Source organism: Chiroxiphia lanceolata, chromosome 3 (assembly GCF_009829145.1).
Source record: "Chiroxiphia lanceolata isolate bChiLan1 chromosome 3, bChiLan1.pri, whole genome shotgun sequence".
Taxonomy (NCBI): Eukaryota; Metazoa; Chordata; class Aves; order Passeriformes; family Pipridae; genus Chiroxiphia; species Chiroxiphia lanceolata.
In genome coordinates this window covers 101087330-101222460 of record NC_045639.1, presented here as the reverse complement: position 1 = coordinate 101222460, position 135131 = coordinate 101087330, and the positions used below count along the sequence as shown (strand labels likewise).

Sequence of the window (135131 nt, the reverse complement as noted above, 5' to 3'; positions counted from 1 at the left end):
TTTGGTAGCAAGAGGGGCTTTGGGGTCAAAAAGAAAATATTCAGCTTTTGAGTGGACTTTACATACATTTAGGATCCTTATTAAAGTTAAGACAAATAACAGTCTGTGTAGGTAGCCATTATCATTAATAAATCAGCTCTAACTAGTTTGCTGACATACAACGTTTCAGACAGCTTTTTGTGCTCTTCTTGTTTTACCACAAACTTCTTGTGCTTGGTATAAGGATTTTCACTGCTACAATGTTTAGTTGATGTCAATTAGAATCTCTTTGAATTAAGAGGGTGTGCATACCAAGCATAACAAAATATTTCCTGAATGGTCTCTGAAAGCGTAAAACAGATCTACAGCTATCCATATTGTGCAATAAGCTGCTGCTTTGGTCTCCGTGCTGGTCTATATTCTCCTTTTCTTGCTTCAGTTCATCAGTATAATTATTCAAAGAAAAAAATGAAGTTGTTGGAAATGACAAGTCCATGTATTTTTTTCAAGCATGAAGTCAGTGGCCTTGTTCTATGGTGCAACCCCTTCCGAGTCAACAGCTGTCCGCTCTTGTGAAACGCTATAGAGGAAAAGAGGCTATGTAGTTGGGAATAAGTCTTTTTTAAAAAATTGAAGAAAAAATAAATTGTGACCATATTTTGGTCACAACCCCCTGCAGCGCTACAGGCTGGGGACAGAGTGGCTGGAGAGCAGCCAGGCAGAAAGGGACCTGGGATTTGGATTGACAGGAAGCTGAACATGAGCCAGCAGTGTGCCCAGGTGGCCAAGAAGGCCAATGGCATCCTGGCCTGGATCAGGAACAGTGTGGCCAACAGGACCAGGGAAATGATTCTTTGCCTGTATTCAGTGCTGGTGAGGTCACACCTGGAGTATTGTGTCCAGTTCTGGGCCCCTCAGTTCAGGAAGGATATTGAGGTGCTGGAGCAGGTCCAGAGAAAAGCAACAAGGCTGGTGAGGGGACTTGAAAACAAGTCCTGTGAGGAGAGGCTGAGGGAGCTGGGTTAATTTAGTTTGGAGAAGAGGAGGCTCAGGGGGAGACCTCATTGCTCTCTACAACTCCCTGAAAGGAGGTTGTAGCCAGGTGAAGGTTGGTCTCTTCTCCCAGGCAGCTATCAGTAAGACAAGAGGGCATGGTGTTAAGCTCTACCAGGGGAGGTTTAGGTTGGATATTAGGAAGAAATTCTTACAGAGAGGGTAATCAGGCATTGGAATGGGCTGCCCAGGGAAGTGGTGGATTCTCCATCCCTGGAGGTTTTTCAGATGAGATTGGATGTGGCACTCAGTGCCATGGTCTAGTTACCATGGTGGTAGTGGATTAAGGGTTGGACTTGATGATCTCAGAGGTCCTTTCCAACCTGGTTGATTCTATGACTATGATTCTATGATAGAAGAAGTATTTTAAAGGCTAGATTACATTTAGCAGAATCTCTGAGGCAAACTTCATCTGTTTCAGTGAAGCTGCACAAGGGATGACTGTGACTGGTAGCTTCTAGGCAGGACTAGGTTTGCCTTAATAAACGTCCAGGAGAAATACCCCTCTGCATTACGTGTAATCACAGTGGTGCTAGATATATTCTCACTATAAACAAGAAACAGTTTTAACACTGAGAACATTTAAAGATTCCAGTTCCTTGTTCATTTCTGTCAATTTTAACATAAAGACAGGATATTTGTGCTCTAGTTTGGACAACAGTTAGTGTAGTGCTGGGCAACCCTGTCAGACTTTATGCAGGAGGTGATACTGCAATGACAACATGACTCTCTCCAGCCTTCTTGGGAACAAAGAATATATACCTCTATAAATGACAGATACTGGATGTGAATAGGAACAACAAAGCCTGATATCCCTACACATCCAGACCTGAGGGAGATGGTTTTTTGTCTTGTCCCTGCAAAACAGAAGCCCAGTCTGAAGGATCTTCAAGTTCAATGCATTATATATCAGGCACTGCCAAGCCCTGACTTTATCACTCAATCAATACTCACTTAAGTGAGGTTTAGGCTGGATATTAGCAAAAGATTCTTCATCCTTTTGGGATGAGGGTGGTTGAGCACTGGAACAGGCTCCCCAGGGAAGTGGTCACAGTACTTCAGAGCCTGATAGAGTTCAAGGAAAGTTTGGACAATGCTCTCAGGCACATGATGTGACTCTTGGTCTTGTCCTGTGCAGGGCCAGGAGTTGGATTCATGATCCTGGTGAGCTCCTTCCAACTCTGCATATTCTAATGATTCTGTGAATACATTTTTTAACAAGGGACATACATTTATCATTTCTCTCCAAATTTCAGTGTAAAGCTTTTACAGGCATAAAATACTGAGTTGGCTGAATTTGAATAGAAGTAGGGTAGAGAATATACCCATCCCTATTACTTGGTTTGATGATTTTATACCATTTCAGAATTTAAATTATTTAAGCAGCTATACATTAATTTTTTAGTCATTCACCCTGAAGACTGCATAAAATAGCTGCTCATAGGCTTTAGAGGGAGGAGAAAGATTTTGCCCACATACTGCAATGAAGTTTTGTAAGAATCTGCCCAGCCTCTCTCTGACTAACCCAGAGAGCAGCATTAACATGTCACTTCTGGGTTATGACTAGCAAATTGCACACAAATTCCACACCTCTATCCAGATCTACTTCTCACTAATCATTGAACTGGCTGAGAAATGGTTTGCACTTCGGAGCTGGTACCTGATTGAAGAGAACTAGTGAAGCCTGGAGATAGCCCGGAGCATGGGTTTGTTCAGCAACATGAAGCTCTTCCTGAGCTGGCTTTAATATCCCTGTGCAGCACAAAGGCTGATGCAATGGAAATAAAGAATGCAAACCTAACTTCTATAGCAAAATATCTGCATCATTTACTGGACAGAGTGCTAAGAAATATCCTGCATTTTAATATTAACAAATAATGTAAGAGAATGAAAGGTCATATTTGTACAGAAGGGAACAGCAGCCTTGAAAACACTAACCTTGAAAGTACCTGCAAAGCAGCAGTTAGAATGGATAACAATGATAGTGAACAACATCCTCTTCTGTAGAAATGCTGTGACTCAAAGTGTTCACATACCAAATATATCAATGATGCATGAGCTGGCATAACGATTGCCAGGCCATGACTGGAATAATGGGATAAATACTTCGTCTCATCACACTCCAAGTATCTCACATTATGTGTCTAAGAAACAAAAAGCTCAGATCAGTTGCACTGCTTGCAAATATTTGCCTGAACTATCCATGTACCTCAGGTTCTCTATCAGTTAAAGACTGATAAACCAGATGTCTACATCAAGAATTGCTTTCTTTATGTGCTGAACATGAAAGAAATGTGGAAATACAAATGCTGACTATTCAGTTTAATAAGGTGCATTATATTTCCCCCTTCAAATACACAGTAGGTTTCCCCTCTATTCATTATATTTTTATTTTTTTCATTGAGCTCATGTTCATTTTTATAAGAATGCTTTGTTCTTCAAGTATATTATCCATGGATGATCTGCAGATTCCATCCTCAACCAAGCAAGCTAGTATCTGAAACAATAGCTACATAGCCATGTTAATCATTTACATGCCATTGTTTTTATTAAGAATAACCAAACTGATTAATCTTTGCAGCACACGACAACAAAGTGCTTACAATACACAAAAGGAACTACAATAAAATATTAATTTTAGGCTCTCAGGAACAAAAATGCACAAACAATGCTGATGAAGAATTGCAGTGGTGTGATACAAAAGGGGAATTTTACACCACATTGGAAAACCTATCAAAAGACTTGATGCCGGATTTTATCTTGTAGATCGAATTTTTAGGAAAAAAAAGTCAGTGGTACATGGAACATAACTAAATCAATCAGTTAATGCATATTATAGTTCTCATAATGGATGATAACTCTGCTCATACAACATAAAGCCTATGTCATGTGTGTGAGTTGTCTACACAAGACAGGGATTTGTGCTTGTTGTTGCCTTCCTGCCATTGGATTTCACTGTCAAGCCCATTGTCATTACTGCTGCAAGGAGCCATGACTCATACGAAATCCCTCTCCTTCTACCAGCTCCCTGCCTTTGATCCTTCTCAGGTGAACATATCACATCCACCTTTTGCTGTCAGCACTAGTTGTCATTATGTATCACACTGTCTTGCCGAGCGTCTAACATCTTTTTCAAATTTCTGGCTGTAGTGGCCTCAAGATGACAGTCAAGTAATACTACCCAAAGTTGACTTGATTCCAGTATGAAATCACTAAGGAAATGCCCACAGAACTTGAAACATTGATGTGAATTCTATAAAATTATAAAGAACTTCTTTCTCATGGAATGTGCAAGGAAAAAACTATATCAAAATACTAATATAACCTATATAACTCATCAGTGTTAGTGGACTTCTCTGTATCACTGGAAGCTAAATTTTGACAATTAACTGGGAAAATCTAACGTGAACGGTTGAATGGTCAGTATTAAATAGCATTTACCTTCTGTATCTATTATTATATTGCTATCCCCTGGGCATCTGTGAGGATTCAAGTATATGACACCTAAACAAGCAGCCACATTTTATAAGTGTACCAGAAATAAGAGTTTGTGTTAATATATACTTCTAAAAGAGTTTTCACACGAACAGAGATTTTCTTATTTAGGCAAAGGGAGAAGCTCTACTTATGTAGATAAGTCTTAGCATAGATTTTGGGAAGATTATTTATCTGCATTTAACTCACCCCTAATCCTGCAGCCACAGGGTGCTGCAGCAGCCACATCTGCTGACCAAGATGCAGCAGAGCACTGCAGTATTGATAGCAAAGGTACAATATTAATCGTGTTTATGTAACATCTCTTGTCTAAGTACCTCCAAGCACTTTCCGAATGTTAACTAACGAGAAGCCTGCCCATGCTCTTTTTGAAGTCAATGGCAGCTTTCCAGTTGTCCTCAAAGGGAGCAGGCACAGGCTCCAAGCCTCATAATAATGTAAAAGTAGGTTAAGGATCTCTGTGTTCACTGGAGAAGGGAGGGATAGCGGAGCTGAGGAACAGAACCCAAAGGGCTTTTCTCTAACTGTAGAGCTGCCTTTCTCTGGAAGAAACTGTAATATAATTTATTGATTAGACCACAAAATGAACCATAAAGAAGGAGCTGCTCACAAAGGCTTAAACTATTATTGCCTCAGAATGTGACCTTTTTCTTATTCCAGTAACAACCAGAGACAAAGCTGGGCTTCCTGGGATATCCCTCTCCAATGACTGCAATGACCCTACAAAAAGCTGCTCCTTGGAAAGGCATTTTTCTTTCTCTCTGAGATGTTCTCTATTGAGGTATATGGCATTTTTAAAAGTCTACATTTTCTGTGCCCACAACTGACGTGTTTGTACATCCATGCTCTTGATTTCTTGAGCCACGGTAAGTAATCTTACAAGGAGTGGAGTCAGTAAGTATTTGCACTTGCACTCTTAAGCACTTTCCTGGTAGCTGTCCTCAGCACCAATTCCCATTTCAGCCAAGAGCTCTGGCATCTTTCTTCATTCAAATTCTCTCAGGCAGCCAGTGGTGCCTCTTTTGTATCATGTGCAGAGGTCCCCATGGAGGTACGAGGGTCATGACTCTGCCAGAAGCTGCAGGCTTAACCATCCCTTTCGCAAAGATAAACAGCATTTAGTGAAATGGCACCAGTTCAACAGTAACTGGAACACAGTCATACAGAGGATATTATCAGAGACAATAAATGAAAGGGGGGGATTTCACAGACTAATTTAATGTTGTTTCAAAAAAAAAAAAAGCCCCAACAATGTATCCAGAGAGAAGGAACCAGAAAATAGCCTGTAGTAATTTTCCTCTAGTCTACCTATATTTTAGAAGATTGAATTAATTTTTTGTGAATGACACTGCCAGGGAGCCTACAGCCTATTTCCAGGCAGCTATCCATCAAACACCCATTTAACATGGAAAATGCAATATGAAGGCACTGGAAGCCCCTGTGATGCCATGGGTGTTATGTTGTCCATGTGGCTCAGTGGGGACAGCTGCTGTAACGAGTACCACCAATACAGATCAGATTATCTGGACCTTACAGAAGACATCTTCATAGAAACTTGTACCTGCTTAGAGTGTGCAGAGGAAAGCAAGGCTCATAACTATAAAGTATCATGTTATGATTCATCCACACAAGGGGATTTAAATGGGCCTTTTTTGTGCGTACAGACAGAATCATCTTCCTGCCGTACCAGTCACATAATTCTTTTTCTTTTAGTATATTCTAAATGGCATCAGCTTTAGAGATGTAAAAGTTACTTATCTCTGCAACACGACCCCCTCACGCCCAGTTTCTGGCCACATTTACTGCCTGCCTCCCAGTTTGCAGTCTGCTCACCGTCCATCTTCATTGACTTTTCCCCCACACCACTACGAGATTAGAACACCATGGGAAATTAAACACAGTGCATATAAATCATGTTTATTGTTGCCTCAGACACAGAAAGATAAGAAGAATCAATAAAATAGGAATGATGACTCACAGTTTTATTAGTATACTCAGCTTTTTGTGAGCTGAGTCTTCATAAAGAAAATGGTTTAATTGGGCCACTGAGATCTTGATGAATTCATATATTCCTGGCTATTTATCTTCTGAAACCTCAGTTTTTGCTTTTCCATAGCACTTAAAATCATAAGAGAAAGAACTTTACTACTCTCAGAGAACCTGACAAATTTCTGAAGTCTAGAGAGGTTTGTGAAGGCAGAATTCATTTTAACCACAGCACCTGAAGCAGAGAAGTGGTGCTCAGGTCTCTGAGCAGCCTTAGCTGGGGAGGAAGTGAACTGCCAAAACAACAAACGGAACTGGTGGTTCAGATGACTGAACTGTTGTCCTTCTGTCTTCTATCCTCACAAATCATAAAAAACTCCATGGTTAATGGAACTACAATTTCTCTTTGTCTAATTATAGCATTGATGGATCAGGAGAAATTTATTTTGATTGTTCCTCATGACTATTGGTCTTTTATCACAATCTTTGATAACTTTATTTCTATGAAAGATTCATTATCATATTTAAACTTGTTGATACTATTTTTCTGGAAAATGTTATGCAAATACAGTTTAATCTATGCATATCTGAATATGGACTCCATACAATCTTCCCTAACAAAACCAGATGCAAATGTGCTTCCTTGCTTACAGCATAGTCCTTAACCATGCTTTTCTTTTGGCAGCAAATGGGAGGATTTGTTTCCTTGAGTACTTCATACACTTCACCTTTGAGTTGTTCAGGCTGTATCTAGCTTTTATTCCCCTCCCAGAAGTAATCCTTTGCTCTCTCCAGTGTTGTACAATAGCAGGTGTTTCTCTCTGGAGTACCTAATGACCAAAGGCAAAGGCCAATCTCTAGCCTCGCCCTAAGAGACATAATTTCTTTAAACTTTTTAGAAGAACATCCCACAGATATTCAGTAGCCTCCTAGGTTATGGCTAAACTCTTTTCTCATGAGCTAACAACTCTCATGAACTGTGGAAGCAAAATCTCCCAAAATAAGAGAATATTCCACTTGCATACCCAATAGCCTAAGAAGCTCATGTAGACTCCCTTGCTCATGTAGACAAATGGGCCCATGTTTCCATATAACTTGTTACTGGGATCTTTATATACCATTCCCACCTGAGTATTGGATCCGTCTTCCAACACTGCCGATCATGAGCTTGCTGCCCTGGATTTCCCAGTTCAGTGAGAGGCAAACTGTGCAGCAAACCTCTACTGTACCACCCTGGCAGTTGATTTACCATGACCAAACTGAAGCGCTAACAGAAGCAGTCAACAGTGATGGATGTGAGCACTTGGGTCATGCTATCAGTGTGCCTTTCCTTGGGGCTGGTCTGTCACTGCATTTCTCTAATAATTTCTGGGGAAATGGCTTTTATCACCCCAAATTTCTGGCTGTCTCTTTACTGCGTCATTCATTGCCTTTGCCCACTGATCACTGCAGGCTGGCTAGCATCAAGGATGAATAATCAACAAGATAAAGATGCTCTATGTGTACTCTTTCCAGAAGTGACTTCTTCGTGATCTTCTCTTTCTTGTAGAACCTGCCAGGGCAAATATGTTCGCATCAGGGGGACAAAACAAAGGCCCTTCTTCCATAACCAATCATGTTAACAAAGACTAATTACTTTAAAAACTAGTAAGTCAAACAAGTTTAAAAAAGAATAGGTACTTTTCTGCTCATGAAAATGATAGTGATTGCCTAGCACCTGTGTGCCATACTAGGACTTGAAGTTATACAACTGCTATTTTTCACTGAAATTTGTTAGTTTCTGAATGTAGAAAACAGACGTTTTGAAATCATAATGGAGATTCACACTAGTTCTGCTGAAGAATCTAACCGAGCTCAAAAGCAATACAAAGTTACATTCAAACATAGGACAACTCAGTAGCCATAGTTTTAACTTGCAGCTGAAGGCTTCCTTGTTCAGTCCATGGTTTATCTGTCTGACACCAGGAGGAACTTGTTACACTGATCAAGAAAAACTCCTGCTAGATGCCCTTGGGTATTTTATTAAGGTAAGAAAAAACAGTGTAGCGCTAATTTACCTGCATGAAGAGCTCAGCTTTCTGGGTCAAACATCAGCACAACTGTTCATGTCAGAGCATTTCCAGTAAACAATGGAATGGTGGTAAAACTGGCCAAAAAGACATGTTCCTTCAGAAAGTCAGAATTCCTTCAGAATCTCAAAATGAATCTTCAGAGCTTCAGTGGTCCAGATGCTGCAAGGCTCTACTAGCCATGGGAGAAAACATTGCCAATATGAGGTTTTGCAGCTGAGGCTTTCTCCTGTTTTGTGGTGCTCCCCAAACTGGAGTTCAGCTTTTCCGGCAGAAGGTGACAAGACAGCTGACACATCGTGGCCCAAGGCAGCACTGAAAACAAGGATGAGCAATGTTTTGTAAGACACTGAATGGACATTGGAAGTGGGAAAGCTCACAGTACTTTGGGAACACAGAAGGCCCCAAACCAGACATGAAATGAGCACACTGGCAGCTCAGGAAAGCTTGATGTCTGTACTTAAACTGGTCCGAACTATCAGTGAACATTTGTCAACTAAAGTTGCAACAACATCATTCGATGTCTATCTCAATAGGGCTTCTCAGTAGACATATGATCAGGAAAGACAATGATATCCCAGCAGTATGTAAGAACAAAATAAATTTATCTACAGAACCACTTTTGACTTAATATGAATGCTACAAGCCAACAACTTTATATACTCATTAAAGCCATTTTGTTGGACCTACTCCACAAACATAACCAAAAAAAAAGTTTTACATCTTCATCCTCCATATGTTCAAAGATGAGATTCAGCAGCTGGTCAGGGAAAGAATACAAACAGAGGGACATGATGGTGTGAATTTTTATTCTATAGAAAAGAGCTTTAGAGATTTTGGCCAATATATCACACAGAAGATTATTAACCTGTCCTGCAGTGGTGGGCTGAAAATAAAGTGGCCAAACTGGTGGCTAGTGTCTTGCCATTATGGGGAGAAATGTGCCCAAGACAGACTGTTTTCCGCTGCTAAAACAAATCTATAAACCAAATATATTATTTGATATAACAAAATTCTTTTGCTTGATATGGTTTGTCTTTAATTGCATTCATGAAGAAAATTTTGATAAAAGCCCAATTGACTCACAATTCTTTATTTTCAGTGTTTTCCAAGTAAAAATTCTTTAATATTTTTGCCAATTCTTTCTTTCAGTTTTTCTTATTTTTCCACCACAAAGTTTAGGGACTACATCTAAAAAGCAATTTGTTGCTAGATTAATTACTAACTTGTGGTGCATTTTGTTCAGAACAATTTGCCACAACTATATCAACAGACTAAGAAGGGGTCACCCTTCTTAGATGCATTGCAGGTGCGTGGCAACAACTACCTACAACACAACGTACACTGTTGTTTAATACTAGAATAAAAGCAAGCATTGTAGTTATATTGGAAGATGTTAATGGTGAAAGATGTTAAAAACCACCTGAATTGTGGGAAGCAGGCACTTGGAGTCTGGTACAATTAGGACTTACCCGCCTCATGGGATGGAGTCAGTCACTGGCTGGTGAGAGATTGTGAGTTATGTCAGGTAGTACTAAAAACTCATGGCTTGTTTTTCAATCACATTTTATATCGGATTTTTAGGTGGACTTAGAAAGCAAAATTAATCAGCTATACTAACGCAAAAGCCATTTTTTTTTTTAACAGTAGGAGAGATCAGTAGATTCCCCTGGCTGTCTGACAGTGGTTTGAAAATGACTTAAAGTGTATTGAAGGGCTGAAATTACTCCACATGCACAGCATTTATTTGATGCCAGCAAAGGAAGTGTACAGCTTTGTTAACTTGATCTCCATTCTTTCTGCTAAGAATCCATGAATGTTGCCAGTGGAAAAGAAAAAAAAATCCTGTAATGCCAGGCAGGACAAGTGAATACTGAATTCTGGGCTGTCAATCCAATCCAGCATACTGAGTGGTCATTCAAAATAATGCAGAAATGTATGAATGGAGTAATTAAAGACAACATCTAAAACACACATAGAAAAGTGATAGAAAATGCAGTTCACTGTAGTCAAATTGCTGCACTTAGAGAAGTGACTTGTACTGATTACTTTAGGGCACTGGCAACAAGTGAAAAAAACAACATACAGATGACTTAAAATACTGGAAACAGCAACAATACCAGGTGCCCTGTAAGGGCCAGCAGTGGGAACTGGACTTTAAAGTAAATTTTGTGTTAAAGAAGCAGAGGAAAGGAAGTGTGCTTTTCAAATTAAAGCACAGAGTAGGTATCAAGGTACTCCAGCTGATTTTTACTGACACTAGAACAAACTAGTGAGTCTCAAAAAAAACTTTCTGATGGGAGTTACAACGTCAAACAATGTAACAGAGCTTTTAAATTGATTTGATTCATTTATAAAAGGAAATATGTGAGGTGGTTGTCAAATCAAGCCAGAGACTGGCTTAGCAGAGGTGATACTTGCTGCTCCAGCATTCCTCTTATACTCTCTTCTTCAAATTTCCCATCTCAAAGCAGATGCAGCTCTAATACGAAGAGATGTCAAGCCCAGACTTCTCAATGACCCAGTCAGTGTAACTTGTCCCTTTCTGGAATTTAACAACCATAAATAAAGAAATAAAATGAGGAAATAAAAAGCTTTGTGCCTTGTGTTTACAGTGTCCTATCCTAGTAAACCTTTCCAGACTGTACAGTCCTTGCCCCTCATCCTACACAGCCACTCCCTAGTTCCTTGAACTGGGTTTTGGTTACATAGTGAGTCAACAGGCTTAGTAAATCAGCGTAAACCATTACACACTTTCATTACATACATGCGTTATCAGATTGGTTTCATGCTGAGTACCAAAATTCATGCTGACTTACATTTTCTTTGATTATCAGACTAATCCTATCAATATTTGTAAAGTGTTATGCACTTGCTGTATAAGAAGAACCGTGCACATGTAATTAGTAGTAGTTACTATTGTTTATCTGTAAACAAAAATTAGCATTTAATTCTGAATTCCTGAGTAATCTTGTGTTCAATCTAGAGGTTTTTCAGAACACTGAAAAGAAGAGAAAAAAAAGTAATACTAAGGACAATGGTTTTATGGTAGTGTCAAAAGTACATCATTAGACCATATGTTAAATCAAGAAATCTCAAGTTTATAACTGCTGAGAAACAAGGATGTAGTCCCATAGTGAAAATATGTGCTGGATGAATGCAGATGATTATGTACTTGGTTCCCCTCTGCCATGCATTTGCTAGTTGCTCCCTCAGCCATATCTTGGGAAGGACTGGGTTGCTCCACAAAGAGCCCACTCAGGACAGTGCCTCCCTTCCTGGGACTTGGCAATAGCTATACAAATAAAGAAAATGTGTGTTCAATTTTGTTGTGTTTAAAATCTTGCTTACAGGCAAAAAAGAAATGTTCCTTGTAAGTAAAGGTAAGGATTTATTAGTAGTATAATCCAAATCTTCACAACTTAATTCAGGAACCTACATTAGTCTAGATCTAATTATTACAGAAAAACTAAGAATAAGATGTGGGTAGGACATTTATATATGGAAAAAGTTACAGTAATAGCATAATAATCTTATAGTTAGAGTCTAACTGCACACATTTACATATTTGTTGGTCTGTAGGTCCAGATAACATCCAGACTTAATATATATGGTCCTACGTATGTGTATTACATACTATTCCTTTGCTTTCTCTGTCACTCCTAAACCCAGCTTTGCCCAGCTCCAGGTCTGCAGGGTCTTTTAGCTGACCATTATGGAGCTGGTTTATGGCTGTGGGGTCTCTGGTGCCAGGTCGTGCCCCACATCTTAACACCACCCCACCTGCACACCTCTACGCTGCATTCCGTGTCTCCACTGCTCTTTGCCTCCACCACCATATCAGCCCTGTATTGCTCTACAGGACATCATGGTGTCAGGATTGTAAACATCTCTTTCTACCCAGAACAACTGCTTGTTACTGCTCTCTCTACAAAACTATTTGTCTACCACAGAAGTGAAACACATCGGATACAGATACCTGGACAGTGACAGAAATTGCTGCCACAGCTAATCCAAGTGGCAGGTCAAGAAAAGCTCAGGCAGAGCCTGAGGCCCTGCAGACTCAGGACAAAGCTGGTGACCTGCTACTGGCCATGGCAGTGCTGTGTTGCAGGGCTGCACAGTCGCAAATCTGCCTGACAGTGCTCCAGCAGCTCCGCAAGCGCTGCCATGGCGAGGCCTCTTCAAGCACATGCCAGTAACAGATGCCCAGCTGGGCTGGGGTGTGAGCTTCTGCTCACTCCTCTGTCCAGACGTCCTGGGAAGCACAGACCTCTGTGCTCCTATATTTGCTCTGTGGCGTAAGGGCAGCCTGGCTTGGGGTGCTCAGATATCACTCCTACACCTGCTTCAGCTGCTGTTCCTACTTCATCCTGCTCATTTGCACTGTGGTTGCAGCAGAACCACAGGCTGCTGGGATTTAAGCCAGTACATCCTTCATTCACCATCCCCAAATCTCCTGCTCTTTTGTCTTTTGGACAAACTTTCCCACTACGCTGCTTCACTGAGGCAGTGTTGCAAAACTCCGTGTTTGTCCTACAGCCTCTCATCACCATGGGCTGCCCCAGGCTGCCAGCCCAAGTCATACACGTTCCTGAAATACAGTCGATCAGTAGGAAAAGTGCAGTCAAATCCTGGTCAGATCCCAGCAGGAACACAATGGCCCTGATGACTTCAGCTGATATATTAAGCACATTGCAGCAATGCCATTTTGAGGAAGGGTGCACATAGCAATTCGATGGGAGCATCAGGCACATGATACTAATTTCCTGAAAGGCAGTGGGTCTGAACCATGCCTGGACATGCCCTGACTTTCAGTCTTTGCTAAATAGAGCCCAGTAACATGCTTATACTGCCTTCAGTGTAGAACTTTCTGCAGTGCTCTTTGTTTTCACAAGTCACTTTTTCAAAGGAGAAAAAAATTGGAGGAGAGTAGAAAGGCATGCCATGGAATGTTACTACAATACGAATGTGGCCAGTTGTCCTAACACAGAGTCTGAAGCAACTTCCTTAACAAACACTTCCCCCAGATACTAAAAGAATTACTGGGAGACCAGGTGCACTGGGAGAAATCCTTCCATACTCTGAATGAGACCCTCGAAACATCAAGCACTGACATTGTTACTGTTTTAGGAATGTTTCTGTACAACAGGGAGAAGACTTCTCAGTAGATGGTTACAGTCTACAGTTAGAAATGGAAGAAACCAAGTAAGAGGCTTAGGGCTTCTGATTGCATGGATGACTGCCAACAGAAGGGCTTTTTATATACATAAATGGAACAATTGTATCGCTTTGAATTCCAATAGGGTTGGGTTTTTAAAATGATGTAATAAAACATGTCCCAGCAATTGCCACAAAAGGTTAAAATATTTTAAAATATGCAATTATGTGAATAAAAATTCAAATAAAGGCTGGCTTTGTCATGGTTGCAGCACATGCAGACAAGTATGGCCAACTCATATGGGAAATAACTTCCAGAAGCAGCTGACAGCTTGTGCTTCATTACTTGGTTTGAATGCTGCCCCCAGTCAGGTGTGGAATAGTGGTTTACAAAGGAAACAATCTCATCCAGTATTTTTCCCCTAAAAGAAACTGCCTTGGATACTTGTTGACCAACTTCACAGTGAGACATCATTGATGGATCTGCTGTTTCAGAACCACAACAATGGCACAGCAGCTTCTCCAACACTGTCTCAGTGACTGCTGCAGAACTGTTAAGTCAACCATCTCCTTAAATCTCTTTCTCCAATATGATAATATCTGTTTTCATAGAGATTTGTCTCCTATGATAGTTTGTGATGTGTGGTAAATGCTGCAACCTATACTTCAGTAATAACAGTCATCGTCATCAGCATCTGCATAAGGATAATGTTTGTGAACTAGTCTAAGGAGAAGTTTTAGCACAGTTAAATTGTGATTTAGCTTTTCAGTTGTGAGGCTGCTTTAGTGGGTGACATTTGTAAACATTAAAAGTCACCAGAGGTCTGCACTACTAGTGTGTTTTAGGTGGAAGTTGTCCCAGGCAGTGCAGCAGTCAATATTTTTGGCAAGGTCCCTTGGAGCATTAACAGTTGTAGAACTGTATCATGGGATATCCTGGTAATAAACTGCATACCACTCACTTCTGCCCCCTCTGCTGTGTCAGATAAGCTGTCCTTGAGGGAATGCTGGTTTGCAGGTATAATTCAAAAAGTAGTTACTTCAGATTAGCACTCTTCCAAATCCATATATAAAGTGATAATTGACAATATTTAAGGGAGAAAGCACTTTAGGCAATGGATATGGTCAATTAATAGTGCAATTTGTGTTTGACCTTCTGTAGTTCAAAAAATTCCTCATTATACTTACATATAATGTGTTCATAAGGCTATTTTAAATTTTTGCTCAGCCTGAAGAAAATGTTCAGGCCATGCTGGCCTTGGAGATTCCCTCTCTTCTCCATTCAGGGATCTCTAAGATATTCATACCAGTGAGTTGCCCAGGCTCTAAAATAGTCAAACAGGCTCAAGGCTAAGGTGTCAATTACTTGTTCATTCACACTAATGCCAAGAGGCAAATCACTTCCCTCAGAAGTCAGTAAGCTCCTAAAGGTGATTTAAACAAAGTAACAAATAACAAAACCCACTTTCTCCCAATATGATCTGTTGTCACCTTGATACATTTTACCAGAAGCCTCTGAGGTCTGCTGAGCTCAAAGGGGAAATGATACAAAATAAAATTAAATCTGCAAACTGAGATCCTGTAATGTATAAGTAATTAATTCTCACATTGAAAATCCAGATCTTGCTATCTGAAAAGCAATACTGAAGGGACTGTCCCATTGCAAACACTGTAAAAACAGAGGAGCATGAGTACATGGTCACCACAGTGTAAGGCCAGGAGAAAATGTACCTCTATACCCACATTAAGAGGCAAAAAAGCATAAAAATTATTGCAGGTATGTGGGAATTACAAACCCTGACGAGGTTCTTGAAAGAGAAATCCTTTGGTGGACAGAGACCAGAAACACTTCGAGCATTGGCTCAGTGCTGATGATCCTTAAACACTCACGCAGAAACAACAATGTGTACAAACCCCAACACTGACACATTTTCCTACAAACACAAGGACACATGATCCTCATCTAGCAAGTTTCCCTCCAGGTTCAGAGGCAGGCATCACAAACTCCTCTGAATCTTTGGTCTGTTGCTTCTCAGAGGACAAAGAAACCAAAGATAAGCATTTTATGAGATGTTTGTGTGAGCTTACAAAGTGGCCTCATTAGTCCATTCCAAATGAAGAGGAGATCTATAGGAAAAGAAAACCCTCAAATGAAGAAGAAATTTACAACTCATGCTCCAGTCCTAACATTTCAGAAGTTGAATTTTGGCTTGTTTTCATACATGACCAGTTTTAAAGTACATTTACTTTTTCTTAGCAATCTGATGGGGGTCCTTAAACATTTCCTTGTACATTTTGTGAATTTCACATGGTTCTTTGTTTAAATATGTCATACTTTTCCCCACAATAATTAAATGTTTGCCTAAAGAAATCAAAAAATTAATCTGTGACAAATTACCCCGGGCAGAAGAACAGCCACAGACACTAGAAGCTTAAGCAAACATAGACCACACAGCCTGCAAGAAATGAGGACAATATATTGCAAGGTATTTTGCAACTTAACTACTGCCTGTAGTTGCAGGCAACTACTTATTACGGTATCCATAAACAACAGGGAATTAAATAGATTCAACATTAATTTCGCTAGTACTCTTGGCTTAGGTCAACATTGCTTGGGTGACTGCTTTATGACTGTGGAACTCTGTTACCTTTGAACAACTAAGAACAAAGTGTTCTGCACATCCCATATTGTGTCAGTTTGCCATGTCAGATGACACACTCAGTTCCCTCTAAACCGTGACAGAGAACTGTATGTGTGGCAGTAGGTTTTGGCTGTGCAAGGAGATGAGCACTTGTTTCAGAATATGTTGAAGCAGAGCCTTCATCCAAATGGGTGCTTGTGCATGTACCCCAAGTGTCCTACTCCTGCAGGACAAGGCAATACTACTGTTTGAGGCTAACTTGGTTCTTTCAAGCAGCACAATCAAGAGGATGTTTGTATCCTATAACTAGAACATTCTAAAAACTAGGTAATATTTCAGATATGTTCATGATGACATGATTTAGCTATTGAGTCTAACAGTTGACTTTGAAACACCAGTCCAGGGTAGCCAATCTCTACCATTTCTTGACTGAGAGACTACAGATTTGAGGCAGGTTAGGCTGCTCTGAAAAGCCCACAAGGTGTCGATCTTCGATATCTGCACTGCTTTCTTCCTTACTGCTTTATGTCCTCCTTGGTGCTGTAATGCCTATGTGCAATAAGTCTGCGCATTGTTCTCCAAAAAGAAAACACAACTTGCAGACATAAAGAAGATCCATGTTTTTGTTGCTGCTTTGTTTTTGTTGTTTTATTTTGTTGGGTTTTCTTTGTTTGTTGTTGTTTTTTTGATTTTTTTTTTTTTTTAAATTTACAGCAGTAAGCAGGAAAGTCAGAGTCTAACTCAGTAAAGTGCAGAGTTTGGAGGATTAAAACAGCCTCTAGCTTCAGGCTAATAAAAAGCACAGATCACTTTCCCAAAGGGAAAAAGTTGTTTTATTAGGTCCTGTAGGAAACCAGGAATGCTCCTCCCAGGAAAATACAGCCAAAAGTTCCAAGCAGCACAGTATGCACATGGCTATTATGACCTCACATAAGTTTCAAAAAGTAGAGTGGGATTAAAAAAAAAAAAAAAAAAGGTTTGCACTTTCCAGTTTGAAGAACAATCCCAAGTATCTACATGAGCAAGGGAGAGAATGATGCAATTAAGCAGCATAGACTTTTCAGTGCCTTCAACACAAGCACATCTGTCAATAGGCTTTTTTGTGTTAGGAATAAACCACACCACATTCATATTCTTCTATAGTGCTGCAAAATTTTATACATGAAATTTTGCCCTTTTTTTTAGGCTCTATGGGTGGAATTGTATACATGAGATATATATTACAAAGATTGAATTAATTAATATTTTCTATGTTATGCAATGCAGCTTTATCCCTGTTCAGCATACATACCTCTGTGAAGCCTGAATTGTTTAACTGATTTTCATGGCATTTCTTTTTTTACTGTAAAATTTTTGAGCAGGAATCATGCCTTTTTATTTATTTACGTAGAAACATCATGCTGGAGACCCTGCTACTCCTCTTCCATAACACAGTTTTAAGAAAGAGATCGTCAAGGAAGCAGATGGCTGAGAAATGTATGTCCAGTCTTTCTCTTCTTTGCCAAACATGCATCCATCTGTTACTGAAAAGAAGAGGAAAAGCCTTTGCAGTTGTTCTGGACAGAACTAATTTCATATTGGCCAAAACCAGACTATTGGAGCCTATCATGAAAGAAAAGAAAGTTGTTGAATCTTTGCTAAGGCCTAAACAGCTAACAATGCAGATTCAAGAGAAATGTCTGAATGGTTGAAGAATGACTGTAAAATCTCTCACCGAAGAGAGAGCCTGAACCTGCATCTCCAGGTATGTGACATGCCATCAAGGAGATGGGAGAGGAAATAAAGGACACCTAGAAAAAAAAAAAAAAAAGGAAAAAAGGGAAGAGAGCTTAATCCAGAGTAGATATAACCACAGCTAAGAATAAACTGCTGGAAAAGGAGTGGTTTACTTGAGCACCATGCCTAGCACTGTCCAAAACATACCATCAGCCAAGACAATTCCAAAATCCAGAAACTACATGTGGGTTACTAAAAAAAGATTCAGTAAAATGGCGGAGAGAAGTATCTTTATGCTATTTCCCTTTTACTTAGTGACATTGTTGCACATATACATAAAAGCCACAATTTGCAATTTCTTGGATTTGGCAGCTGAACAGAGTTCTTCAAACACACATTAAAAATAGAAGTCTGACCATGGTGGATAATAGGGTTTCCCAGCAGGCTCCTTGAATTAACAGATTTCAACAGAAATTGAGAAGGATTTTAAATTACTTTTCCATTCAAAGGTCTCTCCACAACTGGAAATCCCAATCTGGAGGAAGTCTGTCAGCAAATTAGTGTAGAGTATAGAGTGCCAAAAGGAACTGTCTAAGTCTGTTCTACAAGCATTTGTTGGTTTATATGTATTGCACTCCTGATATGTACAAATCCTGTATTCTTGAATAGAAACTCCCAGGCAACAATGTATCTTGAGGTTTTACTTGGCTCCTTATGCTCTTATGTTCCATTTGTAGATGATGGAATTTATCTCAAACTTTTCTCACTACTCTAATTTGATAGAGTCACAGAAGAGTAATAGTTGAATCATGAAGGGATCTTATCAGAATGTCTAGATCAGGCCCTACCCTGCTCAAAAATCAGTCAACTACAGCAGGTTGTGCAGGACCTTATCCAGTTGGATTTCAAGGGTCTCCAAGGCTGAAGACTCCACAACCCTTCTGGGACACCTGTTTCAGTGTCTGACCAATGTCACTGTAAAGAAATTATTTCTTATATTTAAGTGAAATTTCTTGTCTTTCGGTTTGTGCCCATTGCCACTTGATTTTCCTGGGCAGCACTGAAAAGATGCTGTTTCCATGGTCTTTTACTACCTTAATTGCTTCTGGTATTTACACACATTGATAAGATCTACCGAGTCTTCTTTCCTCCAGATTAAACAAGTCCAGCTCTCTCAGTCTCTCCTTGTATGACACATCCTCCATTCTCTTAATTATCTTTGTGACCCTTCACTGAACTTTCTCCACTGTATGTTGTGCTGGAGGGCTCAGAACAGGTCTAAAGGTGTGGTCTCATCTCTCACTAGAGAGGAAGAATCCCTTCTCTTGACCTACTGACAACGCCTGGATGTTGTTGGCTGCCTTTTCTGCAATTGCACATTGCTGGTTCATGGTCAACATTTTGTCCACCAAAAGCCCTGGGTCCTTTTCTGCAAAGCTGCTTCCCAGGCTTCAATGTGTACTAGTGCATGGGGTTAATCCTCATGTGTTGCAGGACTTGGCATTTCCCTTTGTTAAATTTTATGAGGTTCATGAACAAGAGTCAACCCATTTCTTCAGCCTGTCAGTGTCTCTCTGAACGTCAACACATCCATCTGATCTCAGCCACTCCTCTCAACCTTGGATTGTCTGGAAACTTGCTGTGAGTACACTCTATCCTCATCATCGAGGTCCTTAATGAGGAGAATAAACAGTACGCCCATGGTACTGCATGAGTGACCGGCCTCCAGCAGCACTTTGTGCCCAGCCCAGCCCTTTGAGCCCAGACATTCATTCAGTTTTCAATCCACCTGACTGTTCATTTATCTAGTCTGCACTTCATTAGTTTCCCCGTGTGGATGTTACAGGACACAACATTGAAAGCCTTGGTAAAGCCAAAACAAACAACGTGCCCCACTCTCCTCCCATCTGCAACGCCAGTTGTTTCATCGCAGAAGGACGTCACATCGGCCAGGTGAGGTGTCCTCCATTTATATACGTGTTGACTCCTATTCATCCGATCCATGATAGATTTGAAAATAATTTCCATGAGGATTCTCCTTCTTGCCTTTCTGGAATACAGGTGGGATATTTGCTTTCTTACAGTCCCCAGGAACCTCCTCTGATTTTCACAACCTTACAGATACAATTGAGAGCAGCACTGCATACATGGTTGAATCCCACCAAATCCTACAGACTTGTGTATGCTCTATTTGTTTAAATGTTTCCTAACTCAATCCTCCTCCACTGAGGTTGACTACAGAGCTCCAGACTTTTCCACTGATCTCCATGGCCTAGGATCCCTGAAAGCAAATCTTACCAGTAAAAACCGAGGCAAATTATTTAGTTTTGCAGTATAAATAATTCAGTTTAATTTAGTTGTAATATTTCTTGTATCTGAATTAGAAGTAGCAAATCAATGCAGGCAAATGACTGAGCGATGCCTCTTGAGCAACCTGCACTCATACAATATCTGTCTAAAACTACTGTTCTTAGTGGTGAACCATACATGGACATTAAAAGATGAAAAACTGTTAGAAGTAGCTGAGGACATTTCCCTGCAGAATCATATTAGGATATTTGCAACATAAATCTAGACTAGGGAAAGAAATAAGAATGATAAATCTCTCACAAAACTGGAACAATATTTTAACAATCATAAAAAAGTCATATTCCTCTTTGTGAAAAGAATAAGGGGAAAGCATTTTTTTTTCCAAATAAAATCCATAACTTTTATACCTAAATACTGCAGATAATGCAAGAATGAAAGCAATCATTTTCATGCCTTCGAGAACTGAATTTTGAAGTTTCTGATCAAATTCCTGTTATTGTACTGTTAAGGAAGTGGCCTTGTTCGCTGAGCTAAAGTAACTCTGGAAGAGCTTCCTGTTTAAAACAGCAGGGAGTGCAGTCCTAAGAACATCAATCACATGGCTCATGGTATTAACTTGACTGGAGCATTGCAGGAACAGGGCTCCAGTCAGCTTCAAGTGTCCCCTGCAGGGTTATAAATGGCAAGATCCCGAAGTTAGTATTTCTTCACTGTGACACAATAACTCTCTAGTAGAAACGAGTACAGTTAGGAAGAGATGGAACAACTTTACAGCACTAGGGAATCGGATCAGTGGTTTAGCATTCTCTGTCTCCTTAACATCTTTCAGAAAAGTGCAAAACTTTGAGAGGTCAATTATATAATAATCTACACGTAAATTTCTTCCATAGAACAGATAATGATTGCTTAGCTTAACTAAAAGTGTGAGGCTTAAAGATTTATATCCTTTGCAATTTTAAAGTACTGTTGCTGGTATTTTTAAAATGCCTTTAAGAAGGCTTTTATTTTCTGGTAGTGATTTCCACAGAATAGCTATGTACTTTTAAATTTGTTGTCTGTTCTACATTCTTTCACAAAATGTCTAGACAAGGAGACATAGCTGTCCTATGAAATCTTTATTACTCAATTCTTTATTAAAAGTAAATGTGATCATAATTTGTCAATAAAAATGTCAAAACCAGGAGCAGGATGATCAAAACAAGTGGTTATGCCAGATAGATTTCCACTCTACAACAGGGATCTGTGGACGAAACATCATGAAATGGACTATTCTGACTTCCATAACAGTTGATGTTATGAACAGATTTTGTTATATGGAGACATATATCCTAATCTTAATAGAAATGATGAAGGTGCTACTGACTCGAAGCAAGAGAAGGAATACTGACTTTTCATTCAATCTTTCATTACCCTAAATATCCACCCCCACAATTACAGTACAGTTTAGAAACACTACATTTACTATCATTAAAAATATCAATTTCAAAAATCATGGAGAGGATACTAGCCAAATCCTGCTCTTACACATAGAATAGAGGGTCAAAAGAATGAAGCACAGCAGGAATAAATGTATCTAATGTGATAATGATTTATCTGAACCGTTGAGGAAAAAAAAGAACTTATATATATGTCAATTTATATATATCAGTTGTATATTCAATTTACTAAAATGCTTCTTCAGTTTCCCAGATAGGTTTTCTGAAAGATAAATTTATATCCTAAAGTGTTTCAGGTTCACATAGTGCAATTTTAGAGGCAGTACTGATTGACTGAATGGTTGAACTTTATGCAAATGGCTTCACTTATGCAAGTAACACCACTTACATAAATGGGGCACATATCTGAGCTTGCATATGACTTAAAGTAACTCTCAGAAACCTGAACGCTAGTAAGTAACTTTGACTACCGTTCTCAGAACATTATTTATTAAAGTTTAGGGCATGTTATTAGGAGGACTACATTATTATGACTATTTGCATTTGGAGAACACTCACATGCTTGCAGATGGACACTTAGTGGACAGAACATCAAGCTAAGATACAATGAACAAAATTAAACCTCAATGAAGTATTTTTATGCTCAGTGTCTGATGGTGTGAGGCTCTTGGTCCATTTCCTCTCGGGTCTCTATCTCCGAGCTGAGCAGCCTGTCCTGCTGCTCTGAACAGTGAAGTCTCACCCATGACAGCAACAGCTTCTTGCTTGTCGCACAAAGCAAGAGAAAGGCGTTGATGATACAGGAGAGTCCTAAAACAATTGCAGAAACATTCAGGCTCTGATCAAATGACAAGTTCAATTGCACTGGGATGTTCCTGGATGCAGCTGACAGGTTGAACATCCCAAGTACCTACTTTCTGTTCACACTCAACCCGGTTCTGCCACACACCACCAGTTCTGGCCACTAAACAGTCCATCATGACCTACTGGCTGACAAAGAGGAGCTCCTTTAAGCTGTGCTGACTGATACTCTTGGAGTCAAAAGTAGCAAGGGAGGAATTTTAAGAGCAGTAGTCCCAAGAGTATGTAGAGAAAATAATAGGAACGATGAGAGAGGCGGGAATGAAGTGTTGCATGTCCAACCCCATCCTTTCTAGTGCTGTTATGTGCAATTTTTATAAAGAATTTTAAATGAATAGCAGACAATAAAACTAATAAAATGTATGAACACTGAAGACGTCTTATGACAGAAACTTAAATAATGTTCCAAAAATAGGATAATTTAAACTCAAATGAACACACTAGACTAACACCAGAACCTCTCAGGGAAAATTTCCTACTTCTTACCGAACAGAAATACTATCAGGATTGAACATGATAATGCATAAGAACAGGGAGAACTATCCCAAACTAAGTAGCAACAACCATATGGACTGAGAAAGCTATTTAGACTGAGCCAGTCCAGAGGGACAGAAAAAGAAAATTCCATAGTTCATCCTTTCTCTCCTTTAAATTAACTGTGAACTTGAAGCAACTGAAAGGAAAACTTACTTGGTAAGCTTAAATTGCAATTTTGTTGTTTTGTTAATTTGCATCCCCTCCTACATTTCAACCCTTGCTCTTAGAATAAACTCATTTTACTCTGGAAACTTATCTTGGCATTAAAAGCAACACTAAAGCAACTCTGGGATGAATAAGGCATATTATTATTTTAAAAACAATTAATCCAAATAAAGAAGAGTCCTAGTCCTATCTTGTTGCACTCACCTAGGGTGCATAGAAACTGAACTCTCTAAGTGGCAAGGATCAGTTTGAGAACCTGTTATATCTGATATCAAGGAAAGTCAGGTCTCCCCTTTCAGCCAAGGAGACATGATACAAAGACAGCCCAGAAACCTGAGAAACTTTTAAAAGTTGTTATTTCTAACCCCTGTTGTTACCATATGACAGAAAATAAAACTAAATTATATATTCACTGTACCTTTATTCATATATATTTAATCTGAGTATGATTGGGTTTTTTATAGTTAAATCAATAAAAACGTAGAGTTCTCAGTTCTTTACTACTGTTTCATAGTAGTAGGTTCCTTGCAAGGGTATCACCAGCCTCTCCCATCCACTGCCACTCCCACAGTCTATAATCAGTGTCTAATTAAACTCAAAATGACTGTTCTTAAGCTCATAACTTAGCTTTGAAGTTCATTGCTTTTATTTCAGCTCTGAAGAAAGAGCTTCTGTTCTCTAAACTTTTCAATCATCAGAGTGACAACAATACTCCAACTGCATGTGGCATTACTTATTACACTTTGAAACGCTGTACACTGTCAGTTTGTACTGTTTCTCCATAAAGAATTTTTTAGTAGAATTTGCTTTGAAAAGGCAACTCACTCATTTATCAGAGTAACTTCTTGTTGAAGTCAGTTGGTTTGTCCTTGTCATGAAAGGAGGAAGTTCCTTTAGCAAGAAAATTACAATTTCTCAGATCTGCACCTGAGAGTTGATATTTACAGCTGAACAGTAAGCTTTAGTCAGCTTTCACTCAACTTTCTTTAGAAGCTCTGCCTGATTTTGTTAACAGACTTTGTGTTATAATTAAAAACCTATACGGTCTCATCTGAATGTGACTCTATGTTTTTGAGACACATGGATGCATGTTCCCATAAGAGAATTTCCAAGTAAACACTTAGAGGAAAGTTGATTCAAATCAGTTTTATGATAGAAACTGATTGCTACCTTAAAACCAGCATCTGTAAGACCAAAACAAGTAAAAAATCTGAAGCCAAAGTGTTCTGCTAAAAGACCCAAAGGGAGATTTTGTGTATCTTGTATCTAAACTGTAGAAAGGTATTTATATTTTTCCTAATAAGTAGAGAGACAAACAAATGTTACTTGAACTGGCAAGCAACAGTATCATTCTACTTATATTAAAAGGAATCACACTGAGCACAAAATTATCAAAATAGCAGAAATGGTTAATTAAAGATTATATTAGTTCAGAAAACAGCTGATGCATGCGAAGTTTACTGTGCTGTAAATAATATTTGAAGAGATGGCAAAAGACTGCTTTGGAGGAAGGGTGAGGCAAAAATATTCAAAAAATTTCAACAGTAGATTTTTAAATGAAAAGTATTTACACTAGATTGGCATCAGATTTTGCAGAAATATTCTTCTCTTTGGAATGAAGTCTCAGATATTTCAGGGTAAACAAAGCCAATAAGACTTTACTGTGGAAAAGTGGTTGACTCTCTATAGCTAACACTGAAACCCATCTTCCTTTTCATTTATTTTGCTAAAAGAAGTTTTAATAATCATTCTTATTTTCTGACTGTGAATGTGTTCCCAGAATGGCCCTATCAAAAAAACAGAGGAAAAAGAATTGTACACAATGGTGCATCTAGTAACTTTATCCCTTCCTGTCTTCTGCTACAGTGCTCCTCTTTTTGTTATTTTATTGTAAAATGTTATATGGGAAGACTGGTATTGTAAGCACCTGAGTATTTTAAATTGTCATTCAAATAAACAAAATTTACAGGAAGCCTCTAGTGTTTGTTACACCATTCTGTCAGATTAAGGAATGTGAGGTAGGTCTGAGAGATGTCTTTGAGATTATTTTTGTACCCAAGAATATAAGCATGTACGGGATCATAAGAACTTAATTGTAGAACATCAAAAGTTTTTCATGGTGTGCCAAGCCACTCTCCAGGGATTACATGCTCTCCAGCATTTTAACTGACAGCTTTTGGTGGAAAAAACTTCCTTGTGGAAGAACCATTTCTTTTTCACTTACATGAAAAACAGGAGGAAAGTAAGTAACGTTTATTGAAAACTACCTGATTCATGTGAAATTTTATAGGCTCACTACTCTTGGTACATCAGCTTCTGTGTATCACTCACCAGCCTTCTTTTTTCACAGCATCATTTAACTTTCAGGACTAACTACACTGTTACTGTGCCAATGTGATGCAGAGCAGTGCCTGTTGTCAGACAATGCTTCACCTTCCCACACTCAACACAATATTCTCACACAGGCAGGAAGTTCTCTGAAAGCATCTGTAATAAAATCTTCTTTCAAATTAAAAAAAAAAAAAAAAAGGAAAAGCAGAAGACCTAGTTTTACTGCAGTGCCCAGGACAGCCCTTACCATACATTATACAGCAGACATCAAAGACAAGCTTGTTTTCTCTGGCAGAAATTGCTCATTTTCCTGTTACTTTCTTCTTGACCAACATTTGTACTCTTCACTTTTAATTGCAAACACAGATTTTCAGCTCTCTGGGGCAGGACCCCTTTTGTTCTTCCATGTAACCAATCTCCCCCGTCATTACAAAGGGACTATTATTTTGTGACTGTTTTCAAGATATATTTCTGTGGTGTCGTCTTCCCCAACACACACCTTCCTAAATAAGAGCACAGGTAAATCTTCTCAAAACACGGCATTTCTCCGGTGGAAACTTGTGAAAGACATAATTATGTAACTTAATGCCACAGTTGCAAACTATTTATATGGATACTGTGATATACAGTACAGATGTATCTTTCATATATAAACCCCTAAGATTCTAGGAGTCATGCAAGGAAGTACATTTTTGTTATTTTCTGAGCATTGCAAGAACACATACACTGACAAAAGAATAGAAATTACCAGAAAAATAAAGGGCTGTGTTTTAAACCCAACTGACATTTATGCTGTGATATCGTGAGCTTGTTCTCAGGCATTTTGTTAATCAAAAGTAAGGAGTTCATTCAGTGGGTCAATTATTTGGTGCAAGTACTTCATCAAAGTGTCAGTAATGGCACCTCCATGGATTTATACAGATGCACCAAACTAATTTCTTGTGACTAGACTGATTCAGAATTAGCTATCAGCCTTTCCTAAAGCAGGTTTTTTGTGGTTTCACTCAAGAATGTTTAGGTTAAGATTCCTAAAGATTTCTTTGTGAAGGTATGTGTCTCCTTAATAAAAGAAAATTAGATAAAAACAGCTTAATGTTCATACACTTATATACATATGTATAGTGTAATGAAGACTGTACTGAGCCTAAGGCACTGCATTCCTATGAAGTTATTCACATGTATATATAATTTTCAGGTTTTTATATGATTTTACATATTTTTTTCCAATTCAGAATTAATTGGGAAAAGTTTGGGGTTTTTTCTCCTTTCTGAAAGCAGCTCTCATTGCTTTATTACAAGAACATTATGCTACTGCTTCTGAAGCTGCATATGCTACCACAGTTGTAATTGCCTGTCATGCAGTGAAGAAATCTAATTAAAACCACTTATTTGCACCTATTAACCAGTCTCTTTAAATGCAGACAAAAGACCTTACCACAAGCTAAAACATAAGTACAGAGTGAGGTCTGCAATTCAGAAAGAGAAACAATGTGTGTTTTCAGATAATTACACTTACCTCCACTTTTCTGCTACTACCAATTAGCATTAAACATGAACTTACAAGGTTATGTAAAACACTACACCTAGCCACTACTTGAGACACATTTAGATTGTTAACATGATGTTGGTCAAGGCATTTCATCTTTCACACACTTTCAAGTCTGTCATGCTTTTTGTGTTGAGGGAAAATTGCTGATTGCAGTGTGGTTTAGAGGTGTAACACACAATAATTATAAAAAACGTTTGATAAAGTGCATGGAATAACTGCAGTTTTATCTCAAGAGACACAGGGTTCTTGAGCAGTTTTATGGATAAGAGCAGAATATTCCTTCAGAACCTCCTTCACCACATCTTTTAGAACAACTAATATTTCAATTCTTTCATATGAAAGAAAAAGTCTAGAGAAAGCTCTAATCTAAAAGAGGCAGGCAGGGCACTAAACCAGAATGATTTAAGAAGTAGCCTACTGCACCAGCTCATCTGACAGAGTTCGCTGCACTTCCCTAACATGGTGCCTTCACTCAAGACCTCACTGTTTCACATTGTGTAGTGTTGACTGGATAGGTGGAAGAGTTGTCCTGTGTACCAATTCAGTACTTTTGGCAATACTGCGTCACTTCTTGCTTTTTTTAAGGAAACGGCACTGCTAGACTGAATCCACAGAAAAAGTACTCATGCTTATGTTATGTCAGGTTTCTGTACTTAAGAAACAGGCCACTAATAAACTAAAAACTGTGGCTTACAGCCATAGGCAGAATTCCTTAACTCAATGGGTGGTTGAAGGAACAGGGATATTTTTACCCTTTTTTTTTGCAACTACTTCAGGGTTCCAGGCCACCCTCGTGTCCTGTGTGTATCCACCACTCACCCACCTCTGTGTCATGTGTCATGTCATGGCTGGGCTTTGCGAACGAAGATTTGGGAAGGCTCTATCCACATTTGTTACAGGCACGCTGGTGGCTTATGAGGCCAATACGTGACAGACATATCCGATTGCACACCTCTGTGTACGCAGCTGCTGAGTGCCCGTGTGCTCGTCCTAGCGAAGTGGCCATGTTTCGGAGCTGGATGAGCGGCTGGGCTCTTTGTTATCTCAACATTTATCTGCATCCACACGGTTTTGTGTTACCTTCTGTGACAGACGCATCCACAGCTGCCACCTGTACTGCTGGGCACTGACCGCGCCGGCACCGCACTCCCTGTCCCGCTGTCTCTGTCCGGCTGTCCCTGCCTCCTCACCCCGCTCAGGAAGGTGCCGCTTCCCATTAGGTCCTGCATCCATCACCACCCACGCCCTCAGCGCTCGTCCTGCACACCTGGGCACAGATCAGAATCACAGAATCAACTAGGTTGGAAAAGACCCCTGAGATCATCAAGTCCAACCTATGACCGAACACCACCACGTCAGCTAAACCATGGCACCGAGTGCCTCATCCAGTCTTTTCTTAAACACCTCCAGGGGTGGTGACTCCACCACCCCCTGTGCAGCCCCTTCGAACGTGTAATCCCTCTTTCTGTGTAGAAATTCCTCCTAATGTCCAAGCTAACACCCCTCAGGTGCAGTTTCGGGCCGGGCGCGGCCGCCGAGAGCCCTGCGCGGTACCTGCGCGGTGCGCGCAGCCCCGCCCGCCCTCAGCGCAGAGCGGCCGCCGGGCGGGTCCGCCTGGTCCCGCCCATCCCGGCGGGGGGCGGGGATTGGGCGAGCCCGCCTGTCAGTCGGCGACGGGTTCGCGCGCGGGTTGGCCGGCGGCGCTGTCAGTCAGCGGCGGGGCCGCGCCCGCCCCTTGTTGTCACGGCGCCGTGCGGGGCTGGGGCCGCTCGCGCCGCCGTTGTTGCCGCCGCCACCGCCGCGGGAGCCCGCGCGGGGAGCGGCTGCCCGGCCTCGCCATGGCCACCAGCACCACGGGCTCCACGCTGCTGCAGCCCCTCAGCAACGCCGTGCGTCTGCCCGTCGACCAGGTGAGGATGGGGAGGCGCCCGCCCCGCCGCCGCCGCTCCCGGGGGCTCGCCGGGGAGGGACCGCACCGCGCCCCCGCTCCGCGCCGTCCCCCCGCGGCCCCTCCATCCGTCCATCTGTCCGTCCGACCGTGGGGTCGGGGCAGGGCGGGCAGCGCCCGCAGCGGGAGGCGGCCGCGGTTCCCCTCCGCGGGCGGGGGGCGCCGGGGCGCGGCCGCTCTCCGCAGGCAGGTGCGCCCGCCCCGCCCGGTCCAGCATCCCACCGCATCCCACCCGCGTCCCGCCCGGCCCTGCCGCGCCCCAACTTGTTGGCATCGCGCGTCGGCCAGATGTGCCTCCGCAGCTGGGAGCGGGGCCGGTATCGGCTCCAGCGATGCGAAGGTTGGGTAATAATTGCCAATGCAAAGCAGCGCGCTGCGCCTGGATGCGCCTGCCAGGGGGTTTTACACGCGGCGTTAAAAATGTGCGCCGCACACAATGCTACTGGGCGTCCGTATGTACTTTGGAGGCAGAGCATTTCTGTGGTATCTATTGTCCCAGTGATATAAAAATTCCTGAAGGCTGTTATTCCTGTTGTCTTCACAAAGCATCAGAAGATCACAAGATAAGATTGGGAAACTGAGGTTTGCAGAGTTTAATCACTGAAGTTGGACCAGAATTTTTGCTTATGGGGGAAGTGGTCTAGACCTCCTAAATCTACACAATATTTATGTGTTTAGGAATACATAAGAAAAGTAACCTGAAGTAACTTCTCCTATAAATTTTGCAGCACCAAGAAATTCCATGTTAGGAATTTCATTTTTTTTTTTTTTTTTAAAGCCCCCATTAATGTATGTGTGAGTGAAACACATCAAGGAAAACGGTCTGTGCTTCTGTAGAGAGAGACTTTGATGGTTTGGTTTTATGAAATATACCTAATAAGTGAGAAAAGTAACTGGAAATAAAATACAAAAGAAGGAGCATGTCTAGTGAAAGCATTTAGGAAGTGACTGAGCTACACACTTATTCTTTTTTTTCTTTTTCCTGCCCTACTCCCCTAGCTGTTTATTTGAATGGAGCCCTAGTTAAGGATGCACATGAAAAAGTACCTTCTAGAAAACTGATGAAAGCGGGCAAGTTGAAATTGAGCTTGCAGTGATGGAACGGATACTGTGCACCCCTGGCAACGATACCTGTGGCTGGGATCGATGGCACCACGTGGCTGGGTGCCTCATACCTGCAAGCTGTAATCTGCTCTTGCCAGGTGCCATGTGTTTATTTCCATAAAGTATGCAGCTTCTACAGGGTGCTGCAAGCTAAATAAGAGTTGACTATCTTTTTATGGCATGATGCTGGTGGTGTATAATTATCTACTCGTAATAGCAGTCATAAATTTAATTGTTTTATGACATAGTGTGGCTTCTACCAAAATTGTTTTAAATATTGTGGATATGGCATTTTGATGACAATGAAGTTACTTTTTATCAAAGCCTGGAAAACTTCCCTGTATTGAATGTTTCTCAACAGATGCTCCTGTAAAGCCAAGGTTTTATGAAGTACGCTTTGAGCTCTGTTGAAGCTTTTGGGAGTAATCACAATGGAGGATGACTAAAGGTGTAGTTTAGAAGACAGTTATAAGCAGTTAGAAGTCAGACATAGATTGTTTTTGGACATCAGTGGACTATACATAATACAGGTCCAGTTGCATATGAAGAGCACTGATTGTGACTGGAGTGTGAATTGAAGAGTTATAAAGTTATGCTGCACTGAGGAGAATACATCTATAATGGATAAAAAAAAGAAAAGTTAGACTCTTGAGCTGAGGTTACAATAAACTATCTTGATAGTAAGTTTGTAATACAGAAAGAATGTGAAATGTGTTCAGTGTAATCAAATCAAAGATAGTGAAGGAGAGAATGAGGGCAGAGAAGAAAGTGCTGATACTCTTTAGTGTGTTTGCCTGAAGATTGTGCGTGACATTTGGTGATACTATGCACGTAGTCAGTATGAAAATGTAGCAATGCTTTGAAAAAATAACAGAAGAATAAAAGTTTTCTGGTTAGTAGGTTATTTCTACCATTGATCCAAATCTGTACTATGACTACAGTCATACCAATACAGCAGCTGCTTGAAAGGGGCACTCCAGTATAGTACCAGCTCTTGGAACTGCTGGAAATGAATGGGTTTTGTTTCTCCACTTCTGTATTTCAGTTTAGACCACAAGCAGATACTAATCTTTGTATCAAAAATGTTACTTAAATTGTGATTTAAGTCATTGCTATCTAATTATCCTGCTAAGGCATGTAACTCCTGGAAGACAAATCCAGGTAGCATGTGTCGACAGTATTCCATTCTCTGGATGTTCAAACCAATGAAGAGAAGAACCTTGCCTATTTGGCAGTGAATGGAAGGAGAAATGTAAGTTAAAGGTGAAGCTGCTGTCTCTAAGATTGATCAATCAGATCCACATCTCTATGTGGATCAAGTGTGAGAAATCGGTTACTTTTTGACTTAGTGCTTGGCAGAACTAGAGGTAGAGATCTGTTTGAGAATGGTGTTGGTTATGTGCACGTTGGAGATCAGTGCAAAAGATGAAAGATGAGCTCCACTAGAGCTATTTGACACAGCAGTCTCCTCTATGTGCTCATCTGTGTTGCAAAAGAGAAGCTTTGTTGCTTTAAGAGTTTGCTGTTGCTAGACCTTTCTTTTTGGTATTGGAGTACTAGGTAGCTAAGGGAATGGAAAGCTTGTTTTCCCCTTGTGTGTATCCCCCAACAAGGCATTATGCAGTAATTTGTTGCTATATTAACCCTTCCATTGGCTCTTGTTTTGTCTTGCACCAAGTTAACTGAAATGGCTATCTGGAAAAGCTAATGTGTTTTTTTATAGTCCTTTTGTGCCAATTCTTCTGTTATTTTTAGTCATTTGATGCAAGGGAAGATGCTTGGTGTGAGCAAGAACCTACAGCAACCTTACATACCTTTTATTTTGCAGTAGGAAAAAAAAATCACTGCTTGGGAGTGAAAAGCATCATAAAAACTGTATCTTCATGTCTTGGAGAACCTAAGTTGCCTGCTCAGCAAAGAAAGCATTCTGTCGACAACTATCACCTTGAGTCCTTAAAGTTAATGAATGAGTGAATAAATATTAATGTACAGCAATATTCCTTCTGTCTTCTTAGGGGAGAGAGAGGGAATAAAAGTAGTTAGGTCCTTTCCACCCCTGACAGCTTCCCAAGAAGTATTGGAAGGTTCATTGTAAAAACTTGGCTGGTAGAATATCACATGTTGTGTAATAGATCAAGGTTGCAACTTAAATTATTTCACTGTGGTTATGTCTCTCACCTAGCCTTATGTTTTTCCTATCTGTTCTCATGTCATATCTGTGTTTCTCCTGCTTTTTTCTTTCTCTAAGGTGAAGCTTGACAAATAAGGTGTTGGACCTTGGTCCATTTCTAATTCTGTCACTATCTTGCTGAATTTCTGTTGCCAAATTACTTTTCCTGATAACTTGTCAGCTTACTTGTCATTAAATTGGAAAGATTTAAATTTACTGTGTGATATGGTTTGAAGCTGGCTCCCTGCCAAGTCTCCAAACCTTACCACCAGAAGCCCCCCCCCCCCCCCCCAAACCTCAGGGAGAAGAGGGAGGAAAAAAAAAAACCAACCAACTAAGAAAACCCGAAACAAGAGAGACAGCTAAAGTGATATATATAAATATATTTACACTTATGTTACAATTGAAATATATATACAATTTAAAAAAAAATATATAGAATTTCACAAGGGAAGGGGAAGGGGGAAGGGAAAGGGAACAAAACCAAAATAATATATATATATATATATATATATATATATATATATCCCAATCAGTAGCCCGAGATCTAGTAACTAAGAGTTAGCAAAGAAAATATATCCCACCACTCTCCTTGGGACAACTGAGAGTCGCTCCGGGATGATCGCCGGCAACCTCCGCCTCCCAAGGTCGACAAGGCCCTACCAGGCCTCGCTCCCCAACCCGGCAGACTCAACAGCAGGGAACCTGCACCTCCAAGCCACCGGAAGGAAAAAGAGAGAGCGAAGGCCTCTCCTCCTTTCTTCTTATAGCCTGGCTTACGTAAAAATCGTAGGGAATACTGGGTAAATCTGGACCCTTCCTTGGTTACAAACTGGTCACCAAAGAAGGCCTAGCCCAAACCACCACACTGTGACAATGATTTTAGGAGAGAGAAGCTTTCATCTTGGCTTTCAGGTCTCTGTAGGGTAAGGTGAATTCAGAGAATAATCTTTGCTTTCACTGCTTCCACCAGAGGGAGCAAAATTTTTTACCGAAAATGGGCAGAAATTGCAGATGTTATTACTGCCCTTCATTTGCTGTAGAAACAGATAAGTTGTAGTAGAGGAATAGCTGAGCAGGGGAGATATGAGACTGACTATGACAATATGTAAGCATCAACTTTTTACATGGGTTGTCTAAGAGATTGAACTTGAGATCCTGAAATGTGGTCTGAACTAAGATAATTTCAGTGCTTCTCTTCTAGATAAGAAAAGAAAGAATGTGGCTCCAACTGCTAACAGTATAGCTGTGTGAAGATATGTGGACCTAATAAAATGTCATGCTTATGATTATGCACTTCACTTAAAATCCAGCATGTAAAGACAAGCAGTGTTTTTTCAATAAAACTGAAAGAAAAAAAAATTGTTAGTTCCACATTTGTCTTTTTTTTTTCCCCAGTCTAATTTTAGCTCTTATTTGGTTAAATTTGCTCATTTGTGTAGAATAAATACGATTTTCTACGTGAGTGCCATCAATCTTCAAAGAATCTAAACTGACCTTTTTTTAATAAGAATAGGCATAAAAATCCAGGTCCTCCTAAATGTGAACTGTATAAATCACATGAACTTCCTTAGTGATCTCAGGCCATTTTGCTACACCTTTGCATAATTTTCTGCATATGCTTCCTTGTGCAGAGGGTTACCCAAGTTGCTTTCAACATGCCCTTAGCACACTCTGCTCCGCATAATAGCACTGACTTATGTTGAGCCCTCGTGTTTCACCTTGATGCCCTCAAGGAGAGTGGGCAGGAATTTTTTTCCCTGTATATATCTATGAAATATGTATATCTTACATGCATATAATAGGCAAGATGTATCTGCAGTTTTTTTCTCCTTTATTTTGATGCTTTGGAGGTGAGCACAGCTGTAGTTTGGGGATAAGGCCAGGTTTGGAGCTGGTTTAGGGAATCGTTGCTGAGAAGCAGTATGTGCCTGATTTGCCTGCAGGGCACATCTAGATATGTCTCCTAATTAGATCTGTTACTTCACAAAATTTTGGGCATTAGTGATGCCTTAGCTTGTTTTCTGCCAAGGCAACATAATGTAGCCTCCTCAGGGCTGAAATGTTTTAGCCTGATAAAAACCTTTTTGTCTAAACATGGAGTGGATATCAAAATGTTTGTCCTATATAGCTGTCTAGAATTTAGATGGCCTAACATTTATCTGAAGCAATATCAAATTACAAAAAAAGAGTGAAGTGTCCCAAGTTTTATTTTCTTCCATCATTGATTCTTAGACCCTTGTGTGCAGTTGTGGAATACAGAGCAGCTTGTTACTGATTATTTTTTTTTTGGATGTGACCCAGGAAACTTGAAATAATAGATGTGAGTAAAAGTAGCATTCATGGGTGTGTAAAATCCAAACATTGAAGGCAAGGGAGTGGTAGGGTAAGCGAGTTGTACCCCTACTTTATGCCGTACTTTCCTTATCTGCTCCTAGGAGCAGTCAGGAGAACAACGGGTGGATAGCAAAGGGTGGATAGCAAGGCATGATCTCCCATGAGGGTAGACTGTAGTGGGTGAAAAGAAGCTGGAAATAAAGTCCTGTTCTTCATTCTGTAAGTACTGTTCTCAGTGACTGGATGTTTTGAATTGTTTGGATTTGCTAGCCAAGTTTTTACTGGTTTCTTAAGTTCCCTTTGAACTATTGGAAGGGAGAGAATATGTCATCAGAAGGGTTGTAGTCTCCCTGCAGTGATGCCTTTCCCAGGTCTCAGTATTAGTGTTTAGGTATTGACTTAACTCTCTACCTATTATCAAGTTATCGAGATAACTCTGCAATGAAAAATTGTAGAGAAGGAGGAAATTGTTGGGATAAGAGGAAAAATTGGCAAGATAAAGTGACCATGTTGAAGGAAGAAGTAGAAGCTGTAATGAATAGTGTTGGAAAGAAAACAGGCACTGGTTATAGTGTTAGAAAAGATGAGCTATTTATTAAGTGATAGAAAGATTAAGTGCAAGAAAGAATTGTTTCTATTTAATTCAGGCTCATGAATATAGTTGTGAGGATGTAAACTAAAGAGCTACTTTGATTTTTTTTTTTTTTTTTTAAGGGAGGCAGCAGTGAATTTTCATTCTGATGTACTGTCATGTTTCCATACCAGATGTGTTTTCTCCAGGTTTTTGCAAAGCAGCAGAAAACCTCCCATGTAATTACAGCCTAAAGTTTCTACAGTAAACATCTAAACTAAACATTCTTTACCTGAACAACTTTTAATGACCTGCCTTTTTTTTTTTTCTGTCAAATTGTTTTTCCCATCCTTAGGCAATTCACTGAGGTGGTATAAGTATGAATATTTACTCAGGTGTGATCATGACAGTACAAACCATTTCTGAATTCAAAACAGAGTTCAGAAGTTGCTGTGAAAATACTGCAGTTCTGGGATGTTGAAAAGAAATACTGAAAAGCTCAAAGAAAAGGCTAATAAAGAAAAAACAATAAGGCATAAAGGAAGATGACGAGTAACTTACTGAATACATGGTTACCACTGTGTTGCTTTCTGTTTCTTCTGAAGGGTTACTGCTGTAAATCTGTTGTACCACAGCTATGTAGATCTTTTCTCACTGTGGCCTTTTTCTTGGGTACTGTGCTGGCTTAAAGCAAGAGTTGGAAACTGATAAAGCTGAAAAAGATGAGTCATCTTTATCACTTAGTAGCCCTGACATTTGTTGACTTTTAACTCCTGTTTACCTGTTCCTGTGTTAACCTAATGAGACACTGTGATACATCCTTTGCAGCCTTGATTACAGCATATTTTCTTCACATTTATTATTTTGACTAACATGCACTTTTCCTGAGTAACAGTTGCCCAGGTTGGGTGGGGTTTTTTTGTTTTGTTTTGTTTTTGTTTTCCAAGCTTTTGAACAATGGAGACTAGACTGTAGAGTTTTATTTTTCTCCTGAAAGGTGAGGGAAACTACATGTATCTGGATGAAAATCTGTTTGCTTGATGCATGTATCTTTACAGTATTTAATTTACAAAGAATATTGATATAACTCTTCCATGTGGGTATTTAATTTTCCTTCTTTCCTTTGGGAAGTACTTGAAATTCAACATTAGTTGAATCAACATTACTAGCCTCTTAGCACTCATTCAAGTGAGCAGATCTGTTTGAGAATTTCAATATGTCTGCAAACTTAGATAAATGCTAGTTATGCTTGCTTGTTTTAAGTGATGTTTTTGGCAGCTAAGTCATCTTTTGCAAAGGAAAACTTCCACAGCTCTGCTTTTTATTCTAGAATAATATATCAATAATATATCCAAAGGTGAAGAAGCTATTTTGGTTTGGCTGTAATGGTGCGATTCCCTGTAGTTGGGATTTTGGTGTTTCCTTTTATTTCCAGTTAAAGTGACCTAAGCTGAAGAAGGTGGTGCTCTTATTCTGAAACATGGTTTGTGAGCACACTGGCTGTATAACTACAGTGGTATTTTCTACACTGTAATGCCACCTGTATAGATCATTCTTAATCTTTCTGACCTACCTTTTGGCTGAGTAGTGCTCTCGATTCTACTGCTTCTTGTAAATCTTACACACATAGACATATATAAACCCAATAATTTGGTAGACTAAGCATGTCATTGAAAAAGTGGGCTGAAGGTTCAAACTATAATGAATGGTGTTTTATTCTTCATGATGGAAAGGCCAGAAAGAATTTGATGTCACCATGAATCTGCAGGAATTTTAGAAGCCCAGTGACGGCTAGAAGATTTGTAGATGATCTAGCCTTAGAATATGTTGACAAATGATTATCTGTAATGGAATTGAATGTAAGAATTATGCTTCTATATAAAAATGTTTTATCTAAATGTTACTAAAATTTTATTAAAATTGAATTAATTTGAAAAGTTCTAACAGCTCAAAGTAGTGCTCGTTACTTGTATGGATTGCTGAATACTGCAAATGTTTACAGGGCTGCTGTTGTGGTGCTTGGAGATGCTTGGCTGATTTCATGCAGATGATTCCTGAACTGGGAAGAGCTGGAGGATAATAGACATGGAGGAGAAGAGTCTGAGTTGAACAGTAGTGCATTCAAGTGAGAGCATAGTGGAGCCCTCTTCTTCCCCCCACAACCTGCCACTGGGAGAGCACTGAGAAGATGACCATTTTAAAGATGGGGAATATTTGTTTTACTTGCTAATTAAAAGGACTACTGCCATTACTGGATTTCTGCAGGCTATAGGGACAAGGGAGTGTTACTTTCCATGTCTGTTGCTTGTTTTCAGATGGATTTCAGTTTCTCACCTGAATATAATATATAATTGTACTGAATATACAGTGGAATATAACTGTACTGAGGTAGTTCTTAATGGAGAAAGTGTCAGTTTCTGATTGCATTCAGTAAAGGTACCTCCATAGATGTTATTTTGCTTTATTTTAAAATGGCTGGGAAAGTGAGTAGCTTGTAAAGTTTTTACAAAATTTCAGATATTGTAGTGGCTCTCTGAGCATTAAAATAAGAATATCATTTGAATATCCTGTATACTGCTGATATAAGTGACAGAGTAGAGACTTTGATTTCATCTCACTATGTGCATGTGCACCATGAGTATGTGATTAAAAAGCCCTGGTTGTAATAGCACAGTAGCTGAGTTGGTCTTTGGAACTGTGTTTTGCCAACATAATGCCAGGCTTGGTGTCTTGAGGTTGTAAACCCTTTTTCCCTGGTAGTCTGAGTTCTGCAGTCCTTAACTGGCCAAACCAGTTCTTGTTTAAGAGAAGCAAGTGTTTTGAAGAGAGAAGAAAACAAAACACACAAGCAAAACACCCCAAGCATTCTTAGTTCAATTTCACAAATTCACAAACGTGCTTCCTAGATTTTAGCTATTCCTGTGAATAAATAGCTTTTATGTGTGACAACTCAGTAATGCCAAAACCATAAGAGCCTGTCAGAGGGAACACCCTTCAGCTGACATCTTCCTATCCTTAATGAATTAGTTTTGGTTGTTTTCACTATAAAATGTGTACATTGATGTTTCATTTTACATCTCTGGTCATACCGTTTTTCCTAGAGTAATTCTGAGTAATGATTTAGTAAGCCCTCTTTGAAAAAGCTTATTGGATTTGATGCTCATTTATTGCACAAACCAGATTACTATTGCCAACATCACGTTCTTCATGGTGTGCTTCACTCTCTGCAGCATACTTAAGAATTCCAAACTAGAAATTGGGAGTTACTACTGAAAGTAGAAATCCTATTATTAACCTGTATCAAGACTGCATTTGATGTTTTGGACTGAAACCAGCCTGTAAAGAAAACATTTAGAATCTGATGAGTAAGTCCTTTCCACTGCCAATAAATTAATGTGAAGATGAAGTATATTTATACAATATTAAAAAGCATTTACCAGTGATGTTAATGTTGACTAACACAAATGTTAAAGTATGCACTTCAAGGAAGTGGCTGCTATTGGAAGGCTGTGCTTGGAAGTTTAATCTGAAAAACAGTGTCCCTTTGCTGGATACTGTATAAACACTTAGTAATACTGTCTTTGCTACAAAGAATATACAGCCTTAACACAAATGTCTCCCATCCTGATACAACTCCAAAGTAACCACTGCTGCTTATCCTCCATTTCTTCATGTTTCACCCATGAAGTAAAGTTGAGACTTCAGGGCAGGAGTGTTAATTAGTTACATTTTCATCATGTAAGACACTCACTATTAATTGAAACGTTCTATGAATTACTCTTAAGTACCCATGCCAGTGTCTCTAAACTCCTGTTCCTGACATTTCTGCCCTGAAGAAAATTAGCAAACAGTTCGATTTTTATCCTTGCCATGGAATTGCTTTTTTCAGCTTTACTGTGGAAAATGCTATCTTTCTTCCCCCCCTCCTCCTCCCCCCTTTAATATCAGTGCAGCAATTTATGGGAAGTAGTTTGAAAATTGACACTGGCTTCAAATAATAGTTATTCTCACTCTGAGTGGTTTGGCATTAGGCAGTTATTGGATAATTGTACAAGTTGTTCCTTTTATACTGGATGAAGGTTAGAAATTGGACAGAAGAATATCCATCAATAGTGCTATCTTATTGCTGTGGGGAAGCATCATCATCATCATGGCTCAGCTTCGCAAACAAAGATTTGGGAAGGGCTCTACCCACATTTGTTACAGGCACGCTGGTGGCTAAAAAGGTCAATACGAGATAGACGAGTTTGATTGCAAAAGGCACAGCAGAAAGACTCCTTAGGTGGTATATTCTGCAAGGCACGATTCTTTCTGTGTTGTCTTTTCTCCTCGAGAGTGATCCTGTGTGTGTTCTCAAGAGCATCAGCAGTGTTATAGATGGTGTGTCTCCAGACCTCCCGATTGGAGGCCAGAGTAGACCAGTTATGTTGATCAATATGGCCAAGGCTGAGATGTTGTTTCAGGGAGTCCTTGTATCTTTTCTTTGTGGCTCCTCTCATGCAGCAGCCAGTTGCAAGTTCTCCATAGAGCAGGATCTTAGGGAGGCGGTGGTCCTTCATCCTGGAGATGTGCCCTGCCCAGTGCAGCTGTGTTCTCAGCAACATGGCCTCAATACTTGTGACTGCTGCTTGTTCTAGAACAGATGTATTGGTCACATAATCTGACCAGTGGATGTTTAGGATTGTACGGAGGCAGCGCTGATGGAAGCGTTCTGAGAGTTGCAGGTGGTGGTGGTAGATGACCCATGATTCAGATCCATATAAGAGAGTAGACAGCACTATGGCTCTGTAAACACTGATCTTTGTACTTTTCTTCAAGTGTTTATTTCGCCAAACTCTTTTATGGAGTTTTCCGAAAGCACTCTGTGCCTTTGCTAACCTGTTGTCTAACTCTCTGTCAATCTTACCATCCGAGGAGATGAGGCTGCCTAGGTAATTAAACTGCTGGACTGATTTGAGTGGAGAAGCATCAGCTCTCTCATATTATAACAAGCTTTCTGTGAATACTTGTAGATGTTTTTCATTCCTGTTTTTGTTCCTGTTTTCATTCATATTTTGCTGGAAAAGGTAAAGGGTTTTGACTTAACTTGGAGCAAGAACAAGAAAATAATGACATTTGAGGAACAAGGCAAAACTGATGCTTCATTAGTTATGATAAGGTTTGGCGATTTTTACAAATATATGTCAACAAGTAGGATGTTTGGGGGGGGTTGTGTTTAAAATGGTACTGCTAAAGTAGTCCTGTAGATTTAGAAAAAATATCAAAACCTCAGCTTTATAATCAGTGCTTCTTAAAGTGTACGTACAGTATGTCTTGATCTCCAAACTCTTGAAAGAGCTCTTTTCACAGTTTTTGTAGTTCATGTTCTATTTTTTCTTAAAATGCCCCTTTTTTTTTTTTTTCAATAACTACAGTTCTTGAAAAGTAGAGCTAAAGGTAGAAGAGGAACGCTGCTCAGTGCACCTTGCTCACTAGCCCTGTCACATAAAGCAGGAAACATTCATGATAACTTTGTTTCTGTGGTAGAATGGAGGGCCAAAATTACTCTAGACAGGGAGACAAGTAATGCTGACATCTTGCAGCTCAGAAAAGCTGAATTCCATGGAGGAAATGTACCATGGTGTGGCAAAGTGAGGGGAGGTCAGTTGGGGGGGAACTTCTAAATCTCTGTCTGCAGAATTGTCATCTCCACAGGTTCTTGACTGTTGCATATGAAGCATCTTGCATCTTAAAACTGTTATTTTAGGCTCTGCATATGATCAGGTAGGCTTCAGTGCTTCTGCTTATATGATCAGGTAGGCTTCAGTGCTTCTGCTTATATTTGGGTAATGTTTTTTCAAAGCCGAATTCATCAGCAGTAGGAACTAAACTGCCTTCTTATTTTTTTTCAAAAACAACTTTAAAAAAATCCCCACAAAACAACAGACAAAAATCCACAGAAAAACACAAACAAAACCTTCATATCAGTTTTAATTCATCCAGAGTGTGTTATTGAGGCCACAGGCATTCATTGCAGTTTAACGTTTGAATACTTATTTTTCTTCTGATAGGAGAAAATTTGTTAAAAATGAGAAAATAGAGAAGCACAAAGACAAGATAACTTCTGAAGAGTTTGTGTGGGTCATTGACAGAAGAAAGAGTAAAATGCAACATTCCTGAATCATCTTTGGTACTTCACCCTCTAAACCAGTTACTCGTGAGGACTTTATAGTACATATTGTTCTTTGGGTGCCTCTTGATACCTTGCTACAGCCAGGAAGCAAAACCTTGACATTGTGTTGCTGCTTTTCAGTGGATTGGAGACTCTGTGGGCCTGTATGATTAACTTGTGCCGTCCAGTTAGGAATTATCTGTATCAGTAAAATTCCCTCTCTGGCTACTTTTCTGAATGAGGCAAATGCCTTCTGTGCTGTGAAGTAGCAGAATTCTGGAGGGCTTGACTGCAGCAGTTAGCTTTTGATATTAAAATATAGCTGATATGAAGAGGAAGCTTAGTCTAAAATCTGAATTGGTGGGTAAAATTTGCCTATATTAAAATTAGTTTTGCAGAAGAAATAAACTTTTCTTCTATATTTCTTTTTATTGTGGACTTAAATTTCTTTATTGGTTTATTAAAGATGCTGCCTGTGTTTTAAAGTTGGAGATTTCTAGCTGTTCAAATCAAATGTTATGTTAAAACTTCCTCTTGATGGTGAAAATCCTTGAGGCAGTAGGTGACCTTTTTTTTTTTTTTTTGTTTATGTGAAGAATTGATCCCTTAAACACTTTTTTTCTAAGCAATAACTTTGTTTTTTTTGTTTTTACAAAAGCATGTCATAACTTACATTTAATTTTTTTTAAATACTAAAGTAAATGTGTTTAGAAGTTTTCTTTTAAACTTTCTATTGACTTTTGCAGAGATCACAAATGGAAAATTTCTTGTGTAGATACTTAATGCAGTTAATGATATAATGGATTTGTGTTTTATGTAGCTGCTCCAAATGCTGAAACTGGGAATTTTTGTTCACATTTTACTGTTACATCTGGCATGAACAGTGCCTGTTGACTGCCCTGGCTGTACAACTGGTTTTGAACAAAAATAATGTATTTAATTTTGAAATTGCTTGGCTACATACAGCAGGTTTTGTAATAGCTCAGTATGTCTAACATGCACTTACATTATTCATTGCTGAATAACTAGTGCTGATAACTTACATTATAATTGCATGTTTTTTATTCTTACGTGCACATAACTTTCCATTACACATTGCTCTCTCTATGTGACTTTGAGGTGCTACATTTGTGGGCTGAGCTGTTGATGTCTTGAACCTGAAGAGGTAAAAAATTCTGGTCTTGTTCTCTTGTATATATGCTAAATTATAACTGCTCAGGGTGAAACTTATCATTCCATGGATTTACATCAGACTTTTTTTTCCCCACGGAAATCTTACCTTTAAGGAATTGACATCTCTGGAAGTTTGCTTGTGGGGCTGGTCTACGAGTCCAAGCACTTCTACCCTTTGTCATGGTAACAGTAGGAGCTGGGTGATGACTTCTCTTCTCCCTTGGGTCTTGCCAGCTTGCTTTTAGTGGTAATCTGAAGGACATCATGTGATACCAGCTGGTAAATTATCTGTAATGCAGCCAAAGCACTGATGTCTGGAAATTCAGAAAAACCAGCAGTGCAAAGTTGTCCACTTAAGGGCAGGTACTCAGGCCCATTTCTTCCCTCTCTCTCTTCACCTCAGCTTCACTGCATATCTGTGAATATTCAGTTTTCTTCTCTGTCTCCTTTTCCCTTTTAGGATGTCTAGGGTGAGAGTTCTCTGGCTCAGAAATGTGCTTTGTGGTATACATAGAGTAATTTCTGTAATAAATATTCATAGAAATGTTGATACTGAATTAATAATTAATTTTTTAAATTTTTCTTTCTTGCCCTCTTTTCTAAAACATTATCAGTTTGTTTCCCTTTCAGTGGTTCATTTAACTTGACTTTTTTGTATGAAACTTTTCCACTAAGTCCATAGAATCATCTTGAGTTATAAACATCATTCTGTTTCATTTGCATCGTTGCTTATAAAGGAGAGAAAACAGGTCAAGTTATGCCCTGAAAGAATATCCCCTCATTTATTTAGGATTTTTCAAATACTGTTAAAAGCATAATAGAAATGTAGGAGTAAGAGAATGGATGGCAAACTGTACATGACAGTTTAGTTTAGGGAACTGCTCCTATTAAGACAAGCAGCCCTGCTTTTGAGTCTCTTTCCCTATTAGCACTTAATGCTTTTGTAGCTTGTTATTACAGAAGGTTTTGGATTGGCTCAGAAAAAGGAAAATTATCCTTGGATTTGGAAATGGGGAATCTGCAATTATTACAAAGATGAGAGTTCTGTAGTCATTGGTGTTACTTAATTTCTACTTTAAATATAACCCAGTTGATATACTCTCACCTTTACCTATTACAGCCTGAAGCGTGGTTGAAAAATGATAAAGAAATGGACTAGCTGAATTATAGTACTACAAGTGTGCTACAATTGCTGCAAACACCAATATTAGGCCTGCTGTCATGACCATAAAAACAGTATTGTCATTGTACTCTGTGGTGTTAAGATTAAATGTACATTTCAGTGAAGTCACATCTAAGAGCCTAAAACACTGTTGTGTGGAGGACCGGTCAAGCATGCAGTGTGTACAAGTTTCATGTATTGAAGTGCTTATGACCTGAAGCAGTGGTCCCTCAGCTGTTGCTTGTGATGATTTGGGATGCTTGGGAAAATTGTTAGGCAGTTTTCTATGCAAGAAAAAAAATCTTAAGAGTGAGAAATGTTATTTTCTAGATAAAGGGATTTATCCAGGTTTTTGTAGCTTAAACCACTTTTGGTAATGGTTGCTGTATTTGAGGAATTTATTTCTTTATCATGCCTTTACTGTTAATTTTTTTTCAGGCCACACTCAGAATGATTCTTCTTACTTAGTGGCTTAGTTTTTTTCAATTCCACTTTTGCTTTCAGTGCCCTAATACCTTTAAATATTTAATATACAAGAAATATTCTATCTTCTAGAATAAATGGCCTGAAGGGAAGAGGAATTTCTGAAACTATCCTACTCGAATCTACAAGAAGAAAATCCAGTGTGCAACCAAGCTGTTTATCTGATTACATACCACTGAAGTGCACTCCTCTGAGCCCTGCTTCTGCACAGGCCACTGTAGTGATTTCTGGAGCTGATATGTAATTCCAAGTCATGCTCACTTTGAAAAAACAAATAAAAACCCAGCCCAGATCTTCACATTGCTGGAAGAGTAGAAATGATTTCATGGTTAATAGAGTGGTTTGGTATTTAGAAAATTTACAGGAAAAGACAGAATTTTTTTCTTGATTTATGCACAGATTGCCTTACAATTTGATACATCTTTTCCTCTGAGCTGCTCAGGGAACACTTTTTTATTGTGCCTTAGCAGGTGAAGGGCTCATGGGAGAAGCTCATTTAGGCTGACATGCTGGGAGAAGAACCATGGCAGAGCAAAATGTTCTGCAGATTGCTAAAAATGTGTGGATATTTCTGTTAATTTTTAATACACATTTGTGTGTGAACTTGTTTCTTTTCTTTTTTATGCAGGTCAACTTTGTAGTGTGCCAACTGTTTGCCTTGCTTGCGGCTATTTGGTTTCGAACATACCTTCATTCAAGCAAAACTAGCCCATTTATAAGACATGTTGTTGCAACCCTCTTGGGCCTTTATCTTGCACTTTTTTGTTTTGGATGGTAAGTTGCACTTAAATTCATTTTTCAGGGACTTGTAGAATTTTGTTTCTGTGTTTCAAAGAACCTTATTATCTAATTCTGTGGTTTTTTAGCTGCTGCAAGTGTACAGAAGTTAACTCAAATTTTCTGATGAGGTGCACAAATTTTGAAAGATCTTCATTTGCAGATTGGTAACTACCATACTGTCTGCCTGTGGTTTTGGGTGGATGAAGCAGGTAGCAGGTGCAGTTTGTTTAACTTGTGCTGCTTTTTCCTGTAAACTTGCTGGAGAAGTATTCTCTTGAGGCATAGCACTGGTGTGATGACTAAGATAATTTCCCATAAATACTCAGCACATGAGAACTTGCTGTATCTTTTTCTGAATATTGAATATAATCAGACTTTTTGTAGGAAGAGTGGCCAGAACCATGGTACTGATGATACTCCTAGTAGTATAAAACACCTGGAAATGAGCTGGCCTCAATTTCTGTGTGTTTTGTGCCTTTTTTTTTTTTTAAATGTTTTGGAGGAAAGATGTGGTTCTCTTTCAAACACAGGTTTTGTGTGTCTGCTGTTTGTGTATCTTGATCTTTTCAGTATTATAAACCAGAATGTTAGTAGAGCTAGAAAAGGGTATCAGTTTAGTTTTGTGAATATTTTTTCCTTCAAAAATAGCTTACTAAGTGGCTTGCATTTTCCCAAGGTAGTTTAAGATTAATTAAGTGCCAGTTTCCTTTTATTGCATTGTAAGCAAAGTGCTTACTTGGCTTTAAGTGTATAGAAGACTCATTTATGTTGGCTATTATGGAGTGTTACTGAACTATGGGGAACTAATCAAGCTGTTGTGCAGGTGGGAAGATGCACATACAGAGTGTTGGCCTCTATATTGGCATGTTGCAGAGACCTCTTAACATTAGTTGATAGTATTACTTTTAATTTCAGGACAAGAAATCAGTAACCTTTATTCTTTAGATTTACATGTGCAATTTACTTTTATATAAAATTTTACAACTCCCATCCATTTCTTAAACATTTGACCGTGGTATTCTGCTTTGAGAGAGCAATCTAATGTCAAAGACTTCCAGTATTAGTACCAAATGAGGAGGATGATATGGGAGATAGGTGCTATCATGTGTGGTTTTTTTGAGAGGTGTATAAGCTTTATGTAACCATTGCTTTAGAAGCAGAAATCATTAATTGTAACTTGTAATTAGAAAGTGTTACCAATATATTTGTATGTGAAATTTGGGTATGGGAGATTTTGGAAAGAAACAACCTCCACCCCCAATAGACATAAATAAATTTTTGTGGAAGCCTCTCATTGGCAATATGCCCTGGAAAAGAAATAAGGGATAAATTTTATGCCATAGTAGAAATCCAGATTATTCTAGTTTGGTTTGGATCATATTTAGAGCTATTATTTTAGCAGTGAATTTCTATTTTGCAATCATGACGCTAAAAGCTTTTTAAAAATCTTGAAAAGAAAGAACATAATTTGATATGCTAAAAGTATACATTCTTTAAAAACCTGGTATCTGTGTTGTGCTGTGTGCTTTTTCCTATTATTTAAGTACATATTGTATGAACAGGTTTTTTGAGGGTTTTGTTTTGTTTGGTTCCCCTCCCCAAGGAATCAAGTTTACATACAGGTTTCAAGCCTGTGCTATACCTTCAGTGACACTTTGATTGTGCCATAATGTGTGTTATAACACATATATAACAAAAAAGAAACTGTTACTAGAAACACTATATAAGAAAACAGTAACTGTAGATTTGGAGATAAGATCATGCAAACCTAAATGTGGGAAATAGTTTGGAATCTGCACCCTTTTAAGGATATTTATTAGTAGCTATATTGTCATCTTCAGTTTCAAGTGTGTTAGTTTTCAGTTGCCTTTGTAGTACTTGTGATGGGGGTGTAGGAGAGGAAGAGAAGGAATAATTCCCTTGTCATAATAGCAAATAGGATAAAGGAACCAGAATACCCTTTGTTTATGGTTAAAATTTACTACTACATGTGGTGTTTCAATATATCCCCTTTAATGTTTGAATCAAAGATCAATCATATTGCTATTGTTAACAACTCTGAAAGAGAAATGTTTTCAGCAACTGCAATCCTGATATGATACTCCATGTCAATCCACACTTTTAGGCTTTGATATCTTATTCTCCTTTCTCTGTACAAGAAGCAAATTCTTAAACTTACATTTTTGTCATTTTACTAATGCCTGTCTTTGCTACACAGTATTGCTAATATGTGGCTGATAAGAAAAGAAAGTGAATACTTTTTGAATTGGCAATTGCTATACTAAATGTGTAGTTGAATTTTGGGTAGTCCTTTCTTAGATGAGACTAGCTACTGGTGAAGCATGGGAGCATGTGCAGATTGGACCTTCCATAAAAAGTAAAGATTTTCAAGGTCAATTTGTGTCCAAGTGACTGGTTTCCCCTCAGTTCATCATGTGTACACTCTGTAGGATTTTAGCTGGATAGAACTGGGTTTCTTGTTGAAAGTCTTTGAAGTCATTTCCTTGTGAGTAGAGGAGGAGTTAAATTAGGAAATAGCTAGTGATAAGCTGAAAGAAAACAGTATCACTGTAACAAAATAATGACAGCTTTTTATGGGGAAAAAATTCCAAAATTAGATCAGTGCGTCACTTGAGCACATGTGAGTGTGCTACCAAGACAGTTATAGTACAAGAGTGAAAAAGACTCAATTTACCAAGAATCAGTTCTTTTCCCCAACCACTGGCACTGCTTTTCTACCAGTGCTCTATAGCTCACTGAAGTATAACTCCTTGGAAAAACAAAACAAACCCCCAAAGCAATGGGGTTGTGATAGCTGTGGAAAAGAAATAAGAAGAGATTAGAGCACCTTAATGAAAAAATCTGTGGGTTGTTACTGTGTAGGGTTTTTTTGTTTGTATTTTTTGAGACTGTCATCACTGGTATGCCTTTATTAGTTATTGACAACCCAGGACAAAGAGACTGGCTGGACATGGTCACCATTTCTGTTGACTGGGAAATCTTACCATATGCTGATATTGTGGCTACTAAGACATTGTTGGCCTTATCTGAGCCTATTGTTGTTAATGGGTAAAAAGATGCATATGGAAATTAAACCAGAAAACTTTCATGTTATTTACACAGGAAATAATGCCACGTGGAAGTATTATGACACATATTCTCTGTATTTTAAGGATTATCAACATTAACTATATGCTTGTTTATGAGCTGAAGCATTCTAGATAAGTCTGTAGTTTTTGTTCATTGCTGCTGTCTGTGCTATGCTAAAGGGAGATTAAACTTTGAACCTCTTTAATTTCACATTAAATAAATGCATGCAGTTTATTGCCTTTAAAGAAAACGCTGTAAGGGTGCTTGTTTTTTTTCCCCTAGGTATGCCTTACATTTTGTTATACAAAGTGGAATTTCCTACTATATCATGATCGTAATAGGAGTGGAAAATATGCACAAGTAAGTTTCCATTCTAAAAATAATTTTTTTTTTGCTTTTACAAGAATGCTACTGCTTAAGAGTTCCTTGGTAATGGTGCACATGTACCATACTTCTAGTTTTATCATAACATTACAGTATTTGAATTCTACTAACCAGGGTTTTATTTCCAGGGGAGAAGATGGCTTGTTTGGGAGTTTTTGCCAGCTTTTTGGAATATCTAAAGCTTGTTACAGATGTTAATAACCCACTGAGACTTCTTTTGTGTTCTACGCATTCCAATTTTTTTTGTCATTACTTAAACCTAAATGTTTTCAGGTGTCTCACAACCGAGTTAACTATACAAATGTAATTTGATAACAGCCAATGATAGTAGAAGGAAGATGTCTGAGGAGAAGAGAATGTATGTGAGAAATTTTGGTACTAATTGTTTGTCTTTTCTTCTTTTTTTTTTTTTTTTTTATAACACAGTGTGAATGCTGTCTTAAGGAAAGAATATGCTTGTAAAATACATAGGGCATTATTTTAAGTTTGCTTGAACACATGGTTAGATTAGCAGAATCTGAATGCATATAGAATAACACTTTGTGCTGGTTTAAAGGTAAACCGGCAGGGGAAATGAACCCAACCCAAAAGAGAGATTATAAATCAGAATAACAATTGAATAAAATAATACAATAAGTACAATTATACAGACAAACAATTGGTTTTAACCCACAAAACCCAAATGTATAACCCAGCACCCTGGGGCATGAACAGAGTGGTGTTCGTTGGGCCTCCTGAGTCCAAAGTAAAAGGAGAGGGGAAAACCTGTTGGTGAGAGTGCTGGTGCAGTCTGGTCAAGAGTGGTGATTGCAGTCCGGTCGAGAGTGATGGTTGCAGTCTGGTTGAACAGTGGTGGATGCAGTCCAGTCGAGAGCGGTGATCTGCAGTTTGGTTGAGAGCGGTGATCTGCAGTCTTCCTCTGGATCCCACAAGTGGTTAAAAAAGTTCCAAGACTCCAAGATTATATATTTTCCAGTTCGGGCAGGAATGCCCAGTACCTCCCTCAGGGCGGGGAGTTCCACAATGGGTGTGAGGACAGGGGGCACCCTCCTATCTCACAGGCCTCTTAACACCCAGTTTATAGCCTGAGGAGTCAGGCTGCTCTGGGCAGAGGGTGGAAATAGTCTGTTGATAACAGTTTCTGGGAAATGGCATGGAAGGCTATAGAATACACAGTTTTGGATTACACCCATACAGTAATAAACTGGTCCCAACTGTTCTAACTAGGACACACTTGTTTCTCTTTTGAAATCATTCTTAAAAGCAGGGAAGACATTTATTTTATTACTGTATGCATATGTTTTACTATTCCACTAGCCTAGAGATCAGAACTAAATTAGGTTCCCACTGTGTTAATTCCTGCATAAATGTTTAGTAAAATAGCAAATTCTTGCTTGAATAGATTCCTGAAGTATGTGAGGTAGTTAGGAAAGACTCTGGTAAAAGAAATAAAGAGGAAAATTGCTTTACGCAGAAAGCACAAAGCCAGGGTGGCCTTAGTTCATGATCCTACCTATTAGAGCACTCTGCTGCTTTATACTGTGATTCTGAATATAATTATATTGTCTTCTGAAATATCCCATATTAGGCTCTTACCTTCAGGATTTTCAAAGCCTGACATATTTGAACTACTGCAGATGTGAGAGAACCTCACTTGGTTGGACAACCGGTTTCTATACAAATTGTTTATTTGGTTAGGGGTGTTTATAAAGCAACTCGTTCAGGTCAATTTCTCTTTAGACTTTCAGCAATGTGAGCTATAACTTAGATAACTTAATATTTTAAAAGACATTATTAATATGGCTAAATGCAGAATAGGGAGGTACCAGTCAGGAACACTTTGATTTACATTCCTCATGGTGAGAGGCAGGTAGGCATGTGTGTATTTAACACTGCTGTGTTGGAGCAGGGGAACTCTAATTCCCGATGCTCTTAATTCACACCAGTTGATTTAACTGCATGGCCTGATCTGCTGAAATGTTTACTGTGTTATACACAACTGTTACTCTGCAGCTGGGAGGGGAAAACCTAGATTTGACTACCTGGCTTATGTTGCTGTATCACCTTATGAATTAATGTGCCACTGTATAAAACTAAAAAACTCTTCTTTCAGTGGAGGAAAAAAAATGTAACATAGTCATTTGTTACTTCGAGTTGTGGACAGTGTTTGCACACTGTATGGGAAGCTCCAAGAGCCATTTCTAATAGGTGATACAGGCAAAACTACAAGGTTTGCTCCTTCCATTGCCAGAGTATCCCAGAAGGGATAATGCCTGTACCTTTTACTAAAGGAAATCACCACATACTCTTAATTTTCCATTATGAAAATGCCCCTTACAGCTTTCTGTTTGGCAGTCTGAACAGAAACTAATGTGAATAACTCCTGTCCCCACCTAAGTGTTTGTCTTCAGGCTGTGAATGTGTCTCATGGAGCCCAGGGGAGGTGGAAGGTTAAGTGCTGTATAGTAGAGTGCAGCTGCTGCTGCCTGGCCTCAGGAGAAGGACCCTGTCAATGTTTTAGTGGGAGATGTGTGTATACATACAGCTAATTGTAGCACATGGATATACCTGCATAACCCAAGGTTTGGGACTTACTTTCTGTATTGTAGAGGGACCCATTGGCTGGCAGTCCTAGTTAGAGGTTAACTGTCTTGTTCATGAGCAACTTAACCTTAGAGTCTATAGAACATCAAATACCTATATGTGGTGTAAATATGAATTCAAGTGACTTTTGTACTGGAAAAGCACTTGTGTATTGTACAAAATATTATTGCCAATTATCTAAATTCATTCACTGTTACTCTGCAGCTGGGAGGGGAAAACCTAGATTTGACTACCTGAGGGAAAGAAGTTTCCCTCTTCTTTTCCCTGCCCTGCTTGTTGTCCTGCAGATTTCACGAGGGTATGAATGGGAAAGGTACTATTCCTCTCCTTCTTCCTGCTTTCCCTACCCTCTAATATAGCTCCTCAATCTCTTCAGCCTCTCTAAAAATTGCTTAAACAAATAAGAGACAACGAAATTTCTTAGACTGCTATCAGTTCAGTTGCTGTGTGCTGGCTTTCAGAGCAAGGAGATTTTTTTTGTAAGCTTCCACGTTCTCCAAAGCACTTTCATGTTTAATACTGTTACTCCTCTAAACCTTTGTTTCTTTCTTAATGTACTGCCACTGGATTCTAAAAATGTCTCTACTATGAAGTTCGTACCTTTGTGGTTTTCCTGAGGGAACCGGCTCTTGTGCAGCTCTTGCATCTAGGTTGGTCTTGACATATATGGTGTGTTGAAGATGAAAGCCTTAATTGAACAACAGTATAGGGAGGGGAAAAACAAAAGGTAAAACCTGAAGTGTGGGATGTGAAGAACATATTAAAAAGGAAGGAAGCTTTATATTTTAAATTTTAACAACTTTTAGAATTAAGTTAATTAGCAAAAAGTGAGTTATCTGAGACTTGGATGTAACTAAAATTGATTCATTATTTTTATATTTAAGTCTTATTTAAATCATAGTACTTTGAATGAAAGGTGGAGTGATCACACTAGTTTGCCTGAATGGTTCAAAAGCTTTTGTCTTTTAATTTGGGACTAAGCTATCTTAATATTTGTTTGGTGCTCTCATGGCTCACTTAATTGTGAAACTGAAAAATATATTTAAAAAAAGTTCTCAATTCCAATGAATTTGCACTTGGTAACTGATGTAGTACTAATATTTATCTTTTTCTTAGAAGTTCTTCTGTTTCTTCTATGATTATGAAATTGCTGTTTGTCTTAAAAGACAAAACCGCAAATGCCACAAGGTTCTTTTTCCTTAAACCTTTGGCTACTGTTAGCTAAGACCTAAGGGAGCAGTGCTTGTGCAGGTGATCTGATGACAAGGTTTTAAGGTTTATAGGTAACTCTTTCTCTTCTGACTTTATTGTTCATTTTATGGTTGGTAAATAATGTTCCTCAGCCTGTGGGCAGAGGGGGGTTAATTATAGGGCTCAGAGGTGCTTCACTGAAGTCTGTAGTTTTCTCAGTGACTTCACTGACAAAATATGGAAGTCCTAGCTGTGTTAGTGTAGAAAATAGATTTGGTTTTAAAAAATGATTACTGTTACAATGTTTATTTAAATTTCTTAAATATGCTAATGTAAAATCAAATGATATACTTGCTATTTATGTCTGATACCTTCTGTGTTATGCTTAAAGTTGCAGGATGATACTTGTTCCAGAAGTCTAGAGTTGAACTGCTAAGACTTAAGTGAATTTTTTTTTTTCTAATACCAGAAATAACCTCCTTAACAGTTTTGTGGCATATACAAGTTGTGAAAAGTAAATTAATGAAGAACCCAGAAACCCAAGATAATGAATAGCAGTAAATACATAATGAGCTGACATGTGTGTGCCACAAAGGGCCACAAAGATGATGAGAGTGGAGCATCTCTCCTGTGAGGAAAGACTGAGAGAGCTGAGACTGTTCAGCCTGGAGAAAAGGGGGGGATCTTAGCAACACATTTGAATACCTGGAGAGAGGAAGGCAGGCTCTCAGTGGTGCCCGGTTACAGGACCGGAGGCAACAGGCACAAACTGAAACACAATGCTGTCTGAACATCAGGAAACACTTGTTTACTGAGAGAGGTTGTAGTCTCCCTGCTTAGAGGTATTCAAAAGCTACCTGGGCATAGTCCTGGGTAGCTGGCACTGGGTGGCCCTGCTTTAGCAGAGAGGTTGGACCTGATGACCTCCAGAGGTCCCTGCCAACCTCAGCTGTTCTGTGGTTCTATTTTGGTTTGATAGATGTACAATTCTTTGTACTGTACCTATGCCCACGTATGTGAGCTGTTTGAACATGGTAATGTAAATAGATATTTGATTTTGAATAAGCAAACCAAACTTTGGTTTTAACTGATCTGGTCTCTGTGGAGATACTTTCCTTGGGATTTGGCAGTGTTAGTCCTCAGTAAGTTCCCTTAGCCTCCTAGCCAGAGCCAGGACTGAACAATGCCTTGCTCCCCTTTGCCTTCGTTCCTTACTGCTGCATTGACAAACAATGGGAGATTTGGCAAAGGAGGTGTGGAAGAGATTTGATGATTTTTGGTTTAGAAATCTCGGATTAAAGTCTTGATCATCAGAGCGAACTAATTCACTTGATGTGTTAATTGTGACACTTAATTTGTCAGTCATGTGTTTAATAATGCTGAATGTCATGATTTTTCTGATGCTTACCTAGAGATCAGACTTTAGTATTCTGAAGATCGTGAGTGGAAGCACTGACTAGCACCATGCAGTGATTCTCTGGATGCTGGAGATTCGATCACTACAAAAATAGCTACGTAAATGGATGACTGTCTTCAATGACTTTAAAAGTGAGCACTTGTTGAAGTAAGCAGCTGTGAAGGAATTTCCTAGTAATCCTTATGAATTTATTCTGAAAGTATTTGTTTTAAGTAGCTACCCACTAGTAGTTCATCCACTTTGATAACTTCCTGTAGCTCTCCTGGCTGCACCTGAATAGAACCCAGTGCATGCCTTAAAGCAATAAAAGTATAAGTTGAAAAATAACTTGATATATTATCCTTCTTAAAATTGGAATGTTTCAATGGAAAGGCCTTTATTGAGCATATTTTTTTGTAATTACAGAAATGGAGTGAAAAGAGAACTAGAATTTTCTTACCTTTACTGCCTATCACTTTTTGCTGCACTTTTAAATAAAGATTAAATACATTTATTTAATCTTTGGGGTATGTGTCCCATGTATGTATAGGGAGAAAGAAGGAAGGACAGGAGTGATGTAGTGTCTGCAGCATTGTCAAGGTTGATGCTTAAATATAGAGCCTAATAAAGATAATAAACAACAATGCAAAGGCATTTTTGAGGTGTTGTGGCTGTTTCAGTTGATTTGGTACAGAAGGGGGGCATATTCTACCTAAATGCAACTAGAAAAGAAATATGATCATATACTTGGTATTTCCAGAGAGAAGATTCAAAATCAGTTTGTCTTTTAAATCCCTGTCCTCTGCTCCCTTTTCTTAATTTTTATTTATTTTTTCAATTTTATTTTATTTTTACTTGATTGCTGATGTTACTCAAAAGAACAGAGTTCTCAGGATAACAGGGACTTTAAACAATGCCATTGGCATGTAAAATCTTTTATCACACTTGAAAAAAACTCAAGTGAAAAAGTTTATAGACTTCTGCTTTGTGAAGTACCTATACCTTATTGAGTATTGATCTTTACCTGAAAGAGGGTTCTCTTACTTCCCTAAACTTTAAATTGATAGGTAGTTTTTTTTACACTGTGTATTTCATTTCTATAAGCATATAGAAGACAACCCCTCCTTGGAAGAACGCAGTAGTTTAAAATGCATAGGTGTGTTAGAAATCTGTTGGGACAGAGTAGCTTTTGCTTGCATAAATCTTTTTTTTTAATCTTTTTGCTCAAAGTGAAGCTGAGCACAATCAGTCAAGCAAAAGAAAATTGATAGGGTAAAGCCATGTTTTCTGGGCTTTGTATTTGGTAATCTCTGAAAGCTGTACCATCTATACAGATACTTCTTCAAGGCACATTACTCTGCCTGTCACGCTGCCAAACAACTTGACTGGTAGCAAATGAGCTCTGAGTCATGGTATCATTGCTGCATGGTTTATTACCTCGACAAACTATTGATGTCAAATAAATCAGGCTCCCTGCAAAATGAAGTGGCAGAATAAATTGTACCTAGGAGAGTTCAGTGAAAGCTGTGTTCTTCTTCAGCTCTTGGCAAAGACTGCCGCTAATAAGAGTTGATTAAAAATTCTGGTTGCATGGCACTGACTGAATTTAACCAGTAGCATTTGGGATAGAGAGATTACATGCAAGGATTCTGTGTCTTATAGTCAATTTTCTTCACTAGGAGCATGCTTCTGCATGTTTTTTTATGCTTTGGTGAAAAATCTTGTATTTGAGGCAAATTTCACTTGAATAATTATGACAAGCTCAGCAAACAATGATTTCATTGTCCTTAATGGAACTGTTGGCTGTAAATTATGCAAGTCAGTTTTGCCTGCAGAACTGCAAGTGGTGGTGTACAAAGTGTCTGGGTTGGATCTAAAAGATGATGACCCTTGATGGCAATGCACAACAAAATACAAAAATTCTGTTGGTGTTTTGTTTCTTTTAAGGGAAGGTGGATGTAAATAAAAAGCACTGATAGTTTTAAAAATACAAATGCCTTCATTTTAAAATCCAGTGTCTCAATTAAAAATATTAGTAAGTTTCATGTAGCTTTTCAAGCTGATTGGTTTTGTAGATCAAGTGTCTTTAATGGAAGTTAAAGATGAGACCACAGAATCATAGAATAGTTGAAGAGGGAAGTGTTTCTCACTCCAACCCCGCCTGTTCAAAGCAGGATCAACTAGAGCAGATTGCCCTATGAAACCCAAGTCTTCCTTAATAGTAACATGATCCTGGATAGTTCCAGTTGTCATAAGCATGCTAGCCATTTCTTTTTCGTGTCTTGCTTCAATGTCTATTATAGCTTAAAATTGATTTGAGGTGACTTCATGAGTTTAACCTTCTCATATGATCCGGACCTGCACAAAACCTTCTTATTCTTTAATTTCCCCCACCCCATAACTCTACAGATTTGGCATTATTAATTAAATTTATTACGTTCATTTCAATTTAAAGTGAAATAAACCAGCTATAATTGAGACAGTTAATTTGGTAGGGGGAGACCATGTTAGGCAACAAGTAGTCTTTCTATTCTTTATAAGATGTAGTATCAGTAGTAAAAAGGGGAGTGAGGGAAAAACACATAAAACAAAGACTATGCCAAGAGAAAATACAGAAGTCTTGTGTCTCTAAATCAGTAGAAACAGGTGGAAGCCAGTCTGAGTAATAAAGAAATATTGAAGGGAGTATTTGACACTACAAGTTTGGTTTTACTTTCAATTCACTTTTCAGTGTTTTCAAAGACAAATGTTTTTCTGGTGTTCAAACATAAATTCATTTTTCTATACAATGAGAAGATATACAACTGATTTACTTACTCTCTTCAGTATGGATGAATTGTTTATGAATTGGCTATGTGCAAGAAATCCTCCTTCCTTATATATCCGTTGGCATAGTTTTTAACTGGGAAGCTTACTGTTTTGTAACAGTAAATTTCAAACTTTCTGTTTAAAAGTTGCATTGGATTATGTTGAAAGAGAAGTGGGTAAATAGAAAAAAGGTACCATAAATTGCTTTGTGATTTCTGTGTTAAATCTGACTTAAATGGAACTTTTGGTGTTCTATTTTCTGTGAAAATTCAGCCATGTGGTGCTTAAACAGGTTTGTTGTGTGTTTACATCTGGTAAGAAAATGCAAGTGCCTTGGACAATGCTGCATGATGTTAATCTTCAAAACTGGATGAAATAAAAAATACTTAGTATAGCCAAGTGCTGAGCAGTTCTTGCAGTCATTACTAATCACAGGCACAACAGGAACTATAAAGTCAGTAGGCTTGCAAAAGGAAGCTCTGGGTAATTTGGTGTACGATTACCTAAAGAGTGAATAATCTGTTTTATTAATAGATTGTACCACATGGGAATGCACAATGCATACAAGTAATGCGCAATTTTAAACAACAGTCACATGGGTGGCTTTCTTTTTCTTGGTATTCTCTTTTTAGGAGTGTCTGATGTTTTAAATCCCATATCTTGGAAACTCTTCAGTAAGTCTCAGGCTTTTCAGCTCATCAGATATTCCTCTTCTGCTTCCCTCCGCCCTGGTATCCGTTTGTGATACCATGTTTAATATATGCTGTGTCATCATCCATGTGTCTAATCACTGCCTTCTGTCTTTGATACTTAGTACTATTTTTAGTGATAGGTATTATTGCTTTTGTAGAGAGCTTTTTGTCTTCAAAGCAACTCATAATCTGTTGAATGCTTTAAGGACATCTCGTGAGGTGTAAATGAGGTGGTATGTATATAGTGAGAAATAGTAAGATTTTTGTCATTCCCTACATAAGGTATACAGATGTCGGCTAAAACTGGGTAAATGTGTTATAATAAATCAAGAGGAAAACCTCTAAAGGCATCCTTTTTGTTCTTTTTTTTTTCCCTACAACATGGAAGGAGGTCTCACTGATCAGCAGTATCCACTTGTCTCCAGTTCTAATGAAACAAAAGTCCAGGCACCTCTGGATCTCTTTCTCTGCGTGACCATGGTGCTCTGGAAAGCTGACCAGTACATGCTGTAGGCACATTCTTCTGCAGACAGAAAACCTGTAGTCTTGAGGGTGTTGGTTTTCAGTTGGCTTGACTGCAGTAGGTTCACTGAAAGGTTTGGTTTAGAAATTCATGTAAGCAGTATGATTGCTATTACTTAAGAATTGTCCCCACAGTAAGTTCTTACCATTTGATGTGGTAACAAAATTACAATTTGGTCTATGTGACCATGATGTGGTATGTTCCATTACTGTGCCTTTCCAGAAGAACACAAGGGCCTTACTACCAATCTACTTTCAGAGCTGCAGTCAGAACCTATGGCTTCTTCATCGTTCCCAGCTGCTGGAGAACAGAATAACAGCTCTTGCTGTGTTTTGTATAAATATCTGAAGTGTCAACATCCACATCCAGGTAGGATATTTCCAAACTGAAAAAGCTAAGGCTTTCTAATGGGAAAACAAAACTTGATTCATGTGTGGCTTCTGAAAAGTGGGTTAAAATAAAGGTTTATTCTGATGTTGGTTTGATTTAAAGTATGTAGCTTTGGAGGCTGGTTAGTTTCCCTGGCATTTTTTCTGTACTTCATGTTTGAGCAATTAGTGTATGTGACACAATCTGTATAAATAGTAGAAGGGTCTAAATAAAGGAGCCTAGGGAGTCTAGAAGCAGAATAAGCTTAGTTTGTTGTGCTAGCTATGTTTTGCTGCTTATATAACTACTCGGTGTGTTTTTCAAAGATCCTGCAAAAGTATTCTCTCTGCAGTGTAGAAGTGCCTCAGGAATACAAAATGATTTCTATTCTTAAATGCCATCCTCTTATGAATGAGGGTTGAGATACAAATTACAACATAAATAAACTCAAACACACATTAATATCAGTTGCAGTCCCTGTCCAGTTCTTATGGTAGACAAGACCCTTTTGCTGGAAGTAGTAAACCTCATATATTTTAGTAATAATAGTGCAGTGGGTTATAAGATAAGTGATGCTTTCTGAAACTGGTAAAATGGGTAATGGTAAAAGCAATGCCAGTGTTAGCTAAAATATCCATTCCTTACAAGCATCACCATCTTATGTTTATGAGCAAAATCAATAAAGAAATAAAATCATTCTTAATCATTTTAATATTCTGCTGTAGGTGTTAACAGATGTAAGAACATCCATTATTCAATATATTTCTTGTAAACTTATTCTTCAGGTCAGCACTGAAGATATTTGTTTGAAATATATGTTATCAGAATGATAATGACCTGCTGTGTGCTTATCATCGTTGTGAAATGAACCCTCTATTTTCGTAGTGTATTTATCCAGTGTTTCATAATCACATATTGGGTTTTCTTTCCTTAATTTCTCATAGTAAGAGTGAAAATATGTGAGCAATCAGAAAATAGTTTCTATTTCTTAATTGTTCTTTTTCTCCATTATCTGCAAACACACAGGAACACTGTGACACTGTCCAGTGTGTTCTGGATGTACTGCTTCAGTTTTCATGTCACATAAACAATGATGACATATGTTTGAAATGGCATTTGATCAAGTCACCGAGCAGATAACTGGCCAACCTGTATTGAGTCACTTTCCTTTACCATTCTTGGCAGTGAAAATTCTTGCTCTGTTTCTTTCTCTGTGTGCAGGTGTTCTTAAGAATTGTAGTAGGTAGTGGCTAACAGGTAACTCATGGAAATTGTGGTTTGTTATGCAGTTGAGAAAAGGTGGGATGGGAAAGAGGAGACCACACAACCTAAACAGAATAAGTGGTACTTGAATTATGGACTTTGTGTATTTATTGTGATCTGACCTGTTGTTCTCTTAGATTTGAGAAATCAGGCTTTGTCACTGGATAACTTCAGCAGAAAATCCTTGAACTATCAGTGTGCTCAGTTAAGGATTCTCTGTCAAAGCGAATCTTTTGCAAATGGAAATATTGATTCATTTTACCAGAGAAGTTCAGAGTGCTCTATCTCTGTGGGCCTGAAGGATTCCAGAATAGGACTCCTGCCAGATGGATGCTGGTTGCTGGATGCTTTAGATGCCAAGAGCTCTGAGGAGGCAGAGGGAGAAAATGGATGGTAGTCTCAGTTCAGCCAGACAGTTCTCGTTAAAGGCTCAGCAGTGAGCCTTCCCCTGCAGCAACTGGTTACTTTGTCTGCTTTGTCAGCATCTTATTTTCTAATTGCAAAATTTTGGGCTTAAGGTTCCACAATTAAGTCATAGAGGCGCAAGTCCTTGTTTTCTGATGTGTAACTGAAATAATCAGTTTTATTAATTGTAACAGCGTGAAAGATCTTCACAGAATTTGAGATCGGTTAAGGTTGGAAGGAACCTCCAGAGATCACCCTATTGCTCAAGCAGGGCCACCTAGAGTCAGTTGTCCAAGACTATGACCAGATGGCTTTTGAATATCTCTTAAGGAGGGAGAGTACACAACAACTGTGGGAAACTTGTGTCATGTTTCCTGCTGTTTGGAGAGCACTTTCTGTGTTTTAGCTTGTGTCTGTTGCCTCTGGGCACATTGCTGTCACTGGGCACCACTGAAAAGAGCCTGGCTCCATCCTCTCTGTAGCCTCCCTTCAGGTATTTACATACATTGATGAGATTCCCCTGAGCCTTTTCTTCTCTGGACTGAACACGCCCAGCTCTCTCTCAACCTTTCCATATAAGGATGCTCCAGTCCCTTATCTTTCTGGCCATTTGTTGGATTTGCTCCACTATGTCCATTTCTCCCTTGTATTGGAAAACACAGCACTGGACCCAGCATTCCATGTGTGGCCTCACCAGTGCCCAGCAGAGGAGACAGATCACCTCCCTCAACCTGCTGGCAATACTTTGCCTAATGCAGCCTGGGATACCTTCTTTGTGGTAAGGGCACACAGCTGGTTATGTCTTAAGTAGGCTGTTACCTAAGTACAAGGAACTTTTCTTCTGGAAAGCAAACACTGGAGTGTTTTCCCTCAAGAAAACATATTAAGATGTTTAAGTCTACCAGCTTGAAAACAATCCCAACTTGCTTTTGTACAAATATTTCTAGTATTTATTTGCCTGTATTACAGTATTTATTTGCCTGTTTCCTGTGTCTGAGGTAATGCTGGCTTATTTTATTAGATTTGATTTTGATTATATCTTTTTAATTCTAAAGCAGTACCTTAAGACATATGCAGATTTCTAAAGATCAGGTCCTCATTTTAGTATTAATGGGGTTAAAGAGTTGCAGTTGATGTCCAAGTGGAGACCGGTGATGAGTGGTGTCCCTCAGGGGTCTGTACTGGGACCAGTTCTATTTAATGTGTTCACCAGTGACGAAGGGAAAGGGATTGAGTGCACCCTCAGCAAGTTTGCCAATGACATGAAATGTGGTGTGGTTGATACACTGGAGGGAAGGGATGCCATTCAGACAGTTCTGGCCAGGCTTGAGAGGTGGGCCTGTGCAAACCCTGTGAGGCTCAACAAGGACAAGTGCAAGTCCTGCACCTGGGTCGGGGCAATCCCAGGCACACCTACAGACTGGGCTGAGAGCGGATTGAGAGTAGCCTTGAGGAGGACTCGGCTGTTGGTTGATGGGACGCTCAACATGAGCTGGCAACATGCATTTGCAGCCCAGAAAGCCAATCATATCCTGGACTCCATCACAAGAAGTTTGGCCAGCAGATCAAGGAGATGATTCCGTCCCTCTACTCTGCTCCTATGAGACCCCACCTGGAGTGATGTGTCCAGATCCTGGGTCCCCAACATCAGAAGGACATTGAACTGTTGGACTGAGTCCAGAGGAGGACCAGGAATGTGATTAGACGGCTGGAACACCTGTCCCCTGAAGACAGCCTTAGAGAGTTGGAGCTGCTCAGTGTGGAACAGAGAAGGCTTCAGGGAGATATTTAGAGCACCTTCCAGTACCTAAAAGGGGCTTGCAAGAGAAATGGAGAAGGACTGTTTACAAGGGCATGTAGTGATAGGACAAGGAGGAATGGCTTTAAGCTGGAAGAAAGTAAGTTTAGATTAGGTATAAGAAAGAAATACTTTCTTGTGAGAATGGTGAGGTACTGGAACAGTTTGCCCAGAGAAGATGTGGATGCTCCATCCGTGGAAGTGTTCAAGGCCAGGCTGGATGTGGCCCTGAGCAACCAGTCTAGTGGAAGGTGTCCCTGCCCATAGCAAGGGGGTTGGAACCAGATGTTCCTTATGGTTCCTTCCAATTCAAGCCATTCTGTGATCCTATGAGTTGTTCCTCCACAGTTCAGTCCATTTCTTGTCCCCTTTAAGTCTTAGAAATGAAAGTGTATGATGGGCTCTCTGTGGTTGGTTTAATTTTTTTTGTTTGTTTTTGGTTTTGTTAGCTTCTTAGTGAAAGGAAGCTAATGCTATGCTTGTACATTTGAAATTGGCCCATTGTTTCAATCAACTTGGGCATGAATTTGACTTTTTTAAGGATAATTTCCTTTGTATGTCATGAAAACTGGAGGCTGAGTGAACAAGAGAGTACTGACTGTCCTAAATCTGTGATGCTTTCAAAACCTTCACCCATCTTGGGGCTTGATTTGTACTGCAGGCCGTACTTTGTCATTCTTTTGTACACTTGTGTTCCCCTTCAGCAGCTGGACCTTCTGTTTCCATTCCAAGAACCTTCTAATGGTTGCATTCCTGTGAATTGATGCAACTCCTTGCTGTTTTCCTTCTGCCTACTGCCTGCCTCTCCTGTCTGTGTAGAACAGTGTGGTGCCTTGACCTTTTGTGTGTAAGCTACCATACTTCTCCATGCTTTTCAGTTCAAAGGGTGTGTTCATTTTTCTTGAATTTGAACTGGTGATACTTATCTGAATGTTATGTACTTCGTGCTCTTGTGTTTTTCTGTATATACTCTAGTCTGGGCAGGGGAAGGCCCTTTCAGCTTCAGACAGAGAAGTTATTGTAGGTCTTTTCCAGGCGTTTCTGTTAGATGGTATAGTTAGAGAGGCTGCTACTTCCAAATTATTTTAATACTCCAACTCTTCTTTTTGAAGGGATTAACTACTCTCCTAAAAACATGATGCTCTCACAGCATGTATCAAAATCTCATTTCCTTCAGGAATCTTTTAAAAGATCATTTTGAGATAATCTTCCTTGCTAGGGTGTCTTAGTTGTAAAAAACCCAGGCAAACAAACGAGTAGTCAAAACAAAACCAAAACCAAAAAACTGTACCCCAAACCTAAACTCAAAACTCACAAAGCAAACAACAACAAAACACAAATCATTGGCCGTTTGCTGTCATTTTATAGCCTGACATAGCTCAGCATTGTGTGAAAGGCAAGTTGGGAGCAGGACCTCTGACCTAATTAGTGTATGTAGGGACTTTAGTAGCTGTTGCTTTTTTCTACCAGTGTAGCTTGTGAGTTTTTAAAAGTCTTTGCATCATGTTTTCTGACTAAATCTTGGGGTAGAAGTGATTTAATTTCTAAAAGGGACTAAGAGCTTTACCCTTTAAACGTCATAGGCTGTTTTGGAGATTGTTTGGCTGCAGTAATGAAAGATGCTGTATTATTCATGAAATTTCAGATCTCCCTGCTGTTTGAACTAGATAAATACAAGGAAATGTGATTTCCAGAGATTGCTTAGAGCTCCAAATCTACAGGAAATATTTCAAGGTAGTAAGAGAGAATTTGTATTCCACTGGAACACAAAGCTGTCTAAAATACATGGTGCAGAAAGTCTCCTACTAGTGTGGTCACCATTTAAAGGAAGCAAGTATACACCTTCCTTTTAGATGAGTTTAGATTTTTAGAAATGGATTGATTTTTTTGGAAATTGTTGGTATGAAAATATTCATTGAAAATTGAATTTTTTTTTCTGAACTGAAGAATATTACAAGTACTTTCAAGTTAATGGGTGTTTTTTGTTTGTTTGTGTGACTTTGTTTGCATTGTGTGTTTTGTTGTTTGGTTTTTTTTCTTAAAGCAAAGAAAGCTTCTGTATGTGTGGGTTTTTGTTTTTGATTTTTACACCCTTTGGTAGACTAGGTAGACTATGAAGAGACAAGCAGAAGTAAGGAGGAGTAGACTAGAAACAATATTCCATTTCTTCCTACGCTGTTTTCTCCGAATTGCTGAAAAGCAGAAAACAATGAGACTTATGTCAACAGATTAACACTTCTGGAAGTGTCTTTCTGGAGGAAGAAACCTTCTTCTATTTTCATGCTTGTCTGCCTGCATCTGTCTTTCTTGTGCTCATCAGGGCATGACTTGTGAGAATCAATGTGTGGGTGCAGTTCTGCTGCAGAGTCCAAGATCTCTGCCTGAGGAGAAGGGGCGAAGCTTTTGATAGAATTTAGCTCTCAGATTTTTAATCCACAACTTCTTTACACCTGTTCACAAGGTAAATATGCCTATTCGTTTGTTTGGGTTTTTCTTCAAATGAAAATTTTTAAAATAACTTGCCTTACTGAGGGCTGATGTCAATGTTGCTTTGGCGACAAACTTTGTATCCTCTTGTGGGATAGTGCTGAATCAAGTGGTAGTTCTATTACTAGATTTGCATCTTGCTCAATATTTTTTTCCCTTTTTATGGAAGTTAAGAAATCTACTATTCTAAGCATACAATTTGTATTTCTCCATTTCTTCAGGGATTGTCTGCTTTCTTGCACTCCATGCTCTCCCAAGGGAATTAATAAGAAATGTTACATTTGGCTTTTCAAGGAGAAAAGCACTATAGGAAAAAAGTGTGGGTGAGAACTTAAGCTCAGCTCAATTTTTTTTACACTACTTGCATTTTTTTTTTTTTTTGCATTTAACTATGTGTTCTGTGACATTGCAAAGAAGTTTGATACACAAAATATTTTTACAGTCTGTAAATTAGAAGATAGAAAAAATGTTTTGGCTTATCTCCCTCTTACCAAACAAATATTTCTGAATTTACTGGTTCTAAAGGCTCATTCTCACTTGAAAATATTTGTTTGCATTGATCAAGAGATAAGGTAGGTGTAGACTGCCTGCCCTCACAGCATAGTTGAACTCCTAATCAAACGACGTTTAACATATGGAATGTGTTCAAAACCAACTACTTGACTTTATAATGCAAAATGTGAAATAATTTCAACAAAAAGAACCTTGGTTTGCCAAGATTGGAAGCATTTAAAAGAAATCTGAGTAGCACAAAAGTGGTACAACATGAAAACAGCTCCCATGGGTGTGTCTCTCATTCCTGTACTTGAGTTTGTCTTGCCAGATCATCAGTATCTTGACTGGCTCCCACAACTGTTTTTCTTCCCTGTTGCATCTGAGCTCTTAACAGACTCTAAGTTATAAATACTTTAAATACTGTTCGTCTACATACTGGACAATTTTTTAGTCAGACTTCTTTTCTCTCATTTTGAGAAGTGTCTCTTTGGTAAACGAAGACCAATATAGAATTCTGGAAAGGCTGAAAGAGATTTGAGAGTTTATCTGGACACTAATCAAAGGCAGTTTAAAACCTTTTAAAAATAATTAAAAAAAATCTACAAAGTTTCTGGTCTCATTAAGAAATCTATACAGGTGCTTAACTATGCTTGTGGTTAGGTTTTCCTAGAAATTAGCCCAAGCTTAGCCTAAATCTTCTGTAGTTTGAGTCCCTTTCATCCATATAGAGAAGTGTATTCCCTTGCCACTTGCAGGAGTCTTCCATTTATATTATATTCTTTCAATCCAGTAAAGCCTGAACAAGTCTATTTAAATCTCTTCTCGGGTTGTGTTTTCAAGGCCTCTTTCTTTTTTTTTTGTGTAGTGTTTTTGGAATTCTTCCAGTTCTATGTGATTTGGAGATGTGCTTTTCAAAACAGGTTAAGGTATTTGTAATGCTAAGCAGAGTAAAAGGCTTATTCTGTCTGCTTAGCAATGCTGTGACTTTCCACGGATCCTTTTCTGCTATGATGCTGCCTAATAGTTGGTTTCCATTACAGATTTGTATGGTCGATTATTTACAGGCAAAACTGTGCTTTGCACATAACTTAATTCAGTTCCATCTGAGGCTTTTAAACCTTACTTAATTTTTTATTTTTTTTCCAAAGTAACTTGGCTTTCTGATCAACTGTTTGCAGTTTTTGTAATTTAATGTCAATCTGCTTATTTAATTAATGTACTTACTGTTACCAAAATACTTAAATGTTTCCTGTTGTTTTGATATGCTTGAGTTAGTAGAACAAAATCTGATACATCTATATGACTTGATGGGGTTTCATCAAAGCCTTTTTTTTTTGTACATTTTGGATATCAGGAGGATATCAGGAGTCCAGCAACTCAAATGCTAGGATTAAGACAGACTGTCTGTCTGCATACCTGTGTGTTGTGGTTTAACCACAGCCAGCAACTAAGTACCATGAAGTATTAATGAAAGGGGAGACAACAAAAAAGAGAGAAATAAAATCACGGAGAAACAAGTGATGCATGTACAGTTGCACATCATCCACTGAGCAATGCACAGCCTGTCCCTGAGCCAGCTGCCCCCAGTTTATATCCTGAGCATGATGCTCTCTGGTATGGCAGATCCCTTGGACTAGTTCAGGTCACCTGTCCTGGCTGTGCTCCCTCCCAGCTTCTTGTGCTCCTGCTCATAGGCGGAACATGAGACACTGAAAAGTGCTTAGGGTAAGCACTTAGGGTAAGCCAAAACATCAGTGTGTTATCAACATTATTCTCACGCTAAATTCCAAACACAGCACTGTACTACCTACTGGGAAGAAAATTAACTTTGTCCCAGCTGAAACCAGGACACTGTTCCTCACAGTGGCTGTGCTAGTAGGGTAGGTTTGATCAATGCAGTCATTAGGCTTTGACTGTGCATGGTGCTGCTCATGTGGCAGGCCACGTCTGTTAGTTACGGTAACCTAACCAAGTCATACTTGTTCTGGACAAACTTTAAATTCAGTTGCGTTACACTGTTTACCTTCTAGGTTTTTATAAATATATACTGTGCAAAAAAACAAAGCCCAAAACAACAAAATCCCTTATATTATTTGATTTCAAGGGTCTATGATTTTCTGAATTCTCCTTTCTACTTTTAAAGACAATGTTATAAAGAAACTTTTTTCCCAGTTTCAAGGAAATCTTACACATGCTAAATTTTTCTCAGTGGATAATAATTAAATATGACTAATCTTCTTTTAACTTAATATCTTTTAGATTTTACTTGTATTTTGATTTGTGAACTCTTATTTCTCCAGGTTGTCTCTGAACCTTATCTTTGAATTCGTTTTCTGAAATTGGCAATACTGCCTTTATGATTTACAGACTATTTGATTTGCATGTTTTTGGATGCATTGTGACTGTTAAAAAAAAAAAAGATGGCTCAAATGCAGCTTCTTGTGAATTGCTCTTATGCCTTAAGCATTTGTTAGAGGTGAAGGGTTGCTGTTGATTAAGTATCATTTGGTATTAGGAAGCTAGTAGAAATAGATTCTTTCTGGGTAAAAGTGTAACAATTCCACAACTCAATTATAGTTATTAATGATCTGAAAAAGACTTTAATAACCACAGAATCGCAGAATGGTTGAGGTTGGAAGGGACCTGTGGAGGTCAGCTGGTCCAACCCCACTGCTCAGGCCATGCAGAGCATATTACCCTGGTCCACGCTCAAATGGCTTGTGAGTATCTCAAAAGAGGTCAACTCCGCATGCAGGCGGTTCAGGATATTGGTCATTTGAGACTGACCGGAGATGACAGTCTCTTGGGGCAGCACCCTGAACGACCAAGCAGCCTTTTCAAGGACAGCACTGCTTGCTCCACTCGGAGAGGGGCCTAGAAAAGGTGGCCTAAACAAAGCTCATCTCCACTTTCACCCGGTTGGTTAACCGCAGACCAACGGGCATCTTCCTCAAATGCGGTCGCACAAAGAGTAAAAGACAAAGGCATGCACCTGCCTCCAAAGGTGTACCTAAATTAACTATAGCATGTTGGAACATCAGAACCATGCTTGATTCTACGGATAGTGGACGTCCTGAGCGGCGTTCTGCCCTAATTGCCCATGAGCTGGCTCGTCTCAACATCGACATAGCTGCCCTCAGTGAAGTTCGCCTTCACGAGGAAGGAAGCCTCAGAGAACATGGTGCTGGTTACACACTCTTCTGGTCAGGTAAGCCCAGAACCGAAAAACATCTCTCAGGTGTCGGCTTCATGATCAAAAACTCTATTCTTCCCAAACTCGAAAATCTGCCAACAGGTCACTCTGACCGCATTATCTCCCTACGCCTTCCACTCCACAACAACCAACACGTCGTCCTCTTTAGTATATATGCCCCAACTCTCCAAGCTGACCCTGCCGAAAAGGACAAATTTTACGCTGACCTGCGCCACCTTACCCAAAAAGTGCCCGCAGATGATAAGATCATTATCCTTGGTGATTTCAACGCCAGAGTAGGTAAGAATTTTGATGCCTGGAAAGGAATATTAGGCAAACATGGTGTTGGTAACTGCAACGATAATGGTCGACTCCTGCTAGAATTCTGTGCAGAGCAACAGCTCACCATCACTAATACTATCTTTCAGCAGAAAGATAGTCTGAAGACAACCTGGATGCACCCCAGATCTAAGCATTGGCATCTCATCGATTATGTCCTGGTGCGACGGAGAGATGTTCGCGATGTCCTCCATACCCGCGTGATGCCCAGTGCAGAATGCCAGACAGACCATCGGCTTGTGCGCTGCAAACTCAGCTTCAATCTTAAATTCAAACCCAAAATGGGCAACATCACAAGGAGAAAACTCCAAGTTAACAATCTCCAATCAGCCACAGTAAGAGAGAGATTCCAGGCAAACCTTCAAACTAGGCTTGAAGACCGTTCCACAGTTTCTGCAGATTCCTCTCCTGAAACTACCTGGCAGCATATTAAAAACAGCATTCTGCAATCCTCCGAAGAATCCTTAGGGTTCTCCCTCAAGAAGAACAAGGACTGGTTTGACGAAAACAATCAAGAAATCCAGGACTTGTTGAGGAAGAAGAGAACCGCCCACCAAGCACACCTTGCACTGCCATCCTGTCACGCAAGAAAAACAGCCTTTCGTCTCGCATGCAGCAAGCTCCAACAGAAACTCCGTGACATCCAGAACAAGTGGTGGATCGATCTAGCTGAAAAAACTCAATTATGCGCAGATATGGGTGATCACAAAGGTTTCTATGAAGCCTTGAAGACAGCATACGGGCCTACATACCAGGTTCAAAGCCCTCTACTCAGTGCTGATGGCCAAACGCTTCTAACAGATAAAACCTCCATTCTGAATCGATGGTCTGAACACTTTCAAACTCTTTTCAGTACCAACCGTGTGGTCCAAGACTCAGCAATTCAGTCCATCACACAACAACCAGTAAAGTATGAATTGGATACAGCCCCCACTTTAGAAGAAACCCTCAAGGCCATACAGCAGGTAAAAATCGGCAAGGCAGCTGGGGTTGATGGAATTCCACCTGAAGTCTGGAAACATGGGGGCCTTGCACTCCACACCAAATTTCACGAGTTTGTGGTGCGCTGCTGGGAGCTCGGTGAACTACCATCAGACCTTCGTGATGCTGTCATCATCACTTTGTATAAGAAGAAAGGTATTAAATCTGACTGCTCAAACTACCGTGGTATTACTCTGCTCTCCATTGCTGGCAAAATCCTGGCAAGAATACTCTTGAACAGACTAATACCCACTATAGCTGAAGGGATCCTACCTGAAAGTCAGTGTGGTTTCAGAGCCAACAGAAGCACCACAGACATGGTATTTGTTCTCAGACAACTGCAAGAGAAATGTAGGGAACAGAACAAAGGTCTTTATGTAACCTTTGTCGACCTCACCAAGGCTTTTGATACTGTGAGCAGAAAAGGTCTATGGCAGATTTTGGAACGTTTAGGTTGTCCCCCCAAGTTCCTTAAAATGATCATCTCACTTCATGAGGATCAGCATGGCCAAGTCAGGTATGGCAATACACTTTCTGAGCCCTTTTTAATTAAGAATGGTGTGAAACAAGGCTGCGTTCTCGCTCCTACCTTATTCACAATCTTTTTTAGCATGATGCTCCAAAGGGCCACAGCAGACCTCGACGATCAGGACGGTATCTACATTCGATATCGTACTGATGGAAGCCTGTTCAATCTAAGGCGTCTGAAGGCCCACACCAAGACCCTAAACCATCTTGTCCGGGAGCTGCTTTATGCTGATGATGCCGCCCTTGTTGCCCACACAGAAGCAGCTCTGCAACATTTAACATCCTGCTTTGCAGATGCTGCTGAGCTCTTTGGGCTGGAAGTCAGCCTAAAGAAGACAGAAGTTCTCCATCAACCTGCACCTCAGGAAGTCTTCCATCATCCCCATATCACCATTGGCGAATCAGAGCTCAAATCAGTCCAACAGTTTAATTACCTAGGTAGCCTCATCTCCTCGGATGGCAAGATTGACGGGGAGATAGACAACAGGTTGGCAAAGGCATACAGTGCTTTCGGAAAACTCCACAAAAGAGTATGGCGTAATAAACACTTGAAGAAAAGCACCAAGATCAGTGTTTACAAAGCCATAGTGCTGTCTACTCTCTTGTATGGTTCCGAATCATGGGTCATCTACCGCCACCACCTGCGTCTCCTAGAACGCTTCCATCAGCGCTGCCTCCGTACAATCTTAAACATCCACTGGTCAGATTATGTGACCAATACATCTGTTCTTGAGCAAGCAGCAGTCACAAGTGTAGAGGCCATGCTGATGAGAACACAGCTGCGTTGGGCAGGGCACGTCTCAAGGATGAAGGACCACCGCCTCCCTAAGATCTTGCTCTATGGTGAACTTGCCACTGGCTGCCGCAAGAGAGGAGCCCCGAAGAAAAGATACAAGGACTCCCTGAAACAACATCTCAGCCTTGGCCATATTGATCACCATAATTGGTCCACTCTGGCCTCAAATCGGGAGGCTTGGAGACACAGCATCTATAACGCAGCGGAAGCCTTTGAGAACACACGCAGGATCTCTCTCGAGGAGAAAAGGCAACGCAGGAAGAACCGTGTCTTGCTGAATACTTCATCTAAGGAGTCTTTCTGTTGTGCCTTTTGCAACCGGATATGTCTGTCACGTATTGGCCTCATAAGTCACCAACGTGCCTGTAACAAATGTGGATAAAGCCTTCCCAAATCTTCGTTCGCGAAGCCCAGCCATGATGATCTCAAAAGAGGGAAGACTCCCCAACCTCTCTGGGCAAACTGTGCCAGTGCTCAGTCACTCTCAAAGTAACAAAATGTTTCCTGTTGTTCACACAGCACCTTATGTGTTTCAGTCTGTTCCCATTGGCTCTGTTCCTGTCACTGGAAAGAGCCTGGCTCCATCTTCTTTCCACTCTCCCTCCAGGAATTTATGAAGGTCCCCCTGAGCCTTCTCTTGTCCAGACTGAACAGTCCCAGCTCTCTCAGCTTTTTACTATAGAAGTTCCAGTCTCTTCATTATCCTTGTGGTCTTTTGGACTCTCTCCAGTATGTCCATGTCTTCCTTTTGCTGAGGAGGCCAGAACTGCACATGCTACTTCAGATGTGGCCTTACCAAACAGTGCTGTGTAGGGGTATGTGTCACCTCCCTTGAAGTTCCCTAAAGTGGCAACACTTTGCAAAGTTTGGCTGAATGAGGCAGGTAATAGTGTTTTGAGAAATGTCAGAACTAGTAGGAGGCAATAAATGGCCAAAAATACAGGCTTAGTTCAACATTGAAAAAGCAAACAATACTTACTTGAATGGAGGCCATTCAGTTGTGCGTGCAACATAGTTGGCTTGAAATTAGGAATGGGATCTGTATGTCATGTATGACCTCCAAGAGAAGCTTTATAAAGGAAGCTGTGCGAAGTGGAGAGTAATAGGGAAGACATGGTGTTCTTGCATGGATAGGGAATATGGTGTCATACAGAGTCTGGTGTCAAAGACTTTATTTCACGTGGAGTACTGCACATTTACTGAGGATTTGGCGAAGGTTAATTTACAACATAAAAAAAGAGGTGTGAAAAACTCAGATGAGAAATTAAAGACATTTGAGTTGGATATCTTGGCGAGGAAGTTAATCAGAAGAGACATATCGTCATAACCTGCCTGAAGCTGTTTGCCTGCATAGGAGAAATCACATTTCAGTTGTAGGACAGTGGGCAGGAGACTGAGAAGGGATCTGAGGTGGAAACCTGGATTTAATATTCCTATTGATGCTGAGAAGCAGGAGTTATGACTGTGCTGCCCAGCAGGGATACCCATTTCTAAATATAAGTATTTTTGTTTGTGGCAATCTATTACACTAAGCAAGTACCTAACTTTTAATGATATACCTAGTTCTGGCTGTGAATGGAGATGCATATGAACAGGACAGGAAAGTCAGCTTATTTATTTTTCTCTCATGAAGAATGTAAGTCCAAATTGCTTTTAAAAATCCACTTTCAAGAGAAGCAAGGGTTTACTTCTGTCCCAGTTCATAGTAGAAATACAGGTTTTAATTTTCTAGGATGTTCCTGGGGCCAAGACTGTAGAAAAATGCCAAGAAGGGTTTTCAGTATCCTTACTAAAGAGAAAGGATTCTGGAAGGTTTGTAAATGCTAGGCACCAGGATCTAAGTTGGTTTCCAGCTATAAGGAATGAAGATAAAGTCTTCTTGAGGTAAATTTTTAAAGGGAGATTTTTAAGTTCCGATGTAGCACAGACATAGTATTTCCCATGGTTAAACCAATAAGTTTAATTAAATGCATTTCAAAATCAATATTGGATGCTTTTGTGGAAGTTTCTGAGAGTCAGAGTATATTTTTCATTAAACTTGATTCTGGTAATCACTTTGATTCTAATCTGAATGTTTTTGAGCTGTATTCTTGGTATTATTTCTTGTTATGCCTACCTGGTTTTTGCCTTTTTATTAGGTCTCCTAATGGACCTCTCATTCTTTCAGTGTGAAAGTAACATTTATCTTCCAACCAGGTATTTTCTAGTCTGAGCTACTGTGCCATGTGGTTCTTACAACTACTGCTGATGTACCTGTTCCTGACAAGGGTACTGTGTTGAGCAAGCCATTGGTTTGATCCTTTATGTAAAACAAAAATTGCCTAAGAAGTTCCAAAATAAATTGCAGTGAAAAAAATGCATTATGACTCATTTCTTTGTTTTAAAACAAGGATAGGTGAATCTTCTGTATGGAGGGAGAAATTGCTTCTTCCCGTGAGAGCTTCCTTACGGGTTAAGGGACTGGGAAATTGCTGAAGGATGGCAAAAGGAGAGTTGCAGAGGGAGCTGCTGATGCCCATAACTCACTGAGGGGCTGCAAGGCTGCAGTGAGGAGCTGGGAGCAGGCAGCCAGGCCTCAGAGGGACAGGGAGTGCTTCTAAGGGACTGGGGTAATTGAGCAGAATCTGCCACTGTTCAGAAAATACTAGACTTGGCTGGAAACACGGGCCTGTCTGCCAAGGACACAATGAACAAAGGGAGGGATGTGCTTTTTGTTCTGCCTGCCCTACTTGCTCTCAGATTTTTCTGTTTAAAATTTAAGCTTCTTGTTCTAGTAATGTTTGTGTATTGTTTTCATTTTGTTTTCTTGTGTGCTGTGTCCCCATCGCCCTTTTTTTCTGTGTGTCCCTTCCCCCCCACTCCCCCAATTTAAAAGCCTTTAAAACAATTCTTCAAAACTTTACATAAGGAGGAGAGGGATGTGGGAGTCCAGACACATAATTTTAAAACTGTGGCTAACTCTGGGTACTTTGCATAATTCCTGTGCTCCTTTATCTAAGTGGTTTGGGGCATACACATGTGGAAGCTTTTTTAATGATGGTTTCCCACAGCAAATTGTAGTGACTGTTGGAGCACACGGTTGTTCAAGTAAATGATGTTTCTGACGCCTTTCTTCTCAGATGCTTCCCTGTCATTTCTACTTATTTATTTCAAAATATCTTTACAAATGTTTGGCATCTTTAATAAAGATGTGCATTTTCTTACAATCTCTACCACCTATACTAAAAGTTGAGATGACACATTTGCTCTCATGGTTACAGATATCTGCAACTTAAAGTGTGTTTGTGAGTAAGTAGTTTTGTAGCTAGAGCATTAAGAGAAATCTGATTTAACTATGATGCTTACAGTGCAGCTGAGTCTTCTATAGAAATACACTTTTTAGGAATTTACAAGTTTGTGTAGGAGGTACATGTTTCTACTATTAAATGAAAATATTGGGATTTTGGAGTGATGTTTTTAGTGCAATTCCATGAATGCAGCAATATTTTATAACTTGCTATATGGAGATATATAGATACTGCACAGATGAAACTATGTGTAAAAGTATAATTATTGCATTTATCCTATGTGGAAACATCTCAGTTGTGCCCCAGTGTTGATCACTGCAGTGTAACTTCTTTCAGTAGGGTCTGCTTCAATCTGCATCCTGTGATATTCTTCTTATGCAACTCTTCCATCTCACAAGTGCTATGAAGGATTTTGATTATTTGAGGAAAATTAACTTGTTTTGGAACAAAAAGCTCTTAAACACTACTGTTTATTGCTTGGAATGCAGTTATATGATAATTTGATGGCAAGCTTTAGCAAAAAAAGTTGATAATTTTTACCTCACTTTATCTTAGAAAATAAACAATTAATAAAATGTTAAATTGACAGTTAAATAAATTGGTTAAATCCATAGAATGAGGGACATCAAGGACTCTGCTCCAACCTCCTGCTCAAAGCAGGGACAGCGGTGGGGTCAGATGGGGTTACTCAGGACTTTATCCTGTTGGGTCCGGATAACCATTGCCATCCTATGCTCTCTCCTTCAAGCTGATTGTCAACTAGGAGTAGATCTATATAAGATCAAAGTGGACTTTGAGAACAAAACCCTACCCCATGCTTCACCATTCACATTGAATTAAAATTGACTGCATTACCACTTCATAAAACATATTTTAGGCTAACAAAACGAGGTGTAAAGCTCTGGGCTGCTTAACAGCAGTTCTAATAGTCTGAGATTTCTCTCTCTGCCTTGTAAATCTGGTCTCATGGTTTTGCAGTGGTCCAGTGGTCCAGTATGATTTGAGCAGTGATGAATAACTATTCTTTTGGATTAAAATCTTTGTTCCTTTATTCTTGCAGTCATAGATTTTATAGGATACATGTGGTTTCACTTTTTTATACGACATTGCATTCGCAGGCTTTATTTCTTCACTGTTGAAATAATTTGAGAAACTGATTCTGTCATTGAAGAGGTGTAGCATGTCTGTATCTTGTGAAAGTAATGACTTCTGACTAGAGGTGGGCTAATATGTTCATGGTCTCCTAAAAATACATTCTCTGGCAAAGGTACAAATAACTTGAAGGTACACTTCTGATTTTTGGGCTATGTCACTGATTTTAATTTACTGGTGGCTGATGGCTAACCTATGCACTGCTTCTGGTTATAATAGAAATATCTGATCCCTATGGTATAGCTTTCAGATACACTGAAAATACTTCAATAAACCAACAACTGAAAGATTTAGAAGTACTGTCTTCAGCTACTAAGTGTATAATTCATTATGAATTGTGACAAGACTGCAGCTCCTTCTTGTAGGTGTCCTTTACGGTTGATGCTGCTTGAAGTAGAATGCTTCTTCTCATGAGAGCTTCTGTTGTTTCTTTTTTTCCCATCCTTTTTAAGTCTACACTTGTTATCTTTGCATCTCCAGACATGAAGTATGACAAGGTTCTGGCATTAAACTGAACTCACTGATGCAAAATATGAGTCTTACAATCTGTTTGCTTGTTTTTAATTCTGCCTTCTTCTCACAAGACTGCCACCAACTTTTTTCGTCCTCTTGCTTCTTTCTAATTTGAACGTGTGTGCTGGCATAAGGCTGTAGTGAAATGGTGTTACAGCAAACAGTAATTTGTCCCTAACACCAGCAGAAGTTTGAAAAGCATTACATCTTGACATTTTTTTCAAACTAATCCCATTGTCCAGCAAAGAGCTACTAAGTTGGCCAGAGGTCTGGAGAATCTCTTGTACGACGAAAAGCCGAGGGAGCTGGGCCTGTTCAACCTCTAGAAGAGGCAACTGAGGAGACCTCATTAATATGTATAAATATCTAAAGGGTGGTTGTCAAGAGGATGGAGCCAGGCTCTTCTTGGAGTTGCCAACCAATAGAACAAGAGACAATGGGCAGCGACTGATGCAGAGGAAGTTCCACCTAAACATGAGGAAGAACTTCTTTACTGTGCATGGGCTGGAACAGGTTTCCCAGAGAGGTTGTGGAGTCTCACTGGGGATATTCCGGAACTGTCTGGATTCAATTATGTGCAATGTGCTCTAGAATGACACTGCTTGAGCAGGGAGGTTGTACCAGGTGACCCACTGTGGTCCATTCCACCCTGATTGATTCTGTGGTTTAAATTTTTTTCTTCTAAGTAACAGAAAGGCCTTAACAGAATATATTTTCAGACTAGTAATGTCCTTACTGAATGTTTTCTCAACTCTTCCACCAACTAAAAGTGGGAGGAGAGTGATTACTAGTAAAGCAAGAGCATTATAAATGGTTGAAGAGCTAGGACTCCTAATGTCTAGTAGCAATTTAAATTTAACCCTGGCTGGAGGGGTTCCTGGTGGTCTTAAGATCAACCAATGAAATTTATTACCATTGTGAAAACATAACAGATGATTAAATAACTAAAAGCAAAAAATACACACATAAACTCAATATGTTTTGTTTCACATAAATAGAATACAGCTCATTCAAACCCCTCACGGAGGAGCTCTCATTATTTTGGTCTGTGACTATATGGATACCTCTGGATTTTGATCACCAAAATAGTGTGAAATTGTTTGCTGAAAAGATACTGTCCATTTCCCCTGATGTTCTCATGTTGCTCATAAATGTCATAATCCCTAAACATGTGAAACTGTATTTTTATTTTAAGGCATGTAGGACAGGACATGCGCATTTAGCTGAAATGTTTCTTCAAATTTGGTTTTTAATGAAAATACAGAAGGAAGAGTAATCATAGAGTGTGTTGTGTGTGCTTGTGTTACAGATTAGTTTGTCTTGACTGTTATAATGTATGTGATTTTTCAAAGTCTTGACATTCCTGGCAAGTGCAGCGTAGGAGCTTCTGGATGCATGTTGAATTTCTGGCTGACTGGCAATCATGCTATTTTTAGGCTTGAAGGGTTACAGTGTAGAGTTTCACATGCTTAGAATAAAATTAAAATTTCTGTCTGAAAATTAGTGATTTTGATTAACTTGAACACGATTTATAAATATGTTGGACCCTTTCTAACAAACTTGTTTTGGAGAGTAGACAAGTTTAGTGTTTAGATATTCTTGTAATAGGGACCATGAAGCAGTTCAGCATAAAGCAAAATCAGGGAAGAGCCCTGGGAGTCCAAATGAAAAAAATAGATGTATAATGTTAATCGGCTTCTGACTTTGTGGCTGGTGCTGTCACAAGGGTTTGGGCTTTTATGACAATGGGACATTCTTTGATGATTATAGCCTGTTGGGGAGAGGTGGGATCCACCTGTCTAGAAGAGACAGGGGAATCTTTGACAGCAGGCTGGCCAGCTTGGTGAGGTTAGTTTTAAAGTGAAGGACTCGAGGGGTTGGGTCCAATGTGACCCATCACATCCAACCGAGGAACATGAGAAACTGGAGCTCCTTGTGCAGCCAGGAAGTTATTATATCATAGAATAACTGAAACATAGTGGGACAGCTCACGTGACTAGAGAACTGCCATGTCTATAAGCTGTTTTGTAAAGACAAGCAGGGAAGAAGGGGAGGAGGAGTCATGCTCTGTGTTAAGGAGAACCTTGAATGTATAATAGTCAGCTATGGTGATCATGGAAGCCCTTTTGAATGCTTGGGTCAAGATCAGAGGGGTTGTCTCCAAGGTGGCGTCTTACAGTAGACATCTGCTATTGACCTCCAAACCAAGAGAATAAGGCCAGTGGAGCAATATTTGGGTCACTTAAGCAAGCTTTAGGTCAACAGAAACTGGTTCTTATGGGTGATTTCAACTACCCAGACATTTGTTGGAAGCAGCTGACATGTCATCCATCAAGTTTCTGGAATGCACAGGGAATTGCTTCCCCATACAAATGTTAGGTGTGTCACCAAGGAGGGAGGCACTGCTGGACTTGCTACTCACAGAGAAAACCTGTTTTGTAATATCTCAGTTAGTGATAGCCTTGTCAGCAGTGATCACAATATTGTGGCATTTGGCAGGTAGCTGAGAATGCTGAAGGCTAGTGCTAGGACAAAGCCTTTAGAGTTTAGAAGAGCAAACTTCAGCTCACTCAGAGCTCAACTGGGAGAGATTCCATGGAGGATAAAAGAGCTTGTGAGTGCTGGGAGTTTTTCAAGAGCGTTCTCCTGGAAGCACAAAAACCAGTTCATCCCCTTTAAAGGTAAGGGAAGTAAGCAGAGCAAAAGAACCCCTTGGCTTAACTGTGAACTTCTGAATATGTTCAAAACCAAAAGAGGAACATAACAGAGATGGAAAAGTGGATGAATATCTGTTCAGAACTGTAAGGACATTGCAAGGGTGTGCAGAGAGGCATTTAGAAAAGCAAAAGATCACCTTGAATTGAAATTGGTCAGAGTTGTCAAAAACCATGAGAAAGGGTTCTTCAGCTGTGTAAACAACAAGCAGAAACAGTGAGAAAATATTGACCTGTTGTTAAACAGGAGAGGCGAACTAGTCAGTCACCAACAACTCTGGGAAGGCAGAGGTTCTCAACACTTTCTTTGTGTCTTTGCTAGTACTGTTGGGCTGTTGTACTTGGGAACAAAAATCCAGGTTGATGTACACATGGACCCACTGTCGATGAAGGAAGTTTTAGTGTGTGAACTCTTATGGGAGCTTGACTCCTACAAAGCAATTGGCCCTGTCAATATCCACCCGGGAGCGTTGAGAGCTGGCTGACTGTGAGACCAGTCTCTGTGCTACCTTCGAGAAGTTGGGATGATTGGGGAAGTCCTGAAAGACTGGAGGAAGGCTGATGTCATCCCCATCTACAAGAAGGGCTTAAAAGATCCAGGAAATTATAGGCCCATCAGTCTTACTTCAGCAAAGAGAAAGAAGTCATTATCCCACTCTACTTGGCACTTGTCAGGCCACATCTGGAACACTGTGTTCCGTTTTGGTCCCTGCTATTCAAAAAAGGATGGGGACAGGCTGGAGAGGGTCCAGAGAATGGGCATAAAGATAATAAATGGACTGGGCAGCCTGAAATATGAGGAAAGGCTGAGTTCTGGGTTTGTTCAACCTTGAGAAAAGAAAGTTTAGGGGACACCTTATCACAGTGTTCTGATATTAAACGGAGGCTCCAAACAAGTTGGAGACTCCTTTTTTCCAGAGAGTCATATGGAAAATATGAGGTGTAATGGGTAGAAGTTACTCCTGGGGAGATTCCAATTAGATGTAAGAAGAAAATTTTTCACAATGAGAACAATAAACCGTTGGAATAATCTCCCTGGGAAAGTGGTGGGTTCCCGAATATTGGACATTTTTAAGATTCAGCTGGACAGGGTGCTGTGCCATCTTGTCTAGACTGTGCTTTTGCCAAAAAGTTTGGATCAGATGATCCTCATGGTCCCTTCCAACCTGGTATTCTATCATCCTATGATTCAGTTCAGTGAATCGTAATCTGTAACACACTTACTCATGGAAAGCTCTTGTGAGCTAAGTAAGTGTTTCTCTGTGTGTTATGTAGTTAGGGCAGTCAGAGGGCTTGAAATAGCTCTGTAAAATTAGCACTTAAATATCAAGGTTCTGTGGAATTATACAGTGGGAATTTGAATGTCTAAAGAACAGCTGTATAAGTAGGAACACTTGCATTTGTGGATCTTGGTTTAAGTCACCTGTTTGAAATCATATGATGAGTCTGTGATATGTTTTCCAAGTTGCTGGAGTTCTTTTCCTTGATTGTTTGGCCTGTCTGTGCTGGCTATTCAGTGGTGTTACACTGAACTGTCTAATGTGCAGTGGGACCTTTGCCACCATAATCACAGTAATCTGCTTCTCTATGTATGTAACATGTATTTCTTGTGATGAACAAATAGGTATAAACTATTCCTTGTAAACTACTTTTTTGACTGTTGCTGTAAGTTTAAAAAAACTTCCAAGTATTTGACTTTTAATAAATACAGAGTTTTTCACTGTATAATGGCTAGAATGATGATGAAAAAGAAATTTGAGCGTATTTCCTAGTTCAGAATAGTACCAGTCATGAAAAGCACAAATCAAGACAAACTCTCTTCTTAGTCTCTTTTTTTTGTAGTTCAGGTTTAAAATTCATAAATGTCTCTTTAGAATTCTCTTTTGACTTTTGTGTTACCTGTAGATAAAAGACTTTAAGTAATAAAAATTTTCAGAAAGGAAGCTTTGAGCTGGCAAAATGATTGCAGATACCTTCTTTGTGTGTAGTCTCTAGACTGCTAGTGGCAAAAGATTTTGTACATTGATAAATCAGTGTCGAAAAGATTTGAAAGCAAGAAGTTCATTTGTTTGGACACTATGTTCGTGATGAGAAAAAAAAAATGGTGTTGGCTCTCATAAAGAATGGCTCATTGTGTTTGGTCATATCCCTACTTGTACAGAACAGAATAAACCAGTAGTATGAGGAAATTTCCAGATAGTGAGTGTGAAAAGTGTTTGAATGCTGGGAGAAAGCAATTGTTGAAGTAAGGTTGATTATTATTTATTCTCTTGAGAGAGTTTTAAGTGACTTTTCTCAATTATGTAAATTCAATGAATTGAAAGTTGAGGTGTATACTAAGTTCTAGGAAATGTAAGAGAGAGAATAACTCAGGAAGGTAATGGAATACCTTGATAAGGAGTGATAGACAAATGGTAGTAATATGGGTATCCATATAGGTGAATAATTCATGATTTTGATTTCAGATTTCAAAGGGTAATTGAGAACAACCTGATATTCCTTATTCTTTTTTAGCATTGGCATGGAGGCTGCATTTGTAAAGAAATGTAGCCTCTTCTCCTAGCATATATTGTGATTAAATCTACCCAAAAGTGTCCGCTAGTTGACTTCATACAATCTTTTGTTAGGGACTGGTCATACAATTCTTTTGGCTGGAATAAACTGAGCCATTCTGTTTGAGTTTTTAAAATTTATTTTATATTTAGTAAATTGTGAGATAATTTGATTGTTCTAGGCATTTAGAGGGAAAACTTTGAAGAGTATTAGAAGGTCACAGTTAGAAGGGTTGTTTTGTACATCTTTACTGAAGAGCAGGGAGGCAACAAAGAAGAATGCAAGCAGTTCAGTGCCTACTGTAGGCTGAAAGTGCAGCTAAGTTCAAATGTGTATGAAATAGGATCAAGACAGTATCCCAATAAATGAAAGCTAAGAAAAAGGTGTGGGTTATATAACTACAAATATGTGTAATATATACTCTGAGAACACAGTTACTTCCTAACTTAAAGATCATAAATCTAGCTTTGAGTAATTATTGGTTGCCTGTGGTTAAAGTATGACACTTACATAAGTGATTGTGCCACAACTTGGACTGAGTAGTTAAATTTTCTTTTTTTGGTTTCCCGTTGTTAACTGGAAGAATGAAAGATGTTCCAAAAATAAATGCACAGCTTTTTCATAATGAGTTCCTTGTGTACTTGCATACAACAACCTACAGGTAGTGATTCTTCCAGCCATCAGCCTGAAGGATTTCCTTATGAGTCTAGATCAGTAGGACTACTGTATGCCACAAATAGCCATTATGCACAGAGTTCACGTTTGCTGGGGATTGGTTTCTGACCATGCTATTTTCTCTTTTTATGGAGTATCTCAAATTCGTCCCTGGAAATAGTCATTAGTGTTTCTCACATGCGAGAGAAAAATCTACATGAAAATAGAAGTTGCCATCCTGTATTCCTGTGTCAAGCTTCACCATGGAGCAAAGAAAATGGAGCTACCCACAGCTTTTCTCCTGGCTGAGAGCAGGAAACAACTGACTTAGATCTCTACATGTGTTTCTGCAGGAGCATATGACAAATAACTGTGACAGTGGGGAAGCTGATGCATCATGTGAATGTTATACACATTGCCATGCATTGATTAAAGGATGTAGAAGGCAGGAAATTGTTGTGGTGCTTTAACTTAGCTGGGGGGTGGGGACTGGAAAGGAATGAAACAAGTCATCTGAAGGGGTAGGTCTTTCCAGATTAAAGGAATATTAAGCGTTGGAGCAAAGCAGGCATTTCATTTAAGCCATATTTTAAGCAAATAATATTTTTCAGAGAAGGTTTTATTTGCTTCAGAAAAGGTTTTATTCCAGACATTATGCTGTTTGAGATGTGTGTCTGATTGCAAGATGGTGTAAATAGCTCAGCAAGGTGTAGGGCTGCAGCTTTGGTGAGGGTCCAACCAGCTGTGGGGCTTGTGGCTGACTCTGTGACCAGCTGGAAACAAAGAATGGTTTGATTCCTTCCTGAAGGCAAAGCAAGAAATAGGGTGGGAAATATAAATACCGTCATCCCTTCTGATAAAATACCTCTGGTAAATAGGGCATTTTATTCTGAAAAATGGTTTAAAAGAAAATGCAGCTGTGCTAGATTTTTAACACAAACTCCTGGCTTTCCTTTGATATGGAATCATTAAAATACTTTGTTTCTCTAACTAAATTTGATTCCTGTGGCTTTTTGTTTTTCATACTCCACCTTGCAGGGAGTTGGGTTGTTTATTAATCTGCTAGCTGCCCTGTGTACTGAGTCTGGCTGCGCAATCACCTTGTCAGCAAATCATATCCCTTATGTTTCCCAGCTGCTGCCATCCTTAACACATGCAGAAAATGTCTCCTGGCTGGCTGAACACAAATTCCAGCTGGCATCACCTCATGACTGAGCAAACTTCCCCCTCTCTCCCATCAGTGTTGCAGCCACTCTCACTGTTTCAGGCATTGTGTCTCAAGGTGAGGATGTGGGGTTGCAGCAGAGCTTGGGGGCCTGAGGCAGCTGGGAGTCTGTTCCACTCCGCAGCCAGGAAGGAGCAACAGCTGCAGCACGTGGGGATGTGCATGGGGTGCAAGGAGCTGTGTAGCTAGAGAAGAGTGATGAGTAGGTGAATGTAAATAACAGCTCCCTCTTATCTTCATCCACGATTATACTTGCCAAGTGCCAAGTTAACAGCAGTGATGGGTTTAATGATTGACCTTGCTATTGTTTTGCCATCAGAAAACTTGTTCTGTTAAACTGTCTGTAAGTTCTTGCATGAAGCTTTCTGGTGCACTGAAACAAAAATCATTTAGTCTTGCAAAATATTTTGTATTTAGCAGTTCTGGTTTACAGTTGCTAAACTGTTATGACTAGTAGGCCTGTACTTCAAAATAGCACTTTCAATATTCCATTATTGTCAGTGTTCTGTAAGGACATATTTATTTATTTGAAAATATTCTACAGAAGTTGTGTGGCTGCCAAACTCCTACTAGGAGACTGTTTTCCAACCATGTGATCTATGTGTTTCTGTTGATTTGCAAAAGTAAAGATACTGGGCACAGTTCTGGTATTTGAAGGAAGGTTACTTATGTATCACATGGGAGAAAGAGGAAGGATAAAATAACTTTCATGCTGTGATGCTGAAACATCATATAGCTAGGCAAATATTATGTAGAAAAATTGATGAACAAATGAAAATTCACAGCAGCAGCATAGAAGGGTTGGTGGAACTTAGCAGCTATTTTGTTTCTGAATTACAAGTACTCATCTTTGTCAGAAAATCTCAAGATTCTCCTTCCTTTAATTTGGGTTTTGTATTTCTGCAAACAACACAGATAAGAGCACCAAGTCCGACCTTTGCATTTTAAAAAGTTGACAATAGTATATAACACTTAAAAACATACACAAAGAAGAAAGCCTAACAGCTTCACAACACAAAATCTGTAAAGACAGTATTCCCTGGTGCTGGAATCCACCCTACAAAACCCAGAAATAGGGGTTGACATGACACAGTATGGTTTTTCAAGTGAGAGAGAACTTAGGTGACCCCTCATGTCTCATCTCAGTTTAACATTACAACTTCAACTCTCTGCTTTGAATTTTCTAGGGGATAAAATCAATTTTTGTATTCCCATCCTGCCAGGTTCCTATGACACATGTTCCTTTTGGAGTATTATAGGAAGAATAAATCACATGTTTCTTGAATTCCAGGGAAGAAACAAAAGCACCCTCCCTCCTGCCCCGTCTTCAGTTGTAGATGATGTTTCTCTCTTGTATGAGAGCCTGAAGCTGATCTCCTTGTCCTTGAGATGTGTCAGATTTGGAGGGAGTGGGGTGAGAGGTTGGAAGGGGAGAGAATGTAAATTCAGGGAGTATGTGGAAAAGAGAAAGCTTTTTTCTGTGCATTTTTGAAAAGAGTATCTGTGTTGCATTTGTTATGTATTAATGTTACATTTGGAATATGGCCTGTAGCTGTAAATGGAATGATCATTTAATTTAGCTTGGTAAAGATTTACTTTACCAAGTCATTATGTTGCCATTATGTAGCAAAGCATCAAAATACATTAGGCAAGTAATAATGTCAGCAGCGGATCTGCAGTAAACAAACAAGCCAAGCCTTGGCAAATGGTTCTGGGGCAATTGAGCTAATGCAGCTTCATATCCCCTGCATTGTACCTTTGTTTGCATGCAGGAAACAAATGGGCCTGGATAGCTTTTTTCCTACTGACTGAGCAAAACCCAGCACGGACCCTACTAATCCAGAGGCGTGGGCCTGACCTGTGGCTGGCACGTGCTGACCAGCTCAGCAAACCACTGTGCCGCAGTGACAGGCAGGCCAACAAGTGGTGTTGGAGGCATGTGCATATGTTGTGTTGGACTGTTGTTGGGTCTAAATGTTGGAGAACTCTGTCCACTTGTTAAATTTCCTTTAAAATGGTTATCAGACCCCAAAATTTTCAGCTGAGGATTGAAAATGGGTGGAATGGGATAGTCAGACTATGTGCTACCAAAGCACGATGTTATGAACGCTTCCTTCACTGGAAATGGCCTCATAGTCTGGTTTTGTCTTTTTAGTTGTTGTTTATTTCAATGCATTTTGGATCTCTTCTTCAAGTAATCAAAAGGGATAGGCCAGTGTATGGATCAGAAGGCTTCTGAGTGGCTCAGAAGGATTAATATTGCTTGTATTTTAGAGAGTACTTTCTTGAAATAGAGGATTGGGACTTGGTTAAGGCCACACACTCAGAGTCTGTTATTGTTTACATCATAAAACTAATGTATTTTCTAAGTAATACCAATTTTCTATGTCAGTAATGCATCCAAAACCAGGGATTGTGTAAATAGGCATCTCTTTTTGTTGTAGAACAGCAGGTTGGGGCAGGCTAGCTTACCTTGTGACTCTCAGACGGTCAAAACTAAGGTAATTCTAATCAGTATTTTTATTGGCTTGTACTCGATGATTGCAGAATTAGATAGATATTTAGCTTTGACACTTTGGACCTTTTTGTTTGATGTACGTTTTTCCTTTGATTTTTTTGTAAAGAACTATCGTATGTTCTGAGTTGAATTTCTCTGTGTGAACAATGAAAACTGATTTTGTTCATTAGAATTAAAACAATTAATATAGCTTCATTCTGACCCTGGGCACAAGAATTTTAATTTTTTTGGATTTTTTTTTTTAATTTGGCGCAATCAGTAGAAAAACAAGCAAACCCAACAGCAGCTTTCAGCATGGTGCTTGGGAAAACTCAGAGGCTATTCTGTCACCTTTTCTAAAAATCAGTGCAGTAATGTTACATGGTGGCTAGGTCTGCCTTTTGAAACTGAATAATTACACATTTAAAGAAAAAAAAAGTATTTTTTCCTAACATAATGGAAGGAGTGGATTCTGACTGGATGTGAAGCCTTTATTTCAAGGCTAAATCTGCAATATGTGCAAACTAGCTGGTAAAAAAGTGCCCTGTGTTGATTGGTTTCTTTAACTTTCTTCCAGCAAAATAGCATATTGTGCTGTTGTCTTTCCACTGCATAAGAAGAGCCTAAAATAACAGAAGCTGTTCTGACATCTCTCAAAGCCTGCCTTTGTCAAGGTCACAGTTCTATTTTAACTGCATTTTGTGCAAACAGAGATAGGTATCGTAGGAACAAATATTTTATAACTAAGATGCTGAGTCCCTCAAAAATATAAAATGAAACAAAAATGCAGCTCCCACCCGCTGTTATGCAAAAACCATAACATATATTGGCTGATTGTTAGCCTAGGTCTGGGTGCAGCTCAGCTTGCCCATCAGCAGATACAAAGCTCTAGAATTAATCTGTGGATGTTCTTGCTCTTTCTTAATTAGCAACCCAAAATTTCTGAGGGACACAGGTAAAAGATGGGGGTTCTTCTTTTAAACTGCATATATAATCTTTATGTTCTTAAAGATGTGGAAGCTTTATATAAACAAGTTCTGTTGGCTCATTCAGTGCTACCAATTTGTATATAATTATGCAGAAAATGTAGAAATTAACAGCTCTTTCTCCAGTGTATTTGGAACAACCTAGAGTGGTAAAGATGAGGATGTGCTTTGGAGCAAGAAGCTGATAGAGGAGTAATATACTGAGAGTTATTAGACATGTGGATGGCAGATTTGAATCCAGGTGTCTGCTGGTTGTTTGAGTCTGGGAGAACACTGGGAAGTTTCTGTGCTTTTTCTGCTTATCTGCATTCCTGGGTATCTGTGTTTGAGCTGCTGCTGTGTAGAGTACTGCTAGTGGTGTGGAGCTTTTATGTCCTTCTCTATTACACCTGATGTGGTGGGCAGGACTGTTGGCGTATGTCCTGCTTTTGACAAGGACAAGGTTCATTTTCTTCCTGGTAGCTGGTACAGTGCTGTGTTTGAGATTGAGTATGCGAATAGTGTTGGTAACACACTGACATTTTGGCCATAGCTAAGCAGTGCTTACTGTCAGGTCAGGGACTTGGCAGTTTCCCATGCTCTGCCAGTGAGGAGGTGCTGGGAGAAAGCATGGCCAGGACAGCTGATCTGATCTGGCCAAAGGGATATTCCACACCACAGAGCATCATGCTCAGTGTATAAACTGGGGGGAGTTACCTGGAAGGGAAATGATGCTGCTTCTCAGTCAGTGGGTGGGGAGCAATTGTACTGTGCATCCCTTGTTTCTCTGGGGTTCTGTTACTCTTTCTTCCTCTCCTTAAAATTTCAATTATTATTATATCTAGTTTTAATTACTAAATTGTTCTTATCTCAACCCACAAAGTTTACCTTTTCTTTCCGATTCTCTTCTCCCCCGTGGAGCGTGGGTGGGTGGGGGGGCAATGAGTGAGTGGCTCTGTTGTGCTTTGTTGCCAGCTGGGTTTAAACCATGATGCTGTATCACATGGAGTGAATTTGTAAGCTGACACTGGATAAAAAGGCTTTGCCTATAGGAGAAAAAAAAAAATCAACTGTTCAAACAAAATCAGACCACTTTGCACTGGAGTAGATGGGCAGTGCTGGTGTGAATGTTAAACTTGCGAGGACAAAAAAAAAGAAGGGTAGTACAGGGATGAGACTGAGGTTTTCTGCAGTAGCAGAAATGCTGCTTCAGAATCTATTTAGTGTAGCTACTCCAGTTTAGCAGTAACAAGTGTAATACGAAAGGTGTATCAAATTCCATCAAGATGTTTGGAGACGAAAAGAAGTTCCTGTCATGTGAAGGAACTGAAGTGTGTGTATCTGTACATGTGTCTGTCTGTGTGTACACACACACACACACACACACACACATATAGATATACATATAAGGAAGCTTTATGGCTTTATATACATATGCAGATAAAAGCCCCTAATATCTATGCTGGTTAATGTTACTTGGCAAAAAATGACTGAACAAGAAATAATGATATAGGACTATGTATTTCCTATGCTAATAAGAGATTGATTTGCTGGGGTTTTTTTAATGGGATTAAACAGATGTTCTCTTGATGAACACCATCTGTAAAGTACTACTTTGAGAGGCTGCTTACTTAGTATTTTCTTTATATTGTAATCTATATGTATATTTTTATAAGGTATTTAATTTATAATATGTTAGAATATACTTTTAAAAAAACCTTCTGGTAGTTTAGTTTATATATTTCTTTTTAAAGGAAAGATAGAATCTGATGGGTAGAACATAATAAATATTATTTTTAGTCCTCTCAGAAGTTCAGAGTTGTGAGGAATTAAAATATAATATGGAATACCTGTACAAGAAAAGCTTTTCTGTAGAACAGGTTATTCAATATAGTTTGCCTAATTTTTTTTTTAACTTTAAATCAGAAGTTATAGATACCACTCTGTTCTTCTTTCTAGTATTCATTGCTACAGTGTCTCCCAGATATGTCTGAGTTTGTCACATCTGCTGATAAATAAAGTATTAACAAAGATCCTGTGAATTAGCCTCAATCATATTCTAAATGAATGTCTTTGTGTCTTTCTGTTATATAATAGTGTTCACTGCAGGTCAGTTTGTCTAGAAGTTACTTATAATAATAACAATATTGTGACTTGCTTGTAGCTGTTTATGTCCAGTGTGAATTACTTCTTTCTGCTCACAAGACATTATTCAGACAGTAGCAAGTATAGAGTAACATTGACTTTTAAGACCAATTGCTTTTCTGGTGGGGGAGAAAATTTAGCCTTGGGTAAAACTGTTACATTTGTGTGCAACCTGTAATTAGTATTGTAGTTGGGTAAAGCTTGATAGAGTTGAGCTCTGCAAAACCTTATTCAATTTTCTGATCTCAGAAGTCTTTTTGATGAATGAATCCTCAAAGAAACACGCAGTAAGAGTACTTTAGAAAGTTCTCAAAGAATTTTCAGATCTGTTTCGAATTTTTTAAAGTAAAGGTGGATTTGTATGGGAATTAAGATGACTAGCAAGTTGCACCACGAACCTGCAGGAGAAACAAAAAGAGTGATATAAGCTGTCATAAACCTTTTACGTTTCTTTTAGGGAGAACATGTTGCTGCACTTTGCCTAATTAAATGACATTTCTCATCGATAAGGGATGTGATATGGCATGACTAATGTGCAGAGATGCACTTGCAAGGTGAAAAGTATAGAATGGATTGCATGTGTTTACTAATCAGTTAAAAATTTGCAGTCTTCCAGGCTATGTGTAACTTGGTACTGTGTCTGACATTGTTGGAAGATAGTTAAAATTCATAGTTGTGTTTGGTGAATGCAACATAACAACAAATTTCACTGCTCTGTGGGAAGACAGCTTCTGTTTTAGATTGAAAAATTAAATCTGGAATCTAATCAAGAAGTTCACGGTGGTTTTTTTTTTTCTTCCATTTCTGCACTATGTGTCCCTCCTCTGGACTTGCTGCAGCAGCTCTATGTCCCTCCTGTGCTGGAGACCCAGGGCTGGATGCAGCACTCCAGGTGAGGTCTCACTAGGGCAGAGCAGAGAGGCAGAATCACCTCCCTTAAACTGCTGGCTCTCCCCCTTGCCTTCTTTGCTGCAAGGCCACATTACTGGCTCATGTCCAACTTGGTATTCACCAGGACTCCCAGCTACTTCTCTGCCAAGCTGCTTTCCAGCTGGGTGGCCCCCAGAATGTACTGATGCTTGGGGTTTTTCTTACTGACCATCGTGAGGTTCCTGTCAGTCCATTTCTCCGACTGTCGAGGTCTCTCTGGATGGTAGCAAGAATTTCTGGTGTATCAGCTGCTCCTCCCAGTTTGGTGTCATCAGCAAACTTGATGGGGCTCAATTCTGACCCATCTTCCAGATCATTAATTAAGATGTTGAAGGGGATAAGATCCAATATTGATCCCTGGAGTACACAGCCAATTACTGGCATCCAACTCAGCTTTGTGCCACTGATCACCACCTTTGAACCTGGCTGTTCAGCCTGTTTTCAATCCGCTTTGTCTGCTCCTCCAGCCTATATGTCATCAGCTTCTCTGTGAGGATGTCAAGCATCAGATGGTTTTCTGAACAAGTTATCTTCTTTCTGTCAACTTTGAAAAAATAAGTTTGTCCAAGAATTGGCCTTGCATCTCCCCAGTTTGATATTCAGACCCACATAGTCTCATTATTTCTCAATTTTCTTGTATATGTAGAACTGGGGTATCATTAACTGTCACTAAAATTCATCTTAAAGAGGAATGCAGTTTTTATGAAACACTTGAATGCATGGAGAGTAACAGGAAATGCTCTTGGGGAAATACCAGACTTCTTGAGTGCAGCATGTGGAACATATGCATTAAGTAAAATCCTGAATACAAAGCCTGTAGAAGATATCAAGAATAATGACCTGTTTCTTCAATGAGACAGGAATCTGCAGTTGCAGGATTACATAATCCTGCAGGACTGTATCATATGGACTCTAGAAGAGAACCTTAATTTTCCTGACTTCTCAAATGCTTTTATTTTAGGATATTTATTAGTATTTCTTCACTTGTATTTATCAGCATAGCTTTTCTCCTTGCAAAAGGAAGTCTTTGTGATGCCTTGATTAAAACCAACATAAATATTTTATGTAAACTGTTAGGAGTAGAAACTGGTGTCTGTTTTCTTCTGTCTGAAGGTGTGTACCTAATCCACTAATGTGTTGTGTGTTTCTTGTCCTAACAAAGTATGTATTACTTCTGTAGATAGCATTTGAAGTTGTGAAAGCTACAGATAGAGGTACTTTTGTAATTCTGTTTATTCTAGACCAATTGCACTGTGAATAGACCATAAATACATGATATTGCCAGTTGGGATAAAATGGTATCTGTGGGTGAGAATGTAGATATCTCTACATGTAACAAGTTACTTTTAATCTGGGATTATATAGTATGTAAATCAAGAGGCTGCTGAAACTGAAAATCACTGTGTTTTTAGTGAGTGGGAGAACTGGGACTGATGTCAGCATAGGCAAACTAAACTCGTGTACTCCTCATTTATGTGAAACATGGCTGATTGGGGGTGCACACACCAGTTTTTCTTAAAATATCTCAGGAAAATTTTAATTCCAAACTTTAAGAATTCTACATTATATCATACTCCTGCTATCTACAGTCCACTACATACTACTTGTCTTAATTTTTTTCTTGATGAAATTATTTGGTATAATTATGAGACAACTATTGTGTAATTGTGTTGAATTCTTACTACAAACACCCAATATCATACTTTTTCTGGATTATTAATATTAATGCAAACAGAAAATGAACTATTTCTGAAACAGGCACTCTAAACCTTCCCCCCCCCCCCAAATTAAATAACAAGTGTGGTTTAATGTAGCTACTGATATTTAAGGTAATCTGAAATTTCAAAGTTGGATGTTTGAAAATATTAAATGGTCTATATCTAGCACAATTCTCAATTAAAGGTTAAACTGCAGGTGTTGAGTAGCAACTTTCAGATGGAAGAATAATTTCTAAGACCTTAGAATTTCTTATGTTAGCTTTTTTTTTTCAAAATATTTATTTGGAAAAGAATCGTGTTCCAAAGCCCTAGAGGATTAGTTAAGTTCCTGTTGGCATTCACCACCCTTTTTGACTTCAAAGAATATCTGGCAGATTTTGTGAGGTGTATTGGCAAGTCAGTTCTCACTGATGGACTGTTGTACTGAGAAAACAATATGTGAAATTTCTTTTTATAATACATATAACAGACAGGGTGGTACTTATCTGTGTTTTTTCTTACATTTACTGAGGATCATCTTAACAGAAGACATAAAGGCATCCTGTTCCTTTTTCACTCAGATATGTTTTAATGTGTATTTGAAAATTAATTACCTTTTCCACTTCCTTTGAAAACAGCAGCAAGGGGATTTGTAGTACTGAATTTCGAATGTATAGAAATACATTCAATGGAAATTATGTTTTATGTCTAATTTGCCAAACTTCTGTACTCATACAGATGTAAATTAACTCTGAACTAAAAAAAAAAAGCTTAATAGATTAATTTTCTCTCTATAGGACTTCCAGTTTTTACAGTGGCACTTAAAATTATAATTCCTATGCTTTATTTAGTGAAAGTGAATAAATATTTTGGCTAATGACAATAAGATTTGTACGGTTGTACTACTTTCTTTATTAAAAAAAAAAAATTCTGTGCTTGCATAGAATAAACATTACCAAAAAATCCTCGGGCACAATAAAGGTGTAATTACAGACTCCAATTATGTAACATTCACTAGAAATACTTGGAGATTAAACTCTATTTAAAAGGTAGTTTATTCAATGGAGAAATATTTATATTTTTTAATTGAAAAGCTTTTTTTCCCCATTTTCCTTCCAGGTATTGCTTTGTTTTTGCTTTGGGATACCTCACTGTGTGCCAAATTACTAGAGTCTATATCTTTGACTATGGACAGTATTCTGCGGATTTTTCTGGGTAAGGAGAAAAATAATCTTTCCATCTTGTCCTCCTAAGTGATACTGTATCTGTTGTTGTGGTTTTTTTTTTGTTGTTTGCTCCCCCACATCCCTCCCAAGTTACGTGTGTCAGCCTTTTAAACTTTGGGAGAAAGCTGAGCATGTATGTCTATATTGACACACATACGTGCTTTAATCATAAAACCTGAGAATTTTTGTGTCTTGGTAGAACCACCCATGTGTTACCTGTTGCCTCCTGTTCCTGTCTGAATGGCATAAAGGATTTGATGGCTATGGGAATTTTTTCTCTTCTCTTTTTTCCCTAAAGTCTCTGCTACCACCCATGACAGCATGATGAACCTTGAATTGTGTCTGGTGTACTTGCTTGCCTGGCATAGTCTGATGCAACTTTTTGAAGAAAATCTGAATGGTTTATGTAACATAGCTTTTAGCTTCTTTTGGTTCTGGTTTTATGTTAGGTATTTAAGAAGGAGAAAGCTGAGGAGGCAGGCACCTGGAATGTAAGGTACTCACACAGCCCTTGGAAACAGAAAGTTTTGTTTCTATGTGCCCTCATTTTCTATAATGAACTTCTACCTAAATTTGACTTAAATTGTATAGGAGCAAAACAGAACAAAATGGGCAAAGTAAAAATAAACCATATTGGTGATTCTTCTTTGTGCTGCAGACACAGAGAAGTGAAGCGCAACATTTCTTATAAACAAATTTGCTATTATGATGGTGCTTTTGTTGGTTTAAAGGAGAGTATGTATTCTGGGGAAAAAAAGAGATAGAGAGTATTTACTACTGCTGAAAATAATGCATTAAATACTTTTCAGGAATATTGTGAATGGCAGTGGTCTTTGTAGTTTAGTATTACCTGTGGTAGAGTTGTACTTGTTAGCCTTGTTGCTTCTCAGTCTTCATAAGAAACGGGCACATAGTACAGAATCTTAACTTGTAGGCTGAAGCCAAAAACCTTTATGGTTAAGTTCATCTTTTCTGTCATCTTTATTTTCTTACCTTCTGAAACGTCTTTCTCCATTTGTCTTACATCCAAGTGTCTGCCTTCAAGCCAGATATCCGAGTTCCGATTGTAGTCAGCAGAGATGTGATGGATGTGGACAGTAGAGTCTGGAGGGCATTTCAGCTGACCGACTACTAAGTATCTACCTGAGCATGAACTGAGTCACTTGTCAGATGCCCCTGACTATTGACTAGATCTCCATGGGCTGTAATGAGAGCTTGCAACACAGACATACGTGTGAATTCACTGAAACTAGATTTACTGATGTTGAATTTATTTCACTGTTGCAAGTTGAATTGTAATCCAAATGCTGTCCCTTCCAGTTCACTGTAGGGCCAAAGTATACAACACTGGCAGTGATCAAAGCTCTGAGCTGACTCTGGAAATGGTGTAATTGCACTTTGTTGTTGTTCTCTCAAAACTATTAGTAGAGCTTGAGTGCACCGTTGCTCAAATGCAACTGTAAGTGCTTTCAGATAGCAGCTGGCTTTGTGGCTCTGCTGGTTTTGTGTTAGCTCAGAGATTTCTGCTGGGTCTAAACATGTCCAAAGATTCTCACATCCCATTCCTGGAGGTGTTCAAGGCCAGGTTGGATGGAGCTCTGAGTAACAAGGTCTAGTTAAAGATGTCCCTGCCCATGGCAGGGGAGTTGGAATTAGATGATCTTCAAGGTCCGCTTCCAACCCAAACCATTCTGTAATTCTATGATTTATGAGCTCTGTGCTCTGGACAGAACTGTCCTGAAGCCTAGATCCAACTGTCTGACTGTATGTTTGAGCTGTCAGATTTAAACCACCCTTTCATGCACCAGTTTGGGAGTTTGATGCACATCACATTAAATTTCTGGCATACACTGCTTATGCTCCCTTGACACCTGAGGCAGAGGTTACTTCCAAAACAGGCAGAGAAAGAAAACTTTCCCTAGTTCCAGGATAAGACAGTAAGCTCAAGAAAATAACTAAAGTTGCTGTTGAACCCCAGCATCAGCAAGTTGTTCTAAACATGTTGGCAAGGATTCCTACGGTGGTTAGCCCCAAAGGAGCTCCGAATATCTGTTTACCTAGATATTTCTCCTAATATGCCATGCCCATCTAAGGTGTCCAAGCTGAGAAAATCTGGGAAAAGTTTAAAGGACAGTCTTAATGCACTGACAATGGAGAAAGCTGAGGAGACCTTGTGCTGGAGATGCAATTGCTTGTGCAGAGCTGTGTGGGCCTGGCTGCAGTACTACCAATGAACCTTCTGCTGCCTCCTTTCTCTTTCTCCCAGCACCTAAAAGGGGTTGTTAAAATCCTGGTTCACAGCCTCACTGTGCCAGGAAGGACTCTTCCTCTTCTGGTCTCTAGATTGTTGCTCCTCAGCCAAATCTTTGATGATACTGGAATAGCCACTTCAGAAGGCAAAACCCCCCAAAACTGGTGCCTGCTGTGACAACAATGACAGACATATCAGCTGGAATTAGTGTAAGGGCCGACTGGGCTCCTCCTGGGCTCCATCCTTCCACCAGGCAGGATCCATGCTGTCACATGTCTGCTTACAGAAAACCCATTATGTTCAGAATCACCTGGGGATTTCTGCCAGCACCAGGCAGGTCTTCAGCTGAAATGCTGGAAAGACATATGAGGGATTTACCAGACTATCTGTTCTTGCTTAGTTTTCTTCCTCGATGACCCTTGCTTGTCATTCTAGTCTTCATATCAGGATTTTGGGGCACTGCTAATAACAGTAGAATTTTTTTTCCCTGATTGCATTTTGAGGACTGGAAATAATTCTGTGTTTTGAAATAACCATTACCTAAAAAAAAATTAATTTGACAAAATTAATCTGGCAAAATACCGGTGTAGCCCTGTCAATGAAGGAGGACTTGATGGCTTTTGGATTTGTTTTCCTGTGCCAACTTAAATGTGTTATAAAAATGCTAAGTGCACTCAAAACTTGAACAAAACTAATGCCCAATGTACAGTATGATTATTTTGTTGTGCTTTTTTTTGTTTGTTGAGTTTTTTTTGTTGAGTTTTGGTTTTGTGGTTTGGTTGTTTTGGTTTTTTTCCTCCAGCTCACTACTAGGTAAATATAACTCTGATACATTTTTTGAGATCTGATTTCAAAGTTAAATTTCTAAATTCTAGTAGCTTACTTTGCGCAGTCCTCCATTCTTTCCCTCCCACAGGTTGAGGATTTTCAATATTGAGATTTACATCATTCAAAAACTCTTAAATAGTAAGAAGATGGTATAATTTCTCAGTACAAAACTGAGTTGGATAACCAGGGAAGAGTATTTCTTGGATAGTTTATGATTCACCCAAGTGTACCAAATTCAGAACAAAGGGAACTCTGTTGGAGCCAGCATAATTATACTGGGTTTTTGTTTTGCCAGATATGTTTACTTGAAGCAGATAATAATTCTAGATGGAAAAATTAAGTATAGGACCAGGCGTTAGAAGAAATGCTGGAAGTGGTCAGCATACCTAAATAATTTATTTTAATGTTCAACTTTGGTATAATTTTATTGTGTTTTTTTGCTCCTGCAGTAACTTGCAATGAATATAATTGCTCTTACTGCCCTTTTTCCTTTACTCTTCTTACAGTAAAAAAAAGAAACTATGTTAGTAGAAAATACTAGCTGTGTTTGTGGAACCTAATAAAGCAATAAAAGATGTGAATTATCAAATACTGCATTTAAGCCTTAAATTCTTTTCATTGCATTGAAAATTCTATAATGGTTTGAGCTCAAAAAAATTATTCACTTTGTTCTTGCATTGCAGATCTTCCAATTTAGAGTAATTAGGCTGGACTACTAGTATACACTTTCCCTGGTATTTCCATGTAAAAGAAAATCCTGAATTTCTATCTAAATTATTCTTTTTTCCTTTTTTTAAACAGTCCAATGATGATAATTACACAGAAGATCACTAGTTTGGCATTTGAGATTCATGACGGTAAGATTTCTTTACTGTGTTTAATTTTCCATACAAAATAAATTTAAGGAATGTTTGTCATGAGTCAGTGAGTTACTTTAGTCCAGTTTTGTGTTTTAGGTCAAAACATATTTTTCTGTCTCAATTATTTCTTTTGATGCTTACTAATGAAAGTGCTGAGAAATGTTGCTCAGACTCTACAGAAGCTCTAAAAATGCTGACACTGTGCAGAAGATATGACTTATCAGAAGACCAGTGACACTTCTGGAGTCAGTGACCAAAGACCAGTGACATTCTTTTGGGCTGGATTATTGATCCTGAGAGTTAGCTAAGGAATTTCCCAATTCAGAGATCTCTGCTGCTGACAGATAGGTAGAAGAAGCACATGTAATTTCTGTTGTTGAGCATCTTTTGTTTTAAAATGCTAACTGTTGAGCTCTTCCCTAGTTTGTGCCATATATACGGATTTTTATAAAGCCTTTGTATATGTTTCATTTTGTTTACTATCATAATTACACTCACTGCTAACATATTGCTGTGAACAGGGAGATTATCTAATTATGCTTATGTCTTTTCTCCTGTTAGATTTATCCATCAGATAAGTGGGCCTTATGAATGAATCCTAATGTTGGCTTTTGTGGGTAGGGTAGCTAGATGTTTAGTTACCTTTAAATTCAAAGGAGTAATTTTCATTTTAAAGTTTAAAATGCCATCTAATAAATGTGTCCAATTAGATTGAATCACTTGAAGCTACAGCTGTCAGTTGAAGATTTGGGAGTGTAGCCCCAGACACCTGGATCAAGCCACCTGCTGTCCTGAAATTGCTTTAGTAACATTATGTAATTGAGTTTAATATGTTTTTGTCTCACATGTGTCCTACCTTTAGTGCTGTTAGTGTTTCATTTTTTTTCCCTTCTTGTTAATTTACACTGGCTAGAGAAGCCTGTAGGCAGCAACATTCAGGAATATGAAAAAGCGGGAAAACACCTTTTTGTAAAATACTTTTTGTAAGTATTTTTTGTATGAATGAAAATGAGTAATGCTAGGCATATCTAGTCGGTCAAAGAAGCTGATATCTAACTTCCAGACAAAATATATTCAGAAGTATTAGTCTTGCAATCTATAATTAATTGGACTACAGAGTACACAAGTTAGAGGAAACAGGTTATTATAAGGAAATAATAGTTCTAGTACCAAAGATACATGCTGCTTCTTAGTGGAAAGACATATTCTGAATTTGCTGACATCATGCACAAATAGTGGAGTGGTGGTATGGAACAAGCATGTGAGTGTTCCTGGCAATCTTGAAACAAATGTTTCATTTAGTCATCTCTATTATTAACTTTCATAATGAACTAGAAGAGATTTTTTCCTATTTAAATTAATTCAAATAATTTGTGTTTTCCTCATAAGCTTATTTTCTGTCTGGATTTCTTGTAGATACTATTGAATTCTGAGTATCAATCTTGAAATTTTGTTCCTTGTTGACCTCCAAAGTCTTTGTCAGCCTATGAGGAGTAGCTGGTAGTATACTGAAAACTTTCTCTCTGGTTGTGTCTGCAATTTAGCAGAATCCTTGACTTGAGTTGGATGATCACTCACACTGCATATGAAAGAGTCTGTCTAGCTAAGTGGATATGCTGAAAATTAATATGGAATCCCATAAATAAATAACAACTACCCCTATAACTGTTACACCCCTGTGCTGTTACTGTGAGGGGGATTTTTAAGCAGGAAATCTCTATGGAAATTGCAGAGGATTAATGTAAGTTCACTGTATAATACAGACTTCTCAGAAGTTTGCATGGATCATAAATTTACACCTGAAGAAATTTGGAGTATGCCTTTCATGTATTGTGATTTACATTTTGAACTTCAGTCTTTGATAGTTCTCACTTTACAGTTTCTCAGATAAGCACTGTCAAAAATGAGTAGTCAGTGTAGTCAGTCACTTGCTTTGTATTTTTTGCTGATTATCTTTGGCATCTCACATGTATATTCTAAAGGCAGAATACATGATTTGTATTGTACATGCACCACCAGACTATTGGTGTCCATATTTATTCTTTATGGCAAGATTTAGATTTATTTCTGCAACACTAATGACAGAGTTAGGGAAGAAACAGAACTTTTTTGTACTTTAGATCCTATAATCTGGAGCACTTTTTAATCAAATTTGAAACTAGCATATTTTGGAGAAGAAAAGTTGCATTGCAGTTGTTTTAGAAGCAGGGGGTTTGTCTAGAAGGGCTATAAAATGGAGGATTTGACTTGCATGAGAAATTCTAGCTATGAGGTGGTGGCAAGTAGAGAAGCCTTTAGCAACTGTACTTATAAGGTACTAGAAGTTAAGCAGGGGAGATGGAGAGATACTGTCACTTCTTAGCTTTGTATCTTGCAATGAGTTCCCATGGCATTCTCCCTCTTTTTTTTGCTTGTAACCCACTCATCCCCACTCATGAGCCTCACTCATTTTATTGCAATTCTGCGTGAGATTAAGGATCTTTACCAGAAATACCCATATCCAAATCCAACCTCGCTAATCTGTATGCGCTTTGGCAGCTTGTTTTTAATTCTAGTCCTTAAGGAATCTTAAATAAAGATTCTCTTCAAATGTTTATATTCATAACCCATCGAAGGTCTGGAGGTCACAATATACTTATATCTCCAGAAGATTCAGTCAGCAGAACTAGGGAACATTAGATTTGATTTTGATATTTAAAAGGAAAAACCAAATATCTCAGAGTTTTTTACCCAACCCTCTTGTTATTTCTTTTCTCTAATTTAAATAATACAGGAAACTTTAAAGAAAATAAATGGTTATTTTTTTAAAATTAAAATAAACATGATATATAATTTATTTCCAAATTATTTCTTCATATTATTATGTTACACTCATCCATAAAAATGTGTGGCTAGATACAGGTAAGAAACCAGAATCATAATCCATTTTATTCTGTCAGCTTCTTCTTGGTTCCCAGGGGCTGTTCTCACATGCTTTCTAACCACAAAACTCTTTATTCTTGTGTGTGTAACTGTAGTGGGTTGACCCTGGGCTGGATGCCAGGTACCCAGTAAAGCTGCTCTCTCACTCCCCTCTGCAACTGGACAGAGGAGAGAAAAAAAACAGTGAAGGGTTCATGAGTTACGAGCTGGGAGAGGTCGCTTACTGATCACCATCATGGGCAAAACAAACTCTAAGTGGGGATAGTAATTGAATTTATTACTAACAGGGTCAGAGCAAAAGAGTGAGAAGTAAAGTAATCTTAAAAACACCTTCCCCCACCCCTCCTTGCTTCCAGAATTCTGCCGCCTTTCCCCCAGCAGTGCAGGGAGACAGGGAATGGAGGTTGCGGTCAGTTGTTTCTGCCGCTGGTCAGGGAGAGGAGTCCTTCCTTCCTCTGCTCCTGTGGGGTCCCTCCCCCGGGAGACAGTACTTGATGGACCTCTCCAGAGTGAGTCCATCCCACAGGCAACAGTTCTTCCCAAACTGCTGTCCCGTGGGTCACTCCTCCATGGGGTGCAGTCCTTCATGAACGAGCTGTACTGATGTGGGTCCCCCACAGGGGCCACAAGTCCTACCAGGGAAAAACTTGCTCCAGCATGGGGTCCTCTCTCCACGGCCTGGAGATCTCCAGCAGGACCCTGTTCCATCTTGGGCCTTCCACTCGGTCACAGCCTCCTTCATGCATCCACCTGCTCCAGCATGGGCTCCTCCATGGGCTGCAGGTGGGTCTCTGCACCTCGATGGTCCTCCATGGACTGCAGGGGCACAGCTGCTCCACCATGGTCTGCACCATGGGCTGCAGGGGCCTCAGCTCCGGTGCCTGGAGCATCTCCTGCCCTTCCTTGTGCACTAACCTTGGTGTCTACCTTGTTGTTCCCATGTTCTCACTTCCCTGGCTGGAATTTTCACCTGCGCAACAACCTTAAATATGTTCTTAACTGTGTTATCACAGAGGCGTTACTATTGCTCCTGATTGGCTCAGCCTTGGCCAGCAGCAGGAAGCCCATCCTGGATCTGGCTTGCATTGGCTCCACCAGGCAGGAGAAGCTTCAAGCAGCTTCTAACAGAAGCCACCCCTGTAGCCCCCCGCTAACAAAACCCAGCCACAGAAACCCACTACATTAACTTTCTCCCATCCCTTGTGCCTTGGGTTTCAGCTCTGTAGTTGCTAATTCTTAAATGTGCTTTTCTGGGAATATTGCTTGCTTTTTTCCCTAATTATTGTTTCTTCTTTGTATCTGGCACTCTCCATTTTTAAAAGCAATAGATTAAACATTGATGCAGATCTGGTGAGGCACTGCTTTTACTTACTGTGAGAGCTAAAAGAAGATAAGGAGTGCAGTGAATGTGCAACTTGAAGGCCTTTTTTAAAAAAAATTTTACCTCTGCCTTAGCAAAATATAGTTAAAGGCTAGTCTTACTCCAGTGTTTTAGGTCACAGTTGCTTTGCTCCAACAGTGTGCTATTAGGACAATGGCTGAATTATTTTATGCTGTTTGCCCTCATATTGCTATTGTAATATTGCAAAGTTGTGAGATTTCCAAATAGGCTATTCCGAATAGGCTATTCGAGCCCGTTTCTCCTTGTGAAATAATGAAAATACAGTTGTGGTGGGGCGAAACAGTTTTTCCCCCTGAAGTTATAAAATGGTAAAACCCCAGGGGGTGGTGACCCTTGAAGTTTTGAGGTTTTAGCCAATGAGCGCTTCTGCAAAATATAAACATATCACAAGCAGAATGGAAGAGAAGGCTGTTGTAGTTTTGTTGTTAGAGAAGTAGCCATGTTGTAAAGCCATGGGGAGAAGCAGCTGCAGCCCCACTGGGGGCTGGACCCCCCGCCCCAGCCCCCGGGTGGGGGCTGCAGGGACTTGGAACAGTGTTAGGCTGGGCTAAGTACCTGTAGCTGAAAGCTAAAGAAGTTTTCTCCACCGTGAGTGAGCAGAGACAGAGCAGCAGCAGCATCCAGAGATTGTGGCTAAGAGCCAAGAGATAACTGAAGAAGCAGCAACATAACATGCAGCTAAAGAGAGACACAGAGTTGTCTGAAGAGAGAGCCGAGAGAGAGAGACAGCAGCAGAGAGAGAGAACTGAGTTCTACAGAGGAAGTTTGGGTAAGAACTGAAACCAAAAGACCCCAAACTCCTTGGAGATCCCTCACCTCCTAGAAGGGGTGAAGTGCAACATGCACTGCAGAGGAGCTGAAAAGCTCAAAGCGTCCTGGAAAGCTGGACCAGGACAGCCAAAGGAATGTGGAGAGGGTGACCTTGCCCCCCCCCCCCCAGGCTGCTTGAGACAGAGCACAGGAGCTCTGGTAGAACTCTTGAGGCAAAGACTTTCAACTGAAAGCTGCCCTAGACATTCTGACTCAGAGGTAAATCCCCTGAGGAAGGGACTTTCACGAAGATGCCCCTGCACTTCGTGATATGGCCGTGGTGAAGCGAGTTTTGTCCCTGCTGGCAGTCCACAGGTGAGACCTTCGCTTGGAGTCGAAGGGCGAGAGGGGTGAAAGGAGACCCCCTTGTGTGTATTGAAAAGAGATCCAGCTACAACAATCCAGTTACAGTTGCTGCATGAGAAGAAGAGAACCTGCTGCCTTAGAGACACTGCTGCTCTGAAAGTGGAAATGGGATTTTCCTCCTTCCCTCCTGGACTCTTATTTGGAAGGGTGAAGAGATTTGATCCATTGTAAATACTTATGTCATGGTAGAGATAATTAATATTGTATATAATGTATACAAGGACTCCCTGAAACAACATCTCAGCCTTGGCCATATTGATCTTCATCACTGGTCTACTCTGGCCTCCAATCGGGAGGCCTGGAGACACACCATCTATAACACTGCTGTCTCCTTTGAGAACACACGCAGGATCACTCTCGAGGAAAAAAGGCAACGCAGAAAGAACCGTGTCTTGCAGAATACACCATCTAAGGAGTCTTTCTGCTGTGCCTTTTGCAATCGGATATGTCTGTCAAGTATTGGCCTCATAAGCCACCAGCGTGCCTGTAGCAAATGTGGATAGTGCCTTCCCAAATCTTCGTTTGCGAAGCCTAGCCATGATTTATTTGTACTGTCGTTGTAATGTATATATTCCCTTTCCCCCATTTTGAGTCTCGTGTAGTGTCTGGAAAAAGCACATCTCACATTGGGTTGAGATGTGGGGTGGGGGGGCTAGGACTAGGGAATTGGATTTTGGGGCTCTCAAACCATGACAATAGTCTTTGTCCAGTATGGCCCCTGAGAGGAGAGATATTTCAATGCATAGATGAAATACATGGAAAATGTGAAGAAGGTGAGGAAAAACAAAAAGCGAAGAAACATTTTCATAATAAACACTGTACTAGTTGTCACAGTCTTAATTATTTATTGCTACCCACCTCATCAGGTTGTGGTTCTACGTGATACACTTGGGAGGTTTTTCAGCCAAGGCTTTTTTTTCTTTCTTTTTTATTTTAAGTAGAAAGTAAGTTTCTTGTTGGTTTGCAGCTAGTGAGCAGTCCCATCCAAGCTGAGTACCTGCTATTATGTTAGTAGTAATGGTTTTGTTAGCTATTCTTGAACAATGGAATAGTGTCAGAAGTGTCAAAGATAATTTCTTGATTTAGTTGATGAAAATGTTTCTTCTTTATTTTCAGTTAACTTTTACTTCTCTCAAAGGCAAATAATTCTAATATTCAGCAGAAAGACATCATGTCTTTCTAAAGGCTGACAGACAACTTTAATATTGGTCTGCTCTGGCTTAAAGGGTAGAAATGTGGGCGTACTGAAGCACTGAACAGCTTATGTGTTTCTGTACGTGAGATGTAATAATTCAAATTTATTTTAAGTAGACACCTTAAAACCAGAAGAGGATTACCAGGCTGAATTGCTGATTGCCACAATGTGACACCACGATAAAAAGGGAAATACCATGTTTTGGTCAACTTACTTTTCAGATTGGGGTTTTTTGGTTCTTTTTTGTAATGACAGGGGTCAGTTAAGAATGTTACATTTATGAATTATTATGTCTTTTTAAAAGTGCATTTGGATGATTGCTGTTGTTCAGTTTTCTCTTGTCTATACTTTCACAACTCTTAAGGCAGAGAAATGTGTGCTTATGTATGTAGAAATAAATACTCGTAAGGATTTTCGATAGGTCATCACAACCCAGTTCCACTTTATAAATCTTTGTATTAGAGCAAAAAATTTGCAGCTGTTTAACCAAGAATGTTGTTCTCTGATATTTCTGTTAATTGTATAAGTGAAACTACCATGGTGTGGTGGTGATTTGGGGTGGTTTTTTTTTGGTAACTTGATGCTTTCTTATACCTAGGAGTTTCTTTTACTGATCTCTTTCCAATAATCTCTTGATTTCTTTTTTATTTTTTTTTTTTTATTTTTAAAGTGCCCCCTTTTGTGATCGTGACATTATGGTCATTGTTATTTCAGTATCAGTTATATTTTGATAACACCATCCATTTGGGCTTAGCTGGTGATCTGTTTCAGAACCTCAAAATTTATTGCAATAGGATGTCCATGTTTATTATTAATGTAATATAACCTGATGTCTAAGCATTATTAGTTACTGATTAGCCAGTTTTCCATACAAACACAAAAGTGGATAAGTTTAACCGCAAAGCTGGGATGGTGCCATGGTATGATTGTAAACATTGTATTATCATAGTGAGAGCACAGTAGGAGTGATATTATGCCTTAATAAAGTCTATATGGCGGGATAGCTGTGTGTGCCTGAAGATGTTGGTTTTGTTACCATTAGGATATGAGCTCTTGAGAGGGAATGAAAAGATGGAACTTCCTTATGACCTAGACCACTAGGGATAAATTTTATTACCGATGATTTACACAATTCTTTTACCAAGCAGGGAACACAGGAGTACTTCCTGCTTTATGGATGAGAAAATAGAGTTATAGTTGCTGAATGGTGAAATTGTTTCACCTCTCTAACAGATGTTCGATAAAACCCATTTTCTCAAATCTCCACTGTGTGATTTGGTATCAACTAAGAGCTGCAGCTGTTGTGGCAGTATCCTGCTTTAGGATAGGAGAAAACAATTCTTATAATCCTCAAAGAAAAGTTACAAACCCACATGAGTTCCCTAGCAGCAGTGTGCTGCCGAAGTGGGGGTTCTTCATCTCCAATGTGTAGGTAGGGAACAGCTGTGATTTATGAGGTCTCTGTTCCCATGGGCTTACACTGCCTGGGAAATATTGAGTGTATATATATTAATTCATCTCATATTGGATAAACATCAATGTAAGAGCACCTTTTACATATACATTTTCTATGATTTAAAGAATTTTATCAATAGCCCCCTGAAAACTTTCAAGAGTGAGACAGAGATCAATCGTTTCCTTGTTCTTGTGTGCTGTGCAAAGATGATAAATGGGCTTTCAAGGCACTGAGAAGGTATTTAAAAAAAGAGCGGGGAAAGCCACTAAACTGGCCTCAAAGAATCTGCTGGCTGAAGGGAAATCTTAGTGAGATAGGGAAATGAAAAATTAATGGAGGCTTACTTGTATGCAGTATGTTTGAGACAGCAAGGGCATTGCTCACCAGGTTATTTGAGCCTTAACTGAGTTCTTATTTATGTCTGTATATATATATATATATATATATATAACTGGAATCCATTTTAAATAGGCCAGTTCTTTCCTCCTCACCCCTCCAAAACCACAGATCATATTTCAGTGGTTAGATTCTTCTATTTAAGGTTTGAGGTTTTTTTCCTACTTTTTCATACCACATCAATGGTGTGAAATCTTTCGTTTGACTAATTACCTTTATTTAGTGGCTAGTCTGGCTTTATGCGAGTTAATTTGGACACACTTGGTGATCTCTTCCTCCTTTTGACTTAAGGGTAGAATACTCATATGGAATATAATGGCAAAGGGGGCTCCTGCTCCAGTCAGTTTGCACTGTGTAGACTGTGAGAAACTGAAAGCTCTGCATGGGACACTTCTCTACACTAGCCATAGTGTGGGATCTGCATCTCTCTATGAGTGTGTCACGCAAAAAGGGGCAGAAAAGATCTATCTATCACCTTACAAGGCATCTTTGTGTTAAATTTCTGTTTAAGTTTGTGTTAAATTCAGAGATTCACTACCTGAGAACTGTAATCTTTATGGCCTTAAAGGTTACAGTCTTTCAAAATACTTGACATTTTTTATTCAGTACCTTTATCAGTATAGAAATCTTTGCTATAGCACCAAGGAGAAGATGTGAAAATGTAACAATGAAGATGAGAAGGTGCCTGCATGAAGTTAGGGGATGATACTTTGTTCTTCAGTTACTTACTGAACTTACTCTTGAGTGAGTATGGATGACGGTAACTTTCCGCTGTGAAGGCTCGGAATCAAGGAAGACATTTTTTCAGGTCATATTGAAAGAGAGGAGATGGCAAGTTGCTAACCTCTCTGTATTCTTGGCTTTGTTGAAGACTAGAAGTGTGGTTTTGAAGTTGCGTGTATAGGTCACGGTCACACTGGAGTCACACTGAGGCAACAGAGTTATCTTGTCTTTAGATAACAAGTGTTTCCATGAGTCACAGAATTAAATTAGATTTTACTTCCCCCCAGCCCCTCAATCTTTTTTTGTCATAAGTCTGACTGAGTTTGATATCCAAAAAAGAAGTTGGCTGCAGTTGAAACTTTACTTGGATCAAGTATAAGGGCTCCCCTCTGTGGATATACTGGAATTGAGGAGTGGGGTTGAAGGCAACCATTCGGTGAGAGGAGGAGTAGGAGGATCTTCTTTAGAAACACCTGTTTTCATAAAGCACATTGGGATTTCATATCTATATTACCTCTACTCTCATCAAACTTGTTTGGAAGTTGGCTGTTAGGTTTGAGCACTGCTACGGAGGAAGATAATTGAAGTTGGATTTCATAAGCTTCATTTCCTTTAGGAAGCTATGTGCATAAAAATAAAGTTTTTAGTGGCAAAGAAAAATTGTAAATGTGAACAGCAGGGAATGGCTGCATGTGGGAATGTCTGAGCCACTGGAGAGGCAGCAGGAAGAGATGAAGGGGTCATTTTGGCAGGCAGTGCTGTCTGGTATAAACCAGGGCTGTCTGAAGGTGGGAGCTCTACTTTTTTGTGCCTCTGAATTAGAATATTTCATAATAATTTAAAGTGTTAAAAATAATATTTTTTACTTTTCTCTTTTATGGGAGTACAGATTTTGAAGACTCATTTTCAGAGATAGGTCACTAGCATTTCAGGAAGAGCCACATATGGCAAGAAGGTAAATTCAGTCTTGCTGCTGAACTTAGACTTGGCCTGCCCCCTTCTGATAGCAGGGGTTAGGGCTTCTTGTTAGTGCTTGTGAAAAAGATTGTAGCATCCTTTGCTGCCGTACCTGCCTCACTGGACCTTGGTCACAATCTTTACTTGCAGGGAAAAGGTGCTCTTGAGGTTTGCCTTAAGTTTAGAATTGCTGAAATCTGTCTTGGGCTGTGTTCATTCTACGCATCAAAATTGTAATAACTAATGTAATGTCCCTGGGTGGCTGCAATGTTGAAAGGGTTTGGGGGATTCTCCAGTTTCCAGGACTGGGAATAAAGAGTTTTAAAACCTGCAGACTTTGAAGTCTTAACCGATGTAGGAGAATTATTTTTGTCAACACTTACCACATGTTGTCTTAATGCTTTCCTGAAATCCATGTGATTTCAGGTTTAGGCACTGCTGGATATAACTGAAGATACAAAAGTTTGTAATTCTGTCAACAGTAAGAATTGTTTGATCCAACTCCAGTAAAAATGTTATGTGACATAATACCTCTGAAATTGCTTGAGGGGTTAAGAAATTACATTGCAGCATGAGGCTTGCTCTACTGAGTAAAGAAACAGCTAATTAATGTGTGGGAGTTTAGCTTTTCTTTATATTTTCTTTTTCCTGTCCTCTTCCCTAGGAATGTTTCGGAAAAACGAAGACTTGACTCCATCACAGAGGTGTTTGGCTGTAAGGTAGGCTTTCACACATTTCTGCTTTGGGGCTGTTTTGTGTGCTTTATTAATGCTCTGTGCAGTTTCTACAGTTCACATTCAAGACAGAGAGTTTACAAGCTCATGTAAAACAGATCCATGCTTTTTATATTTGTAGCTTAATTTGTACATCTGTTCTTCCGAAAAATATCACTAGAAGTAGGTTTTATACTTATTTAGGAAAAGCATTATAAGTTCTATGCAGTGTATGCAAATTAATGTCATATCAGACAGGAGACTAGTTAACAGTACACATATGAAGTAGCTGGTGAAGAAACATGCTTGTTTAATTCTGTTTTTCAGTATTTGACTTACCCTTTCTCCTTTCTTTATTCAGGAGACTTGAAAATAATGTGTTGTCTTGGGCAAGAGAGGCTCGATTTGAGACATTTGCTTTAATTGAAATTATTGCCAGTTAACACAAGGCTTTGTTTATTGATTCAAAATAGAGAACCTAATACAGTTGAACAAGCAGAGCAACAGCCTTTCCTTTCCTTCCCCAGGCTCAGCTTCAGTCAAACACCTCTGCTGGGCAAGGACAGGGTCATTAGAGTTCAGGAGGTCTGTCTGAAAATGCTCAGTATGGATTGGAAAGAAATTCTGTGTGTAGAATGTTTCAAGCTGTGATTACAGAAGACACATAAACTGCTTTTGTACATGTGTTTTTTAGTGCAATCAGAGTAAGAGATAACATGGAGTATGACTTTTCCTACTGTGGAAATTCTGTAGAACTACACATCCCATCTCACGAGTTGCTTGTCTTTGAATTACAGACGCATGCCAAGTCTACTGGAGTATTTAAGTTACAACTGTAATTTCATGGGTATCCTGGCAGGCCCGTTATGCTCTTACAAAGACTATATTACTTTCATTGAAGGCAGATCATACCAACTGCAACAGTCTGAAGCAAATGGGAAGGAAGATACAAAATATGAACAAACGGATCCTTCCCCAAATGTAAGATGTATGACTCTTGCAGTGCTGATGCTTACATAATCATTGCATGAAAAGCTTGGTTTGCACTCTTCATTTACAGGCATAACTTCTGAGCTCTATCTGGAGTTCATTCATCAACAGAATACTTTCCTGCTCAAAAAGTTATATGCTTATTTTTTTAAGGCAGGTTTTCTCCATGGTTTCCAGACTGGATCTTGTGGATAAAAACAGATTAAATTGGAGCTTCCTAACAAGCTTATATGGTAAAAAGCCATCTTTAAATTAAAACAGTTCATGCACGTTTCCTTCAAAGTATATACTGTGCTGAAAAAAAAGTCCTGGTAAGGAGAAAGTGCACAGTTTGTTGTTTGAAAGCTGATGAGAGTTCCAGCAAGGTTTCATGAATGTTGTCAAATTATGTTGGTTTTTAATGTTTATTTGCAACAAGTCGAAAACAGTCATATGTAACAAATTGAAAAACAGTCATAGAGAAATAGTTCCATTTTTTAGGCTTTGAATCATGTAGAGAAGAGATACTGAAGGTGTAGTAAAAGGTATACTAACCATAACACTATGAATAGTATTCTTAGCCACACAATTCTTTTTTTCTCCTTGTTCCTCTACTGGAAAAGAGACCAAATGCATAAATAAGATAGTCCAGTTGATCATGCCTAGCAAGAGAGATTGTATGACCTGAATTAAAATCAAAAGCTCACAAAGCTTGTTACTTTTAAAATTCGATCCCATTAGTTTAATGATCAGAGTACTGGATATTATCTTTTCACTCGTTTCATATTCTCTTAAGTAGAAGTGTATCAGACATGTACATTTGTGTGTGCCTAAGATAATTATTAGCACACATAAGAAGCAGAATTATCATGGGGTCAGCTGGAACACTTCAGATAGATCGCTTTTGCTAATTCCAGTGCCAGTTACCCATGTTCTTCTTATCTTGTGGATCACCGACTGTTGCTGGAGCAGATGAAGGCATTCCCACACGTAGCTGCTTGTTTCATCCTACCATCTAGAGATTATGTCCCACAGCTGGGCCAACAAGGAGTGCTTCACCATCAGTTGTGGCATCTCCAACCACTTCCACCCTTTGAAAGTGGATGAGGATTCTTTGCAGTTCCATTCTACCTATCTGATGTGGTTGTAGTAACTTGCACCACAGGAATGTAAAAGAGTGGCTGGAGGATGATAACACTTCAAACTGCTCCACAGGTTGACAAAGCACAGAAGCTCACACAGGTGTGCTGTGGAGCGAGTAGTTAGGAAGGGTGAAAGACAGGGGGAGAATTCCTTGCATAGATTGTGGCACCACATGGTCCATACTCTGCATGGATGTGTTGTATTGACAAAATTGCAGACACTTCTTTTGTTTCTAAATGTTGTTTTGGCTCAGTAAAGTCCGTGTACTAAAATCCTATTTCTGCAGAAAAATGTTATGTAGTAAAATTATTGCAAATATATGGAATTAAACCAAATCTGCCCATATCAGTACTTTCCGGACATGCATCTACTAATTGCCTGATAGGATTTCCTGGCTTTTTATCACATAATCTTGCTAGCAATCTGGACAAAGTCAGTAGGAATAAATGTAAACCTATGATGGCTTCTTCTTTCAGGTAAGCGGTTTTCCTTAAAACAATTGCTCTTAAGATGCTTGAAACTTTTTGCAATTTATGCTGCATTAGCTTTTGACATAAAAACAAAGAGAAGCTGTTTATGCTCTTGATACTCTATCTGCCAACTGGTGTTAGAGAAATTTGGCTGCATTTTATAACACCAGTGAGTATTGTGTGCTTTGGAGAAATATGAATGATACCATTTCACTGCATTTGCTGCATCAACTAAAATATTCATTGTCTTGTTGTAGAAGAATGTTTAAATACCATTAACTTTGTATAAATACTTAAAATTTGTTCCTTGATTCTCATGTTATTATTTCAAGAAGAATAAATTGTTAGGTAACTATAAAAAAGAAATTAAATGTAATGGGGATCAGCAAATGTTAATGTAGTAAATTAAAAGAACGATCCTTGAGCTGAGTTAGAGTAAGTTTAATTTTTTGTTAAATATAATAATGTAACCAAAGTAGTTCATGCCAGCCTCCTCCTCTGTAATGTGTGTTGACTGCATGATGTTAACTTGGTTTAGTATTTTTGCTGTGTTCATTGCATGTTAAATGAATCAAGTCACCATATTAAAACTTACTTCTTATATCCCTCCTATTGTGCCTTTTTGCAAGCTATCAGTTGTTGGTGCTCAAAGTGGTGTCAACTCTCAGAAATTAATATCTGTCTTTGTAAGTTTCTTTTTATTATGGCTACCCTTAGATTCCTGTCAGCAGATATCTGCTTTTTTGCTTATTATGCAGACTCTTCGTACAGGTTATAAAGTTCTTACTTAATTACCTATAATTTTTATCAGAAGTACCTCCCCCACATCATGTACTTTAATATAGTTCAATATTACACTGAGCTTCTTGTTGATTATCAGGCAAGAAGTTCATTCAAATAAAATTTTTAAAGATTCCTCTCTACTTTTTTGTATCTGTTTTTAAATATTATACATGTTTATACAGTAATATATTTCTAAAATTCCTGAATTCTGTGAGTGTTTTAGCTTTATTTCTTCAATTAAAAAGCTGTTCCTGAACTCCTTTCTCAAATTAGGTATCTAGCTTTCAACCTAATTATGTTCCCATCTAATTTATGCACATTTAATATTGTCCTGGCACTGTCTTCTAGCTTAAGTACCTTTTCCCCTTCCCAGTGTTGACCATATTTGATATTTTTATGCAGGTATGCCCAGTTGCTCATCAAAACTAAATGAACCAGGACTTTCTACCTTTTTGTTGTAAAATAATTTGTATATGCTAATTCATGTCAGGTCAAAATTATCCTGCATCTTATGGTCTTTTAATTCCTTAACAGAACAGTTATTTTGGTATGTTGAAAACTTTAAAGAGCAAATTAAATTAAACTTCAAGTGATTTCATCCTTGTAAAACCTGACCAACACTCCTGTGAACGTGCAATCCAGTGATTGCCCATTTATGCTTTGGCAAAGAAGCTTTTATTAATAACCTGGTTAATTAAGTAATAGGAAGTGAATTAATGTTTTACCAAATGCATTTCTATAGGTAATTGAACTGTAGGTTATGTTGGTGTCAGTGCACAGTGTTGTAGCCTGGTTCAGATCATTTGATCTAACCTGACTCTAACTTGCCATTAAAAATGAACCAAACAAAAAAAACACACCAAAAACCACCAAAGAACAGAACACCTCCACTCCCCCTGAAGCCCCCAACAACAACCAACTAAAAAAAACCACATAAAATGCCAAAAATCAAGGGTTTCATCTGATTAGTTTCTTTAATGTGTCTCACTATAAGGAACAAGAGCCAATCCTGCAGCCAAGGAGTGGAGGCAGGGCAGAACTGGTGCTTTGCATTGCAGCTTGTGTTTGGTTTGTCCTTCAGAAACTCTGCTTAAACCAGTCTGGAAACTGCAGCTCCCAGACTTTGTAGAGGCAAGATATTTATATCCATCACAGTTTTCTAAGGACACTAATATCCCTGATACTGATTCCTGTGGTATCAGCAGGCTGGGATGTATAATTATTGAGTGAGGTAGTATCATTTAAAAAAAAAAAAAAAAAAGTTGAATTTGTGGCAGAGTCCTGTATGAGTTCATTATTTTTTCTTAAGGTAAATTTTGTTGAAACCAAATCTTAAAAGGAGGGTTCACACCTCCACAATTTAGTTAAGAACCTTCAGAGAGGTACTAAACAGATTGCAGATTGAATGGGCAGATTAATGATTTTTATTTACTAATAGAAAAATTGGTAAACAATGGCAGAGGCACAAAGCAGGAGCTTATAAATATTGTTTCTCATGTGAAACTGAATGTGACTTTTAATTGTAGCTTAGACTTTGAAGTTAAATCCTTGCAGCTGTCTTCAGAACTTTGGGGTGATTCCTTTTGGTATTTACAAACATCAAACTTTTGCGTTTATCAGGTACTGCATACCAGAATTCAAGATTCATTAGTGTTATTATTAACACTGATTTTAAGAACATAACTTTTTCAGGAATTGAAATAGAAATTAAAGCCAACTGAACTTTGCTTCTGCTCTAGCAAAGAGAGAGGTGGAATAATAGTTCTAGAATAAGAAAGGAACACTTTTAGAAAGTTAATGCCCTTAATTTTGAACTCTCGTTGTAAAGTATTCAGATGAGGTTTATTAGAAAGCAAGTAGAAACAAGTAATTAAACACCAGTTTTAGCCATTAATCGGTAGCTGCCTCCTGATTTTTCCAGCTGTGCTTTTTTAAATAGCTGTGATTTCTGATCCTCTCTGAAATATCTTCTGAGATGAGCCACATGAAACATATGCAATATTCAAAAATACCCTCACTGTTTTACAGCTTTTCCAAATCAAATTTTTTATCAGGTTGTATCACCTGTATCATCTGTGTGACTGGGTGAATCTTTGATACTGTGTGTCTTACCGAAGTCTGTGTTTTCAGTTGGATGTTTAATGCTCCATTCTGTATCATGAAACAGAATTATCCTTTATTTTGGAACTAGATAAGTGAAGCTGAACTCTCAGTGAAGCAGAATGTTATCTTTAAAAGTTTGGACAGGTATACTGGAAACAGCATGGACAGAAAAAGGATTCTGATTATCTTTTTGTTCTGATGCTTCAAAGAAAAATAGAGTGATTGTTTTCTTGTCAAGTTCAGTTTCTGGAGAATTTTAATGTAAATTAAAACTGTAATGTTTAAATATTGAGATTACTTAAAATAAAAACTTTAAAATTACATTTTAATGAACCAGCTCTCAAACTTCTCTTTTGTTGGTACTTGGTTTAAATTTGTTACCATGTTCTGAGAAAGTTCCTGAAGTATCTGTCCTTGGGGTGTGGATCAGACTAGTGATTTAGAGCAGTCAGTATTAGACATTATTGCTCTGTGTGTTTTATAATAGAACCGTAGAAATGTTTTCCTAAAAATAATACTGATTCTTTACTGTAGTGGTTATACCAAAGCTGAGTTTTGAGAAAATCTGAGGAGGTCCCACCCGAACAACATAATTTTACACATCTGTGAGCATATTATTTGTCCCCTTATAGCTTGATCATTCTTGTTGGGAAAACAGATCTATATAGAACTGAGGTATTTTGGCTGAAAATTCATAAATTATTTCAATATTTTACTTGGTTTAGCATTTAAATACTGTAATAATCTAGCAGAGATGATTGATATATTAAGTTGGGCAGCAATTGAACACCTGCATTATGCCAAAGATTACTGAAAATAAACTGAAGCTTTACCATTGTTTCGGAATCTCTACAGTAGTTGTACTCTGCCCTAGATTATATGTTTTGTGTTATGATGTCTTAAAAATTTACTTGCTTCATTAATTTGGCGATGAAATAAGAAAAAAAATGGAGCTGCAAAAGGTGTTCCCATTATTGAAGGGTTTTTAGGGGCTTACTGTAGTCAGACTGGATTTGTTGTGTTTGCCAGGAGAAGGGGTGCTCACAACTTGATCAATGTAACAATATTCCTTGAGTCTCTGTAAAATGTTGCCAACTATTTTAAAGTTGGTAGTATATATTACAGAAAAATTGATATACATTTATATCTGTATAGGGAAGGAAGGTTATAATTTCCCTTTTTTCCCAGAAGATAAAAAAAATGAAGCTTACAAATTCTCCCATCTTAAACTTTCAGATAGCTGTGGCACAGAAACTCCTGATCTGCGGACTGTCCCTACTCTTCCACATGACTATTACAAAAACTTTGCCAGTGGAATACAACATTGATGATAACTTCAGAGCTACAGCATCATGGCCTGTAAGGTTTTTCTACCTATATGTGTCTCTTATGGCTGCCAGACCCAAGTATTATTTTGCATGGACTTTAGGTAAGTATATATTTAAAAATATAGTAATAACAAAAAGGGCACATGTTGAGTTTCATTTAAGATGCTGCACACTTAAGAATATATTAAAAAGTGGCAGTGCCCTCTTGAGGCCTTAGGAAAACCTGATTGCATTTAAGTATTCTGAGGTATTGGCAGAGTATATTCCATAGTGTCTCTCTCTTTGAGAAACAAAAGGTACCAGAAATGTAAGCACAGTGTTGTGACAGTGTTGCAAATGAGATCTTAGTCTCCTTTAGAATTCTGAGTGAAACTTTGGGAGTTTTGGGGAGTGGTAGTGTTTTAATGAGCAACAACTTTAAAAAATAATAATAAAAAAATAACTCTAGTCTAATGTACAATCCCTCTTTTTTTCTTTTAAATTTATTTTGATACCTTGATTTTTGGCATATCTGCAAAGTTAATTTTTTGTGGTTAGTAATTTGCTTGATGTTACTCAAGCATGAAAGAAAATTAATATATTGAAATTCAGATGTATCGTACTTTTGCTAATAGTAGGTGGCATCTGCAGTACTGTTTTCAGAATCTGATGGGTGTGACTTCAGTTTTAGTCTTTGTTTACCAAAAGTTTGGATGATGGGTGAGAAAACATCCTTAGTAACTGATTTAAACACTTGAATAAATTATATAGTTTAAAGAACCTTTTGTGTTTCACTTCATGTTATTTGAAAAAGACAACATATACAACAGAAAAATACTTTATTTATGTAAGTTGACATCTTGGAAGTGGCTCACACAACAGATTTCATCAGCTGCCTCCTCCTCTCCAGTTTTACATATTTGTTTCATAATTCTTTTGAGAGAGAATCTGTGGGAACAATGCAATAAAGAAAGCTTTAGTGTAGCAGAGCAGCATGACTCATTTACAGCTGCTGGTTTAATTTCTGGTCAATGAATGAAACACTTTCAGCTTGTCTGGATATAGTAATTTTGGGGCTTGTTGTGGAATGAAATAATTTCAAATATTGTGGTCTTATGCACCTGTATCATCATCTGTAAATCGTAGGAGTCATCTGAAAAATGAATAATCTTAGTTGGTGGGATTTTTCCTTTAATACTTCAAATAGACTTGTCCTTATGCACTTGCTAAAAGTATAGAGCTAGCATTCCTTTGGTAAAATACCAACGAAAATAAACGATGCCAACTCTGTGCTTTTAGTTTGCTAAATAGCTTTTTTTAAACCTTCTTCCTTCCACTTTGTCTCATCTAAACTTACATTGGTAGGAGTAGAATATGAGGGGGCTTTAGCAGTTTTACTGGATGTTATGCTGTTGAGTTGTATGCTACTTCAGAAAAAAATTTGTTAATAAAATAAATTACTTTAAAGAAATACTTACTAAAATGGTTGTGAATAAAATGAGTAGTTACTCTAGCTGTAGTCTTTGTACTTTAGCTAGCAAAAGAGTATGAGATTTGTGTCTTCAGCTGTTTCTAATTGAGCATAAAACCATTGCCTAATATTTGAAGTTGACATCAGTGACATCAGATGTAGGGCAGCAGATTTTGTTGCTTTCAAAGATTTTTTTTTTAAATTTTCACAAGAAAATAAAAATATTATAAATTACCCTATATTCAATGAAATGTTACAAAGCCCTTTTCCAAACTGGTGGATAACAGGAAAAACTGAACTTCAGGAAAGAAACCGTTTGTGTGTTTGAGTCAATTGTTTCTTATACTTTCCAAATACACAACATTAATACCTTCAAAAAGTTGTTGAGAAGAAAGGAAATTACAAAAGATACAAATTTTTCTTACATGTGACTATTGTATGAAGTAAATTCTTTTCAATGTGGTAATTAAATCTGTGCAGTATCTCCCACGTTCCTGGCTGTAATTGAAAAGGTCACAATCTAATTACAGTGCTTTAAATGAATTCTGAGCTAACAGTGAGGGCCCTGTAACTAGAGGACTAGATCTGTATGGCTTCTGCAGAGCCTTTTGCCTACCTTAATTCCAGTTCCTCAGGACTCCTCTGACATGGTAGAAGGGCTGGCATTCTTCTGCCCATGGTCCCTTAGTGACCCATGTAAGTGGTTGGGTTCATGCCTCGTGGATGTGGGTCCATGTTTGGGTGCATTCCACCAAGCACCTGGTTCAACAGAGGGAATACTTGGGAAAAAAACTATCTCATTTCCTTGCATGTGGCCATCCTAATTTGAACAGCTGAGGAAATTTTAATGTCTGAGCTAACAAAGCTCAGGCAAAAGTAATGACTGAAAGGGGCAGGCAGCAGAGATCCCTTGGGTTTTCCTGCATAGTCTGGATGACAGCAGTGCTTTTTCTCCTAGGGAAAAACATTGCTTGCTTTGAACTATCTGACCTTTGACGTGCAGTGTAGACACTTCACATTCAGAGGTGTTAACAGTGGCCTTGTGCCATTAGTGGAAGTTTGACAAATTCTGCATCACTTAAAAAATTACTGTTTTCTTTTGTTAGGGTTGCACTGCTCTGCATGGGGTGCTGTGAATGTGCACCTGCTTGAAGGGAATTGTGCAATTTTATCTTTATGCATTAAACATTACTGTTGCTGCATAATGAAGACCAAAGACACGCATCTGAGCGTTGAGCTGCTGTCTCAAATCATTACAACCAGATACTGTTTCATAGTCTTGATGCATCTTATTAAGTTTGTTTTTCTGTCAGATTGCTCAAGCAAGTCTTAGTAGGTGCTGTGAGAGAGAGGGAACACCTGTACTGTGAAGTAGATAGTGCTACCTTTCATTGTTATGCTTTTGTACAAGTTTTTGAATTGAAATCCAATGTGTTGCTTGGATTGTTTTCTGTTTGTTCAAGTGTTCCTCAGTATTTAAAAGAAAAAATAAATGTAGCCTTTAAGGTGTGATAAATATTTTTAACAAACTACATGCTGTGTGATGCAGGCTGTTTATAATTAATTTGTTTATTTTTGTTTCTTTGCAGCAGATGCAATTAATAATGCAGCAGGGTTTGGTTTTAGAGGCTATGATAAAAATGGAGTTACACGTTGGGATCTAATATCAAATCTGAGAATCCAGCAAATAGAGGTTTGTTTCTGGCTCTTTTAAAAAAACCTACATGCCCATGTAGGTAGTTGTTTGTAATTTCAGTAACTTTCCCTATGCATTTTGTTCCTTAAGGTAGTGAAAATGTTTGAAGTCAGAAATGATGTGTTCGCATCCTTAGGAAAGGATGGAAAATAGTCTGTTTTGAACATGTTCTACTTGTCAATTGACTTCCAAAATATTTTGTGGTTATGAGTAGTTGAGCAAATAACTTATTCAACTCATCAGAAAATTGGTGGAGGAGGGTTTATAATTTATACATGAGAATTTTGAAACACTTTATAATACTTCATGATTATAGAAATAATTAATTTGTTTTACTTTACAGTTTTCCACAAGTTTCAAGATGTTTCTTGATAACTGGAATATCCAAACAGCTCTTTGGCTCAAAAGGTATTTATTTCTTAAAGGAAAGCTTTTTTCCACTGAAGTTTCTTAGATAAATATTTCTTTGAAGATGATGTAACATTTAAAGCTAAAACCCCACAAAACATCAGTTGTTTAGCAACTCCGCAGGACATTCTTCTTGTAATACTTGAATTAAAGCCTCTGAATTTAAGACTTCACTCTTAGTGTAGACTATCAGGTTATGACAGAAACAGTTTTTCTTCACTGGCCAAAGGGAACATAAAACTGTTAATCTGTGGAGGCGTCTTTTTTCCTCTCTTAGCATTCAAACCAGTGCATGTTGCTGAGAACAGCAGGCAAAACGTACATCTCAGCCTGTGAAAGCTCTGCATTATTTCTAGCCACATAGTGATGTAGGAACTTCCATACGTTTTGTGAGAGAATTTTCTATGCTCCTTCCATTAAGAGTTGCACAAGAGACATCAAACCCTACAATGTGCTGTCAACAGAAATTGCAGATATCCCTCAGCTGCACTCTTTCCTTGTCTGGGAAACAGGTATAGTGTCCTGTGAACTACATCTTTCTACTTCTTTGTGGTAACTAGAAAGTAAAAGTGTTCCTGAGTAGCATGTGGGTGTTGTTTCCCTTCTTCCAGTCTGTTGAGTTGGATCTCTATCGATAGGTGCAAGTTTGAGACCCCTATCTTGGGATCACTCAGAGGACTTAACCCCTTATTCTAAGATAGCTGGTAACAGGATGTTTCTTCCATCAAATTTCTTCATAGTGTTTTCTCTTCCTTTCATAATTTCATCCCTAAATATTTTGCTGACTCAATTAAAAACAGAAATTGAGTTTCGTGAGATTATTCTGGTTGGCTCAATGGTCAACAGGATCTATTGCTAAGACAATGAACAAAGAAGAATTGCATGTTTGCAGGTATTGAAATGTATCATTTAATAAAGAAAATAAGTTATCTAGCTATTTTAATTTAGAGAACAGAAATTTATCAGTATTAAAACTTAACAGGAAAAGGTTGTATTTCAACAAACTTTCAAATCTCCTAAATGGAGTGATTCTAAAGAAACACACTTATTAGTGAAGAAGTATAACACTTCTGCTAAGAATTGAAAGAAAAAAAATTCAAATCAGTTGCTTAGAGTGACAAGAAAATAAGATGTGAAGAAAAATTAAAACCTCCTTTAATAAATATTTTTTAAAACAATAGTAGAAGAATCCTTGAGGATAGTCTTAATCTTTGAGGATCATCTAATTTTATTCTACCACAGTGAATGGGAGAAGGGTGGATGTTTTCTGGAGGTTTTGTTGCAAGTAAGATTGTTTTAATTGATTGTATATGAGGTCCATAAATAGTGTTAGAGAATATATATTATATTACTAATAATTTGGTTGATTGCAATGCTACAACAATTAGAGTGGAGGACAAGCTCATATATTACTTTAAACATCCACTTTTAATACCTCACCTTTTTATCATTTACAGAAGTACCTAAACTGTTAGCCATTTATCTCACATGAAATAGCAGACATCAGCATTTGTTCTGTTTTTTTCTGATAGTTTCTAAAGCAAAACTGAACCACCAGAATCACAGGATTTAAACCCTGATTGTGTGTAAAAACAAACTCCTTGTAAAAACCACAGTTAATGGAGCTACAGATCACAAAGAATTTTAGTAAATGTTTAACGTAGATCATAAGATATAGCAATTCAGAGGTGTTATTGTTACAAGGATGCAAGTTAAAATAGATGTTTCCATGGCAGCATATATCAACAATACATAACACAACAGTGTTTCCTGACTGGGAAACCTTACGTTCCCCCCTCAGCCTGTTCACTTTCTTTTCCGAAGAAACCATCTAATGCCGTTTGTCTTTGGTCATATTTGCAAAACTTTTCTGGTTCTTGTTACTTGATTCTGACCTCTTTCCAAACTTCCTGTCTTCCTAGAGTGGATGTAGTACTTCTGCTAAGACCTTCAAGGTCTTTCCCTGGCTTGTTACAGGCTGAATTGAATGATTTGACTGGATTAATTGCCATTATTTTCTGTAGGTAATACTGTGATGTATTAGGAAGAGTGTTATATCTGTCTTTTTGTACAGCAGCAATCTACTGTTGATTCATGCTCAGCTGATATTCAGTGTTTCATACTGTTGATTCATATTCATACCCAGCTACGCTTTTTCAGGAATGTTACAGGAATAGTACTGTTTTGTATCTTCCACTTTTCTTATTAGATGTTCTATGCTTTGGACTTCATCTTGTTGATTTCAGAACATCCTTCAAGTCTATCAAGATCATTTTGGATTCTAGTGCTATATCGGCTAAGAAAACAATGCCAATCTCGTCCATCCCACCTTCCACCCCAAAAAAGGAAGGGAAGACAAGGTGGAAAAATGTACTTCTCAGTCTACCACCCAAGTTAGTAATGAAAATATAGAACCAGACAAAAGGCAATACTCTTCTTGAACAGTTGATGCATCCTCCCACTTCTAGAGCAAATTATGGATAAGATAACCTGAACCACCTGTATTTGAATATATTTTTGCAACCTGTTGTGATGACCATATTTCCTTGGTGTGTTTTTAGGAATGTCAAATGAAGCATTTGAACATGATTTATTATTACCAAAACCATGGAAGAGTTTAAGTGTACTTTTTACTCTTTGAAATTGAAACCTGATGATTTTTTGTAGTATATCTTACCTGACTTGTATTGATACAACTGAAATTTGGTTAGTTAATTTGGTTAATTAATTTAGTTAGTTTTGTTAGGCCTTGAATGCTTTTCAGGGAACTATTTCAGTAGTTTAAACCAAATAAAGATTGAAGCCGTGTATCAGTTTATTAATGAGACATAATTAACCACTGCTCAGTAAAATATATGTTCAGAATTAACAGCAGTACTAGAACAGATAACACTTTATGTGTGCTTAGTGCTCTGGTTTAATAAGCATTTCTAAACCCTCTTCTGTAACTAATCCCGAGCAGTTTAAAAAGCACACATGTACGCACACAGTTACATGCAAACTGCACCACCTCTCCCAAGGACATATGGGATACAAACCCACACCTCCTCCTGGGAGTGTGGGCCCCCTGCTTGTATGCACTACCTGTGGGAGACATGAGTGCTCTAGCTCGCTGTGAATCTGCTGATTCACAAGCCCATTAGAAAAGCATGCCACAAATTCCTGTACCTGCAGCTGACAGGGACAAGATCCTGCTCCCTGGCATGGCACAGTGCACTGACAGTCCCCTACCTGGGTGCAGGAATGCTACTGTGTCTACCAGGGATGCTCTGTCTTGGCTGAGACAGAGGTCATAGTGCTGGTGGGGTGACGTCTGGCAGTGTCAAACGAGGTTTTGGTGACTGGTATTTTGCTCCAAGATGCCTCCCTGACTCATCACAAATTTTCCTAAAGCTTTTGTACTTCTAAGGCTGACAGATTCTTTGTCAAAAATGTTTCTTTGAAATTCTGTGTTTACTATTTAACCTGACCCAGTGCTGCTTTTGTCTTTAAGGTGATGTACTTGGGGCAAATGTCAGGTAGTTTTGTGTATTAAGCATGCAAGCACCTGCCCTCCACTTAGCCCCATGTTCTCATCTTATTGGCCATTGTGAGCGAAGCCCTTTGGCAGGAGGAGAGGGTTGTGCTCATATCCTGCACTGAAGACCTCATAAGATAAAACTTACCACATCTATTTGACTGGAATAAACTAAATTAGCAAAATACACTTTTGATCTTTCCCTATTCAGATGCTGTCTTTTTGCCTTCTGTCCTTCAGCATTGACTGCATCAGTAGGTCTCAGTAATCTTTTGTATACATGGAAGTTGTAGTAAAGTAGTTAGATTAGTAGTGACTATTTTGGCCCTCTGTATCATTAGCTTGTCGTCTTCTTTAAATAATAGACATGAATTCTCTTCTTTTTTTCTGTTACTTGCTATGTGGTTACAAAACCTTTTACATATTGGTGTTTATGGCCTTTTTAGTTAAAACTCATTTTGTGTGTTAGCCATAGATTTGTGTTCATGCATGGCTTTGGTGTTTATTTTTGCTTCATGTTAGTTTGTATCTGTTTCCATATTTCCTATTGCTTTTTGGTTTTCAGATCATTAAAGACATTAAAGAAATCTTGGTGAAGCCATATCAGGACCTTACCATGTTTCCTATCATTCTTCCACATCATGATGGTTTGTCATTGTGTCATATAATGTTGTCTTCTAGAAAATACCTTTCTTGGATTCCTTTTTCCTTTCTTTCTTCTAGAATTCTTTACTGTAGGACCTTGCCTAATAGTTCAGAGTCTCAATTTTTATATAATAGAGTTCAGCATTGTCCTTATTTGATATTCTTGCAACAGTAGAGTATTTATTACATTTTCATCATCATGCTCACCTAATTGTGTCACACAGACATATATTCAACTCTAGTCTCTTTATTATTCAAAATTGAAAGTAGTAGTTACTTTTCCCATTCTCCTATAGGCTGCTTTCATTTTGTGAAAAACATGTATCTGACTCATTGCAAGAGTTTCCAGGGTTGTCTGCACCTTCCAGTGTAGCTTTTCAAACACATTCTTGGATGGCTCAAGATCCCTCATTAATGCCAACACCCATCTTTGGATGATTGTGTATCCCTTCATTATGAACAAGTACCATGTGTGATGGCACTGAGCACAGGTTTGCACTGAGGGCTTAACTGGGAGCTGTGAATAGCTCTAAACATTTTCTGTAAGTCATAATACAGTGGCAATATTATTAAATAACAGGAAATTGCAATTGCATTCAAACTTCTGTGTTGGAGATGCAACTGGTAAAAGTAAAAAGGATGACTGAGAAGATTGTGAGTGACTTGTGTTATTTATCTTTAATTGTTTTTGACTTGCTAGAGTGTGCTATGAGCGAGCCACCTTCAGCCCAACGATCCAAACCTTCATCCTTTCTGCCATCTGGCACGGGGTTTACCCAGGATATTATTTAACATTTTTAACAGGAGTACTAATGACACTAGCAGCACGAGCTGTAAGTACCAACCAAGTATCTTCTTAAATAATATGTTTTATAAAAGAAAATGGATCATATTCTGTAGTCCAAAGATGCCCTTTACAGTTTATACACAATCTGTCTGATAGGGGTGTTTACTTTTTTCAGTTAAGAGAGCAATGGGAATGATTAGATGTAAGGAAGGGTTGATTGGTGGAAACAAAGAAGACTGTACACAGCCTATAACATTTTTGTAGCATATCTTTTGTGGAAGCTCTTCCTCTGTATTAACTGATCCTGTGTTACTGGCATACTGAATAGGTTGATGTTATCTAAGATAATTTTGAAGAAATCACTGATGATGAGTAGCTCCCTAATTTCTGTCCAGTACTAGTGTAAAGGTGGTAACTAAAGAATGCTCCCTGTCAAGCAGCAAATAAAAATCTCTAGTGCAGCTACCATTTCAAGTTGGCCAGCCAGCAGTGCAGTCACATTAACAAGCTTTTGCAGCTGCTACTCAGAACCATATGGAACCAGCAAATCTGCCAAGAAATCTCTCACAGTTCTGCTTGAGAAAGTTGTGTAAGAACAGAGACAGGTTTATCAGTTACTCAGTGGAAAAGAGGAACAAATTACATGTCAGAGGAGCATAACTGACCACATTTTTCGTTGAAAGAACCAGGAAAATAAGAAATGAAGCAGACTGCTCTTTGTTGCTCTAATAGCTAGGGGAAGGTGGTATTTCAGACTTAGATTGTTTCTACAGCAATAAAACAGATGCTTCTCTTTCTTCACAAGATGAGGATACAGTCCGTGTTTGACAGAACTGACTCCTTTCTTTACAATAGATGTAGCTTTCTTCTTCTTCCAGACTATCACAGGGAACTTTTGACATTTATCAGCCAGGGGCTGGTGCAAAAGCCAAGGTTCTGGGACAGTTCTCAGGTAGAAGTCGTTTACTCAGTGAGATGAGTCCAGTAAATAGGAGTGTTCACTGCACTTCATCCTGAGCTTCTCTAGTAAGGTGTGTTGTATTCACATTTCATATGTATCAATCAATAGGCTAGTAGAAAAATAGTTTGAGTTTCTGTATTAACAGGTACTTAATATTAACTGCTAAGATATATTAGAAGTACTTCAGCATAGTTATTTAACTCTATTAGCCTTTAACTGCAAAGTGTGGTAGCTTTGGTCCACACTTTGTTCTGTCATGCCTAAGCATGTATTCAATTTGTTTTACCTCCTTTAATCATTACACATTTCAAAATCAGGTATTTACTAGGGGCAATTGTAGATTTGTGTTTAAAGTTGTCCCTCAAGTCCTAAAATACAAGATTTCTCTACAAGAAATTCTGTGAAGTTTCATCTGAATTCTACAGAACTCAGGAACAAGTCATTGCATGTGACCATAGGAGGAAACTGGGTGGAGATTAGGATGAAGGTTATGTGACCAGAATGACTTGTTTTACTTAGCTTAACTAAGCAAAGACTGAGTGGCAATGCTGTATCTACAAGGCAATTTGGTAAGAACAAGAAGGGTAAAGGAAGGTTTTAATGTAAAGAATTAAATCAGCAGGAGCTAGCCTTGGGTATGTTCTTTGGAAACAGGAGTTCTAAAGAAACAGAGATTTGAAGAAACTAAACTGTGCACTTTGGTGCTGCATTTTTGCTTCAGTGCAAGTGACTGGGAGATGGAAACTGTGATACCAAGCTCAGTGAGGCTGAATGGAGCCCATCTTGGCTTCTCAGCAAATAAGATTTAAAGCAAGGATGACAGTTCAGTCAAAGCAAGGAAGGACAAAGATTTACTGGTGTCTTTTAACTATAGACTTAAATAAAACTGAACCCAAATCTGTGTGGGTTTTGGATTTGGATTTTTTTCAAATACCTTTGTTGTTCCATTGTTTGAACAGAATTTTACAAACAAAAGAAGACAGCATAGAAAATTGAGTCAGTTTATATCAATCCCACTAGATAGTAGTTGTTATTAAGACTCCTGAAATATATAATTAGAACTGGTATTTTGTATATTCTGATTTATAACCTGCTTGTCCTAAAATATATCTTAAAACAAGTATATGAAAATGACTTACCATATAGAAGCTTTCATCAGAAGGATTCTGGCTTTCATTTATTGCAACCCTCTATATTTATAGAGTGCCTTGATAGAATAGAGTTGTCCTGATTCAGACAACCAGTGCAAAGTTGCACTGGGTTTTATGGAGGATTCATTTACTTAAATTCTGCTTAAATTGATAAATGCTTAAATTCCTGTGTTGGATGAAGAGCAGGGAATTTCAACTGACTCCTGTTGAAGCTGATGGGCATTTTGAGTAGTTCAAAGATATTTGATCAAACTGTAGCATTTCAGTACATCCTATGAATTTTGTGTCAATGCAACAAACTCTGAGCTCCCAAGGTTTACTCCTAAGCTAATTTTCTATTACCTGCTTTTTCAGATAAGAAACAATATCAGACACTATTTTGTTGAATCTCCTGCTGTTAAAGTGTGTTATGATATTATAACATGGATGGCAACTCAAATAGCAATAAGTTACACAGTCGTGCCATTTGTACTGCTCTCTGTAAAACCCTCTTTCACCTTTTACAGGTAAGCACATTCTACCTGTTTCCTTTTCTCTAACTTGAAATAGAAGTGTTTTCTGCAGTGTAAGATTTTTGAAGCTATTGTAATTATAATTATAAAATTGATTTGTTATCTGAGTGGACTGTATTTCTGTTCCAGTGCTCGAACGTGGTGTGTGTTGTGTATGAAAAACCTTAGAGTGCTTTCATTTTGCTATCGTATTAGAGTTATTTTTCCTGGGGCAAGGAAAAAAACCCAACCAAAAACAAAACCAGAGGGTACCTTAGAAACTACTATATACCCTTGAATTATTTTACAGCAAGACTAGATATTGACTTCCCAGAAGTAACTTGTGAAAAAAAGTAGAAAGCAAATTTCTGTTCACTTTACATCTTGCTACAGCACTAAATACTGTAAGGGAGGACTTAATTTCTGATTTCCCCCTTTTTTTACTTTTCTTAAAGGAAATACTAATGTTTTCTTATCTTACATTCGAAGTATGCAAGTAGGTTTTGACAGTTTATTCCTTAAGTATCCTGTAAGAGTGGTGAAAGTTTTATTGAATTATTATTTCTCTTTGTTTTTTAGCTCCTGCTATTTCTGTCTTCATATTGCCAGTATTCTGGTGTTGTTGGTATTTCCATTGAAAAGAACTCAAAAAGGAAGTAAAAAGCATGAAACCGTCCAGCCTGTGTGGTCCAAAACACTAGAAGAAGAAAATCTTTTGCAAAAGAACAGTTACTCCACAACAAATAATAGTTTCAGTCAGAAACAAGAAATAACCTGCAGATATCAAACATTAAAACAGTGATTGAGGAAATACTATGATGAATATATTTTGTATGTTTTCAGAAACCCATTTTTAGCACCTTTTAAAGGGGTTTGTATTTGTTTGCAAAGATGTTTAGTAAGAAAAGAATGCATTACCTAGGAAAATCACATACAATAGCAAGACTGGAAACAAAACAAATTAACCCCTCCCATGCCATGTCCCTGTGGGTCACGCCTTATATGAAGATGTTACCATTATTTCAATGGGCACTCAGGACTTGCAACGTATGTCCACAGGGTCATATGTGTGCCCTTTGCTGAATGTACGTTGTGTATCCCAAGGCACTGATGGGGTGGAATAAAATTGTGTCAATCTAGGATTAACAAATGGAAAATGATTTTTCCAAATGAATAACTTGCCTTAAACCCTCTATTTACTGAAATATTGTTTCTAAGTGGGTGTTTTCAAGTTTGATTTTACATGGAAAGCGCATTTCAAATATATAACACTATATGCTATAACGAAGATAAAAATAGGAAATGCAAAGTCACTAGAAGACTTTTGAATCTTCAAAAGGGAATTGCAATAAGCATCTCAGTATTTGGAGGGTTTTCTTAAAGTATCTCAAACTATTACAGTGGATTACAGAACTGTAAACATTGATGCCAAATTATGGTTAGGTTTCTTTCATAAAGAGTATGATTACTCTGAATGGATTAAAATGGCCCTTCTGAACAGATTAAAAACAACTCAAGGTTCACCTTTTCCAGGGCTTGATGGCTCTAATGTAGTTTCCTTTTATTTTGAAGTACCTAAACCCAATAAAACACTGCCAAGTGGGCTTTGCAGCTAGAGGAGGAAAAGCGGCCGTAAGGCACAGAAGACAACGTGCAAGCACTGGGATTTCAATGAAAGTGCAGTTTTGCCCTTAAATACCAGAAATACTTGTTCTAGAATAGAACTGTTTTACAAAACGTGATTTTTAATACTTAAAGTTATTTTGAATTTTCAGGCATCAGTTAGTTGATGATGCTTTCAGTATAAAATAGCAAAATTACCTTGAAGCTCTGGTGTGTAGGTAGTCAAATATGAAATGACTATCATAACCAATTTCTATATGCTTGATAATTGATGGTCCTTTATCCAAAGAAGTGTATGAATTTGAGGAAAAGTTTTTTCTTTAAATTTTAGATGCAAAGTTCATATCATTTTTGTGGGTAACCTAATAGAAGAAAGAAATCCTTCAGAATATCTGACCTACTGAATCATGGAAGTGTGTCAAGGAAACAATGCAGTGGTTATGTCTATTCCAGACCATTTATTGTGATGATGGTCACTGCTAGAGTACTACTGTTAAAGGGCTACATTTTAATTGCTTATATTCTATATTTTCTTATAATTTTTTTAAGTAAACTCAAACTGTTTATCCACATGGGGTTTATTTTTAATTTTAAACCAGACACAAAATACTACCAGAGAAAAATAATGCAGCTTGTTGATTAATAACTAGCAATGAGTGAGAAAAATGTTGTAATATTTTGAACCTTAAATTTTTCATTGAATATCTAGGACCAGTCAGATTAATATTGTTAGTACTAGAAGTGCAGTGATGGTCCTCAGCTTTGGGGATACAACCATGGAAAAAATTGTCACAGTACTTCTTGTGTATTCTCAAAGAACCAGATCCTGAGTTTGGTCAGAGTTGTTTCTGTGCTGCCATACTTCTGTATCTGGCCTTTGGCTCCTTGCCTAAAACTCCAGGAGGAGGATAACATGCTTTTCCATATATATATAGGTTAGCACTAATTAGTCTACACAGTTAGAAAGGGGAAACTGAATATTAAATGAGAGCAAATGAGTCTGTTTAGATGAGCAGGGATGTTCATTGTTTCAGTGACAGCTGTATTATCTTTAAGATAAAATAATCTGATTTCTAAATCCTTACTTTGATTGCCCAAGTAGACTTCCCCTTACATGGGGTCACGGTTATCATATGCCTCTTTGAAACCACATTATGCTTTTCTTGTTAATAATAAGGGAACACTAGTTTATTTTTTGGTCATCCTTATTAGATACAGAATCAGGAAAGACATTTTTTTGCTTTCTGTACTTGAAGGGATATTTACGTAAGAGAACAAATTAGAATTGCAAATTTTTGGGTGGGTAAGTAAAATTAGGGTTGATTCTTTCAGCATTTGTTACTGTTGAACTTAAATTCATCTTGTTGGTTCAGTCTCCATATCTACCCAAACAAACACTTTTGGATGCCAGTACAACATCCAATGTGCCGTTTTTCTGTTAATGTTCTGGTACTCGTGTTTTCTTCTTTTGGCATGTGTGCAATGGAGACTTACTAATTCTTCTTAATGAAATATGAAAACAGTTGTAAACACTCCCAGAAAATAAGCAGGTTTAGGATAGTGCAGGCTTGTGTGTGACTTCAGTGTGAGTCAATTCACAGGTACAGTTTCGTTCAGAACTTTTTTATATAGGGAAGTTAAAACAATCAAGAAAATATGTTCATGCTTTCGTTGGGCACAGGTGGCAAGATGCATGTTTCAAAATTGGACGTGACTTTTTTTCTTCACGATTTGAACCCATTAAATAATTGCAGTGCAAGAAAATTATGGCAATTAATTCTGCACAGAATTTAAGTGCACTGTCCTAGAATTTACCCTTTAAATGTAATTTCTGAGTACTTTGAACCAAAATCTGCTCTTCATGTAAATGAATTCTCCTGGGGACTATGGAAAGAGGTGTTTTGTTTTAATGGCAGCACTCTGATTTTAGTCAAACTGGGGTTTTGTTGTTTTTGCTTTCCTGCTGCTTTACTCATTTTCTGCCTTGCTGTCGCACTGGACCCTTTTTACCCACTCAGTCAGAAAGTCAAGAGCAGCCAGCCTCGATGCTTTAGATAATTTTTAGGTTTTACACACGTCATTTGATAATACTGAATTCGAAAGGATGGCAGTGGTTTACTATTGTTCTTCCTGAGAAAAATTGTAGAAAGTAAATTTCCTATGTATGTTTTGGGCATGAAGGAAACATGGCTTAGTATTCTTTCACTTATTAACTAATTTATATCCAAAAGGTAAAAGTGTTTTCTGTATTGCAGATCAGCACATTATGAAAAGTAAATACAACATATCATTCATAATTTTATGGTGCTTTGCAGATATTTGCCTATTGTGAACAGTCCATTCAGGCACTTAATGTTAGTTAGTAAATGTAGTCACCCTGAGAGTAACTATTTGCTTGCTTAACCTTTTTTAACCTTTATGATTCTGTATTAATGAAAGAGATATATATTACATATTTAAATAATACTTTTGGTGGTGCCCACTACTGTTTTAATCAGAAGCTTTGTTAGCTTTGCAGTTATAGATATGCCCTTCTTATTCAGGAAACTTATTCTTCTGTGGCCATTCCTTAAGTTGACATGTAGACAGGATTTCAATAATTGGTGACATTTAAAAATATGCTCTTGATAACAAATCATACTTTAGTGAGAAGACTATGAAGAGCTCTTTGTATATTCCCTGCTCTACACTGTCATATGGTATCTGTTTTACCAATATAGTATATTATTTATTAGAAGAATTTTACACTTAAAGAACTTGTTCTGTTTCCCCCAGGGAAATAAGTAATGTGAATATGGTAAAATGTCCTCTGATGCAGAGGAGATGTTTGAGATCCTTACCTCCCGTCAAATTCACATCAAAAGTAATTTTAACAGAGTCTAGATTTTTCTCTCAGAAGCTTTGCAAACAAATTGTTGACAATTTGTTTAAATACATGGTCAAATGTGTCTTCACATTTGCCTGCAAATGTATCACTGTTGCTTATATGTAAACTTTCACATGTTCAACTTTATAAGTTGGCCTTGAATGATAAAGAAATTTAAAAGCACAAGTTACAATAATTTAGGCTTTCATTTCCCTTATCCTTAAGTCTTTCATTTGTTATTCTCATTGACTTCTGAAATCAGGCTTGAAAATTTTTCAGTTTCAGTGAAAATTTTGAAATATTGCCATCTGTGTTGAAAAGTGATCAGTGTTAGAAAAACAGATGGAAATTAATTTAAGGATTTTAATATGATGCAGACTCTGTGTATTAAAAAAATACACATTATTTCTGTGCTGATTCATCACAGCATTTCACTACATTATTAATTTATGTATTTATTTAGAACCAATAATACTCTGAGCAGCACTTGGAAGTATTTTTAAATTTTTCTGTTTAAAAAATCAATTGGCAATAAATACTTAAACAAGTATTATATGCTATTCTGAATAAGTATGTAAGCAGATACTCTAGTGAATTGAGCCTACTCTCATAAGATTACTGGATCTGTCTGGATCTCACCTAGCTTGCACTGTCGGTCTTCACTTTCTTCACAGTCATGGTGGAAAAGCTGGCAGTGGAGAAGTTTCTAGTCAGAACATGTCCTGTCTGTGGCTGGAAGGGTTTGCCACACAATTCCTATGAGGAGCTAACCCTCTGTGCAGAGCTTGGCAGAGATTGTACTTGCTTGTGACCTAGCCTGCCACTGCTCAATGCTACATCTGTCTGGATTTTTGACGTGTTTGCTGTCTTAACCTAGACATTTAGCAAACACCATGAAATCCAGGCATCCACAGTGTCACCCTGCAAGGTTACAACTGCAAATATTGCAACACTTGGTTGTTATGGTCAAAACGAAATGAACCCAAAATTTCTTAAAAACTTGTTTTGAGATGAGCTTTTTGTAGGTTTTTTACAAAATGTAGCCATCAACTGTATCAATTTTCATTGCATTAAATATTTAAAACATAATTTTGCTCAGTTTAGGTATACAAATTTGCAAAAGCAAATTTTGCCGCTTCATCATTGTGTGTGCATTAGTTGTGTGTCCAGTGACTTAGCCCCCGTTTTGGTTTTAGATGGTTTTAGATTTTCTAAACCCATGTACATATCCATATAATTTGTGTAAACTTTGAGTTGACAAACTGTAGTTACATATAACGTGCATAAATACACTTAAAATAAGCTATATCAATATTCAGATGAGGCTGGTGTTGAGCCCTCCAGTTGTACATTACATCTGAAGGCTGTGGGGCTCTGTTCTCAGACTACTAAGCTTTCTGCTTCCTAAGGTGAAAATAGAATCTGTTGGTTACACTTTAAGTGGCAAGGAAAAGGCTTCTTTCATTCTGTTGCAAAACCAACCTTTACAGGATATTCTCCTTCAGGCTATGAATAGAAATCCTGACTTCAGACTAAGATCTGAGATAGGGCTACGTTCAGAGGAAATTTTTTATATTAGTAGTGACACAGTCCAGCACCTTACTCCAAACACCTCCTGGCAAAACAGACCTCTTCACAATCTTCTTCCTTCCTTTCATTCTCTAAGGGATAAATACCCCAAGCTAGATTTCTTCAGGTTTCACTGCAATATGTCATATGAATAGGTAGCTGTGGTCCATGCTCTAGTCAGATTCAAGACTGGGACAATATAATCTGAAATAAAAAGCAGAGAAACAGGGTGCCTAGAGACCAGTAATTGGAATAGTGCAACACTACGTGTTAATGGTGCAACAATTGTCACAATAAGTTAAGGAGTATTTGCCTATGCATCTTTTGCCTTTTGATGTGTTTATCAGTTCTCTTTACATCTTTTCTTTGTATCTTCTTTTGTCCGGTGGTATTGACTATTTCTATGAAGAATCTGCTGATGTGTCTTACTGTGACAAAGGTGTCAAAATGCTACAATAGTAATTAGGTAGTTATTCTTAAATCCCAGACCTCAGATGTGTTCTAGATCAGTTAGAAGAGAACATTCAAAATGTATTGGGTGAAAAATAGTGTAAGATGGGTAAACATAGCATTATTCAAAGATGTTGTAATAAGTTATTCCATTTAAGAATTTAAAATATGGAACTTTGTTCTTTCCTGCCTTGGTTACACATTCAAGGGAATAGTTTTACCTCAATGCAGAAGTAGTTATGCCTCCAACCACCCGTATGTTAAGATGAGAGAACACCCCTAAAAAGTGGATAGCTACAGTGTTCCTAAATTTGCCTTTCCTGGTTCAGATTATAATACATTGTCAGTGAATTTCATTTTTATTATTCCAAAATATATATTTTTTAAAAAGTGTTATTTTTCAACAGATCCATAAACTACGTGTTGGTGTATGGTAAAATTAAAATACCACTGTTAGTTACACTGTGATTGTGATATTTTAATAATTACTTATTTCTAATTTGTCTCAGCAGTGCTGCAGAAGCAGCATGCTGTTATGTTTTAAAGGTGTTTTTAACTTGCCTATAAATGTTTTTTTCTAATTTGTGTCTTTAAATCTGATTAAACTGTAGTTTAAAAGAAAAGCAAACTTGTTTTTCTAAATTCTTTGGTGTCTGTCTTTAATGAGTAGTAAAGAACAAAATTATTTTAATGTGGTTTCTCCTTTTAATTATTAAACATACACTGCATGCATTTACACTGTTATTTGGAATGTTCTACTCCAAAATTGGTTTTATTTAACTTGTCTTCTAGAGCTCATATACAAGTATATGTATATATTTACTTTCCAGTAGAGCTGGTAAATTAAATTTCAAGTCTAGCCTCTTGTTACTTGGGAAAGATACTTAAGCAACTTTCAACCCTCCGTCTCGGAGCATATTGCTGCCTGACAAGCACTAGTTCCAGATATGACCAACTGGTGTATTTTTAGCTTCAGAAATGGAAACCTTATAACTGAGAAGTCAAATTCAGTGTTTTGAAGAAGCTGCTGCTTTGATTGATGGTTCCAAAGAAGCAGGGCTAAATGGGTACCATACATGAACTTTTTTTTTTTTTCTTTTTGAAACTTGACTACCAGGACTCTGCTAAGGCAGTTTCTGTTGGCCGGTGACAGGATATTAAAGCTGACTGAGACTTCTTGACCTGCAGGTTTTTACCATGTGTGCTTAGACTGTTAGAGAAAAGAAGGGATATTATATATCACTATTGAACTATATGACTATATATCACTATAACGCTACTAAATAATTTTCTCTCTTTTCTTGATCTGGTATTAATTCTGCTTCTGTACAAACCTTGTAAAGCCAGTGTTTTTGAAGACATCTTTACAGAGATCTGTTTCTGCCTTTACACAGATCTGTTTCTGCAAGGGGTCCTACCCTAGAGGAATACTGCAATGTTTGTGTTGTTCTCTTGAAAGGCCCTACTGAAGCAATGGTATTTTTAAGCCTTGTGTGTTCAGAATTCATGGACAAGCTATATGCAATTTTAGAAGCTCTGGTGATTTGTGTCATTCTAACCAGAAGTTAGACTGCAATAGAATTTGCGTTCACAAATAAACATTCACAACAGAGTTGGTCAGGAGTATGAAGTGTCTTCATGAACCAAACATTCCTGCATTTATTGAAAAATTAATTTGAACAGATTATGATAAAACACAGCTTTCTGGTACTACTTCAGAATGCTAAGACTTGTTGGTGATGGAAATTTTTAAGGTACCGCACAGAAAGAATCATGATTAAGAACATCCTGAAGCCAGCAGATGTTTTCCTGTGTCTATAATTAACTTAATTCCATCTGAGTAACTTCCTGATAACATGCAGGATGTTTCAGTATAGAATACAGAAGTCGTTCTAGGGGGAGATGTGTTCACCCTACTTTCTAGATCAGAGTTGGAGACTTGTACCCTCAGCAGAGTTTAGCAGTATATCTTACAGCTCTTCCTAGGATGGTCATGTATAACAGAAAAAGAGTTATTACTCTGTGTAGGCTAAAGTTTATCTTTCCAAACCAAATAAACCACAGTGGGACCACATTTCACTGCCTATGTGAATTAATCCCTGGTGAGAAAGCGTTGTTCTTAGTGTAGGGTACAACTGGAAGAGCACAAGGAGCTGGATACATCTGTAGCACAAGTGGATGAAAGTGAAGAACCATACAGAAAACTGTGCTTTCTCTGCCTCCATATTCCCAGTGTTTGTACAGTTCCTTTTTGTGCAGGAGGGAAGGAGCTACTGTTTCTGCCTAATAACTTTGTAACTGCAGGGTGAAAACACAGCAAGCACCTGATGGGTGGAAACACTGATACTGGAATAAGAATTTGGGCGATGAGGAGATCATGAAGTGAGATACTAATATATGTTCCATATCAATTCTGTAAAAAAAGGGTAATATTTTGAAAATGTTTCAAAATCTATAAATACTGAGGCAGTCTTGTCGACTGTGGTTTCTCTTATGTAAATAAGATTACACAGATGCTCGAAACATCAGGACCACTCTTTCTTGAATAGTGGCCCTTACACATATGTTCAGGTAGCACAGTGGGCACTTTTCAGCCCAGCATTAACTGCAGGGATTCATCCTCCATTTGTTCATATTGTACTTCTATTGTGTAAAGAAGAAGAATATGCTTTAAGTACTTAATTTCTCCCAGTTTTTCTGCTGAACTAGTGTTTTAGGGCAATATCTAAGTGGATTTAACTTTTGAATTTCACAACTTGCACCTTTGCTTTGTATTAACAACTTTTGTGCATGAAAGACAGCTGTATATTTTATCAGGGTGTGAAGACTTTCTTAAGGTCATATGAGAATTCATGCTTAAAAGTGAGCAAAGCACTTGCTGCATGCTTTCTGGATTATTATTCATGGATTATAAGTATTTGGGATATATAGGAAGCCCTGTTGAAAGCAAACAGTCATAGCTCTTTACAGAGGTGAAATATCTCAGTGTTGTAAAGATTTATATCAACACTTGGGACTCAGTAACCTTAGAAATGGGGGCTCTGCTCCTTTGCCTGGCTGGTTTGCTGCCATCCCAGGTTTCAGCTAGGTTCCATGATCTCCTGGGGAGATGTTATTGCTATAGTCATTAGAGATCATCTCTCATCCAGTTGTCCAAATGAATTATATGCATCTGTTATCATGAATTGGACTGTGCTGAAGATTGAAGTGGCATTTTACAGTCACTAGATGCATTTTTAGGATCACTGAAAGCACTGATAACATGTAGGGAATGGCATCAGGTGACTGTAGCTACACACACCCCAGCCTGGGCTGTGAGGGGAATTTTCAAAATACCTGTGAAGCTGCTTGGTCACCTGGGCTTTGGAGGAGTCTGGGAGAAGCTGGTAAATCTCAAGGTATGTGGTGTTATTGCAAAATGTGGAATATGTCAAAATTATCTTAAGTCAGGATGTACTCTGATTAGGCCTGTACTCCAGGCCTAATCAGCAAGAAAGGCGGCCTAATCAGTGGAACAGAGAGCAGCCAGCATCCCTTACTCAAGGACATCCTGGAGCTAACAAGATTTTGATGTATGTCTGTATTTATTGCCTGCTTGGCAAAAGACCAAGGTCTATGTATCCTATAGTTGGACAATCATTGTAATACTAAAAATCATTCCTACGGGTCAAAAAGAAGTGAAGACCCTTCCCCTGAACATGCGTAGAAGTTAGCTGGGGTTATGTAGCTGTTACGGAAATTACAAACCAACCATAACCAAGGGGTTGCACTTGG

General features: G+C 38.5%; 1 protein-coding gene across 2 annotated transcripts; it reads left to right on the top strand.

Moving 5' to 3' along the window:
• Positions 1 to 29074: 29074 nt before the first annotated feature.
• On the top strand, positions 29075 to 131980 carry MBOAT2 (membrane bound O-acyltransferase domain containing 2). 2 transcript variants are annotated; one of them, XM_032682718.1, is made up of 13 exons: positions 29075 to 29199; positions 45017 to 45162; positions 48541 to 48618; positions 91962 to 92057; positions 95949 to 96004; positions 106899 to 106953; positions 107745 to 107928; positions 113652 to 113844; positions 116783 to 116886; positions 117233 to 117297; positions 122160 to 122292; positions 124713 to 124864; positions 125429 to 131980. In XM_032682718.1, the coding sequence occupies exons 1-13, from the start codon at positions 29128 to 29130 to the stop codon at positions 125649 to 125651; spliced, it is 1557 nt and encodes a 518-aa protein (XP_032538609.1). In that variant the 5' UTR covers positions 29075 to 29127; the 3' UTR covers positions 125652 to 131980. The 2 variants fall into 2 exon arrangements, with proteins under 2 accessions (XP_032538609.1, XP_032538610.1); XM_032682719.1 differs by lacking the exon at positions 125429 to 131980 and adding an exon at positions 123601 to 123695 and having other exon boundaries at positions 124713 to 124794.
• The last annotated feature ends 3151 nt before the right edge of the window (positions 131981 to 135131 follow it).

Bases quoted from the DNA above. Each gene is read 5' to 3' on its own strand.
- MBOAT2 (XM_032682718.1), top strand. From the start codon at position 29,128: ATGGCCACCAGCACCACGGGCTCCACGCTGCTGCAGCCCCTCAGCAAC. The intron at 116,887-117,232 runs GTTTGTTTCTGG...TTTACTTTACAG, and splicing joins TGAGAATCCAGCAAATAGAG to TTTTCCACAAGTTTCAAGAT. The intron at 124,865-125,428 runs GTAAGCACATTC...TTTGTTTTTTAG, and splicing joins CCCTCTTTCACCTTTTACAG to CTCCTGCTATTTCTGTCTTC.